The sequence below is a fragment of the Thermobia domestica genome, chromosome 2 (assembly GCF_964235325.1).
Source record: "Thermobia domestica chromosome 2, izTheDome1.hap1.1, whole genome shotgun sequence".
Lineage (NCBI taxonomy): Eukaryota > Metazoa > Arthropoda > Insecta > Zygentoma > Lepismatidae > Thermobia > Thermobia domestica.
The window spans coordinates 70,605,799-70,749,977 of NC_137455.1; the positions used below are offsets into that span (position 1 = coordinate 70,605,799).

General features: G+C 35.1%; 3 protein-coding genes across 3 annotated transcripts; 1 reads left to right on the plus strand and 2 right to left on the minus strand.

The window, feature by feature from the left end:
- Positions 1-985: 985 nt before the first annotated feature.
- On the minus strand, positions 986-2,593 carry LOC145679069 (glutamate receptor ionotropic, kainate glr-3-like). The gene has a single exon (XM_081749666.1). The coding sequence runs from the start codon at positions 2,591-2,593 to the stop codon at positions 986-988; it is 1,608 nt and encodes a 535-aa protein (XP_081605792.1).
- Positions 2,594-49,176: 46,583 nt separating this feature from the next.
- Positions 49,177-84,235, plus strand: LOC145679689 (uncharacterized). The gene is made up of 2 exons (XM_081750263.1): positions 49,177-50,299; positions 82,714-84,235. Exons 1-2 carry the CDS (start codon positions 49,644-49,646, stop codon positions 83,003-83,005), a joined length of 948 nt encoding a protein of 315 aa, XP_081606389.1. The 5' UTR covers positions 49,177-49,643; the 3' UTR covers positions 83,006-84,235.
- A 3,090-nt stretch (positions 84,236-87,325) lies between these two features.
- LOC145679690 (glutamate receptor U1-like) lies at positions 87,326-114,122 on the minus strand. The gene is made up of 2 exons (XM_081750264.1): positions 113,975-114,122; positions 87,326-90,539 (listed from the first exon to the last, which is right to left on the minus strand). The coding sequence occupies exons 1-2, from the start codon at positions 113,984-113,986 to the stop codon at positions 88,560-88,562; spliced, it is 1,992 nt and encodes a 663-aa protein (XP_081606390.1). The 5' UTR covers positions 113,987-114,122; the 3' UTR covers positions 87,326-88,559.
- Positions 114,123-144,179: the final 30,057 nt, after the last annotated feature.

A 144,179-nucleotide genomic window follows, 5' to 3' on the forward strand; every position in this document is an offset into this window, starting at 1 on the left:
ATCCATGTTCCTGAATCCCGCGGTACTTCCGCAACAATTTTTAGAGGTAGTTGGTGACTACTTTGAATTATATGCCCGTAGCCAAGCTCCCTCTATAAAAGAATGTTGCATGAGTACCTTAGGTATCTGAAACATACTTTTGGATAACACACATATTAATTCCTAAGTGAAGTCTTGACCCGACTATTGCAGGTCCCATAGTTTTAGAAATATGAACATTTAAAGTTCATCTTTTCATGTATTTGGCAGACTATAACTCCGAAAGGAAGCGTTTGTGCACCCAGGTTGGTTTATGTCTTATCTTGGTTTCGGGAATCACCTCTCAAACAGTGTCAGTGTTGTTTCGAAGCACCATATACTGTTAATGTAAAAATACACCGTCAAGTAGAATATTGTATATGTGGTCGTTTGTCTGCTAACTGAGACAGACACTCTCTTAATAGTGACTCAGACACATTAAAGCTAACAGTGACTCAGATACATTAGAGCTAACTGTGACTCAGATACATTAAAGCTAACAGTGATGCACGTACTATAGATCAACAAGAATTATTTGATCACTGGGTCAATTAACATTATAGCTAAATATTCAGTAACAAACTGCAATATGGCCCAATGCAGGCAATAGCTAGAAATGATCTAGTCTTGATCAACTGTTGTAAATAGATGTCCACACAGACTTGTGTTACTTTATAACTTCTTGCAAATTCAGATACAAGTCACTGATGTCAAGCTATACTTCTACTCTATCGATGTAAATTCTACATATTTTTTTTAAAAAAGGTTATCCTTTTTATCTAGCCATCATTGCAAATTAGATGTTAAGCATTGACAAATATATTGACTCAGTGTAAATTGCTGCAAACTAAAGAACTTTGTTAATTATATTTGAAAACGAAAAGATTTTACAACACATTAGTTAGTACATATTTTGCATTTATTGTTTCTTACGTGAATGCTGTGATATTATTTTGATATTTTATTTTTATTTAAGCTTGTTTACTTTTGTTAGTTTTCTTGATGGGAGAATTTCGAAAAAGAAAGCTAGAATTGAAAAGGAAATTCCTAATACGAGAATTAGAAAAGCGCCATCCATGTCTGCCATTGCCAGAGGTCGTAACGATTCTTCTTCCTTTTGATATGATAATGGAAGTTTAAATTCTTTTCTGCTAAATTTACTCACAACTTCTTCCTCCCAGTGAGTGATAATTCCGGAGTCACGAATTATACGCAGAAATACATCATACTTTTCTATAAGTGGCGATCCTTTCTTAAAGGCATAAACTAAGTAAAATTTTAGGACGTTTTCCTTCATCAAATATAATTCTTTTAATGTTTGTGATTCCAGAAAATCTATACCTCCTATCTGTCCTGATAACATTTTTTCTGCTAAAATAGCTATTTTACGTTTTCTAGCTAATACATTTAGTTTCTCAATATCGTCAAATAGTTTGTATCGTTGGCTTACTTTTTTAATATTGGGATCCGAACGTCTTTGAATTATTTCAATAAACGTCGGATCAACTATTCCCCATTTCAGTTGAGATTCTACAAATTGAGGAAGTGTGTTAATCGGTCTCTCGTAAGCTGGAAATGTCAAAAACGATACTAAATTGCAATTGTATGCTGTAATTAGAAGCATAGCGACAAAATTGATCCATACTAACAAATGTTGCATTACATCTTCATTTCCAACTTGTACCCCGGATCCTACAATGATTCGAACAGATTGTAACAATGAGTAATAATAATTACTATATATATTTTTTCGTGTTTTGATCAGGAACATTTGCAATTTAGCAAACAAATGCAATATAAATGAAATGCAAATAACGAATACGAGTACCCCCAACCATAACAAGAACTCAAAAGGTGCAAACACCTGCCACAAATCATCGATACGTTTAGGTTTCGGAGTAAGAAACGTTACGTGAGTTTGAGAATATGGAATACTCAAATCGAAATTTTCATTTGACCCTACAGCTAGATAAAGACCTGGAATACCTGCGATAAATTTGAAACTTTGGATCTTTCCGAGTAGGGTCGGAGAAGATTCGTTATCTCTTGATCCACCAAACACCAGATTCTGAAAGTGAACATTCCAAGTAAAATTGTACATGTTGGCAAACTCAGTTAATAGTCTATTATCTATTCCCTCGTACGATCCGTCAGGCAGGACCAATGTAAAAGGGCTGTACGGCATCATGATAAGATTTAATGATATACCTCTCAGGTTTAATAACTTATCTCGGTTCAGAAACTTTGTTAATTTAACACCATCATCCATCTTGACTGAAATACTCTCAAAGTCATCTGTTTCCATGTTGTCACCAAGAGAGTTAGTAAGAATATGAAAATAGCAATCTGTTGATTCATTGGCTGTTATAGGAGGCACAATAATATAAACATAGGGAAATAATTTCATGAATGGTTGTTGAAAAATCGAGATGTCAAACTCCTCTTTGTTTCGAGAAAACGCTATGAACTTCCTATTCTTTCTGAAAGACGTCTTTTTCGTAGCGGAGTAAATTACTGAAAATACTTCAGATATGTTTTTGCTTCCAAGAATAAATATATCACATTCTTGATTCATAGCGCTTAAAAATACGTGCTCTGTAAATTTATATGATGTAAGCCAATGCTGTAGATAAATTACAGATATTTCTGAATAAACCATTTTTATATCAAAATATTCGCTTGCTGATTCGGTTATTACGACACATTTATTGCCTTGAGATTTGTTTTCAATGATTGGATGCAAAAAGTAATCAAATTTGCAAAATGTCGCATGTTTCTTGGTTGTAAATAAAGTTCCTACTGAAATGATTGCCATTGCCAATAGGAATATTTTTTCTAACATCGTCAGCTTCCTGAAAGATAATAATTTTTGTTAATTCATATGCGGTAATTATTCATGATTTTTATCACGACATACTCAAAATTTAATAGTAAATTTAATAGTATATTGAATAGTATAATTCAATATTTAGTGTTAATGAATTTACAACGAAAATATGAAATTAAATAAAATCTTTTAGTTTTTATGAATCAGAAAATTTTCTGTTTCAAAATTTTCCGGGAAATTTTCATCACTGTACTGGACAGACAATTCTTCGATTCATGAAAAGTTGTTTCACTTGTTCCTACATAGTACTGAAAATTGTGAGCCATGAAAATTTTCAGGTTATTTAAACGATCTTTCACTTTTTAACATTTCTATACATGATTTCGATCAATTTTATGAATACTGAGGAACTGTTACTTGATCACTGATATTTATTGACGGAAAATTTTCCGGGAAAATATAGAAGAAAAATTTTCATCTCACATCACGGCTAAACAACGATGTAGGAATACGTGGTGTATGTTTTTATGAATCGGAAAATTTTCCCTTTCAAAATTTTCCGGAAAATTTTCATCACTGTACAGGACAGACAATTCTTCGATTCATGAAAAAATGTTTCACTTGTTCTTACATAGTACTGAAAATTGTGTGAGTCATGAAAATTTTCAGATTCTTTAAACAATCTTTCAGTTTTTAACATTTCTATATATTAATTTAATCAATTTATGAATACTGAGGAATTGTTACTTGATCACTGATATTTGTTAATAACGAAAAATTTTCCGGAAAAGTATAGAAGAAAATTGTCACCTCACATTACGGCTATACAACGATGTAGGAATAAGTGAAGTATGTTTTTATGAATCGGAAAATTTTCATCACTGAGTTCATGTCGCAATATACATATCTCGTTCTCATCATTTCTGTTTTATTAGCCACAAGTATTAAGCAAATTATGGATATTTTAAAATACAAAATCATACTTTTCATAAAGTGGATACTTTCAAATATCTAGAATCAACATCAACAGAACAAAATCATATTCACGAATAAATGAAATGTTGACCAAAAACATTGAATTCGTGCTATTATTTATTTCAAAATATATTGTCATCGCGAATCCTGTCGAGAAGTTTGAAGCTTAAAATATATAAAACGATAATCATGCCTGTTGTGATATATGGTTGCGAAACATGGTCGCTTACTCTGAGAAAAGAACATAAATCGAAAGTATTTGAGAACAAGATCCTTTGACGAATATTCGGAGCTAACAAGTAAGAGGAACGGGAAGGGAATGGCGGAAACTTCATAACGAAGAACTACATAATTTATACTGTTTAGCGAATGTTGTTAGGGTCATTAAATCTAGGAGGCTTAAGTGGGCAAATCATGTAGCCAAAATGAAAGAAAATACGAACACTTGCAACATTTTAACTAGAAATCTAATCAGAAAACGATCATTAAGAAGACTTAGGCAAAGATGAGAGGAAAATATTAAGATAGATCTCGCAGAAATAAGAACAGAAATTAGAAACTGGATCTAGTTGGCTAAGAACAAAAGTCATTGGAGGGCTTTTGCGAACTCCGCATTGAACCTCCGCGTTCCATAGGCCATAAGTTAATTAGTTTTAGTATTGAGATGGAAAAATCATTGACTTCTACCATTTTCGGTTTGAATAGAAAGATACAGGTGGATGTGGAACCTATTCTGGGGGCTCTAAATTCATATTAAAAAGCGATTTCTCGTTATCTCTTAACGAGTAGGTTTTTTTAAAGCATTTTTAGTTTTCATAGAGAAGCAATGCTAAAACTAAAACCTAATGTGTTCTTAGAACGCTGTTTTCCATCACAAAATACCACTTCTTGCTGTCCACTATCGTCTATGGTGATCAAAAATAAAACGGAAAATGATTTGTTTCTATCATATTCGGTTTGAATAGAGGAACAGGGACACTGAACTCTCGGGACACTGAACCATTGTAAATAAAACATTTCGTGCTATCACTCACCAATTTTACTTACCCACTTGCCGGTATAACCACGATAGGTTAGCAAACGGTTCTATAAGACTTCCAATACCGATGCATAGCAAAGTTTGGAAGATTAAAAGGTTACTTACTTCTGTATTTTAGTAACTAGTTCTTGATATTTCTCCTTGAAAGCTTCAAGAAGTTTCTACTACGTTTTGCAGACACTTGTTAGCTAGTTTCTTTTTCCTCTTCTAAACATTCTCATTCATTGATTTTTCAATTACTTCTTTCCAGTTTTTATTGCTTTTTTTCTTTCCATCCATACTCTGGAAGATTTGTTTTGACGATACAAAAATCCTTTTGTTTAGTTTAGATTTTGATTCTTACATACTAACTTTGTTTTTGATTGGTAAATTTGTTTTCCTTGTCATAATCATATCAGTTTGTTTACCTGGTATGTGTTCGTTACAAACATTACTAACTTATCTTTATAAATAAAACAACATGACTACCTATTTACATTGTATTATACCGGTTTGGAAGCTTTATATTTTTAAAAAATGTAAATATAAATACGTAAATTGAATGCTTTGTAAATAAGTAAATAACTGAACCATGACGTCCGTAATATGAATATTTGAAGGTAAAGACAATTTTTATTAATATATTTATTGACGCAAAAGTAGACAAATGCTCGCCAGGCAGAGATGTAAACAGTGTTGTATAAAAGAAAAATATACATAGTAAAAAAGGGTTTTACCTACTGCCATAATATAGTTGTGAGATAAAAATTTTATATTTATAGTCACTTTATGGCGGCCTCCATATTCTTTATTTGTACGATAGTTAATCGATGTAATAATGATCGACTACTTTTCATACAGTGGTTATAATAAGGTGGAACAGTCAGCGACAAAGACATTTGAAACCTTGACCAGTAGTATGGCGAAGCTGAACATATGCAACTCACTTACACGTGTTTTACCAAGCAGTTCGTTGGCCTATGGAGTACTGAAACAATCATTTACAAAACAATATCCACTTTAAGATTAATCTCTATTGTTTGAAGCGTTTTGTACAATGAGTATCATATATCAAAAGATTGTAACTTCTTTCATTACAAATTATATGAGGAAAATAAATAAAGAAAAATACTGCTGATCCATGAGTTAATATCAATTCTTGAGCAATTGATGGAAATAAGTTCTAAATGATTGTCTCAATTTATGCTTCACTCCAATTGCCCGTCATTCTCATCATTCCAACATCGCTTTACTACTTCAGAGGAAACAATCTTGCTTACCACACTGTGCATGGATTGAAATTGAAATTAAAATATGGTAAAATGTTCGAACTTGCCGGGTTCAAACTCGGATTTTATGCTTGAAACTCCAATACGTTAACCACTCACCTACGCCAATCACTACCTTTAATTTACAAAAACATATAGTTATTAAAATCCTTTCACGTGAGTCTAGACGAGTCACTAAGTCCCTATGAAGATATTATATTTAGTTAAATTAATTAATTTTCTTCGTCCAAGTATTACCCGAAAACTCAGTCGTGTCTGACTATAAACTAAACCTAGTGTGGCATAGGAAACCACTCTACACAAAACAGATTTCAAGTAGCGCTCGAGATAATCGAATGGTTTGGGTGAACAGTTGTTAATCATGTGTTCAAGTGTTCTAATGTTGGAATAACGTCATTTTTTCTTTTTGCTCTTATCCTAACCTGGACACTAAAAACATTCCCTTGAACAACGTTACCAAAATTTCCCTTCTTTTCAAATTCGATTAGGAAACAATATATGAATTGTCGATGTAAAATACCTTAACTGAAACAGCGTGTTAAGTTCCTTCGTTATTATCCTTTCCAGTGTGAAGCATCAAGGTGTAGTCTCAGTAGGAGTTCAAGTGATTCTACGTTGAGTTGAGGGTAAATGTCTCGAAGAGGCCTGCTGCTGAAAGTGACACTACACTCTGGTTAACCAACTATAATCGATTAGTCGAAAGATAAAATTCGAAAACGGTTTATTAAGACTCTGGTATGAAGCGTGGCACTTTACGAATCAGACGCGGACATTGAGAAAAGCTGAAATATCCAAGCAGGAAGCGTTTGAAATGTGATGTTGGTGCAGAATGCTGCGCATATCATGGACCGAAGGGAAGAGGAATGGAGACGTACTAAAGGACGCTAATGAAGGACCACAGATCATGAAGATAATAGGAAAAAGAAGAAACAGTATTCTTGGCCATCTTATTCGGCACTCCGATTGGATCACAGTGTTGATAGCGGGAAAGGCGGAAGGAAAACCAGGAAGAGGAAGACCAAGGGTAGAATATCTATATGCAGTTACGAAGAAGAGACCTTATGAAAGTATAGAACAGCTCTCCGAAGGGAGACAAAAGTTTTAAAATGTCCTTGTTGTTTACCAGCCTATAGTTTAGGAAAGAAAGAAGAATACTGCTGTGTATAATATTGATTTCCGAAAGGGGAAGTACGTAACTCAATTTATATATTATTTTATATTGAATTTTAAAGTTTCCTTTTAAATAAAAATATTGCTAGAAAGGGATATTAAATTCTAATCAATTAATTAATGAGCAACCTAACATAACAACAAATATGGTACATTGCTCATCTAAAAATCAGAGTGGAAAAATATCATGGAAAAGTAAATAAATCATCTAAAACTTTAGATGATTCTTTTATTCAAAATAAATACAAACTAGAGAATTTAGACTAGGAGCTAATTTCCTATATTTTTGAAAACTAGGATAAAGTTTTTCATAGAAAGTCCTTTCTCAATGTGAAGAAGGGGAAATAGAGCAAAAATTCTCATCTATAGGTCATCTATTAAACAAGAAGATTCTTATTCATTTATTTTTAATAAGGAGGTTTTTGTTAACAGAAAACATGATGAGTATTTGATTTATGAATTGAATTTTGGGTAGACGTTATGTAAGAATTTCCAAGGTTCTTCCTCATTCGGGTCATTTGTATTCACCTTTCTGTATAATAAAGGTTATTTGAGTGGTTTTCGTACTTTTAATTATAATTTAATTTTAGTTTCAGAACTGTTATCTCTGTTTCTTTCTCCCTTGTATGAACTAAAGGAAAAGAGGAAGATCGAGGAGTGAGAAAATGATTCAAATGAGCTTAGGAATGTTCTTTATTTTTTATTTGGTTTCCTTGCATTGTGATGACTTTGCTTTCTGTGTAAAGAGTAATGGAAATCTTGACATATTCTGGAGATAAGAAGAATATTACATACTGGGGATAAGAAGAATATCATATCACAGACGTTATCAAAAATGTAATTCCTAACATCTCGGGTACTGTTTTAGGTAATAGCACAGAGTTTTCACTGTTCGACACAGTTCTGTGCACTCTTTAAGCTGCCAAAAAAAAAAAAAAAAAAAAAATTCAAAATTGAAGTAAACTTTTTGTAGAAACTGTACTAGGATTTTCCCTTAACCCATGGAGAAACCATCACGCTTTCTTGCGGAACGCCCGTTAGATTGTTTATTAAAATACATATATAGTCGTTTTCTGAAAAAAGAGAAAAAAACTTCTCCTTCTAGCATGGGCACAAAAGTCCACATCCAAAAGAGTGTCTATATTTATGGTGTAATCAAAAATACAATTCCTAATATTTCGGTTACTAGATTTTGATATTGACATAGAGTTTTCACTGTTCAACAGCTGAGTGTAGTCTGTGAATTCAAAGCTGAAGCAGTATGTTTGTAGAAACTATACTCGGGTTCTTACTTACTGAACTCGCATATTTTTGAATTGCCACGACTCAACGCTGATGATTTACCGCTGACTAAAATGTGCTTACTCGAGTCAACTCGGGTATCCTAAACAGGTGCAAAACGTTTATTTATGTTCCCTTTTTCCAACCACACAGTCGAAAGCTCAAACTTGACTTTTCTTCCCCATTTTTCATTGGTGCATTATACACTTCTGAATTTCAGTAAATTAATGAAGTATAGTATAATAACATATTATAATCACTATAATAATTATGCCACCATTTGCAGTACTGTAAACCGAAAACCTTCTGTGTTCTAGAGTACTCAACCACTGTGTTCTAGAGTACCATCTTTATTTTTCCAGAAATATCACAGAATAATTATCAGAAATACCACAGAGTTGATCAGATGTACATCAATAAAATAATAAAATAAATTAGAATCAATATTAAAATATGTACTTACCTCAACATGACGATACATACTAGTGCTCGGAAAATTGAATCGATGTGGGTTTCCCTCTCGCTCGCATCCTCGTCCGTTGGATTGATATTGCATTTTTACCCATATGAAATAAGTTGGCCCGATAGGACCTATGACCGGTTAGATCCTATGGATCGTTTGATCTGTTTTAACTGGTTGAAACCACTTAGACCGCTCAACCCGTTTGGACTGTTTGACCCGGTAGAACTGGTAGACAAAACAGAATATGTAAACCTAGTGAAAACTTCAGATTAACACAAATACAAACAAAAATAGAGGATAATGTATTCTTAGTAATTGTAACTGTTGATTCCGGACAGTTGGATATAATATTAATTAGACGATTGTTACACAAAAATCCGTTTTCTTCGTAACTGTTGGTTTGTTTAGTATCTGGTTTGTAACAATATGTGCAGTATTGATTCAAAGTGTTTTCCACTTCCAGTACTTCTAGTCAGAACGTTCGTTTAGGGCGAGTTCTGAAGTCTTCCCTCAGAAATCTCAATTTTTCTGTAAATTAAGTTTATGTGTTATTTTACAAATTTTAATATAATTTGTAATTTGTAAAATATAAATATTTATAATTTGTATAATTTATAATAATTTATAACCATAATGAATTTGGTTCGCCACGGGAAGCTTTGGACCCCCTGAAATAAATTCCTCAGTGCCTGCTTTTAGCTCTACTATAGTGAGTAGATGGCTCAAAATTGGACGAATAAGCTCCGAAATTATATTCAAACTCCAGAAATGTTTTCTCAATCAAGTGTGTTATTGACTTCAAAATGGGAAGTAAAAAGTATACTAGAAAGAAGCGTAGGTAAACAATACACGTACATTTATTAATAATTTAACATTTCATTCTAACACCTGTCAATTGTTTTATGCTGACTAACTCTCTGATAGTTCTTCATTTCTGATGTTGGCTAACTTCCTATATACTTTGCACCCAGACTCCTATCTACAGTACTCTCAACAAAGTGAGTTTTGTTTCAGATTGTGAAACTACGGTGCACTTCTAAACAATACGGTTTGTTGTTACACTGATTGCCATTAAGAATGCTACACCAAAAAGGAAACATTACAGCAGAACCACAATTTCCAGACGAAATCTAATGCTACTGCTAGCAAACAGCTCTGTGCGACGCTTGATAAAGGGCGGCCGAGTGTGCAAGTGTGAAAGGCATTGTGCAAATCGACTAAACGTATTCAAGCGGAGAGAGAACGGGGAACGCGTCGGAATATTGTGTCCAGCCTCGAAGTGGAAAAAGAGTATATGCAATGTGAAAGCGCACGTTCTCCGACTTGAATGTAGCTCCGACAGGACCTACACTAAAATACTAATACTACTACTACTAATAATAATAATAAAATAATAATAATAATAATAATAATAATAATAATAATAATAATAATAATAAAATAAAAAAAATCAAATCGGGTTCAACACTTCATCAATGTACTATTGGATATTCAAATGTCCCTCAAAGTGTAGGATGGGCTCGAACGGGCACAAAATTCAGCAGCACTTGACAGCACAACACTCGCTGTAAGCTAACTAAATACTGACTTCACCCAGTTTTAAAAAAATGAAATGAAATCTTTGAGTTTCACGATTAGGATAAAAAGACGGTGATGATAAGTAATGAATGAAATGGTGGAATGAAGAAAATGGGAGGAAACCCATGCACACGGTGTTTGTCCACCACAAAGTTTTCTTGGTGGGGACCGGAATCGAACCCGGAACTCCAAGCACCAGAGGTGAACGCTCTACCACTGAGCCACCGCGGCCCCTTCACCAAGTTTAGTGCCACGGTAGCACCAGATTGTAGATCCAGCCATTATGACTTTAAAGACAAGCGGGATTGTTTGAAAACGAGATGTCCTGTCATTCGTCTCTACAGCATGATGTTCACAATACCATTATAATCTATCATACCCTATACTATGCAGTCAGCGGAAACTGAAAAATGGCATTGTGCAAATATGCCCTGCTCTACGAGACGACCAGATATTGTTCGTGGGGACTCTGGCTCTTTGCAAGAGTTTGCAACACTTGTGCGAGTGTGTGACATGTCATTGTCTGATCCTCCAAAGCCATACCAAAAAGTCGCCTTTTTCCACGGTGCATAGTACGGTGCGGACATTGGGATCGAACTTTAACTGTATAGCTTCTTCGTGGAGCTATTGAGTCCATATGCGCTGCACTGTGCAGGCAATACATTCTATTTGGGCATTAGTGTAACGGAATGATAAACCATACTCGCGACACGCCACTATTCGTCCGTGATCAAATGCCAAAACGTGCTTAAAGGACCTCCGCATTCGACGACTATGCACCTTTCGATTGCATACACTCACGTCATACCAACCTTCTTCTCTAGCTGGCCTCTGCCTAGTATTAGTGGATTGCATACCCGGCACTTCTTGTGCTTCACGGGGCTGTCGTATTAATCAATTTTATGTTTCCATCCAGCTATTTCTATGGTTCCAGAAACCAATTTAGACTCCATAACAAGAAGAATCATAACAATGTGAATTAAAAATACTGTTTACGTCATATTTGGCTTGTAACTATTTAAAAAGAAATATTCAGACACCTTAAATATAAATTAGGCATTTTTCTGATTTTATGTTTTGGAAGAGTTCAATGGAATTAGAATATTAATAATTAAGAGTAGACAAAGAAAATAGAAAATACTGTGTACTTTGACCTTCAATATGCGTGTTGTAATATAACTGGGCGTTCATATTATTATGTCGTTACATAAAATGGATGTGTTTATCTCTTTCGTTTACACTTCTCTTTTGTTATCTTGTCTTAAATAACTACTCATTTTAATGGTAGAATATTTTTTTTTCTTCTGCATGGAAAACATTTATGTTATTTTTCTCTATATTCTTAAACAGGCAAAAGAGTAACAACATAATTTCTTGTAATATTTCACTTCCAAAGGTACCAACGTGTCAATTTAGTTTTCAGGTAACATACAGTGCATAAAAAGTATACAAAAATACATTTCTGACCAGAGGCACTGTCAGTTTCACAAGCCAACTTAAAAAAAAAAAAAAAACATACATTATTGAATAAGTTCCTCGTTAAGAGATTATGTCGTCTTGATAATGTCTGTTTGGACTGATCATAATGGAAAGCACATTCGTTAAAGAGTTATTAAAACTTTTATTACGTCGTCAACTGAACAATCATTAGCCTACAGCAATAACACTCAATTAGAGTGCTAGTTGTAACGAACAGTATTCGTTACAGATATGTTTCATCTTGAATACTCTATTCAGTAATTATCGGTTTATTCTTGTATCCTCTTTTGTTTGAGTATCGTATATCCTAACTTACGTGTCTTAGTGTTTTACTTTCTGCTATTTATTAATTATCATCGTTTATAGATAAATTAACTCATTTTTCATTTATCTACCATGTTAAACATAAACATAAACAGTTTGCACATTATTAGTACTCAAGTGAGGAAGAGAGCGAAGGGAATGAGGCCCTATTTTGTATTTGCGTTATTTCTCTTTGCTTTATTTATTTCTTCTACTTAATAGTTTTAATGTTTCATTTTAGATTAGGAAGTATACGTTGTAGTTTCTTACTTACATATTTTGAATAAATTCATAAAGTAAGTAGATTCTTTTGTATAGTTGTGCTTGATATCGATAGTTTCGACTTCGATTATACGCCGGACAGTGAATAGTCTGTGACGGTAGAGATTTATCGGGGAGTTACGCGGTGCATGTGATAGTCTCAACATCTCTGAAAGTGAGATGCAGAAGATGGAGTGGTTAAAGTGAAATTTTTAAACGTACACTTATTTTACACATCTACAAATACTCATGAAAACACCTACATCCATCTACAATTATTTTACACGCCTTTATTCTATTTATTTTTCACTTTTACCAATGTTTACACCCTAACTAAGTGGGTAACTGGCCCTCATCTTCCCGTTGGAACTCCTTCACAATCTTGACTACAATCATACCTTATTTAGACTATTATTACACCCTATTGTGACTATACATTTATTTCACTGACTTCGACAAACTGTTTTTATGAACTTGAATTTGCACAATGACAATTTTTATTATAATACATTTTGTTAACTATATATATATATATATATATATATATATATATAAGGCAATTCGACTGGAAAGTCGGCCAACAAATGCAAATAGCGACTTCCGCCATTTGTAAATTTCTTTACAATTTCAACACCAATAATACAATTTCTGAACAAATAATTTAAAATATACTCGTACACATTTTTAGCATACTTGGCTTATATAGCTGATGCTCCTATTGAAACACCAATGGTGAAGAAGACAAGACAAAAGATTTATCTCTTCGTGAAATTCAAGCTTAATCTACTTTCATCTGTTAATCTAATAGTCTGAATTATGTACGTTAGGCAGTTGAAGTTGCGAAGTGATGGAAACATTCGTTTAAAGTTGTTTTAAGTCATTGTTAATGAGTGGTGTCTGAAACTAATAAAGGATTGTTGGAGCCTGCTTGCTACCAACAGGAAGTACGGTTACGTTGAACTAGTATTGTGGTGGTGGATTATTTTCAGCGATCCGTAATCTAATATAAATAAAATAGAGTTTGTTTGTGTGTTTGTCTGTCTGTGTGTGGCCTGGGGACCAGACAAGTGGACCGAGAGTTACCAAATTTTGGTCAGGGGTACCTTGGCCCAGGCCCCAGATCAAGACGAAGCCCTTTTTTTAAATTTCAACCCAGAGGGGTCTCAGGGGGGCGTTTACCGGAACCGGCTTGGGAACCAGACTAATTGACCGAGAGTTACCAAATTTTAGTCACGAATACCTTGGTCCAGGCTCCAGACCAGAGTTAAACGTTTTTGTCCAAATTCAAACCAGGGGGGTTTACCGGGACATGTAAAAGTAGTAGAAAATGACAGATATTAGTGTCGAATTCATAGTTTTCGCGGTCGCTGAAATCAATGGTGGCGACGATTGCAAATTTAGTTACAATTGGATGCGGGCCGGGAGTCAGTGGGACGGAGGGAACGTAAAAATAGGCCAAAATGACCGATATTAGTATCAAATCCATAGTTTTCGCGGTCGCTGTGACCAATGGTGATACTCCCACAGGCGTTGACTTCCAAATATAGCCCCCGTTCGAAGCATGGGTATATTCAACTAGTGTAGAATATAAGTAATGACTGAAGGTATTGCGTATCCAGTTTACCGATTGGATATCAACCAAGAAATGTTGGCTGAACGATGGACTAACTTTACTACTTTACTAAGATAAACACCAAAAAGACATTAGCAAGACGACATGATCTTTTAAAGAGAAACTTATTCAGTAATATATATATTTTTCTGAAACTGGATTCTGACAAAATTTTATTTTCGTATATATTTTAGGTTATCTGAAAACTAAATTTACATGTACGTACCTTGGAAATGAAATATTACAAGAAACTCTGTTGTTACTCTTTTGCCTGCTTAAGAGTATAGACAAAACTAATATAAATGTTTTCCAAGCAGAAGAAAAATATTCTACCACTAAAGTGAATTGTTATTTTGATGTAATGACATAATATGAACGCCCGGCTATCTTACAACACACATAATAAAGTACACAGTATTTTCTATTTTGGAAGTTTGTTGAGGGGTCAGTAAGAGCAGAATTACGGTGATCATTATACCCAGTGACAACGCCAGCTTTAAGTTCTTAGGGGGGCAAAGGAGGGGCAGATACATTTTCGGGGGAGGCGGCTATTTTCCACACCAAAAATTACATTTATTATGCTTGACTTATTTTACATTACATTGTGTATTTCGTTGTTGTTTTTATATTAGACCTATATGATAAACTTATTTCAAGTAAAATTTGTAACTAACAAATAAGTAACGTTTGCACATGAAATATTTTTCAATGCAACTTTTGAAACCTTAACATAAATTGAATTACTTTCGCGTATGCTACGAGTAACACATTTTTCTAGTACTATATGATATATATAAGTACAAAGATGAAATTGTAGTTTTGAAAAACATATATCTGTATATACAAATACAAATTTTCATATTAATAATAAAATTCTTATTGCTTTCTCAGGCCTCTGAAGTGATTATGTGTGCCCCAAACAGCGAATTTCACGAACATCCAGATCACAACTGTTATAACGTTTTTGTCGAAAAAGCGTAAAACGCTTTTTCAGGCCAGTCACCCTGAATGAGGTTTTCCTGAGTTTTCCTCGTTGCCACTAGGCAAATGCCGGAGTGGTACCTAAGTTATAGGTCCGAGGGGTCCCAGGCTGCTTCCTTCCTTTCTCAATCCTTTCTTCCTTTCCTTTCCCCGGATAGTGTGCTCGCCGAGGGAGTCATCCCTCAAAACATGATGGGCTAAATGGCCTTAGATGCCAAAAGCCCTGAAATCTAAATCCTAAATCCTCACTTTGTTCCACCAAGGATAGTCACCGAAGTAAATTAAATGAGGAAATCAGTGAAACACTACGATACTCTCCTCCGTTAAATGCAGTGGTGAAGAAGTGAGTGGGCTAGTTTAAACGTGACGATTTCTCAACAAATTATGCTTTACATCCAGGATGAGTAAAAGCAGTGACTGTTCCCGAAATCATGGATGCTATTTGTGACATTATTCTTTAAAATTGCAGCATTTCAACCAGTGGTGGATATAGCCCGGGGCCGGGGAGTCTAGGCCACCCCAGTTTTTAAGCGACAAAAATAATTTAAGCTATCGTTTATATACTTTTTAAAGTGTATAGTAAACTCAAGATATACTTATTATAGTCTGGAGTCTGGCTGCAACCCCCTTCCATAGTTTTTACCGTCTCAGCAAAACTTGTGTCAGATATTGTGGTCATTTCTTTATAACGCGCCGGTAGCATAGTTCAGAATGGCTTGGGTATGTCCAAGTTCTCGACATAATGGGTTCCCAAAAAAATCTGTCAAGAGAATAAAAGAGTGACGGCATTAAGAGAAGCATTCTTCCAATTTGACTGTAATGCTGATAATTTCGCTCACGAATAGTAACCATGGACGAAATATGGTTATACCACTATGATCCTGAAACGAAACAACAGTCAATGGGGTAGTAGCACTCATTTCTCCCTCGCCCCACGAAGTTCAAGACACAAGTAGGTTGATAAACTACAACATTCTTCTGGGATAAGTAGGGAGTCGTACTCATAGACTACCTCCGCAATGGTCAGATATTTAATCCAGAATCTCTACATTACTCACAAAACTGAAAGAAAAATTCAAAGTTCAACACTGCTTAAAATGAAAAGAAAGAAATTCTGTTCCTTCAGGACAATACACCTGTCCATCAAGCCCCTGCGAACACACTTGGCATTGTATAATCTTGGATTACAATGTCTAGATCATCATCCTTATTCCCCAGATTTAGCTCCGTCTAACTATTGCCTGTACTTATTTCCCAACCTAAATAACACTTGAAAGGACGCGATTTTAGATCTGATAAGGATAGTGCTACGAAGAGTAGTGCGTGGAAGTCTGCAGATTTTTTTTTCTTTTCTGCAAAAACTGGAGCACTGTATAAGACAGTAAAAGTAAACTCAAATCACTCTTATTAGATAATCCAATATATGATATAGAAGAGTTTTACGAAATTACAAAGCAGTTAAAGTGAAAAATAACATAGAATTGAAGAACTATGAGAAAAATGAATGGACATGTATAGTACGAGTAGTTATCTATTGTATTGTGTTTTAATCGTTATTCTTTGCATTGTATTGGAATTACAATCGAGAATTCATATATATTAGGTTATGAATTACAGTTATATTTTTATATATTTTTTCTTTCTTTCTTTTCTGCATCCATATCTGTAAATAATCTTTATTCATTTTTTTTACTTTTTTGTAAATATTCTGTATGCATTTTAATCTGTAACTTTAAGATCTGACGATTGTAATGCTTTGGATGACCTCTGAAGTTTCTGCAATAAAGACGATATAAATATGAATATTGACTTTCGGGGGAAGTGTAGAAGAGGTAAAACTTCACCATTCTGCGTGCGCTCCTTCTGGATTGGGCTACGAATTTTTCAGCAGCTCCTCGTATATTTCTAGTCAATATGGTAAACGTCACGTCAGTACTTTGAAACAAAATAAGTAAGGGAGCAGCAATGCATATCAATCACTAACCAAAGATCAGCACTCTGACGACACCTTTTCTTGGGGAGGGGGGGGGGAGCTAAATATCAATTTAATTCCAAACATTTATTATTATTATCATTTGCAGGAAGGGAAAACACAACTTTTTATCCCCTTCAAAAAATTAAGTCCTGGTAATCGCAAATGAAGCTGTTATAAGCCCATCCTCTGAATATTGAAAGCCGAGAATAATGTTTCAGGAAATAGAAATATAGACCCTTTAAATAAAACAAAATATGAAACTGAAAACTTCAAATCTTGATAAATACAAAAAAGTTATGTAATTGGATTTACCTTTCTTTTGTTTCTAACCGAAGTTGATCCAATGAGAAGAAAACAAGTGGACCAAATCTGCTATTGTTCGCTAGGCACAATAATTAAAATTCATAAGAAAGAACTATAACTAAAATTTACCGGAAAAGGTGCTAAATTAGAAAACAGAAATATGCGTGCATACACAGACGCTCAAAGAAGAAAGCTTGAGGACTAATCTGCTACATAGTAAATGCATAGATAGTACGATCTGACACTGAGATTGGTTATGAAACTGATATAAAATACTATATGTAGAATGTTTTATGATTGTAGGAGTCTGGGGGGGGCAGTCTAGATGTCAGTCACGGGGGCAGAAATAGCCACCGGGGGGCGCTCGCTCCCTTGCCCCCTCCTCTGGCGTCGTCACTGATTATACCCTCAAAGAGTGTGGTCTAGTGGTGTCCTGTGTATGAAACTTAGTTTTTAATATACCTAAAAATAAATAAATAAAAAATAAAAAAAGAGGCTCTCAATTCGTCCCGCTTATATGGATAGATACCACTGATCACCCATTTTCATGGTTCATTCTTTCCTTGAAAGAGTATTCTTCCATTCTGGTAAAATAGAAACTTCATACGGATCTATAAATAGTCTTCGGAGCTAGACCATGACTCATTATTCTTTTTTTGTTTGAAAGAGTATTCTTTCTTTGATGTCCCATGTAAACTTAATAAGAATCCAATAATAATCTTCTGAGATATATTATGAAACTCATTAACGACTCAGTGTGTTAATATTGTAATTAACCGATTTCATTTTGTGCATGTCCACGCATAACTTCAAAATAGATGTACTTGTTTCGATTATTTCTTTTTAGTTTTAATCAATAGACATTGTCGCAGGTTCCAACAAATTTTATCTGGGTCTGATTACAGTCTTTTGTAGATATACCATGAAACTCCTCAGCAGATGATGTGTTGTGTTAATATCGTGTTTATATTCACGTATGATTCCCTAATGCGTAGACTGATATATATATCAGTCTACGCATTAGGGAATCATACGTGAATATAAACACGAACATATATATATATATATATATATATATATATATATATATATAGATAGATAGATAGATAGATAGATAGATATAGATAGATATAGATATATATAGATATATAGATATATAGATATAGATATAGATATAGATATAGATGTATATATATATGGTTATGCATGTTTCGCAAGTTGACCCACTTTATAGAAAGAGTTAGTGCCCCATCTTTAGTCTTGGTATTTAACTAAACTACTGGGATAAAGAAAACGTGGAAAAAATCAAATAAATATTAAAACCTAACCGACTTGAAAAATGCACTAAAAACCAGAAAATAAAATCGTTTTTTAATAAACAATATTAATGACTTCAATAAAAGCGCTAAAGAAAGTAGAAAATAAAAAAAACACTTGAAAGCAGAAAATAATAATAACGTTTGGAAGCAGAAAATAATTCGTTACTATTATCTGTAAAAAATTGAAGTCTGCACTAAGCGAAACAAATTAATACCTCATAATATTGTCACCAAAACTAATTTTGTATTAGATATTAATTTGTTTGCTTTGGTATAGATTTCAATTTTTTTATACATAACAGCAATGAATTATATTCTGCTTTTAAGCGGTTTGTTATTTTTTTTCTGAATTTTAGTGCTTTTATTATTTTCTACTTTTTAGTGCTTTTCTTGAAGTCATTTAATATTGTTTTTTAAAAGTAAAACGTTTAATTTTTATAGTACCAGTGTTATTTTTAGGGCAAAAAGGGCCTTTTAGGAAAAAGAAATGAAAGAACAGTTTCATTTAAAGAAATTACTTTTTTTTTAAAAAAAAAAAATAGATAAACCACTTTCAAAATGGGAAAGTCCAAAATACCACTATTAATTTCAGCCATCCTATCTTATGTCTTATGTCATGATGGATGTCCACATGATTTTTCGGTGGATGGGACAAAGTAGTCCTTTTCTTTAAATATTTGTGGCTCTTCGACACATAACGCTGAGCTTGTGATAGGAGGAAACGAAATGTGAAGGAATAACGAAGGTGCTGATTTGTGTGGTACCATTAGTAATGTGTAAATTCCCGGGAAGATATTTTTTGGGAATTTTCCCGGGAAGATTCCCAACAATGGGAATTTTCCGGGAATCTATGTACAATTACAAAGAAAATTGCATTCTATTACTATTTTATGATTTCAAAGTTAAATTCGTTCTTTTTATCACAGTATATTATTACTTCTATCTCCAGAGGATTCTTTAAAATGTATATCCTCTCATTTTATTAATATTTTATTGTATTTACAAAGTACGTATAAATTTATATACTTACCATACGTTCTGTGCAAGTAAATATGTGGTAAAAATGCTATAATAAGTCAACATCTTTTACACCACTAAACAGTTTAAATTTGTATGTAAATTATAACGACTCACTAAGAGTAGTCGTCAACCTGGTTCGTCGAAATGTGATATACAAATATTGAGTGGTAGTATTTGTTTGCATGTAAAAATTATCTTTAATAATTATATAACATTATTCTCACCTTTTCTATTAGAATGATAACGTCGATGAACGTTGCTAAAATGGTTTATTAGCTGATATACTTTATAATATATTTTCCTTCAAACTGTCAAGCACACAAACTTGCTGACTAGGTATCCGTAAACATTTACATAGCAACAACTATCCCATAATAATAATTTTACATATATTAAAAACATTCTTCTTTTGTTAATATGAAATTAACATTCTATTAAGTATAGTGCACATGTATGAGCACTTTCTGCCCACGGTACAGGTAATTATTAAACTATCCAAAGTATTTCGTTATATAAAATGTCGCCCGACAATTGGACTGAATATAAAAGTCATAAGCGAGCTTGGCTTTTATCTTCAAGAACCACTGGTCCGTTCACAATAATGGTTTTACATTGCATATGTTCATCACATTTTGATCAACCCTCGTATATATATAACATTATTTATTTTCATTAGTATAAATACATTCACAATAAATCTTTTATTCCATTATCATTTATCTTTTATTACATTAATATTTATCCTTTATTATTAAAAATGTCGACGCTTATTAACATAATTAACGAGGGTGAAACACAAATTACCATGATTAATAGTTTCAATCATTATTGAAACGGTGATGTTACAAATAATGTTTGATCTTTCAGGGCGCATAGAATAACAAATAAGTTAGATGGTGTATTTTAATGTATACATCGTAGCATTAAGATGTCATAATAAAGAAGAATCTTGTTCGAATAACATATAGGATAGCTCATAAAAACAGTCGTCGAATAATGAGCTTAATAAAAATGGACCTTATTCTTAACATAATCTTTGACAATTAATTTTTCAATACAAATCAATCTAATATAAATAACCTTTGCCTTTTAATCAATTATGAATCGAATTATAATTCCTCACATTAACAAGAAAGAATTAAAATCATTTGAAAATTAACTTTCCAGTCTATCTAAAACTATATCTAAGTACTTCAAGTATTCATAAGAGTCGTTTTCATTATCAACATTAACTCATAAAATTGAAAGTAAAAGTTCACAAGAATCTATAACTGATATGGGTTTAACCTAATTTCATTAACGGTAATCAGCTTAAATTCATACTCGTGTATGGTTCCAGTAAAGTACATTGTACAGCACAATCATGATTATGTCCCGTATTACTGTTCTGTACAGGAATTACTTCGATACCTGGATCTTGATGCGAAGTGCCATCTCTTGTCCTTCCATTACGTCTATCCACGTAGTTCGCTGTATTCCTGGAATTTCGCCATACATTCCGTCTATTTTTAAACCTATTTTGATTATATGGTCTAACATATGGATTGCTACGATTAATTAGGTTAGGCGGATTCCCTACATAACTTTGTCTATTTTGCTCGTTTTGATTACTAGAATATACTCGGCTTAGGTTATGTTCCGTATTATTCACACTTCGGATATTTAAATTCCGAATAGGCACAAAATGATCTGAATTATTCTTATTTTTACCCATTCCTGCTTGTTGATTCATAGCATGGTATTGAGTTTCATAGCATTGGACAAGCATTAATAAATGGTTGAAACTCATACACTGTGTGGAAAATAAGATATGTTGTAATTTAAATGGAAGCAAATTTCGAATCGATGCTATTATTCTCGATTCCGATTGCAATGGATTAACGACCTTTAATTCGTTGTATGTATTTACAACAAACTCTACAATAGATTTATGCAATCGAGGATTGAAGTGTTGATTTCTAATGGTGGCATCTCTATTTGCCAGCAAAAAGTCATTTTCATAATTCGCGATCAATGCCGCTTTGAATTCATCATATGTGCTGATGTGATCACGTACTGCTTTAAACCATAGTGAACAAGGTGGGAGTAATACATGAGGGATTAATTTCATATATTGTGATCTATCTATACACATTATATTACACTCATCCTGGAATTTCTCTAAGAAAGAAGTAGCATTCTCGTTACACTTACCACTGAATTTACTCATGGCTCGTATTTCACTCATCTTAACACTTAATTTTACCTTCCTTTTATCATTCCATGTACCCATTGGGTGACAGTTCCTATTCATGACGTGATGTGTCGTTACACCATCTATGTTTCGTCCATCTGTACTCTTCGGATGACTTTCTTCTAAAATGATATCCTCATCAGATACTGGCGAAGGTGGGTTCATCTCTGGTGAGTGTGGAAACTCCAAGCGACCATCACACGGGTTATTGTAGTATGTGTGATCCTTAACCTGTAGCATTCTAATTTCTTCCTGTAACGTAGCTAACAATTGCGTGTTTGTACGTATGTTGTTAGCATTACTGATGACTTGGATCTTTTGTTGTTGAACAGAAGATTCGGTGACTTCTAAATCCTTTTTTATATTACTGATTTCTTGGCTCAGGTGGTTGTGATTACTCTGGCATTGCTCCGATATTCCTTTTAATTTTTCCTCGAACTGCGAGGTGATATCGCTCATCGTCTGGATAATTAATTGTTTTGTTTCATCCGACTTCTGTTCCATTCGTTTGCTTAATTCCTCGTATTGTTTGTTAGATTCATAAGACTTCTGTTCTATTCGTCTACTTAATTCTTCAGAGTTATGCTTCATCGTCTGCTTTAACTCAGTAGACATCTGCATCAATTGCTGCTGTAATACTAGCAAGATTCGATCTTCTGATGATGTCATTTCTGGTGCTACATTATGTTCACCATTGTCACTATTATGGGATTCCTTTTCCATTGTTTCATTGTCCATTTTTCTTATAATTGTTCTACTACTTCGTAATATGGTCAAATTTGTATTCATTAACTATATGACAAAAAGAAAATTCAACCTTACTCTGCTTCGGGATGTGAATTTGCGGTATTTCCCGGGTGAGGTAAACCAAAATTTTTAACTAATCCCGGTGTGAAGGCACCAAAATTTTTATAACGACTCACTAAGAGTAGTCGTCAACCTGGTTCGTCGAAATGTGATATACAAATATTGAGTGGTAGTATTTGTTTGCATGTAAAAATTATCTTTAATAATTATATAACATTATTCTCACCTTTTCTATTAGAATGATAACGTCGATGAACGTTGCTAAAATGGTTTATTAGCTGATATACTTTATAATATATTTTCCTTCAAACTGTCAAGCACACAAACTTGCTGACTAGGTATCCGTAAACATTTACATAGCAACAACTATCCCATAATAATAATTTTACATATATTAAAAACATTCTTCTTTTGTTAATATGAAATTAACATTCTATTAAGTATAGTGCACATGTATGAGCACTTTCTGCCCACGGTACAGGTAATTATTAAACTATCCAAAGTATTTCGTTATAAAATAGACTTTCTAAACTTGACTCTATTACTGATATTATGAACATACATATTAAATTTTTAAATGTTATAAAGAAATTAGGTTTGGTATCGGCAAGAAGACGCACGTTTCACCATTTTATCGACATTTGCGCATACGTATTTATGTTCACAATAGTTGCATGACACTGACTTATCTTTATAATTTTGCACGTAACAGTGCCACACACGACATTTCTTCCTACCTATTTCAAGAAATTTTATGCGTTAATTCACATGTCAGAGAAGTCCGAGTATCTTTTCAGAAATTCGAGTCACGAGAAAGGACACAGACCGACGTCTATTACTAACGGTGGTTCGGGTTGTATTAATAGTACTCTACATAATGTCTACATTACTTTACAAACTGGTTCCTTTTCATCATAAATTAGTACTTTGCTACTTTTTAGTGCAAATGGAAATTAAACTTTAAAAATCATATTATTAATTACATAAAGTAAAGTCAACGGATTTTAATTTTTTTAACCTCCAAACTATTTAAAACCTAGAAGTAAGTCATAATAAATGAAAATAAAGTAATTAGTCATATGATTCGTATAATTTGGAAGACAAAATAGATAAATGAATATACATTCCTTTCCGGAAATTTATATCAACTAACTAACTAACTCTATGGCCTATGGAATCCGGAGGTTCAGTGCCGCGTTCACAAAAGCTCTCCACTGACTTCTATCCTTAGCTAATTGGATCCAGTTTCTACTTCGTATTCCTATCTCTGCGAGATCCATCTTAATATTATCCTCCCATCTGCGCCTAGGTCTTCCTAATGGTCGTTTTCCTATGGGTCTACCAGTCAAGACTTTGAAAGCGTTTCTACTTTCTTCCATTCTAGCTACATGACCTGCCCACCTATGCCTCCTAGACTTGACGACCCTAACAATGTTGGGTAAACCGTATAAACTATGTAGTTCCTCGTTATGAAGCTTCCGCCATTCCCCATTCTCGTTCCTCTTGGGTCCGAATATTCGTCTCAGGATCTTGTTCTCAAATATTTTCAGTCTATGTTCTTCCCTCAGAGTAAGCGACCATGTTTCGCAACCATACAGAACAACAGGCATAATTATCGTTTTATATATTTTAAGCTTCAAATTCCTCGACAGAATTCGCGACGACAAGAGATTTTGAACCGAATAGTAACACGAATTCCCTGCTTTTAGTCGACATTTAATTTCTTCGTGAATTTGATTTTCGTCTGTTAATATTGATCCTAAATATTTGAAAGTATCCACTTTATCAAAAGTATTATTTAATATTCTAACGCCTCCACAATTTGCCGTATTACGGTCCCGACGCACTTCCATGTATTTAGTTTTCTCTGCATTTACTTCTAAACCCATGTCCCTGCAAGCGTTTAATAATATCTCTGCATTTATTTCTACTGTTCTCCTATCATCCCCTATTAAATTTACATCATCAGCGTATGCCATAACCTGGTGAATGCCGTTCAACTCTAGGCCCTGGTATCTTTGATTTTCCTTATGGCGTATTCCAGCACAAAGTTAAATAATAATGGCGACAACGCATCTCCTTGTTTCAGGCCATTTTCGACGTGGAAGCTCGTGGACAAAAATTTTCCTACTTTACTTTGGGATTCACTTAAACATATCTTAATGAATCTAATTAGCTTTCTCGGTATTCCAAGCTCTGTAAGAACGTTGTATAATGTTTCTCTCCTAACCGAGTCGTAAGCCTTTCTAAAATCAATAAATAGTTTATACGCCAGGAAATTTATACGCCAGGAAAAAAGCCGGGAATATTCCCATTTTTTATTTTCCTTCCAACCGGGAATATTCCCATTGTCCGTCACTAGGTACCATCCTGGTACTCAGGCATAGTTGTCAGCAAAAATGACAAATACTTTTGTATATTGCTGACAGTGGCGTATTTACGATTTTGTTTCGGGAGGGGCTTTGCTAACTTTCGGGGGGGCTTTGCCTGGAAATGTGAAAATTCTGCAAGATATTTCATTTACTTTATTATACTAAGTAAGATTTCGGGGGGGCTTAAGCCCGGAAGCCACCCCCCTAAATACGCCACTGATTGCTGATATCCTAGTGCAACCTAACATGTAATTTTATAACAGAAATCAGAAACATTAGTAAATAAAGACAATATTGGAGAATCAAATTTAGATAATTTTCCTCGTGCCTAAAACCTTAATGCAAATGCAAATCCAAGGAGGGCCCACGGCCTATCTTACCCTCTTCAGGGCGTCCATGCATGTTGTATTGTTGTTTCATGACTTTGTGGTATATTAGCTGAGTTAAGAGCCGGGTACAAATTACTGTATGTATATATATTCATCCACGCGACAGAGAGATATTGCGATTGCTGGTGCGACTATTTTCTTGAAATTTGGTCTGTTTTCAGTACGAAGCTATATGAAACATAGACCTACAGTTTAAAGTGGACGCAATTACTTTAATCTTAGAATGTACAACGTCCTTCCGGCAGAACGTAACGCTCTAAAAGTCCTACCATTTTATCTAGAAAGTAGTCGTCCAGCAGGACAAAATGTAATCGTGTGTACGTTTATGCTCCTGATTTTGATACACCAAACACCAATAATGTTTGGAGTAGAGCGAATTTCAGTGATAACTGGGATGCACTAAACTTACTCTTGCATTGTTTATTGTATATTTTAAAGTGCGTACTGCTGGAAGGCTTCCGTTCTTCCGGAAGAACAAAGGTTCTTTTCATTGAGGAGGTGCGTCCTGCCGGCAGGACGCGGGTGCGTGTACAGAAGTCCTTCCGGGAGACCCTTCCGGCAGAACAGAGGGTTGTATGTTCTATCATTAATGCTTTCAATCCTTTCACACCGGGATTCGAACCTGAGTCCCCATGTGCCAAAAGTGCGCTACTACTAGCTACTAAACCAGGGGAAAGAGAGCAATCGTTGGTTTGAATCGTTCCTACAAATGAGTTTTAAATGTAGAGAAGATGCCAGAGGTGTGACAAGGAGCGAGCATCTGACCCTTAGACATGTTGTATTCTAACGTAAGTCAAATAATATAAAGCTATTCTTTTCGAATATAGAAGAAAATTGCTGTCCTGCGAAAAAATGTTTCTGCTGTCCGCGTGCTTCCCCGAAGAAACCATCACTGGTGTCCTTACTTGTTATATGTAAGAATTGAGTGCCACTTTTAAATGTCTCAAAAGAGATAATAGGTTGATAATCATGTAGAGAAGGTAAGGCTCATATTCCTGTCTAAGAGTACTTGATTATCATGCATTTTAAGTTGTTGCTATACATGTCTCGTTTCTGCTAACTAATGAGTTTTGATGTGTGGGAAGCTTCTCTCCGAATTGGCTTCCAACCTGATGCTGAAACATCAGCTTCTCAAAGGGAGTCACCAACTAGGAGACTTTTCTTTAGTGTGAAGAGGGGAGGCTTCAGTATGCGTTTCTGTACCGATAAGGCGATGATAAGTATGTCTATCTCATTTCTTTGCCTAGTTTATAGTTCCTTGGCTTATTGGATGAGTGATATTGTTCAAAAATACATTGAAGTGGACCAAAACAATATTAAGTATTATGTTGGTAGTTACAGGAAAGAAATTTTGTGTTTATAAGTATTCCTGTGTGAAAAGTGTTTTTTATTCTGTTAGTGTCAGTGGCGGTTTGTGTCAATGAAAATTTTATGCTAAATTAGCTCAGTCGTTCTCAACTTGGACGTTAACGCCAAAGGGGGCTAGAACAAAACAAGTGATTAGCGGGCGTTAGACTAAGATGGTGTTTGAGATTTTATGATTTGTTAGATGTTTACTTTATTATTGGACGAAATCAATTATGCGTTTTACAAATTACCAAAAGTTTATGCATTTTTACAAATAACAGTAATAACAATAACAGGTTGATTATGATACACTTTTAAATTGCTTTAAAAGAGTAGGTCAAAGAATCCACCGTTGGTCCCTTGCTTTTAAAAAGTGAACGGCAAACGATGTTAAAATAAATAAAATTGATTACTTTTTAATGTAACGAAAAAAAGATGGCTAATATAAAACAAATTATAGAAACAGAATCTTTCAGTTTAACGTCCCATAATTATGCCCTTATAGGCTGAGAGAGACGATGATTAAGGCAAGTGACTTATAAGGAATAATTGATGGAATGAGAATGTGTGAGAAAACGGGAGTACCCCGAGAAAACCAGGGGATCGAACCAGGTACCTCATGTTGCGCTCTGCAGCTGAGCCACTGTACTCCTAATCATAGAAACAAATTTGCCTTTCTCTCTCTCTCTCTATCTCTCTCTCACACACACACACACACACTCACACACACACATATATCTATAGCGATGTCTATCAATCTAGGTAGATAGATAGATATAGTTATAAGAGCTAATTTTAAGGATTGAAGTCCTTTTCTGTTTCTTTCCAAGTTTTATGTTCAGCTTTGTGGATGAGTTGATTGGGTTAACATGACGAGGGACGCTCAGTGCAATCGCATTCACCCAAGGGTACGCTACGCTCAAAAAGGTTGAAAACCACGACACTAGCTGATCATCGATAGGAATTTTACTATCCTAAGTGAAATGGGAATGCTATTCTCATTTGTACAGTGTCGTTTGCTTGTTTATTAGTGTCCTTAGGATGTTATTATGGATTGGATCCAATTTCTCTTTTCAGCACCGAGGCTATATAAAACCGGTATTTAAAGTGTAATTTAAACCGCTTCTCGGGCTTGGATTGCAGTCAAGTATCCCCACTGGAAATCGAACCCAGCACCATACGTACAGAAACCACGTTCATTAGGCATTCAGACACAAAGCGAATACTATTTCTGATATTGATCTTAATGCCTTAGGTATTTGTAGCTAGTGTTGTCCACGAGACTAAATTTAAAGCTGTGTCAACTCGGAAATTTGCTGTGAAAGTCCTATTTCGTCTCGAAGAGTATATATCTGTTTCCGATGACAGTATTCTGTTTTGGCTCTTGTTCAACACTAGTTGTACTTTACGTTGAGAAGAGATCATTGTAACCTTCTTTGATTTTACTCTCCACGATTACACTGTACTCTAAAGGAGACGTAGATTAATAAAAGTAAATGATTTTGAAGAAATTAATGAAATGAGAATGTAGGGAGAAACGAGAAAACTTCGAGAAGCACCAAATACGCCGATTTCTCTGTAAATTTGGGGGGTCCATTCAAATGCAGAAAGCATTTATGAGGATTTTAAAACAAACTGCATTCAAATTATGCCAAATATTGTAAATTTACAAATACAGTAAGGGGTCCACATGAGTTCTGGGGGGCCCGGGCCTCCTCGGCCCGCGGGATCGGCGCCCTTGACAAGCACCATGGACACGAATTTGCCCACTATATTTGGCAGGGGTGCCCACAAGGGGGGGCTATGACGCAAACTGCGTCATTGAAATATTTGGGGGGGTTAAAAATCTATATAAATATGTTTGAGAGGGTGTAAAAATTAATCGAATATATTTTTTTTTTCATGGAAGAACACCTACGGATAGACATTTGAGGGGGGGTGCGTCATGAACATGAGGGGGGGGTGGGCACCACTGTATTTGGGGAAGTTGGGTTGTGGATATGTGAATGTGTGAATAACGAAGACCGTTGCCCCTGTCAGTTCCGGTTCAACTGACATGCACGATACCTTCGGTGCTGTCTCTGTCAAGAAAAAAGTGAACATAATAAACAACTAGGGGCAACGCCTTCGGCGTTGCTTTCTTTGATTCCCCCGTCAAACTGGCATGCATGTTTTTCACTAAACTTGAGCTTAAATGTGATTGGGGCTTTCAGTAATCGGGTAGCGACTCCACAAACTATGGTTTCAACACTGGGTCAATTTGGACACTATTTTTCACTTCTTACCCTCGACCCCACGTTAATGAGGTTGAACTTGAATTTAGGTGGGATCAAAAGTGTTATTATTCATCTCAACGACCGCGAATACTATGAATTCGCCATTCATATCCGTCATTATGGATTACTTTTTTTTACATTTCCCCCTAGGATTGTGTTATCCTTACAGCATCTTTTACCAGATTGCAAGTCAAATTTATATATCAAGTTGCTTTTCTAGAAATGAAATTACATTCTGAGTTTTATCTTTCTAATAATTATGAAGAAATAATGAGATACTCCATTTTTAACAAATTTTAAACCATTTCTTCCCTTTTTAAGCTCCCTCCTTCTGCTTAGGTTACAAACCAAAAAAGTTCTACATAACATAGCGTACGGTGTCTTCCAAACTATGTGGCCGCCCAAAGCTAATAAGGAAGTATTTACATTTTGCTTGTTTTGAAAACGATAGCAAAAAAAGGCGTTTTTTGATCATTATCATTACTGTTTAAGACTTTGTTTTCTTTTCGGCGTCAATGTACACTAAGTGTTCATTAACGCCGAAAAGAAAACGAAGTCTTTAATAGTATTGTTAATGATCAAAAATCGCCTTTTTTGCTGTTGTTCTCAAAACAACCAAAATGTAGATACTTCCCTTTACCTTTAGACGGCCGCAGGTCCCCTCTATAAAATTATATTGTATGAATTTGTATATCGAACAAACCCAGAAACATTCATTCATATATCTATATCAAAATTCCGCGGATATAGGCCAAAGCTGTTGTTGTAACTAATTGGTTTCCAATCTCAAATAAGTATTTCTTCCAATCGCACCAGTCGTTTGGGCACGCTGTTGGTAAGGCGTTCTAAGTCAAATAAAAAACAAAGGTTTTCGGTTCAGCATGCTGTTCGAACGGAACGTAAAACCACCCAAAAATGACACTTAAGGAATGGGCACATTGGTGAGTGACGGAACTACAATCCTTGAAATAATGTTCCCACCAATGAAACAGTCTGCTGAACTGGCATTATAGCTGTCTCATTTAACATAGGGGCCGTTACTAATGTGGAGCAAAAATGACTGTTGCGAATGGAAAAATCTACCATCTTAGATTGAAAGCCGCCTATTTCCAACAACTGTCCTCTCTTTTCTGTTTTATTTTGTATCTTTATTCATAACGGAGTTGGCGTATAATCCCTGACTTTTGATACACCCTATATCTATCTATCTATCTATCTATCTATCTAATATATATCTTATCACCAGGGCCATTTTGTTGGTAGGTGAATCGCCTCAGTCCTCGCCCATACAAGGAAAGGGTAAAGTTTTTCGGAAGAAAAGTAACAAGTTTTACATTTCTAATTCATTGTTATATTCGAAATATTCAGAGATGACAAATTATATTTTGTAATACATTTTTGTGACTAGTCGTCACAAAATAATGTATTCATGCTGAATATGGAATTCTCACGTACATAATTTTTGGCTCTGCAATTTACTTTCATCCCAAACCCCGTAAATCGACGTAACAGCTTTCTGTTTTTTTTTTTTTTTTTTTTTTGTTACAAGTATGCCACATACAGTACCTAAAGTTCGTTGGATGTTAGTCTCTTTCTATGTGAAGTAATAGATTTTATCTTTCCACAAATTTTTCATTTTTATACCAGAAAATTCTCAGTCTGCCTTTAACGTTTTACAGAATAATCAACATCTTAGAATACTGGATACTATTTGTATCAAAACGTAGTGGTGATATTTATCTAATACTAATTTAATCTAATTCTCTAATAATCTAATTATCTAACATTATTTGATTTATGTCTAGCATTCCTTTCAGAAGTGAGGCTATAGAGACGTTGACCTACAGCTTAATATGTGATCGAAATCAATATTCTCCCATTGAGAGTCGAACCCGGGAAAAAATACAAGTGTGTATAACACATCTCGTAAATAAATAGCGTACATGTTCATGTTGCACCTGCAGAATTAATTCTCAAAATTATTTCAGAAGTCTACGTCTCAGCCAGTGTGCTAAAAAATTAATAGATTCTTTGCTTCTAGAACATAAGGGACAAATTCTATGAAATATAAAGATCTAGTTCAGTGCTCGTGGAGTATTATTTCTAGACCTTAAATGTTGACTAGCGCTGACACGAATTACTCATTTTTCTTTGAAAGATGAAATTCATATGTGGGACGCGGAGGCCCAGTATTAAAGACTTCTTCTTTGACTAACGGTGTCCCTGGTTCGATCCCATCTGTCGCCAAATGGGTTTTGTGGTGTACAAACACGATATCAGTGGGTTTTCTCGCGGTTCTCCCATTTCTTGCCACTTTCTTCATTCCACTATTTCGTTAATTATCATTATCACCGTCTCCCTTAATCTCAGAGCATAACAGTTGAATGTTAGACTTAAAGTAATGACGTTCATACGGGATCTGCAGGCGTTTACTCCGTCGATTTAAAACTCTTTGGAATCTTTCAATAACTTTTTCCTACAAATATCAATTAATTAATATACCAATTAATCAATTCATTAAATATCAAACTAGATCCGTAGACGTTGTTATTTATTTATTAATTTATTACACCCATATTAAGAGAGACAACGCCAAAGGCGTTACTCTATTTTTTTATTTATTTCACTGATATTGATAGGCGCAACGCCTAAGTTGTTGCTCTTCTTTATTCATTCACTTCACTCATTTCTTCATCTTCAAATAGCTATAAACCTTCTACTGCCCGTGCAAAAAAGGAGAGGCTATTTCAGCTAGTAACTTTATAAATACATAGATAAATAAATAAATGCATAATAAATTACCTGCAAGCATATTACTTTGTTTAGCTAGATGTGATGTGTGTCGACCGATATATGCATTATGTTTGTACAATCTTTTAGTTAAACAAAAAAATAATATTTAAGAGTTAATAATATTTTTAGAATGCGCTATATCTCTGATTAACCATATTGTGTTACCTCCGTACTAGAGTCATAATGAAGGGCTTATTCAGAATAGATTTCAGTACCATTTTCATCACAGTAAGTAGCAAAGTTCTCGTACAGCATCATATTTTTTAGGTCTACAAAAAGATCGTTTTCCTCCCTTTTCTCCTGCGTGAACTTTTTGGTAAGTTCCAAATGGGATACAGTTGTTGAACATCGCTGATTCATCATATCCAAAATTTGTACATGGTACAGTATATTAAGAATAATACAGGGGCGATTCAGAAAGTAATGCTTCCAAGCCCACTACTTGGCCAATAACGCTGCAAATATTCTGACCTGTTTATGATTAATACATTGATGTTTAAGCTTTAGAATGTCACTTGTTTCGCCTTCCTATCTATTCTCGTTCCAGAGCAATGGAGCAATTCATGGCATGCAATGGTGGTTGGTTGAAAAAGCGGGCTGTCATTGAATTTCTGACTGCAGAAGTTTGGGCGCCCAGGAACGAGTCATGGATACACCATTACGGATACACCGGAAACGAAGCGTCAAGGGATGGAGTATCACCATACGTCCTCTCCTCCGCTAAAAAATTCAAAGTTGTCCCATCTGCTGGTAAAGTGCTGTTGACATTCTACCTCACCCTACCTATAGTCCGGGTCTTGCATCCAGCGACTTTTGTCTCTTCCTCGAAATTAAGAATCATCTTAAGGGCCAACGCTACAGTTGTGACGCGGAGGTGGAAGCACCAGTTCAGTAGTGGCATCGCCAGCAACCACCACAATTCTTCGCCGACGGCATGAAATACCTTGTTTCGCGTTGGCGCAAATGTGTTGCCCGTAATAGAAATGCAATTCTTGAGTTATACATCCCACGGTAATGGCGGCTAGGATAAAGGAGACGTTGATGATAAGAAATGAACGAAGTAGTGGAATGAATAAAGTATAAGGAAAGGGAGAACCCCGAGGAAACCCACGCACACGGTTTTTGTCCAGCAGAAAGTTCTCTTGGATCTAGCTGGGATCGAACCAGGGACCCCATGCACCAGAGGTGAACACTATTACTGAACCACAGTGGCCCCTCTATTATCCGTAATGGAGACTATGTTGAAAAATTATGCCACATTTGTAGCTGACATTGCAAGCTTTCCAGTGATACCTATATTGGTACTGTATGTCAAACACAATTAAAGGTATCACTTTGGAGGCATTGCTTTTGGAATCACCCTCGTAGAAAGAAATACGTATATGTATGGGTAAAAATTTCAATGAAAATTTGAACCAAATACCTACGAAACAAACACCTCGTGGCACTAGCTGAACAGAAGATACGAAACATTGAACCGGTAGAAACAAACAATAGCTTCATTGGTGCTGATTTCACTGGTGCCAACAAACAAAAAATCGATAGAACCTCATAGATATTTCGATAGTCGTTGGTCGTGGGTCGAAATTTACACACGCATATTTCGTGTTTTGAACAGTTTGACATCCAGCCATATAGTGCGTCCCTCTTAGATATAACTCGTGACATTAAGAAAAATTCTTTAAAAATTCTGGATGACCCGCCTAATTTTTGATGAGGTATCAATCCTAAGTGACACATATCATTTTCATCAGCTCAAAAACTTCTATTAATTAGTATATGTCTCATGTTCGGGTACAATATAATAATATTGTAGATTTATTATAACAAATATTATTTTATTTCATATGTTAAAAAAGTAAACAAAATATTTCAAAGAAGTTATAGAACATTATCGAAATAATTAAAGATATGTGAAATCATATTTCCCAAAATTACTTGTCTTCTAATGTTTTTCAGAAATTGTAAAATATGGTAAGTGGAAATACTAGAATAATAACAGAATATATTTCTAAATACTAATGCATCTAATTTGTAATAATTTATATTACATTAGCTAAAATGTCCGTTCTTCCCTCGGGGAGAATTCTTTTATGGAAAATATTTTTTTGCCCCTTCCCCCTTAGAATACTTAATTCAATGAAAGTGTAATGCTAAGATTACAGAAGATACTCTACTTTGGGAATAAATCTTAAAATACTCTACCTCCACAGAATGCATCCTTAATCAAGTAGATATGATTACAAACCCCAGCTTGAAGTGGATACTAATTATCCCCCAAAAGTCATTTCAAGCGGATCAGATGTTTTTCTGACAACGAAAACTATGAATTCGACACTAATATCGGCTGTTTTCGATCATTTCATATGTCTCCCCTTTCCCTCCCTCTAGGAATCAGGGAGCTGATCTTGGATTTAAATGGCACCAAATCTGTCATCAATTAACTTAGGGACCACGAAAACTGTAAATGCGACATTAATATGGGAAATTTTAATTTTTTTTACGTCATCCCTACCCTCTAGGTGTGGGTCTGAATTTGGACTAAAAAGATATCGGAACTATCACTAATCTGATCATGAACTTCAAACACTGTGGATTCGACACTAATATCGGCCATTTTCTATCATTTTACATGTCTTCCCCTACAACTCTCTCCAGTTTTCCAGGAAGAACTAATACATGTATCAAGTTTAGTTAAAATTGCTCCAGGTGTTCCAGAGTTACGCTGGAACATACAACACACACACACACACACACACACACACACATATATATATATATATATATATATATATATATATCAGTTTTATAAATATAAATGATGTAGTTTTGAGTTTGAGAAATAAGCTTCTGGTATTCAACTGTTATGTTTACAGCCTTAATTGTAATGTTTCTAATCTACGTACGTCATCCAATTTCGTTCGTTTCAGGTGATTATCAAGTATTTCTCTCTGTCTTGAACAAAATATAGGCCTATTACTTGTGAACAAACTACATGACTACGGTTTTCTTGTGAGTGGAGTATGATAGTGTTATTGCTGTATTTTATTCTCCAAATGTAAGTATATTTTTTTATTATTGCCATTATTGAATATTACACATTTTTACTACACACACTGTTCCAGAGTGCCAAAATCATAAGAGTCGAAATACTGTAGAGTCGGAGAGCTGAAAAATAATAATTAATCAAACCTTTTCGCACTGGAATATTTCGATATGCAGAGTTTACATATTTAAATATACACACTTATTAAACTATTTAAGATTAGATAGTCCTCTAACCTCTAGCTAACTCATAAGCTTCCAAGAATACTTTAATAAAATATTGAATTTCTCCACTTTATATAATCGGGTTAATTCCTCTCTCAACATTCTCAGGATTTTGCACTCTGCACGGTTTGATCGTTTAGTAACATTATATTTTGTTCTTAACTTGACAATTTTAATATAGATCTCTACCCTGCTTTAAATCAACAATTCAGTTAAACCAGGGGCGGACCAAGGCAAAATTTTCACCCGGGAAAAGTGACATTTTTGCGTCCCGCCCCCAAGTCCAAGTCTACATTACATTGTATTACAGTTGTTTTAATATTTTAAACCCATTTTTCAAAAAGAAAAATTAATACTCAAATACATGATATAGGTATATTTAGTACTTAAAAATATACCTATGGTATCAATTACATTGTATTATTATTATTATTATTATTATTATTATTATTATTATTATTATTATTATTATTATTATTATTATTATTATTATTATTATTATTATTTATGTACCAATATGTATAAACAAGCACAATATCGAACAACATTTATTGAATACTATTATTAGTGACATGACTACTGCTATATTGTATATTGTTTTATTAAAAATATCAGGAGTCCTTCTACCATATATCCGACTATGTAACAACCTATTCTAATAACGTGAAAAACTAATAAATACATTTCATATATGTTGAACGTGTTTTACGCACAGCAATATAAGCAACCCTTTTTATATAGGTCTTAGTAGTTGAAGTCCATAGCACTCAAAAATGAATCTCATAAATTTGTACAAAAGCTGAACACTCTTACAGGACTAAAACTTAATAATAGGATGTATCAACTATTAGAAATCCTCTAATTTTCGTAAGATTGTTATGTAAATAAACCATATCAAAGTCAATTTAGGGAACTTTATAAGAAAGGGTCTATTCGATTGTTTCCAGCGTCCAAGCGTATATTCGATTTCACAAACACTGTCGAAATGAATGATTTGGCAAGAATTGCACATAGCAAAACAATAACATATCCTAGACACTACTTTCAACAAAGGCTGACAGTTTGGCGCGGCTCTGTTGTTTCTAAGAAATCAAAAGTAAGTGCTGTATATACTGTGCTATATACACACACACTTTCACTTTAAAAGAGTAGCATATATAAAATCCAATAACATTCATTGCCTGGGAAAAGTTCACAAACAATATGGCACGCTATAAACAAAACCAAATCCTCCTCCACTCTTTCTTCTACATGCCATGTCTCCATTTGTCGATACAGGCTCTGTAGCACTATGAAACTATCTTCTTCCACGGTGAAACGGAAAGAGATGATGTAATTGACCTACTCGCCAAGAACATAAACAAAAAAAAAAAAAAAAAAAAAAAAAAGCCAGTAGAAAATACGTTATAAAGTTTACTTTTTGAGGCTCGTTTTGGCGCTCCCTGAATCCGGCGCCTCGGACAGTTGCCCGGCGCTTGGCCCGCCCCTGAGTTAAACAACGACAAGGTAGTTTGAAGCAGAAAAGAGTGAAATGCTAGTAAAATTGTGTTTTGTGATGGTTTACTTTTGTTTTGTATTTTATTTATCTTAAATCACTTACTTTTATTTTTTATTTTATATTTTATTTATTTATTTTTTTTACTAATTTCCAACTTCTTACAAAAATATTATAACATATAACAGCAAGATAACATTGTAAAACATTGAATTAAACATATAGGTATTGGAGTACTGTATATTCAAGAACTTCAAAAGAACACAAACTCAACTTAATTATACCAATTTGCTTAAAAATAAAATTAATATTAAATAACATTCATTACAAGTAGTATGTCTCAGTGGTAGAGCGATCACCTCTCTCTAGTGATGTCCCTGGTTCAGTTCTAGCTCCAGCCAAGTGGTGTTATTGGTGATCAAACCCTATGTGGGTGGCTTTTCTCGGAATTCTTTTGCTTCCTTGAACTTTCGTCATTTCGCTATTATTGTCCTTCACATCTTTAACTGTCATCTTTCAAGAATTCGTGCACAATCGTGAGACGTTAAAATAATAATAATAATAAAAAATAGTATTTGAGTAAAGAGTATGTCAGTAATAATGGGACGTCTTATCTCACTTTAGGTTACCCTCACTCATGGGCCCATGCGACATAGCATTAGTGTAAATGAGTCACAGGTACTTTGGCCCGGGCTTTGCATTACATTATTTTAATATGCTTATGCTTAGTCAGGGCCATGCATTACAGCATTGGCACGAATTAGTCAGAGGTACTTTGCCCGGGTTACGTCCAGGAGAGTACAGGACCTTGTTCCTTTTTACGGACATAAAATTTTGATTTTTATCTCTTTGGTGCGCGCTTTATTATCTTATATCGTTATATGATGGAGTACAGGGTATTGGAGGGGAGTATGTATAGACCCACCTTAAATTTTCTTGTTTCCTTTTATGAATATAATTTTCGGCGGTTATCAGGTACTTTGATGAGCCTTTAGTACCTTGTATCTTATATGATTAATACAAAGCCCTAGATAGAAGTACATTACTTAAATATGAGGATGTATCTGGTTCCCTTTCATGGGCATAAAATTATCAGAAATACAAAATTTGTAGAGTGGTATATTCTTTGATGAGGATGTTATTACCTTATGTCATTATATGATGGAGTACATGGTGTTGGAGGGTGTATGTACAGTCTCACCTTAAATTTTCTCGTTCACTTTTATGGGTAGTTTTTTATTTTCTTTGATGTAATCTTATTACCTTATATAATTATATGAGGTTCATTCTCTTTCATAAGGCATGGATATAATGGTGCTCTTCTTTCAAATTTCGGGAGGGTACCTAGGATTACCCTTAAACAAGAATTTGTTTTAAAAAAATAGTAAATGATGTTTAGAACCCATTGCCAATTTTGGTGGCCCATTTCGTTCCTTAAAATGGCCAAAAATATAAAATTTGACGGTTTCTGGCCTATTTTTATTCTTTTTGACGAGGGTTTTATTATCTTATATCATTATATGATTGAGTATTAAAGTACTTGAAGGTTCCCCTTGGAGATACTATGTATAGTACACCTCTTGCATGTCTTTCATAGAACAAGGGTACATATATAAGCCCTCTCAAATTTTTGTGGGTCAAAGGTCAGGATTATGGCTTTTTTTGGCAGAGCCAGGATCATGGTCCAGAACTAATTTTGTTCCCTTATAATAGTATAAAATTGCCATAAAAGAAAAAGAAAGAAAGCAAAGAAAACTTTGGGACAGATACCTAACTTTTGAGGTCAAAGGTCAAGATTCAATTTTGATTGGTGGGTCTTTTAATACTCAAACCACGATATTTAATAATCAAATTGTGTGTCATGTTTCGCCTGAAAATTAATATTCATTCTGAGACGCATAAAAGAGGAAGGTCTTGAACTTGGTCAGTATCTCTTCAATTATCATATTAATTTATAATGTTTTCGTTCGTGAATTAAAATAAAAAGGGTTCACAGTATTTAAAGGCTTCTTTGCGTGTTGGCTTATAATCATATGTTTTAAAAGCAAACATCAGAGTCAATTACATATGTTTCCTATAAACGCAGGGCCGTCGCGTGGGTTGTAAGCGCCCGGGTCGAGAATTCCAAGGCGCCTTCCTCTCCAGTGTGTTATGAGAAACAATCAGAGTTTATTCTGTACTCCTTGAATTAAATATGAAATGTAAAATCATAATGTAATATAAAAGAAGTTAGTATTATGCGAACATTTTAAAGTGAATGGATTTTATAGTTAAAACATAGAAGTTAATGAAAACATAGTTTTGAATTATTGAAATCGAGTGCTAATCTTGTTTATTTTGAACTTGATATACATCAACATATTAATAGCATAGAATATATAAATAACGATACAAATATTTCAAGATAAAAAAATCTTCTCACAGAGGGCTGGAGAGAACCCAGTTGAATAATCTTAGACGATGTTTTACATTACCGGTAATTTTCAAGTTCAATACTCAATCAGAAGTCCCTCAAGTATCTAATCTAGCTCCCCTATTTTTTCTTCTTGTTATTAATACAGCCCGGATTTATATGCAAAATGCATGTTTATACCGACATGCAAAAACGTATGGAAAATAGTTTTTTCTTTCCGACGAACTTATAAGGATTCGTTTGAGACGCATGTGATAGCGCATATAAGTGCATATTTTGAGTGAATTTCGATGTGCATGCATGCTTTCGGAAACTTTGCAGGATACTGCATATTTCCGAATTATATTGCTGCATACTTGCATATTTCAGAGCATATCAAGAAAGTAGGCTTTGTTTAAAGTGAACTGAATCACTCTGTAAACACAGTTGTGGGATAAAATGTTGTATAGAATAATAGAATAAAGTGTTGTATCCTAAATTAGTCCATTTGACTTGTCTTGCACACGTTTTTCATCGCGTAGCAGAAACAATCAGATGCCAATACTCGGCAGTAGACAAACTTGTATCAAATGTAAATAAAGTATTTGTGAAAGTTCCATCGTGTGTACGTATCTTTTGCGAAATTACGAAAAATGTTCCGATACCTTCGCAACCTGTTTTAACCGTGGCTAGAAGCTGTGTCCTATTATGCAGATAACTTAAATCAAGTGAAGAAAGTTGTAAACTCACTAAATCCCGATAGAACCGCTATTTATGTGTCACAAAAATATTTACCTACAAGTGGCATTAAGAACAAAATTAACTACATACACAACCACTTCTAGAGATTACCTGAAATTATCAGACAGTTGGAATTCCGTAACATTCTTTTGCAGGATTCACTCTCCTTGTTAGGCGAATTATCATAGCCTTTGTCCAGGTAAACTCACGGGGTTACGCAAATAGCGTCAGAGAATCTTTGCCAAGTATTAGCCAAAAATCTCAGGTACAAAACAATCTGTGACATTGTAAATATACTTCATGGTGAAAATATGGAATTGGAAAAGGGCCAAACACAAAAAGACATTTAGTGTCTTGGTGCCAGTGATTTCTGCTGATTAAGAAGGGAATTTTTGATCTACAAAACGTTTTTTACTGATAAACGCAGAGTTTCAGAAGAAAATCTAAGGAAAACGTTTATATTTCATTGCAACAGAGGTAATTAAGATAAGATATTTTGGAAAGAAATTGGTGTATTTTTTTCTTAGTGTATATTTCAGTGCGTATATTAAAATTTTTAATGGATATTTTTAAAATCTTTTTCATGCATATTTGCATGCATATTTCGGGGTTTGTTTGTGCATGGAAATCCAGGCTCTAGTTATTAATGATATTCCTCTATGTATTAAAACTTCTAAGTTCTTCATTTCGCCGACAATCTCAAATTACATTCCAAAGTAAGTTCCATTGATGACTGCGTGAAACTTCATTAGGATCTACAAAGAGTTCAAATATGGTGTAATAAGAATTAATTAGTCCTAAATGTGTACAAATGTAAATCTGTATCTTTCACAAGGAAAGAAAATCAAATTACCTATACAATAAGTGGCACTTCCTTGTCTACCCCAAATACTATCAAAGATCTAGGAGTTATAGACTATCTGATTGCAAATTAATCTTTGCTCAACACGTTGACGCAATAACGAATAGTGCATATAGAAACCTAGGTTTAATTTATAGGATAGGACAGGATTTCTACAAAGAATCAAAATTTATAAGGTTGTATTTCTCGTATGTGAGGTCAAAATTCCACTGTTGTACTGTTTGGACACCAAATGTCACTAAATACTCTGACGCAATTGACAATATACAGTTTAAATTTTTTAAAATACATGCATACAAGAAAACCGGTTTCTACCCAAAGTATGTCCCATATGAAGACTTAGTAAAAATTTTAGTTTTCAAACATTAGAAAAAAAGGATATGGGTGTTTGATCAGTTGTTCTTACATAAATTATTAAACAGTAAAATTGACTGTCCAGCATTAGTTTCAGAAGTATTATTACGTGTCCCAACAGGTAAGACTAGAACAGCAAACACTGAGACATTCTATTGTAGAAAAACAACAACTATCATATTACACCAGTCTCTTCTGTGGAGAATGTGTGTGCTTCATATAACGAAATTATTAGATTCATGTAGTAGATGTATTTAATATGTCCGCAAACAAGTTCAAAAGTATTGTCGAGAGAATACACATTTAATTCTACGTGACAGCCTTATGGTTTGGATATTAACTTAAATTCTTCTGGTATTTAGGACTTATGATTACATAGATATTGTGCTAAGCTCTCCAATGTAGAGTACAATGTAACTTTAGTTAAATATAATGATAATATGCGTACCTTAAGGTGGATCACCACCCGGATCACTACCCTTAATTACTGCACAATGAAACGTTTCATATTATAAATATTGTACTAATAGAGTATTGTTTCAGCTACAGCACAAGACACTGATTCATTTGGTTGTGTCTCCTGGTATCGAAAAATGTAACAAATAAAAGAAAATATTTGATTCGTTTTACAATGAGCATGGCACTTGCTCTTAGACCTTAGTAGAAGTGCTCAGTTTTATGAAATGTTTATTTGTATGTGTAAAGAATTTTAAAGTAAAAATCTTATTACGAAATCGGTACATTGTTTGACCGTTTTTCGTGTTACGCTTCACATTTTATTTAAATATTAATTTACATTTAAGGAATTTATATTTTGAGAAGAAACTTGCACAGAACTCCATAATGCGTTGTTTCCAAATTTGTACGTTTACTGTGGTAGTCACAATAAGAAAATTCCTAGATTCTAGCGTTGCAGTTCGAGAGGCGGAACATAGCTATGAATTAGGTAAGGGTCGAAAACTAATTTCTCCAGTAAGTATCCAAGCAGACTTCATTGATTGCTTCCTTTATTATCTGTCATCAATAAACACTCGGCACTATCTGGCAACCCCGTATTATTCAAGCAGCGTTTAGCATAGTACTGAGAACACCTAGTGACCCACCTTAATGTGCTCTTCTTAAACTTTTGACAAGATTGCATCACCAGAGCTGTATGATTTATCAAAGTTTAGGGTAATTTTCCTGGTCCTGGTGTCAGCTCGTATGATCCGAATTTTAGATTTATGTCTCAAATAACCTTGACGTTTTAGTTTAAAATCTCAACTAAAAATATTTTAGTACTTGGCAAGAAAATTTCAATAAGTGCTAAAATGTTGAAATTAAATAAAGAAAACGTTTCACGGTTAACTGCCAAACTTTATCCGGTTTTCAACTATACGATTAAGAAAAGAAACGGTTTTTAACTATTTGATTAATTTGTGAGTCGTGACCAATTTTCAGTTATTACAAAAAGTTCAAGTCAAAATTTGAAACCACAAGTTTCGAATTAAAATTTCTCAAACAAAAGTTTTCAAACTAAAACAACTTGAACTCAAAATTCTCAAACCAATAAAAAGAGAAATTAAAACTAAATTTTAGAATCAAAAATATTCAAATCAAAATTTCAAACAATAAACTCAAATCAAATTTTAAAACTAAAAGTATTCAAACAAATTTTTAAATCAAAATTTTTGAAACCGAAGTTTTCGAATTAAAAATTTTCGAACACGAAATTTTCAGATCAAAAAATTTCAAAGCAAATTTGAAAACTAAATTTTAAAATTAAAAATTTCAAATCGAGATTTTCGAACTAAATAATTTTCAAATCAAAAAATTTCAAACTCAAGCTTTTCGAAACATTTTCAATATAGGTTTGAAAGTAACCACCTTATCAGATTACACCTTAGATTGTGCATTGTAACAAAAGTTTAAAATGCTGTCGGTTTTAACAACTTTTAGTTTAAAAAACTTTGAAAGACCAACTACATTTTACAGGAAACAAACATTGACAAATTGATAAGAAACACGTTTCATGGTTAGCTCTTAAACTTTATCCGTTTTCAACAAATGAACGAGTTTCGACTGCATTTATAATCTTAAAATTCAAAGTGTAAAATCAATAGTGTAATGTTAGAGGTAGGAATTATCAAATTCAGCCATCAGGAAATTTGTAACCATTTGAAGATACAGATGGTGATCAGAAAAATGGAAACAAACTGAACGAAATTGCAATTTACCAGATTAATATGGTGTCGGGCCACCTTTCGCCTTCAGAACAGCCTTGATACGACGTGGGATGGAGCCATAGAGGTCGTGAATGGTAGCAAGTGGGATTCTACATCATTCCTTGTGCAGGGCATCGGCCAGTTCTGTGAGAGAGGATGGAGGTGGAAATCGTCGCCGGAGTCGTGTTTCCAAGACGGACCACAGATGTTCAATTATGTTGAGATCTGGGGATTGGGCGGGCCAGAGGAGGTGTTGAACTTCATCCCGATGTTCCTCAAACCACGCTGCAACAACGCCAGCTGTGTGAATGGGTGCATTACCATCCTGGAAGATGGCGTCATTGTCCGGGTACAACATCCGGACCATAGGATGCAAGTGGTCTCCTAAAATTGCAACATAATCGTTGGCAGTGATTCGTCCTCTAAGTGTGACAACAGGAATCAATGAAAACCATGATATGGCGGCCCACAGCATCACCGAGCCGCCGCCATGTTTCACAGTTGGACACATGAGACACTGCAAACCATAAGCTTCTTAGGGCGTTCTCCACACATAAACACGGCCCGTGGTTGGGAGTAGGGTGGAGGATGACTCATCCGACCATATCACACGTTTCCAGTCCTCAACGGTCCAAGTTGTATGGTCGCGGCACCATTTGCGGCGTGCGAAAGCGTTATGGTCCGTGATGAGCGGTTTGGCCCGTGCAACACGACCCCGTAAGTTCATGTCATGTAATTCGCGGCGGACTGTATTTGTCGAAACAGAGTGGGGGAGGTGCTGATTGAGTTCCTTCGTCACTTGCTCCGCAGTGGCACGACGGTTCTGCGCGACAATGCGCTTTAATACCCGGCGTGACCTGTCACTCATGATTGTCTTCCGCCCACTGTTCCGCTTCCCCGATGTGGTTTCCCCTGTGTTGTGCAAGCCGTCATCACCTTCGACACTGTCCCACGCGACACACGTAACACAGTAGCCACTGCCGTCACACTCACTCCACATAACCGCGCACCAACAATTTGCCCTCTTTGAAAATCTGAGAGGTCTCCCATTTTACACTACCTCCGTCTGCTGCAGCCACTGAACACTGCTGTTCCACTGCGCCTGACGTAGTATGGACACCGATCTAACACACCACCACCAGCGGTCCGGCGCTGCGGGCGCCACGACCCCACTGCCAACCAATACATCTGACGTGTTACCAGCTACAGGTGTTTCCATTTTTCTGATCATCATCTGTATGTCTCCCATGTCACAGTATTTTCGTCAATGAAAAACGGTCTTATGAAGTGGTTCGTTGATACGGCACACCATACACTCACTTTCGGGCTGTCTCTTTCGTGTATTTCATATTCATGAGGGTTCTCAGTTCCCCAAACAAGACAGTTGTACCTGTTTACATTTCCTGAAACATGGAAAATAGCCTCATCTGAGAAGATGGGTAACTGTAGAATTCCCTTTCATCATTCAGTCGTTTCAGCATCAGTTCACAGAGCTCCACTCTTGTGTCTTAATCTTTTTCTGTCAGTTCATGCACACATTTAATCTTGTACGGTTTGGCTTTCAAATGCTTACGCATTATCTTGAGCGTTGTTGACTGAGGGATTCCCAACTCCAGCGAACGCCACGCTATCGAATTTCTTGGAATATTCTGCACTGGAGAATCGGCTAATGATAGTGTTGCAGCGTTGCGCAAAGTCCAAAGTATTTCATGAAAAAAATATTATTATCAATAGTACTAAAGAACAGAAAAAATACTTTCTAATACTCCCATATATACACTTTAAATAACATTTTTTTTACTTCTGTAACTGTCCGTTTCGTTAATCCGTTTTAAAAAGCGAAAAATAATTCGTCACAGAGTCTCTAATTTATATTGCGTTTCAGCGAGCATACAACGACTAGATTCCTTCAGCGCGGCAATTGGAGCGAAGGTTAAGTCTCCTTTCCCCTATCTAAGAAGTTAAAGGGACTGGTCGTTGCAGTGCTTCTGCAACACAGCACCGTTTCCAGTGAACGAGAAGGTTTTTTCCGTTAATAAGATTTCTGAATTGTATTTCACTAGCAATTAACAAATGGAATTTGTTTTTATGCATTCATATTTTTAAATTACGGCAGCATACTGAAGCAAATCAATATAATGACAATTAAAAAAAAAGTGATTGCAGAATTACAAAACAAGAAAGAAAATATTTAGTAGAGTAGAAAACAAATGAAAGAAGACCCGCATTTACAAGTTAATTCTTAGCTTATATTGATAATGAAGGCTTCTCCTACAGTAATTTGTGAATCAAATATTAATAAGTCAGTATGTAGAATCGTTCCCCACCCCCTCTGTGGATAGTATTTTAGTATATACATATTTCTTTTATAAAATAAGTATATTTTATACTCTTGATAATTTCCACATAAAACTGTATGATGGGGAACGCCACATTGAATTTTGGAACTAGTTAGCAATGCTCAGGGGCGTAGCCACGACGGGGGTCCAGCGGGTCCGGACCTCCCAAAAGTTTCGAAACTTGACTAACATTTGTAGACTTTCCTAACGAACTATACTTGTTTAACAGAGAAACAATTGATGTAGGCTAGATATTTTATTTTACGCCTCATCATGTACTCTTTCTTTTCTTACAAAAATAACCGTACTATCATTTTTTCTAAAAAATATAGGGACAGTAATTAAGAATTATTTATCGTCTTTTCTGGTGCAGTATAAGACAGGTTCGATATTACGTAGACGTATTGGATCTCCCTCAAATACTTTGGACCCCTCCCAGCTAACATGCTGCTGGACATCTGGCGGGTTTCAAGGTTTTGTTTCCAGAAGGTATGACATTGATAAGCATTGTTTCTCCTCATGTGGAAGTATATTGTGTTCATCGGGCATTGCGTAACAACCAAGACGGATGATTTGAAATGTATTTTTTTTTACGCACATGAGTGTGTGTTGATGTATGAATATGTGACATTCGGAATTCATATACCAGTACCTCTTTTGTATCAGCTCTTTTGGTTTTTAAATATTAGATTTAATTTTATTGTGTGTGCTTTAATTCTGCAAATAACCTACAAATTCTGAATGAATTGTATACCATGACTTCTCTAAACAACTTACAAAAAAATTGACTAGCTTTCAACTGAGGAAAAACTTGCAATTAAGGCTTAGACAAAACAAACACAGGGTAATTCAGCAAAGTGTTCGAAGAAAAACCAGTTTGAATTTACAGAATATCTTATGGCAGTAATGTTGTTTGCACTAGATACATTTCCTCAATTTATTTTAAATTTTCCTAGATAAACTGTGAATAAAGTGTGTTCAATGTACATTTTTTATAACACTAATCTCTGCTACGAACTGTCTTCAGTCAACGCTGAAGAGGAATTCGGATCACTGTCAGGGACTGAGTTTGCTAGAACGAATCGTTCGCAATAATCTAGAAAAAATATTTAGTGAATCTACAAAGCTTCTGAAATTAATATTAACTGTACCTATGGCGTCAGCAAAAGACGAAAATGTTTTTTTTTTTTTTTTTTTTTTTTTTTTTTTTTTTTTACATCGAAAAGAATTGACACTTTCAAGTAATTGAATGTCCCAAGTGATTAATCAGATAAAATGTTCTGCATTTTTATTTTTTAAAACAGAAATTTATTTAATTTCACACGTCACATAGCATTTGCATCTAAAGTTATACTGATTAGTCAATGAGTCCACTTTATATCTTCTGTCTCCGATTGTTCGTACTGTAACACCCGAAACCACAATCCACCGGCCGCCACTGCTCTCCAGGCTATCGAGAAACCCTTCGCACCGTGTTTGGGCTTACTGGCGACCGGATCACAAATACTCCCGGTAGCCAGAATTTCATTGTGCCAACTCTTTATACTCCTGACATCAGGATGCACTTTTTTGTACACTCGTCAGTTTTATGTACACGGTAAGTTTCGCTGGACACACACTTAATTTCAGTGCTGCATACCAGCCCTCCCCACACACTGTGCTTTCTCTTGTACCGTCGCCTTTCATGACTTTTGTTGTCACCAGTGTTGCCAACCTCATCATTGTGATAGTGTTACCAACTAAACTTTTTCAGATCATCTCACAATTTAAAATGCATTTCACTTCAATATTTAATATTTTTTTTTAAAAAAAGTTATAAGCATTCGTTTTATATCAAAGGCTTCAATAAAATCTTTTTAGCTCAGGCACACCTTCTTGATTTTTTTTTAATATATGTAGAAATGTTGTTTCGATTCTGTAAGGAAAATGGAAGCGTAACTGTCACTCTAACTCTTTGTTACATGTCAGATTTCTCGGCACAAGGGAGCTGGAAAATGTGTTCTTACCCGTTTCTTGAGTCGTTTATTCACTAAACTAGGGATAAAAGTAGGCACATATTAAATTATTTTGGAGGGATGGGGTCCTAAGCTTTTGATGGCTGTCCAAATTCAATATGAGTATAAATAGCTACTAAACTTAGACTAAATTTACAGAAAAGTTGGGATTTCGGAGGGAGTGTATGATGCAGTTTCATCTTCCCGGGTGAGACCGTGTCATTGGGTTTGGTTGACCATGTATCTGTCTACCTTCAGGTCTTCCAAGTCACGGGTCAAGAAGTTCACGAGTCATTCCATTCCTTCTTGATACATCTATATTCTGTTCACTGATGTAGAACCCTTTGCACATGATTATGCATGACATACAACTTACAAATTTTATATTCACAAACAACTATGTTTTCTTGTTAATTTTTCATTTTCACAAATATATTTTTCATGCTTATGTTTTCTTGTAAAACGATACCATGCATACTAGATTTTTTTTCTAGAACGGTTTGAAGCTTTAATGGTGAGAGGTACAATGAAGTGTTATATTCCTAATACCATAGGTGTGCATATGAAAGTCATTTTTAGAGTTTCTGAATTTGTTTCTCCATATTTGTCTTTTTTTTCAGTCACGTGAAACTTCATGATGCATGAGATAATACAGCAATTTCTTACTAACAGACATATTTCCTCCTTTGTCTTCTTTTCAAAGCTGGTCGAAAGTCTTACAGAGACGATAGATAGTTAAAAAGATAATAGATGCTAAAATTAAATAGTTTTAGTAGGGCGCAAAATTTCTGGTTTGGCAATTTGTTTGACAAAGAAATAGATTACATCATGTCATAAAATTTGTATCAATCATTCGGATCAAAGTCCATTGTTGGAATTCGTCAGCAAATCATCCAGTGTGTCAGTCTTCAGTGAATTTCTGTGGGCAGTCTTAGCTCTGTTGAGATTTCTTTAGCCTCTCTCACATGAAGCAGTACTTACAGATAAAACTGCACAAAATGTGACGATTGGAAGCAAATTTGGGAATCTCGTAATGAAGAGTATCATTGAGGGCGGTATAGGAGGGGCGAATTACAAGTTCTGAAGACTTCATTCCGTGTTTTCTCTCACTGGGTGGAAAACAGAAACTGCGGAGCCATGTAAGTTTAGGTAGAAGCATTCTTACTGGATACTGGTCTCCAGCTCTAAATTTCAAGTCGCCAATGTCGACCTTAAATATTGCGCCCTGGTTTTAGAATACATATTCTTGTATTGTAAAACATTGTGAAAAGAACACATACAATTTATTGTTTTGTTTTAATCTGAAAAGTATCAGATGAAGAGATAACGTTGATGTAGTTTATTTGCGTATTTACAGGTTGCATTTCGAAGATCCGTCAGTGGTAATTTATCCATATTGAAATCCAAAAAAGTGATTAAAACTTTCTGAATTTACAACCTCTACAAAGTTTCTAACCTTACGATCTTTAAGAACTTTCGACTTCACGAAACAGAACCAAGAAGAAGACAAAATTTTAAACGTTCCACAGGTTGTACCCAGTCATCTTCCCAAACTTCCAGGTTCAGTTGGTGAAAACTATAGCTCATCGTAGGAAATATTAAATGCTGAATAGAAGCCTAATGTCTCTGAATTGACCACCAGTTCGGCTTCTTTTGATGTAAATTTAGCAACCTCTAAGTGCGAGATATGGATTTCAATGAAAATAGCGATATATTGAATCCTCCTTGTGTTGAGAATAATGGTGTTTTTGATGGCTTATTGCAGTTACTACAGGATTCCATCAATTATCTGGAAAAGCAGAGACCAGCAGAAGAGAAAGTACCTGAACTGAATAATGAAAACTGTATTTTAAGCATTGTGACTGAAATTGAAAATGTCATTTGATCAGGAGAGACTACTCAAATGCCTCGCACACTATATGATGAATGTTCATTTGATATCAATAGTGGATCCCATTTGAAACATGTTGCATTGAGTGACAAAGATAGCAATTTTTCCAAAGTTGGTGATCTTGGAATTAGAAAACTTAGTTCCATAAAGAGGACACAATTACAAAATTTTCGTCGAGCAGTTGCAAAAGATGAAAGTACTAAAAGTAAAGTTAATATTGAAGAGATAGTAGACATATTATCAATGATTATTAAATCTCAGGCAACACCAATAAATAACGATGGGCAAAGGGGTAATGAGTTACGTAATAATCGAGCCGAAGTAAGTCCTAGCACTTTCTACAGAGAGCCAACTACCAGTAAGACTATCCAGAATTCTACAACAGTTCGTTATCACAATACACATGATAACATTACATCATTTAAAAGTACGGCAATAGTACGTGATATTTTACAAAACAAAATAATAATTTCTAAAAATAGTATTTGGAATACTAACGTTTCTGACTCTGTTGCATTACATGAGATGACAAAAGATGATGCTAATGTTGAGCTTAGCCAGAGAAGAGAAACTTTGGACCCACAATTTCAAGTAACTATGGTCGGATCAGATAAAAACACAGCTATCCAGAATAGTGTCTATCCGGAACATTCTACAGTTAATTGTAGGTAAGTAAATGTTTATTAATATTCCTTCTAATGAAGACAATATAATCACTGATTAAAGCAGGAAATATTGATTCTTATGAAGATAATATGTGGCAAAGTTTAATGAAAATATGTAGTACATGAAATGCAAGCTTTTTACAATTTGGAAAGAAATGCTACATTTTTCAAGCTGTCTATCTCAATATACACAAACATACAAAACTCAATCATTTAGTCTAACCCGAAATTATAATGCGTCTATTAAAAACTTTCTGCTTCCTTTTTACAACATAAAAATGGAAAATTTTTGTCATGAATTAACGTAACGGAAAATATCTACAGTAAATAGTTTTAAGGTAAAATATTACGAAGGAAGGCCAGAATATTCTTACACTCAGCGTGATAAAAATGAGCTAAGTATCTGTAATTTGATTCACGGACACATTCTTCTTTAAATATGCATGTCCCATCATCATCATGTTTACTTACAATTCCCACATCTATGGATCCATCCGTTAATACTATCTATATAAAAGTCTGCGAAGTTGGAGACAAACTAGGCTTCTAGCGCGCTAATGCCATATCATCTGCAAAACTCCTACACCACGAATGTTTATTCATATCTGGAAACAGTAAGAAATTGGACTGAGCCATATCGGGTGAATAGAGTGGATGAGGGAAATGTTACTAGTGATGTGTTTCTGCTGTTGATGTACCGGTGAATTGTTCGCTAGCAGCAACACACTTTACAGAGAAATTCCTATCCTTTTGTTTCGATATCATCCTGCAACTTTTCAGCAGGTTCCTGTAACATGTTTGTGTGATTGTAGCCTCTAGTAGGTAATCAGTGAAGATCAGGTGTTTGTGGTCCCAATTTACAGCATTGCTTTCTGGGTGAACGCTACACTTAACCATTTTGGACGTGAGGGATGAGGTATGTTTTCATGTTCAATTCATTTCTTTGATTTCAATATCAAATTCATACACTCAGCATTCATCCATAGTCACTTATCTATTTACAAAAGTATATTTGCCCTTTTGGTATAGGTCCGAAAAGTGCCTTGTAAACATTGTGAACTTTGCTGTGTTTGAAGAATTTAATAATTTGCGAATCTACCTTGCTGTTATCTTTGCTCAGCTAAACAATTAATAGTTTATCTTCAAACACTTTCTGTTCAACTTTCGCCATCACGCTTGCATTTCTAGAAACGACCTTCCCTTTGGTCATTCTATAGACTTGTGCGATCACATTTGAGCTCTCTCTTCCAGCACATCACTAAGTCATAAAGTAGTCATTTCTCAGCGTATACTCCTGTCATCTTTTCATGTATAGTTTCTGCTGATATGAGAGCCTTGAAGATGGAATATTCTCATCACAGCTCTGTCCAACATGCTCGGTTCACAGCTCGATTTTGTCCAACATGGCCCCGCCACCTACTTTTTTTTTGGTTGTAACATCAATTTAATAGGATCTGTAAAAATAAAAATTAGCATACATATTAGTAATTTGCCAACATATCATTGTGCATATTTTTACATTACTAACACATCTCATGGTGAAGGTAAGAACTTTCTGGTGTCTCCTACTACATTAGCCAAACTAAAGAGAATGCAGTGAAACCTATGAAAAACGGACACCGATGGGACAGAATTATCTGTCCATAAATTAGAGGTTTTCGTTACATACAAATTTAGGTTGGTCAGTGGTAATTGTGTGCAGTATACAACAAATACATCAATTTTAAATGTAAATATAGGTAAACAGCTTAAAACTCTACTTCAGTGTTGGAATTACTGTTTTCTTTTTAAAACAGGGTGTAATGAGAAATATTTCCAAAGCAAATTTTATCATAACCAACGACATTTTCTCATTTATTTGCAGTTGGAGGGAAAGATGAAAACTCCAAGTTAACGAGATGTGAATTTGTCATTATATTTACGTAGAGGAGAAGTTTCGCATAAAACATTGGCAATAGAAATGGTTAGGTTCTGTTAGGTTAGACGTACGAATGAACATCAAAAGCACATAAAATAATACAAAGTAAGAGTATAACCCATTTTGACTGAAAATAATTTTAAAACTGGGTGTTTCCATAGCTTCAATTTTTGGGGAAACAAACAAATCCAACATGCAATCATACAAACATACGGATATGCAATCACAGAATATGTTTTTTGTTTTTTTGTTTCTTCTTTTTTTTATCTCAAAGTAGTAAATTCTGGTATAGGATTACGTTTGTCACTTCACTGAATAATCTATTAGTATTGCCAAAGAAAACGGTGTATCAGTCAATCACTCTTTGCTGCTGCACAGCAGACACAAAATCCCAGCATTGTTTCTTAAAGACCTTGTGTTTGACTTTTTAATACATGTTATAAAACAAAATGTCTTAGCAAGGGTATTTCTAGAGTGTGTATTTTTTTGGCATTTTATGTATACACGACTCCAAAAGTGCATTACCACCTGCAATTCTCGTTTTCCTGCAATAGCAGGCAACCCAAAAAGCTCGGCGGTTGGGTTGGTTCCGAATTCGAAAGGCGTTGGACCAAACCTCAATTTTGTTAAAAATATATCAGTGTGGCAAACTGAAAAATAAGGAAATAAAACAAATTGTTAAGAATGACAATTTTATTATCGTGACGGAGTTGGATGACATCAAAAGTTACAAAATGATCTTACTTAAGCAGTTCAAAAAAGATGAATGGCAAAAGACACATATCAGACAAAACATTTCTCTCCTTCTCCCCCCCAAAAAAAAGAATTTTAAAAAAGAAAAATTTAATATAAAAGACTCACCCAGAATTTTGAAAATTGACACGCGAAAGGCAAGAATAACTGAACCCAAGTGAATAAAATTGTGCACAGATATTGAAGACGTAAAAAGTGGGAATACAGGCTTCATATTTTCCTGAAAAAAACGGTAGGGCGGGACACGGACCCCTCCAAACCCTTGATCACGAGATATCAAAAATGCTTGTAACAGTATGTCAGATGTGTGTAAAGGACATGAACAATTGTAACGAAACTTTTTCTATGGACAACACGTAAAAAATAAAGGAATACGAGGTTTTAATGTTCTGCGGAAAACAGTTTTAGGGGGCAAAAGCCCCCACGAAAAATTTTGAAATTTGACGTCCGAAAGGTAAGAAGTGAACCGAACTGAATGAAATTCTGCACAGATATTATAAACATAAAATGAGGGAATACGAGTTTCTTATTTTCCTTTAAAAAACGGCTGGGTAGGGCGCGGACTCCTCCAAACATTTGATCATGAAATATCAAACGTACTACTAACAAATGTCAGATGGGTGTAAAGGACATGAAGAATTACAACGAAACTTTTTGTATGGACAATACGCAGAAAATAAAAGGAATACGTTTTTTTTGTTATTATTTTCTGCTGAAAGACAGTTTTATAGGGTAAAAGAACCCACCCCAAAATTTTAAAGTTGACGCGAGAAAGATAAGAAGAAGTGAACCGAAGTGAGTGAAATATTGCAAAGATGTTGTAGGTTTAAAATGAGAAAATACGGGTTTCGTATTTTCCTGCAAAAAAAGGTTCGGTGAGGCACGGACCCCTCTAAACATTTGATCACGAAATATCAAAAGTGCTAGTAACAGTATGTGAGATGTGTCTAAAGAACATGAAGAATTGCAACGAAACTTAATGTATGGATAATATGCGAAAAACATACGAATACTGTTTTTTTTATTTTCAGCGTAAAAATGGTTTTACGGGGAAAAGCACCCACCCAAAATTTTGAAAGTTGACGAACGAAAAGCAAGGACAAGTGAATCGAAATGAATGAACTTGTGCACACATATTGTAGACGTAAAATGAGTGAATACGGGTTTCGTATTTTCCTGGAAAAAACTGTTGGAAAGGGCACGAACCCTTCCAAAGTTTTGATCACGAAATATCAAAAGTACTAGTAACAGTGAGGTGTGTGTAAAGGAAATGAAGAATTGCAACGAAACATTTTGTATGGAAAATAACCATAAAATAAATCAATACGAGTTTCTTATTTCCTGCGGAAAAACTGTTTTAGGGGTCAAAGGCTCCCACCCAAAATTTTGAAAGTTGACACCCGAAAGACTAGAAGAAATGAGCCGAAGTGAATGAAATTCGCACAAGTACTGCAGACGTAAAATGAGGATAAGGGTTTTATATTTTCTTAGAGAAAACAGTTAGGTGGGGCGCCGACCCTCCCAAACGTTTGATAACGAAAAATTAAAAATAATATTAATAGTATGTGAGATGTGTGTAAAGGAAATGAAGACTTTCAACGAAACTTTTTGTATGGGAAATGCGCTGAAAACAAAAAATACGGGTTTTTCATTTTTGCGGAAAAATGGTTTTATGGGGCAAAAGGCCCCACCCCAAAATTTTGAAATTTGGCACCGAAAGGGAAGAAAAAGTGAACCGAAGTGAATAAAATTTTGCGCAGATATTGTAGACATAAAATGAGTGTATACGGGTTTCGCATTTACCTAAAAAAAAACGGTTAAGTGTGGCACGGACTCCTCCGAATCTTTGATCACGAAATTCCATTAGCGCTAGTAACAGTATGTCAGATGTCTGTAAAGGACATGAAGAATTGTAACGAAACATTGTGTATGGAGAATACGCAAAAAGAAAATGAATACCTGTTTCTTATTTTATGCGGAAAAATTATTTTGTGGGCAAAAGAACCCACCCCAAAATTTTGAAAGTTGATGCCCGAAAGGTAAGAAGAATTGAGCCGAAGTGAACGAAATTGTGCACAGATATTGTAGACATAAAATGGGGGAGTATTGGTTTCGTATTTTCCTTGAGAAAACGGAAGCGTGGGGTGCCGACCCCTCCAAACCTTTGATCACGAAATATCGAAAGTACTATTAATAGTATGTCAGATGTGTGTAAAGGACATGAAGAATTCCAAAGAAACATTTCGTATCGACAATACGCAAAAAATAAAGGAATACGGGTTTTTTATGTTCTGCGGGAAAACGGTTTTAAAGGCTATAGCCCCACCCAAACTTTTCAAAGTTGAAGCCCGAAAGGCAAGAAGAAGTAAGCCGAAGTGAATTAAATTGTGCACAGATACTGCAGACGTAAAATGAGGATACGGGTTTCGTATTGTCCTGGGGAAAACGGTTCCGTAGTGCGCCAACCCCTCCAAACCTTTGATCACCAAATATCAAAAGTACTAGTAACAGTATCTGAGATGTGTGTAAAGGACATGAAGAATTCCAACATATCTTTTTGTATGGACAATACGCAAAAAATAAAGGAATACGAGTTTATTATTTTCTGCGGAAAGACTGTTTTATGGGGCAAAACAACCCAACCCAAAATTTTAAATTTGAAGCTGGAAAGGTCAGAACAAGTGAACCGAAGTGAGTGAAATATTGCACAGATATTGAAGGCTTAAAACGAGGGAAAGCGGGTTTCGTATTTTCCTGGAAAAAAGGTTGGGTGAGGCACGGACTCCTTCAAACATTTTGATCACGAAATATCAAAAGTACTAGTAACAGTATTTGAGATATGTGTAAAGGACACGAAGAATTGCAACATAACTTTTTGTATGGACAATACGCAAAAAATAAAGGAATATGAGTTTCTAATATTCTGCGAAAAACGGTTTTAGGGGGGCAAAAGACCCGATCCAAAATTTTAAAAGTTGACGCCCGAAAGGTAAAAAGACATTAGCCGAGGTAAATGAAATTCTGCACAGATATTACAGACGTAAAATGAGGATATGAGTTTCGTATTTTGCTGAACAAAAAGGTTGGGTGAGGCACTGACCCCTCCAAACCTATGATCATGAAATATGAAAAGCGCTAGTAACAGTATGTCAGATGTGTGTAAAGAACATGAAGAATTGCAACGAAACATTGTGTATGCAAAATAACAAAAAAAATAAATGAATACTGGTTTCTTATTTTCTGCGGAAAACTGTTTTAGGGGTCAAAATCTCTCACCCAAAATTTTGAAGTTGACGCCCGAAAGAAAAGAAGAAATGAGCCGAAGTAAGTGAAATTTGCACAGATATTGCAGACAGAAAATGAAATTACGGGTTTCGTATTTTTCTAGAGAAAACAGTCGGGTGGAGCGCCGACCCCTCCAAACGTTTGATAACTAAAAATCAAAAGTGCTACTAACAGTATGTCAAATGCGTGTATAGGACATGAAGAATTGCACCGAAACGTTTGTATAGACAATGCACTGAAAACAAAGGAATACGGTTTTTTTATTTTTGCGGAAAAACGGTTTTATGGGGCAAAAGACCCCATCCCAAAATTTTGAAATTTGACGCCAAAAAGTAAGAAAAAGTAAACGGAAGTGAATGAAATTTTGCACAAATATTGTAGACATAAAACGAGGGAATACGAGTTTCGTATTTATCTAAAAAAACGGTTAGTTGGGGCCCGGACTCTTCTGAACCTTTGATCACGAAATATCAAGAGTGCTAGTAACAGATTGTCAGGTGTGTGTGAAGCCCACCAAGAATTCCAAAGAAACTTTCTGTATGGACAATACGCAAAAAATAAAGGAATACGTTTTTTTTTATTTTCTGCGGAGAAACAGTTGTAGGGGGCAAAAGAACCCACCCAAAGTTTTGAAAGTTGATGCCCGAAAGGCAAGAAGAAGTGAGGCGAAGTGAATTAAATTGTGCACAGATATTGTAGACATAAAATGAGGGAATACGAGTTTCGTATTTTCCTGGGGAAAACGGTAGCGTGGGGCGCCGACCCCTCTTAACCTTTGATCACGAAATATGAAAAGTGCTAGTATGTCAGATGTGTGTAAAGGACATGAAGAATTGCAACACAACCTTTTGTATGGACAATACGCAAAAAATAAAGGAATACGGGTTTTTTATGATCTGCGGGAAAACGGTTTTAGGCGGCAAGAGACCCACCCAAAATTTTAAAAGTTGACGCCCGAAATGTTTAAATTGTAGGTTTAAATTGAGGGCAAACGGGTTTCGTATTTTCCTGAGAAAAACGGTTAGGAGGCTCGGATCCCTCCAAACATTTGGTCACGTAATATAAAAAATGCTGGTAACAGTATGTCATATGTGTGTAAAGGCCACGAAGAATTCCAAGGAAACTTTTGTATGGACAAATACGCAAAAAAATAAAGGAATGCTTTTTTATTTTCTGCAGAAAAACAGTTTTATGGGGCAAAAGAACCCACACCAAACTTTTGAAAGTTGACTCCCGAAAGGTACATATTGTCTCAAAGGTCGAGGGCATTCTTTATTGCTATTTTAAGGAAAAAAATTTTCTAAGTCCAGCTTCGGGTATCTTCGGGAAAAAGTAAACCAGGTTTGAACCTCAAAGTCAACCTTTGCAATCGGGAGAAATTTTGCGGATGTGTTTTTCTTCTTTCAAATATAATAAGACTTGTTATTAATTGTATAAAAAAGCAACATTGATTGAAATACTTAATAATTTAATATTTCGAAACTTTGTATTAATATCAGCACATGCCTGTTTGTCATTTAGCTCTCCATACGTAATGAAACATTTAGATACGTAAACGAATCTTACGAATCTTTCCATATGTGAAAGAATGCAGAAAATTAAGACATAGAACACAATTCTCGTCTGAGTACTAAAATAAAAGTCAAAATGGAACAATAACAGCGTTTGCAGTGGATATGAATCAGAGCCCTGCACGGGCTGGGCGTGTCCTGTTCGGTCCGGACACAAATGCTATAGGGCCGAACCGGGCGCACGTATGTCCGGGTTGGAACCGGCACTCAAGGACGGATTGCAAACTAATGTTGTCATTTTTTCCCTTAAATGTCCTCCACTACCCCTGCCTTTGCCGTGTTCGTACGGTCTTACTGTCAGTCTATGTTAATCGTAGTGTGTTTGGGAAACTGACTCTTTATTCAAGACTGTAAAGTACTGTAATACTACTAATATTACTACTACTTCTATTATTACTACTACGACCACAGTTAATACTACTATAACTGCTACGATTTCGCGTCAGAGTTGACATGTCTGGTGGTACAGAATTTACCTTCTAAGTACAGTATTTTATAACAAGACTTGTCAAACAGGGTGAAATATCCCTATTTTCATTTTCCAACCATTTTTGACCATAAATCGACTTTTGGGAGGTGAGAAAGGAAGATAAGACAGAAGGAAAACAAAGTTATTGTAGAATCATTATCATCAATATCTTGCATTCCAAAATACGGAATGTTACTTAAAAAACATAACTTTAAAAGACATATCTACTAAAATGAAAGAACAATCATGGCATGTTAGGCGTGTGCGTAACAGTAATATACAAAATAAATAAATAAATATTACAATACTTTTGAGGGTCTAGATCATTTAGATTAGATATTGGTATTACAAAGGTAAACAAATGAAATGTTTTTTTCTTTTGACTGAAAACGTGATTTTTAATTTTATATATATATATATATATATATATATATATATATATATATATACAGACTGTTATACAATTCGTGTAATTTTCTACAGCACTTGGAGAAGATGAAGTTTTCACACCATTAATATAAAATTTGGCACTCTTATTGAAAAATATATGAATTTTTCGAATTTCTAAAGGAAATAGAAGAAAATTAATGTTTAGCTCCCCTTTTGGAAGTGTAAACACAGAAGTTCATTTTCCTTATGGGAGGTTCAATGTTAAATTTTGGAAGCAGTTTTCTCCAATAATTATTCGTAAAGATTTTGGGGCAAATGAGTTGTATTTGTTACGAAATGCAAAAACACTAATTCAGAAAGCTAGTAAAGCCGTCCCAAACATTATTTTGGGAAGGCCCCCCTTCGGGCGGCAAGGGCTGTAAAAAGCTGGTGGGTGATGTGTTACCAAATCCCAAAATTTATTTTCGGAGTGCCAGTAAACGTCAGATTAATCACGAATGTCACATAATTAATGCTCCAATGCTCGTTACATGTAAGAGTGACTGATAATGGGGCTACAGCCCCCTTTCAAAAGTAAGAAAATCACCAGAAATATTCTTGGTAGGGACATACGAGAAGAAGGTGTTTTTGTTAATTAGTGTGAAATTTGCCGTCAGTGTAGCAAAAGAGTATGCATTTTTGAAATATGGAATGCTATTTTGGTAACGCACCGCCTTAGGGGGGCACAGGGGACGAAGCATTAGATGATGTACCTTTATAAAAATTCAAAATTTTGTTCCGGAAATGCCAGTGAGCGTCAGATTTTTCACAAATGTCACAGAATTAATATTCTAATGCTCCTTGCATGTGCCAGTAACTTGTGTGGGGCTATAACCCCCTTTCATAAAATATCCGCATAATTCTTCAATTTATTTGAGGTGACCTTTGTGCTGCCTCTGTACCATATCGGGTTGTGCATTAATGGAAGCCATGACTAAAAATAATATACATTTCCTTTCCCCCAACTTCGATCCGACATTTTGTTCTCGAGTTACGGCTGTTTTGGGCATTTTTCCGACTGGTTTTTGGCTGGTCATAGCGCCAAAAGGAAGCATTGTGCACCCAGGTTGTCTTATCATGGTGTCAGGAATGAGCTCTCAAACGTTGTAAGTGTTGTTTTGAAACACGCTCTATATTTCTATCCTGTTTCTGATTAGCTTCTCTTTGCCAATCAATTTCCTGTATTCCCAAAATAAACCAAAAGTGAACTAAATTCTCTAAATCGCCTTCCCCCTATGCTTTCTTCTTGTATAGTATTTATTATATATTTATATTGTAATTGACAGAGATTGCCAATATTGATTGAAATATCTGGTTAAAATTCTACTAGAGGAATTCCCTCTTCAGTACAGAAATTTCCTCCTTGCATCCTACCGCCATTTTAGGCGAGATGGGATTAAGTAAGATGGAAATTCCCATCTCGCCTAAAATGGTAGACATTCTTATTTTGCAGATATAAGTGGCTGATAAATCGTTAGGCGAGGTGGGATTAGGCTAGATGGGATGGAATCATTTGAAAATGTAGGGGTACGGTAGGTAGCGGCATGACGTCACGCCGTCCCCCATGCCTATCTTTGCCCATTGTAATTGCTTAGAAGTGGGTGGACGCCGTACACAGTTTTTTGGAGGTGAGGATAGGGTCCCCCGCGTTCCCACGCACTTTAGCCCCTGCTGCTAAGTATTAATTGCTCTGAGGACTAACGAAAAATATTATGTGATAATAATAATAATAATAATAATAATAATAATAATAATAATAATAATAATAATAATAATAAAGTATCTGAATGATACAGATATTTTTCAACTTTTATTACAATTGCTGTGGGTTCCCATGAATCTGGTTATATTGTTTTTGTAAGGAATAAAGAGGCTTCAAACAACAATATGATTTGTATAAAAGAAAAACAGCCTTATCAGTTGCAAGAACTGACAAGTGGCCTTGTGTCTGTTTTTTTAAACACAATGTTACGAGGCACAGAAGCCACCACGCCTGCGGTGTGCTTGCTTTCTTGCCTCAGGCAGCTTCAGTACTAAAGTTAAAGACTTTCCTTCAGGCAGACAGTACTAAAATTCTGTCAATTTATGTGTAGCTATCAGCAACCACACAGGTTCTTTGAAACGCTGAATTTTACAAGAAAGGTTTTGTCCATCGGATAGGAAGCGAACGAAGTCCATCGTACGTTGTAATCCCTTCCCCTCTTTTGCACACTGTGTGAAATTTAACTTGTATACTGTAGTAAGTTATAGAAAAGAGAATGCTATTTTTTTTTAAAAAAATGACATTATCGAATAAGATAGACCATTATTACAATATATTCAAGATGAAAAATATTCTTTTAACAGTCGTCGTACTAGGTTGTCTGCACTGAAATTCCCATAATGTGCTTTCTTCTTTTCTAATATGAGCTCCGAGCTTCTTCGTGGCTAAGTGGTGCCTTTGGCGTGAGAGACCCGGGTTCGATTCCGGTGAGAGCTCATGTAGTTCGGGTTTGTCAATTAATCAGTAGGTCCCGTCTTATATAGCCTCGCTGCTGAAAGGGACGACAAAATCAACTCAACTCATATTGAGCACCATAGGAGATATAACTCCGAGGTGAATTTTGTTCCTGGAAAACCTCCCAAAATCATCAACGGTACGAAATATGTCTGCAATGCAACATGTCCATCATTTCCAACTCTATGGTCTGTGATCTAGTTTGCTTTTCATGTTTTCAGTAAACTAGACAGACAAAAGGAAGAATAGAGGCTTTCTTCTAGAAAATTGTTTTCTAGGGTGGGCGGTCATACAGGCTCGTATCCACGGGGAGTCTAGGGGGCCGGGCTCACCAAAATTTTTTACATTAGAATGATTTATGAGCATTAAAGTAGTCAGCCATTAGGATTTTTTTGTTTTAGGATGATATCAGATTCGACTCCTGGTGTAACTTCAACTTTCAGTATTGTGTCATTTGCAGTTCTCGTCCCATACAGATTCGTTGAAAAACCTCTAAACATATGCTATGACTAGTATGCGAACTAAAGTTTTTTTTTTAGCAAAAGAGAGAGAAATTTCTTGCTTTAGACTCTGCCCTGTAATCCAGTTTTTCTGGAGGCGAGATAGTATGGTTGGGAACGACCTATCAGATTCAAGTTCCGAACCCACATATAAAAGACCTTCCTTTATAACCTTGGTGTTCTATAAAGACGAAAAACAAAAGTATACTGATAGCTCCAGTAATAGATATTATAGCAAAGAAATTTAAAAAATAGGTGGTTTTGAAATAGAGAAAGGACAGTACCTGAGTTTTATTAGTATTACTAGCATATATTACCCGCTTTGCTAAGTTAAAATGAAAATTTTAAAGCACAACTCCGTATTTCATGTGTTTAGTACCCGTGAAATATGCTGTTTTCGTTTTTAATGGCATCGATTTAAACAGCATCGGAAAGATCATTGATCATCTCGGCGACCCCAAAAATCATGGATTCGACACCAATAATGGTCATTTTCGGTCATTTATATATATATTTCCTCCTCCCCTATGTTGCGGGCCATGGCAACGAAAGTGTCACTGTTCATCTCAGCGACCCCCCACAAATGTGGATTCAGCACTAATTAACGGTCATTTTCCATTATCTTTAAATATCTCTTCCTCCCTTTCCCCCAAGTTGTGGGGTTGAATTTGAATTTAAACATGATCGAAAGTACCACTGCTCATCTAAGCGACCCAGAAAACTATAAATTTGACAGTGATAGTGGCCATTATCGATCATTTTATATATCACTTTCTCCCCTTCCCGCAAGTGGCGGGGCTGATTTTGCATTTAAACCGGATCGAAGATGTCACAGTTCATCAGAATGATCCCGAAAACTATGGATTAGGCACTAATATTGGTTATTTTCGATTATTATTATTATATATAGCTCCCCCGCCCCCGTGCTGCGGCACACGAAATCAGAATTGTCACTGTTAATCTCAGCTACTCCTAAAACTATTTATTCGACACTAATATTACTCAGTTTTGATCATTTTTAAACGTTTATCCCCCTCTCCTCCATTGTACCCTCCACCTTCCCAACTATTAGGGCTGAACTTGGATTGAAACAGCATCAGAAGTGTTACTCTTTGTCTCATCGGGCCCGAAAACTATGGATTCAACATTAATATCGGTCATTTTTGATCATTTTTAAATTTCTCTCCCTCTCGCCCTCCCCTACGTTGTTTCGTCAAAGTAAATAGCCTAAAGTAATCCCTGCCCCTATTCTCATGTATATTGAAAATTTGATTTAGATCGGTCGGGTGGTTCAAGAGTGATGAAGTCACAGAGACAGACATTTTTTTTACATATATCTGCCCCTCTCCCTCCCCTACGTTGGCTCGTCAAAGTGAAATGATAAAAAAACAGCCAAGGCCCGACCCTCATATTTGTTGAAAATTAGATCGAGATTGGTTGGGTGGTTCAAAAGTTATTAGGTTTTATTAGTTTCTATTTATACGTTCCCCCCTCCGCCCTAGGATGTACCGTTAAAGTAAAATTACAAAAATGTTTCCAGATCGAAACCTCATATATCTTGAAAATTTGATTGCGATCGGTCGGATATTCAAGATATAGTTCAAGAGTTATTAAGTTACAAAAATAGTGGCTTTCAGTCTTATATAAATTGATTTTTATATATATATCTCCCCCTTCTCCGCCCCCACGTTACTTCGTCAAATTTAAATAACACGATCCCAAGTCTGAGCGTCATCTATGTTGAAAATTTGATCAAGATTGGCCGAGTGGTTCAGGAATTATTAAATTTTATTTATTTTTACACCCCCCCTAAGTTGTACCATCAAAGTGAATAGCCTAAAACCAGCCCAGCCGTAAAACTCATCCATGTTTCAAATTTGATTAAGATCAGTGGGGCGGTTCGGGAGATTTATAGTCACAAACATAGTGTTTCTCAATTATATATATATATATATATATATATATATATATATATATATATATATATATATATTAGTAGTGTCGAATCTAGATTTTTTCCTATGGGGGCAACGTAAAATTTTACGGCACATTCCACCAGCCCACCTTCCAACAGAACGGCGAATATGCATCGTTTTTACCACTACCACTCTACATTGAGACTTTTCCCAAATAGGCAGTACTGGCTTCGATAGAAGGAAAAAAAAAGTTTGAAGGGCCGGATCGGGACAGTGAAGAGAAGAGTGGCAGTGTTGGGCAAATTTCAATTGAATTGACAATTAACAATTAATCTGTAAATTTAATTGTTAATTGCAATTGACAACGGAAATAAGTAATGGTTAATTAATAATTGCAGATGCCCATTAATAAAGGAGAATCAATTGCAATTAATCAATCGATTGAAAGTAATTGCAGTGGAAAGTAATTGCAATTGAATTCAGTCATTCAATTGCAATTGAAATTAATTAGCAAATAATTCAATTGCAATTTTTGATTTCCACAGCAATTACTTTCAATTGATTGATCAATTGCAATTGATTTTCACTGATTAATTTTCAACACTGTAGTTCAGAGAGAGTGTGGGGCAATGAAAACTTTAGCCACGACCAACTGACCCACCACCCATCGTGACCCATGACCCACCGTGACCCACTCTGTCCCACCACCCACCATGAACCACTGTCACACACTGTGACCCAAGACCCACCGAAACCCATTGTCATCAACTCTGACCCATGAATCATGCCCTCTTCTCTACTGACTAAAGAGTTTAAACTTGTAATAAAACAAGGCTATGAAATTATCACTCATTGGATTTTGAATTTCTACGATCACTCAAGCACCGCTCTATTACAATAACGGTAGATCTCACCTTTCTAATATAAATAAAATAGAGTTTGCTTGAGTGTCTGTCTCTCTATCTGTGTGCGGCCCGTGGACCAGACGAGTGGACTAAAGTTTTCAAAATTTGGTCGCGGGTAGCTTGGTCTAGGCCACAGATCAAGACGAAGAGTTTTTTTTCAACCGGGACCGGCCTGGGAACCAGACAAGTTGGCCGAGAGTTACCAAATTTTGGACACGGATACCTTGGTTCAGGTCCCAGACGAAGGTGAAGCGTTTTTGACTAAATTCGAACCAGGGGGGTCTCAGGAGGGCGTTAACCCAGACATGTAAAAGTAGTAGAAAATGACCGATATTAGTGTCGATTTCATAGTTTTCGCGGTCGCTGAGATCAATGGTGATACTTTCATTAGCGATGATTTTCTAATTCAGCCACCATTGTATGTGGGCCGGGAGTCACCGGGGTGGTGAATTGCGAGACATGTAAAAATAATGGAAAATGACCGATATTAGTCTCAAATCAATAGTTTTCACTGTCGCTGAGATGAATGGTGATACTCACACGCGTTGACTTCCAAATACTGCCCCCATCGGCTGCTGGCTAGAGGCATGTTTTTTTTCAAAATTGGAACCAGAGGATCATAGGGGCTTTTATCGGAATATGTAAAAGTAGTGGAAAATGGCAGATTTTAGTGTCACATTCATAGTTTTCGCGGTATCGGCTGGAGGCCAGAGGCGATTTTTTCAAAATTCGAACCAAGGTTTCTCAGGGGGCGTTTACCGGGACATGTAAAAGTAGTAGAAAATGACCAATATTTGTGTCGAATCCATATTTATCGGGATTGCTCAGATGTATAGTGACAACCCCGATAGTGTTTACGTTCAAATTCAGCCCCCATCGCCCTTCCCAATGAAAACACATGTATATATATTATTTTGTTTTCCATGTAGTTAACATTAATGTCATAGTAGATTAAATGATAAAATTCGAATTAGTAATTCTGTTTTCCATTGCTCCATACATACACTGGAGCAAATCCCGGGGGGATGAAGGGGACATGTCCCCTCCAATCTTGGAACTGGGGAGATTGTCCTCCCCAATAATCCTATTTGAAATGTGTTTTTTGGGAGAGAAATTTGATTATTTGTGTCCGATCGCTAGAAAGGAAAGTGAGATGAAATTAATGTCCACTCAGAATAAGCCTCAAATCTGCCCGCCTCCCAATGTTGAAGACAATTCTGCTCCCGTGATCCTCTACAGCATTGTTTCTCGGCTACAGAAATATTTTGAACATCACTATATATATATATATATATATAATATGGGAACGATCTTACCTGTCATCCTCCCTCTAATGTTGAAGACAGATTTGCGCTGTTGCATACATACCTGTCGTTTCTCGTTTCTTTTTGTCCATGAACTCAAAATCCTGGACAAGGCTTGCATAAATTTCTCGCCGTGCTTTTTGCTTTTCAATCCTGTCCTTGAAAGAGTCTGTTATCTTATCCCATATGCAAAGTCTACATTCCATAAGTTCAATAACGGTTAAAATATCGAATGGAAAAATTCCTGCCATCTCTAAAAATCTAAGGAAAACTAGAGAGGTAAGAATGCAATAATACACAACCTTTTGATCCAGTCACTGTAGCTAAAATGCAGAACTCTATCAGGGGGTCGATCCCGGTACAAAGGGGAGAGGGAAAACTTGGATACATAGCTTTGGTCTTTGTTTTCTATTGCCATTCTACACATTATTTTTTTAAAATGAGAGATTTGGGATAGTTTTGGAAGTGAGAGAAAAAATCTATAACAAGTGAAGCATGAAGTCACATCCCTATTGTTGAGATCACAATCAAGAAAATGCCAAGTGAGTAACTTGTCCTTGGAGCTTGGGAAAGAGTGTTTGATTGTGTTGGCTTCGTTTCAAAATAATAATTCTACTTTGACTTGTCAAAAAATATTGTATTCAATCACTGCTTATTGAGTGGAACCGGGAAAAGTGATCTGCACACAATTCTAATGAAAATAAAAGGAAGTAATAATAATCAGGATTTTTTCCATATGCTTATGTTCACAGTCTATCAAAATTTGAAAATTACGCTTAAATTAATTTCCAGAATGTATTGAAATTTAAATGCATTAATAGATCAAAAAATATACCATCAAAGAGTGTGTGTGTGTGTGTGTGTGAGAGAGAGAGAACAGAGAGAGAAAGAACAAAAATTAAAAATTAGTGGAAAATAATCAAGAACTTGGTTATCTAAATTTTCTATATTCTATTTGGTAATAGCTATTTAGAGGGAAACCAGTACTCTTCAAACTTTCCACATTTTATACTTATTTAATAAAGGGAATTAGCTACTCCAAAACAGAGACTGTAAAAAATAATAAGCTGTCCCGAAGTTGTTTATAGGACAATATAATAATAATATTATTATACAATTATAATAGAAAAAAATGGAAACAACAAAATTCCAAAGACAAGAAACGAAACAAAAATATACAGCGCCATGTCACTCACTCTCTTCATCTAACCCACTGGCCGGCCGACATTATCGGCCACATGTGCATCCAATCATAAGAAAACATTGCCACCGATAAAATCGGTGTCGGCGATACCGCCGACATTATCTGGGGCTTGGCCGACAGCATCTGCGTGTCGGAGGATCGGCCGATAATATCGGTGGCGTGTGTAAGCTACGATTTGAGTACATTGAAGTCGATTTCACCGCCGACATTATCGATGCTTCCACCGATATTATCGTTGCCGTGTGCAAACGCACTAAGACTTCTCTTTGATCTGTATGTAAACTTTTGTCAGTTGATGGAAAAAATAAGTGAGTTTGTTCTACGCTCTACATTTCGAAACTGATTTTATAAGATGAACAGACTCCCCACACTTGAAAACAACATAGACAGATTTTCTGAAACTTTCGTACGTTGTTAGCTGCAATATTCCTGTACAGGTAATTATTCGCGGAGATGTTTACATAGAATCAAGGGAATCTTTACGATCTATGAAGAGAAAGAAAACAGACTTTGTTCTTATTTGCTGTCAATCTGCATTCCATCGGTTTCTTTTTCTCCGCGGACAATCCAAAGTTCACGCACGTGACCTAGCGAGGGAAGAGAGAGAAAGAAATCTACCTGGTTAGATTCCTATCTGCTGTTCTGCACTGTTGCAAAATGCAGCCAATATCTTAAACAGCTTTTAAATGGAAGAAAATTAATTTTTAATTAGCGCGCTATAATATTACCTTAGCAAGAAAAGTAAAAGTGAACATGCAATATTAGTACTAATAAACATTTGGCCGAATTTTGAACTCTATAAAATAAATAGTTTTTATAAAATTTTGGAAAGAAATATGCTATGTTATTACATATATTAGGGATGGCCAAACATTTTCGGATCCGGATATCCCGGATCCAGTGAGATCCGGACCTAGATCCGGATCTCGGATCTGGATCCGAGATTCGAATCTCAGATCTTGATTCGTATCCAAACCTACATCTGAAATTGTGATCTTATAAAATTGAATATCTAAAATTCGTTAAAATTTTTTTCGGGTTCACTGATATAGTAGGTTGCTGTGCTTTTAAATGTTTCCGTAACACGTTTGTGCTACCTTTGTTCCTTATTTTATTTTAACCTTGCAATATTTACATATTGCACTTTCTGTCGAAGTCGCTTTAGTAAAACGTTTCCAAGTTTGATTTCTTCCCATTTCAGAGTATAGTGAACTGTCTGAAAACTGATGTAAATGGTAACAAACTCTTCTGTTTAGCTCCTCTTCGAAACTTAATGTTAGCTTCACATTGATAATATTTATTTTATTCTTAGAAAATAAACTTTCTCCTTTTCTCATATACAAATGAAATATCTTTTAAATAAGGCCCTTTTAATCGCAGGAATACTAGACAAAACAAACTCTTTATTAATAGTAGTTTCTGACTCACTAGAGTCCAACCATCAACAAATGTAATAATGAATATCTTTCACTTCGAAGGTATATACAACAAAAAATATAGACTGGTTGGCGTGAGAATTTCAGGAGAGCGATATGGTGTGTTCGTTGTATGACTTTATTACCTAACTTATGGCTTGCCCTTCTGAGGTTGGTCGTTTGTTGAAGGAGTAAATATAAAAGAGATTTCTATTATTTTTTCTTCACCCTCCATGTTTCTTTAAACATACATTGCAGGAGGTAACCAAAACATATCCATGCGTCGTATCATTGAAGCGTTTTGTGTTTTGTATATTAAAGTGTTCAAAAATATTTAACATATTCGCATTTGTTCATGTGATCTCAGGCTCAATTCTCGGTGGGAACATACACGAGAAAATTGAAAGCTGAAACAATATGAAAATAGTATTTAAAAGTCAGGAAATTGATATTAAAACTTTAGCTATATATTGGGACTGTAAGGCTGTAGTTAAATTAACCCACAAGTTTCGTGAAGATATATTACTTCGTTATTGTTTTTTCACTATAAGCTACCAGATACATCCTCAGAGGCTACTTTACACTGTAGTAATCAGCAGATGAAAACATTGGAAAAGGAATGGAAGGAAGGTCTCCAGAGCCTTAGATCAAGGTACTAACCTAGCATTTGCCCAGTATAACTGAGAAACAACCCTGGAAAATCCTCAGTCAGGATGGCTGGTCTCCGAATTCGAATTTATTATCCAATTGCGAAGCAAGAATCATAACAAGTAGCCTGAGCTCGTTCCGTATTATTATTATTATTATTATTTAATTAATGTAATGTTTTAAAATTAGTGCAAATTAAACCGTATTTTATTTATTGCTGATGTTATAGTTAATAAGTCTACATGAGACATCAGTCCGCTATCAAGAAAGAATACTAGAACTGGAATTCAGGAAGCGGGGGTAAAGAGATTAATGAGGATGAGGAAACTATGTACGATGCAAAAACTGAGTAATTATGACTTCGTCACAGATATATTCACTTACATACGTCAATTAATATTTCTCTGATACAGTGCACTCTTACTTTCTATAGTGGCAGGAAAATGGCCCGCTTTTGTAAACGAACACACTAAGCACGTGGGTATAGGCGCAATTTCCGTGCAAAGAAATATAGGTAAAACTAGAAAAAAATAGGGAAAGCGAGGGGAAATGATAAACCGCCCTTCAACTTAAAAAAAACTAAAAATAACTAAACTTAGAGCTACGAAAGACGCGAGACGAATTTTATTGAAAAGATTGCTTTTCCTTAGTGATTAATTCTTCTAACTATGAACATGAATTAAAGAGAAAACAAGTAGCTAGCTCCGAGTTTCGCAAACTAGTTGAAAAGAAAATATTGGATAAAATTTAATAATAAAGAAGGCATTTATGATAATTAAAAAAACTAAATTCTTGGAACGACAGTCCTTTGGTTCCTACCAGCGGCGTTACGTTCAAAGTGGGGATGTGTAGTCAACGCATCAACACCCGAAGTCCTTATGCCGGCTTTCTAGACTGGAGTCCGCTACCTCTTACTTAAGATAACTCCCCCACAATGCTGGGTCAACATCGAAATTGTTGAGTGCTTCTCCGGAAATTGAACCCATGACCACGGGCACCGAAGGCAGGCTTTCAGTCTTCTATAGACGAAAAGCTATAGTTACCCACATTATCTAATACAGAAATAAGTTCTGATTCTCTAATAGCTGCTGATGGTGATAGTCAAGGTTCACCGAAGCATGAACCCAAACCCAAACTGAGATATTGATGTCACTGGAACGCCTGAAAAGTCATTGTGGGTAAGTGAATTGCCCCGGACGTCCGGAATTGTCAGGATGAGGGGCGATGGTGATGTGAAATGCGGGGCTGTCAGAGGTACTACTTATGATAATTGGATTTATAATCTATGTTGCCATATACCCTCTTCAAGAACATAACTGTTAATCTTAGCTTTGAAAATGTTACATAAGGAGTTTTATTGCTATTATTAGGTTGCATTAGGAATTATCGGATTTATTTTAACGCTTAATTTTTACATCTCTTATAATTTACGGATATTTAAATCGCAATTATACCCTTAAGGTCAATTAGTGATATTTTAAATCATGAAATGAAATGAAATCTTTAAGTTTAAGGTCCCGCGGTTATGCCGGTTAGGCTAAAGGAGACGGTGATAATGAGAAAAGAGTGAAATGGTGGAATGAAGGAAGTGGGAGGAAACGGGAGAACCCCGAGAATACCCACGAGCACGATGTTTGTCCACCACAAAGTCCACACGGCGCGTGCTGTGATCGAACCAGGGACCCCAATCACCGGAGGTGAACGCTCTACCACGGAGCCACCGCACCCTTCATTTTAAATCATTTCGAACCAACTTTATATACGGTTAGTCTTACTATATTTGAATAATTGAGACCAGAAGCAGTCTACACGCTAAGTCCAAAAGAATCTTGGCCGACCTCCTGATAAACCACGTCTTTCAGAAAGGTGAATTGTGGCAATCCGATACCCACATGAGGAAATCTTCGGTTCAGTGTGAAAGCTTCCATAATAACCAGCACTCTAATCAGTGAAATATGCTTTGGCAATTTTTATTCAATGTGAAGGTACCTAACTTTATTGCTAAAAAAAATGGCATTTATTTCAAACAAGTCGCCATTACAATTTTCGTATTTAAACACAACACTCATGAAAAGTCATGTTAAAGCGCGACTTGCCCCTGAAAAAGAATATATATATCTGTTTTTAGTTTCTCGTGTTCCCCAAAGTACACCCGGACTTAGTGCAAGTGCCTTCCGCTCGCACTACCTAGGTACAAACGGCTACGATCTTGGTACTAGCACTTGTTTCGGTTTCCAGATCTCAAATATTTATCTTTCAGCCTGATTCTATGTATGAATCCGAAATTTCAAATCTAGATAAGGGGCACCAAAATTCATAGTTTATTCTCGGTGCTCATATTGTGATTTATTATATAATTATTAAATCTAATTGTAAGTTATACATTTGATATTTTGAGCAGACTGAGCAAGATAAATATACGTAAAAACTAGTCAATACTTATCTTAACTGTTTATGTTTTCTTAACTGTCAATGAAATAGGTGTATAGAGGAATTTTAAATATTCGTGTTTTGTACTCCGGTTTCAAATATAAATATGTATGTATTTCATCTCTGTCCTGCAACCGGGTGGACCTAGATACGACATTAGATCTCTCATCCGGATCAAATCAGATTATTTTTTAGTTAGGCAAGCATTTAATCTTTAGTGTAGATTGAAGGAGACAAATAGACTTGACAGTATTCTTCTTAATTTTCTGTTTTCTTCTTCACTGTCAGGACTTCGTGAAATTTCTTTCGGCGAATTTTTGATATTCAAGTTTATCACAATTTGGGTGGGATGTGGGTTTGGATAAGAATCAAGATCTGAGATCCGAATTTCGAACCCAGATCCGAATTTCGAATCCGAGATCCGGATCCAGATCCGAGATTCGAGATCCGGACCCAGATCCGGATCCGGCCATCCCTAATATATATAACGTTACCCTCGCGTTCCCCCTCAGTTTTACCCCTACTATATATGAGAATTAACATTTCCCTTTATACTTATTATGGACATAACAAAATGGATACTCAGAACAGTTTTGGTTTTCAAACACTAATGCCAAGAAGCAAGCATATCTCCATGAAACAAGCATATCGTTTTGTTTATTTCTTTCTTTCTTGACTCTTTGAACTAGTCGATCGCCTGCAGGCAAAACATCGCACAGCAAACAAGCTGCTTCGACACGTGCTAACGACAGAACGAAAGTCTTGATTTTAGTACTGAAACTACACTCAACTCAAGCAAAAAAAAAGCAAAATGCCCGCACGCTTCTGTGCCTTGTCACATTGTGTTAAAAAAACAGACATAAGGTCAGCTGTCAGACACCTGATAAGACTTTTATACAAATCGTCGTTGTTTCAAGCCTCTTTATTCCTCATAAAAACAATATATCCAGATTCGCGAAAGCCCACAGAGATTGTATTAGAAAGTTAAAAAAATATCTTTATCACTCAGATCATTTATTATTATTATTATTATTATTATTATTATTATTATTATTATTATTATTATTATTAGTAGTAGTAGTAGTAGTAGTAGTAGTAGTAGTAGTAGTAGTAGAAATACCACATAATATTTTTCGTTAGTCCTTACAGCAATTAATACTTAGCAGCAGAGGTAAAAATGCTTGGGAATGCAGGGGACACCGTCCAACACCTCCAAAAAATGTGTATGGCGTCCCCCCAGTTCCTAAGAAATTACAATGAACAAAGATATGCATGGGCGACGGCGTGATGTCATGCCGCTACCTACCGTTCCCCTACCTTTTCAGATTCACTTTATCTTTGCTTAGCAGGAAATCGATACAAGAGTTAGTAGGACAGCCTCTCTTTATTGATAAAAATCGTAATTTGGCGTTATTAAAAACAATATTTCTGTGTCTAGAGGTAGAAGAGAGGGGACCATGGAAGTTACTATTGCCACGTACAAAAATGAAACCTGTATTCAACACTGACTACGTATAATTCAAGGATTTTTTTTAAAAAAAAAAAGCAAAATGCTTACACCTTTTCAAAAGTAAAATTAAAATAATTACTAAGAAATACATTCACTGAAAAACTCAGGGGTGGCAAGTCCACCGTTTTAAATCCGCTGCAGAGCGTTCGAGTCCAAATTCAAGTAAAGTTAACGCATGGAAGACCCAGGTTTGATTCCCGGTGGGAGTTCATGTGATTTGGATTCGACGTTAATTAGTAGGTCCACGTTTTATATAGCTTCGTTGCTGAAAGGGACGTTAAGCTCAAAATCAACTCAAGAAAAGTTAAAACAATGAGAATGTTTTCTACTGTTTTGTCGTATGCAATTCTATGTTAAATAAAATTACATACACTATTTGATAATGGAAGCATCGTCAGAAATGCAGTACCCAATAAATAAAACTTTTCACGGAGGGTTTATCTGAAGATACATACAAATATTGAAAATAGTTTAAAAAGGTGCATAATGCGGAAATACTATTTTATCGCGTATGAACTTAAGGCTTCTAGAACAGCAAGTTCTGACCAGATATTAACACCGCAGAACCAGAATATGATCAAGGGATGGACTAAACCAGCATTTCCTAACCGGCGTGCCGCGGCACAGTCGTGTGCCGCGAATGGGTCGCTGGTGTGCCGCGAGGAAATCGGAAAAAAATTATTAATTCTATAGCAATCAAATTGCAAGACATACAGAAAAAGGTATATTTGTATTTCAAATTACTACTATGAATCTAAAATTTAAAGTTTCATACTGTATTACTTTTCTGTAGAACATTTTTCTGTACATTTCTAATTTTGAAAAAAAGTGTTTGTTATCATTGTTATGACCATTATTGCTTCTTTATTGTTGCAGACTATTTCGTAACTTGAAATTTTAAAATATTATTCAATCCTTCCGGCAAAGTAAACATGCATACGAATTACTTATATTAGTGTTTTAAAAGTAAAAGAGATTCGTTTGTTCGTTCGTTATTTAGTGATCCTCCTTCTTAATGAAAGGTTGGATACAGTTTTCGAAAAAAAAGTGTATTTTTAACAACTTGAGCCCTATATCTAATTGTAATTGTTTTCTATTTTTAAATTAAAATGAAAAATAAGCATAATGATTTACCACGGGGATAAAACAGTGGTCTAGCTTTCTTCTCTGTGAGAAGGATGTCAGTAATCAGAAAAAATACTACAGTATTTTATATTTTCAAATAATAATAATAATAATAATAATAATAATAATAATAATAATAGTAATAATAATAATAATAATAATATGTGTGCCGCGAGAATTCAAGTTACCCTGAAGTGTGCCGCAAGTTGAAAAAGGTTGGGAAACGCTGGACTAAACCATAGTTTCCAACTTTACCCAGTGTAAATAAAGTAGGATTGAAACCCACTCTATCTAGTGTACACCTGAGCGTCATGGGGGGGGGCTGTATCCCTATCCCCTATAAAATTCCTCTTGGATCCGCGCCTGTTGAAACCAATTCATATTTCATAACTTCATACACGGCACGATCAAGCACTGAATCTATTGAAATCTTACTACATAAAATAATTATTGAGTGTCTACACTTTTTCTATTAAAGCTCATAGTATATTCTATCATAATATAAATTGTCACTCATGTAGTGTGTGCTAATATAACTAGGGATGCGCACGAGACAAGATTTGTGGCTGTCTCGTCCCGAAAATGTGCTGTAAAAGTGATGTCTCGACTCGAAAAATGTCTATTTCTCTATGGAAGTGCCATGTCTCGACTCGAATCTTGTCAGGAAAATCCTGTCTCGATTCGTCTCGTGCGCATCCCTAAATGTAACTCATTACAAAAATGTTTTGTTTTAAAACAAAATTAAACGGTTGAAGTGGACTCTGCCGAGTAGAAGACATCCAATTTATTAAACCGCCTCGCAACTCACTTGGCAGCACACTTAGGTTACACTCTTCACCTTTTTCCCATGCTATCTAAAGTATCGGCTCATCTTAAATTCGCATAGCCGATTCGGGTTTTCTAACAAGAATTATTATGTTGCAACTTAATTTGGATGTGAAATCCTGACTTAATTAGCATTTAAGAACTTCGAAGTCTGCATTAAAATCATGACAGAAATATAGTTAAATCTCAGTTCTAAATTTTATGTCTACCTTGCATCTAAATAATTGTGCTGTCATTTCTTTCAATGTTGGTAGGAGCCGAAGTTCCAATTGATCCCAATTTTTCGCTTTAATTCCCTCTATTTGTTGATAACATTTTAGAGAAATATTATTATTAACAAGCAAAACTTCTGAAGTGTAACACTCCGATCTTGATAAAATTTGGAAGGTAGATACTATACATGAAATAAACGAATACGTCTTTCTTATTTTCTGCGGAGAAAACGGTTTTAAGGGGCAAGAGACCCCACCCACAATTTTGAAAGTTCACGCCCCAAAGGCAAAAACCAAGGAAACCGAAGTAAACGAAATTTTACACACATATTGCAGATATAAAATGAGGGAACATCTGTTTCGTATTTTCCTGGTAAAAACGGTTAGGTGGGGACCGGATCCCTCCAAAACTTTCATCACGAAATATCGAAAGTGATAGTAGCAATATGACAAATGTGTGTAAAGGACACAAAGAATTGCAACGAAACTTTGTGTATGAACAACATACCAAAAAATAAAGACACACGGTTTTTTTTTATTTTGTGCTGAGAAACGATTTCAGGGGGCAAAAGCTATCACCCAAAATTTTGAAAGTTAAGGCCCGGAAGGCCAGAGGAAGTGAACCGAACTGAATGAAATTGTGCACAGATATTGTCGACATAAAATGAGGGAATACGTTTTTCTCATTTTCCTGAGAAAAAAAAGAAAACCGTTTAGGTGGGACACACACGCCTCCAGAACTTTGATCATGAAATATCAAAACTGCTAATAACTGAAGTGTTTGAAGGACATGACGAATTGGAACGACACATTGTGTAGGGACAATACGCAAAAAATAAACGAATACGGTTTTTCTTTTATTTTCTGCGGAAAAACGGTTTTAGGGGGCAAAAGCCCCCATCCCAAATTTTGAAATTTGAGGCCCAAAATGCAAGAAGAAGTGCACCGAATTAAATGAAATTGTGCGCAGATATTGTAGAAGAAAAACGAGATAATTGGGTTTCGTATTTTCCTGGGAAAAGCGGTTGAGTGAGGCACGGACCTTCTAAACCGTTGATTACGGAATATCAAAAGTGCAAATAAGCATACGCAAAAGTTCCTAAAGAATATGGAGAATTGGAACTAAACTTCGTAAAGGGACTATTTGCAAAACAGTATATGAAACGTTTTTTAATTTTTGCGGAAAAACAGTGTTGGGGCCTAGGTCCCATCCAAAAAAAAAAAACAAAGGAAATATTACCGTAATAGCTCAGAAAGGAGTGGACCCAAGCAAATCAAATTGTGTGTAGACATTATATGTAAAATAAGGGCTCTCGTGTTTCTCAAGTGTTCCTATCCGTTTTGCTTCAAATTTGGCATACCAATAGCAAACTGGAAATAAATCGACACGTGTTTTTCTTTATGCTGAAAAAACATTGCAAGGGTTAAAGGTGCCTCCTGAAATACTATAAAATACGCTATACTGTTTGTGTTTGCTGTTACTTGATCTGCCAAATTTGAAGAAATCGGATGGAGACACGACACTTGTGAAACACGAGAGGCCATATTTTACATATCCAATATCTACATACAATTGCTTTCGCTTCGGTCCACTTCTCCCGCAACTCAACGCCTCGGTTCACTCACAATTTTTTTTCTTTCAGGAAAATACGATACACGTATTCCCTCACCTTACCTCTGCAATATTAGTGGACATTTCATTCACTTCGGTCCACTTCTTCTTGTCTTTTGGGGTCAAATTCCAAAATTGTAGACGGGGGCTTTTGCCAAGCAAAACCGTTTTTAACCAAAATTAAAAAATATATTCGTTTATTTTTTGCGTATTGCCCATACACGCAGAGCTCCTCCGTGGCTAAGCGATTAGCGTACGCGCCTTTGGCGTGGGAGACCCGGGTTCGATTCCCGGCGGGAGGTCATGTGGTTCGGATTCCACGTTAATCAGTAGGTCAACGTCTCATATAGCCTCGCTGCTGAAAGGGACGCTAAACTAAAATCAACTCAACCCATACACGCAGTTTGATGCAATTCTTCATGTCCGTTACACACATCTGATATACTGTTACTAGATATTTTGATATTTCGTGATGAAGGGTTTGGAGGGGTCTATACTCCACCTGGCCGTTTTTTCCAGGAAAATAAGGAAACTTATTCCCTAATTTTGTGTCTACAATATCTGTCCAAATTTCATTCACTTCAGTTCACTTCTTCTTACCTTTCGCGCGTCAACTTTCAAAATTTTGGTTTAGGGTTCTTTTGCCCCTAAAACCGTCTTTCCGCAAAAAAGAAAAACATATTCTTTGTTTTTTTGTCCACACAGAAAGTTTTGTTGCAATTCTTCATGTCTTTTACAGACATCTAACATATTGTACTAGCATTTTTCATTTTTTGTGATCAAAGCTTTGGAGGGGTCGGTGCCCCACCCAACGATTTCTAAAAGAAAATACGAAACCCGTATTCACTCACTTTATGTCTACAATATCTGTGCACAAATTCACTCCCTTCGGTTCACTTCTTTTTGCCTTTCGGGAGTCAACATTCAAAATTTTGTTTGGGAGGTTTTGCCCCCCAAAAACCGTTTTCCCGAAGAACATAAAAAACCCGTATTCATTTACTTTCTGCGTATTGTCCACACACAAAGCTATGTTGCAATTCTTTATTTCCTTTACACACATCTGACATACTGTTATTATTACTTTTGATTTTTCGGGATCAAAGGTTTGGAGGGGTCTGTGCACCACTTTACTGTTTTTCCCAGGAAAGTACGAAACTCGTACCCTCATTTCACGTCTGCAATATCTGTGCACAATTTCATTCACTTCGGCTCACTTCTTCTTGCCTTTCGGACGTCAACTTTCAAAATTTCGGGTGGTGGCTTTTGCCCCTGAAACCGTTTTTCCGCAGAACAAAAAAATGTATTCATTTTTCTGCGTATTGTTAATACACAAAGTTATGTTGGAATTCTTCAAGTTGTTTGCACACATCTGACATACTGTTGGTAGCACTTTTAATATTTCGTGATCACAGGTTTGGAGGGGTCCATGCAGCACCCAACCCTGTTTTCCAGGAAAATAGAAAACCGTATTCCCTCATTTTACATCTACAATATCTGTGTAGAAATTCATTCACTTCGGTTCACTTCTTTTTGCCTTTCGGGCGTCAATTTTCAAAATTTTGTGTGGGAGCTTTTGCCCCCTAATACCATTTTTCAACAGAACATAAAAGAACCCGTATTGCTTTATTTCTGGCGTATCATCCATACAAAAAGTTTCATTGCAATTCTTCATGTCCCTTATACCCTTTCTACATACTGTTATTAGAATTTTAATTTTTTGTGATCAAAGGTTTGGAGGGGTCCGTGCCCCACACGACTATTTTCTCCAGGAAAATATGAAACCCTTATCCTTATTTTATGTCTACAATATATGTTCACATTTGCACTCACTTCGATTCACTTCTGTTTGCCTTTCGAGTTCAACTTTCAAAATTTAGGGTGGGAGCTTTTGCCCCCTAAAACCGTTTTCCCGCAGAACTTAGAAAAACCATGTATTCGTTTACTTTTTGCGTATTGTCCATACACAAAGTTATGTTGCAATTTTTCATGTCCTTGACACACATCTGGCATACTAGCACTTTTGATATTTTGTGATCAAACGTTAGGGAGGGTCCGTGCCGCACCCACTCCTTTTTTCCAGGAAAATAGCAAACCCATATTCCCTCATTTTATGTCTACAATGTCCGTGCACAATTTGATTCACTTCGGTTCACTTCTTTTTGCCTTCCCGGCGTCAACTTTCATAATTTTGTGTGAGAGCTTTTGCCCCTAAAACCGTTTTTCCGCAGAAAAACCCTTCTCCATTTTTTTTTTTTGCGTATTGCCCGTACATAAAGTTTCATTGGAATTCTTCATGTCCTTTACACAAATCTGATATACTGTTACTAGCACTTTTGATATTTCCTGAGCAAATGTTTGGAGGGGTCCGTGCCCCACCTAACAGTTTTTTCAGGAAACACGGAACTAGAATTCCCACATTTTATTTTCACAATATGTGTGCAAAATTTCATTCACTTCGGTTCACTTCTTGCTTTTTCGGAGTCAAATTTCAAACTTTTGGGGTGGGTTAATTTGCCCCCCTAAAACCGTTTTCCTGCAGAACATTAAGAAAACGTATTCTTTCATTTTTTGCGTATTGTTCATACACAAAGTTTCGTTGCAATTCTTCATGTCCTATACACACATTTGACATATTGTTACAAGACCTTTTATTTTTCGTGATCAAAGGTTTGGAGGGGTTAGTGCCTCACCGAACCGTTACTTCCAGAAAAATACTAAAACCGTATTCCCCCATTTTATATCTACAATATCTGTGCACAATTTCATTCACTTCGGTTCACTTCCTTTTGCCTTTCGGGCAACAACTTTCAAAATTTTGGGTTTGAGCTTTTTTCCCGTAAAACTGTTTTTTCGCAGAAAATTTAAATAAATGTTTTCCTTTATTTTTTGCGTATTGTCCATAGACGCAGTTTGATTAAATTCTTCATGTCCTTTACACACATCTGACATGCTGTTACCAGCACATTTGATTTTCCGTGCCACGTTCCGTGCCCCACCTAACCGTTTTTTCGAGGAAAATACGAAACTCGTATCCTCATGTTACGTTTGCAATATCTGCGCTTAATTTCGTTCACTTCGGTTCACTTCTTGCCTTTCGGACATCAAGTTTCAAAATTTTGGGTGGGAGCTTTTGCCCCTAAATCCGTTTTTCCGCAGAAAATTTAAAAAGGCCTTATTCCTTTAGTTTGTGCGTATTTTCAATACAAAATATTCCGTTGCAATTATTCATGTCTTTTACATACTTCTGACATACTGTTACTAGCAGTTTTGATATTTCGTGATAAAAGGTTTGGAGGGGTCCGTGCCCCACCCAACCGTTTTTTCCAGGAAAATACGAAACTCGTATTCCCTCCTTTTACGTCTACAGTATCTGTGCAAAATTTTATTGACTTTGGTTCAGTTGTTCTTGCCTTTCGGGTGTCAACTTTCACAATATAGAGTGGGGCTTTTATATTAAAACTTACGTAACTTTATGTAACTTTTTCTTTTTATGAGATTCTTTTTTTGGGAGGTGAGGAGAGAAATGTTTTTCTCTGATATGTGTCTTTTGCCATTCATCTTTTTTGAACAGCTTAAGTAAGATCATTTTGTAACTTTTGATGTCATCCATCTCCGTCATGATAATATTATTGTCATTTTTAACAATTTGTTTTATTCCCTTATTTGCAGTCTGCCACACTGATATATTTATTACAAAATTGAGGTTTGGTCCAGCGCCTTTCGAATTCGGAACCAACCCAACCGCCGAGCTTTTTGGGTTGCCTGCTATTGCAGGAAAACGAGAATTGCAGGTGGTAATGCACTTTTGGAGTCGTGTATACAACAAAATAAATAAGTAAACCATTTCGTCAATAAAAAAGTAATAAACTATTTCCTGGATTTAGCAATTGTCATGTTTCTACAATTATAGTTAATCAAGAAGTTTAATTACATTGCTTTCCACTTGAATATTATACTTTTTACGTTTATTTTCGCATTTGAAAATATTTTGTGCTTGTCTTTGGATTGAGATCTTAAACCCGATGTTTGTTTCGGTCGATTATCCTCAAAATTGTTAAAACGATCTCCCAATTTAGCAGATTGATAGTTATCACCATTGATGTGTGCTTTATTTCACTAAACATTTGAAGTGAGAACGTCTTGGAAGAACCAATTCTAGGAAAACTTCTCAATTTCCATAAAATGAGATGAGACTACCGTATTAGATGCGCGAAAGCAATCTAACCTGATCTCGCCTGTGAGAGTAGAATTAGGAAAGTGTGTATTAGCTTTGTTCCGTATACGTAAATTCTCATATTTATTGTATAGACATTTGCTTTAAAATGAATTTTAAAATTATTAAATTTAATAGGAATATTTTCAATTCCGGTTCAATTCCATTTATTTCGTCTTTATAATCATACCTATTGGATCAGTTTGTCTTTGAGTTTTACGTCCCACGGTTATGCCGGTGAGGCTAAAGGAGACGGTGATGATGAGTAATGAATGAAATGGTGGAATGAAGAAAGTGGGAGGAAACGGGAGAACCCCGAGGAAACCCACGCACACGGTGTTTGTCCACCACAAAGTTCACTTGGCAGGGGTTGGGATCGAACCCGGGACCCCAAGCACCAGAGGTGAACGCTCTACCACTGAGCCAGCGCGGACCCTAGATCAGTTTGTGTCTATGAATAAGATTTGCTGAGAGATTAGGGAAAAGATATATATAATTGCAACATAGTGGCGCAGACTTCCATACTTGTATTTTGAGTATACTAAATTAATTTTAGTATTTATAAACTTACATAAAAATACATAATTTCAATACTATAAAATATGCTCGTTACATATCAATTGCGGACTAAAAGGGATTGATGATTAACGGAAATGAATAATGAAAGAATTGATGTAATGATTAGAAAGAGAAACAAAATGTTAGTGGATCCATGCACTCTGTGTCCATCACTGGCATATAGGCATGAGAACGAACCATCGATTCTTCACTCCAAAGATATGTTATTTCTCTCAGTCAAGATCTTAAACTGTATGTGAATGTTGATTCTGTATCTATACGAGTGTGTAGTCATATGTTTTCTTATTATGCTCTTAACTATCTGATACGCACTGGTGAGGTTCCTGTAGGAAGCTTCCCTGGTTCAATTGAGTGAGCATCAATCATGTCAGATTAATCAGTGTTCATTTTCAGAGACTTATTGCTTTGTCATTAGAATAAAGAAGCCTTTTGTAGAGTTGTTCTAGAACGTGTATGGAACGAATTATGGTCATTATTTCAGGAATCATTCTTGATTTTCCAACGCTCTAAATTAAAGATGATTTTCTGAAATTACTCTTGCAAATGAATAAGGGGAAGCTTTTAGAAGAATGGCTTTTGAGCAAAAATAAGGAATTTAACTGGACTATCCATAATTGTACTAATTCCTATATTCAAATAACGTCTTTCAAATTTCAAGATATGAATTAAGAGCACAATTTAAGAATACTTTTTCATACATCTGGCATGCATGTGACTGCAACTTCTTATTTTGATTTATATATATATATATATATATATACTCTTCGTCATTAGCGACGCTATATAGGACAAAAGCTACTTTATAAAGTGGGGTCTGAACCATTACAGTGTGTTCGCTGGTTCTACCACGAATTAAGCCCGGGACCTCATGCAAGAAAAGTCTCACGTGTTAGTTTTTTGAGTCATCTACAAACTTTTTGTTGATATATATATATATTTTCTTTCTTCTGAAGAAACAAAATCCACTAGTAATATTGCAGTGCAAACCTTTTCTTGTTCAAAGGTATTCTTTCCGTCTTATAGCATAAATTGCCTTAATTTATTGACTATAACTTTTGCTGGAAGATTTTTTAAAATATCTTTGTATTTTCTTTCAGGCGTATGGGCCACAGTAAAATTGTGAATAATTCCAAATTTTATAGTGTATGTGAGAAGAAGGTATTTGGGAATAAGAAAGTTCGTTCGAAACATCCGTGCAAGAAGCAACAATTCGCTCCATGTGAATATGGAAAATACTCACGAAGTTTCAGTAAACTTCCTGAACTACGGCCACTTTCGTTACTACACGCAATTTGCCTAGCCAGATACTTCAGGTGCCCAATGTGTGATAAACGATTTGTAACTAAAATTGGTCTAAATACACATATTAAGTCTATTCATAACAAATAGGAAAATATGAGAGTTGTGAAGGATGAAGCAGAAAGGTACAATGATTCATTGAAAAAAGTTAAAACACATGAAATAGGAGAAATAGAATAGTCTTGTTCTGATATAAAAACATTTCAACATTTATGAAAAAGAATTAGAAGTTTCACAATGGAACTGCGGGAAAATTGATAACAAGCATCATTTTTCAGAGTATATGGAAACTTGCAAATAATCTACTTACCTAATGTGAAGTTTGTGGTGTAAAATCTCTAACAGAAGCGTGCACCAACGAAATTCAAGTGAGCGTTCACGTGAACGACTTCAAAATCGAACTTTCTAACTTGATTGTAGTTTAAGGAATTTTGTTAAATCATTAAAAATCCAAGTGCAATACGTTTTGTTCAGTACTGTAGACTAAGCAAGATCAACGAAGTGAAACCCGGAAATCCGTCCGTTGAAGGTTAAGCATAGTTTATTCGCCTTTTGATCAAGACTTAACTTTGAACGTCTTTTAACACTTGAAGTTCGTTGTTGTACATGGTCTCAATTCGCTTAAACTTTACATGTGAATTTATACAGTTATCTACTGTTCAAATGTAAGATCTGTATGATCGAAGCATTGCACGTATATTCGACCTTGATACATATCTGAAGCCACGTAAGCCTATGTGTGATGTACGTGGCAAGAGATTTGCACAGAAGAGGAATTTACAAAGTCACATGGTGTCTTGTTACAAGAATTCTTCTGCATCATTGCCTTCGTGTTAGGTTTGTTGTGTTTGATAGTTTAAATATTGTTATAGTCATTGCTAATCAACAGATACCAACTCATTTCATTATGTTCAAGGAGTGCAAAAATACAACTAGGCTGGGAATTAAACCCGGGTCTCCGGTGTCTTGTATCGGTGTGTTAAGCAGAATACTACTAAGTGCATTTCTCACTAATTACACTTTTACTCTTAAGGTTGGTGTTTTCCATGTTGATTTGATGTGAAGATTGATTATTTAAAGTTTTACCACGCATGAGGTTATAACAAGTTTGTTTGTTTTAGAAGCGTTACTATAGTTCTTTTGACTCTCATGACTCCAAGTTAGTAACTCAACCTACAAAGAATGCCAAATATAAAGTAGATTTTGACCGTTTGTAATATTCGAGAGTTATGTATTACTGTATATAAAATTAACATTCAGGTACTTATAAGTTTCCCTGTAACATAAAAAACATAGACGGAGATAATTTTCTGATTTGTATTTTTTAATGATAAGTAGTAAACATACAATTTTATTAAATATAACTCTTGTTCATTGCAATTGTTATTTTAAACATGTGGTTTTCCTCATTTCTATATCCGTTTCCCTGAAAGCATAATAATGAATGAAAGAAATGGCAATGCTTGCAGGATTAGCTGATTTCTGTGCGACTGCGTTTCAATGGAGGAAGCACAGTCTCTGTTCAGGTTATATTGTTAGCGTATGTGTCATCATCACGAAAGATCAGACTCGATTCGGATTTGAAGAGAGATCTCTTAGTTTGAATCTCATTGTTATGTTATAGTTCATGTCCAATATAGCCTCGGTGTTGAAAGGGTACAACTTTAAATCAAACATTTAATTAACAATATTAGTTTATGATTCCTTGTTTGTATTTTTGGCATTCTTTCTTCACTTGTATTAAATTATTAAGGCATTTCATTTTACTAGTTTTTGGTACACGACTACCGTTTTAGTTTGAAATTCCAAGCTAAATTTTAAGTGCATGACTTACATAGTTGTACTCCTGATGTTAAACACATCATTATATTTCTTTTAAAACATATGGTAAGAAATCATTACGTCTGTAAGGTTAAAGTTCAGGTCTTATATAGCCTCTTTATTAATATACTGATCTGATTGTTAAATGTACTAGTAGAACATGGTACGTTAAAAAATAGCAAATCTTCATGAATAGGCCAATTTATACAACGAAACACAATAACTGACGGATATACGGACCGGAGATTGCAAAATTAGAATAAAATTTCATACAAAAGTTTGAATTTTATTGTTATTACATGTGAGATCTTACAAAAATGTAGAAAGTACAACGACGTTTTAATGCAAAATGTATTAGTGTTTCAAAGTTCCCTAACACCATTCATGGTTAATATTTGTTATATTAATTCAACGTAATAACCTTCGAAATCTTACACTAATTATTTCTCATCAGTATAAGATTCATATAATATGTTATCTGATACAGCCTTAATATATTAACAAAATAAAAAGGAAATAAAATCTTTCGCTCTTTAGCATCCAAACTTTGCACGAAGCAACTATATAAAGGGGCACATTGGTAGACGTATTATTTGACATCACCGGATGAACAGTGTTGCCAACCCAATATAAAGTTATGAATTTTTAAGTGGAACGACCTAAATCGTATTTCATAATTAAATTCAGCACTACAAAGGAAGACAAAAGATATGCCACCCGCAGGTCAGTGTTGCAAACTTCTCGAGAAATAACGTTAAATATGTGTCATTTAAACGCCTTTTGCACACATAGGGAGTGAGGTACACACTAGTTTTGCACAATAATTTAAATATTGGCCAGAACAGTTTAAATTGACACCAACTCTAGATGGGCCCTTAAGCACTGTTGACATAACAGAAAAGGCAAAATTCGAGTTTGGATATGGTACAACAACTCGAAAAAGCCCATAAGTACATTACGGTTTAACATTTATAGGACAATTTGGTATGTCATAAGAAGCATTCTCACGTTTATTTGATGTCGATAAGTCAAGTACTTATCGAGATATTTGGAATTTTGTAAAAACTGACAGCGTTATCAACCCTTACAGCGCAAAATTCGCTTCTCTCTCTCTTTTGGTTTCTCCGTCATCAATGTTTGACATTATAAATGACGCACCCGGTGTATATATATATATATATATATATATATATATATATATATATATAATTCTGACATACATGATTAAACTACTGAATACCCCAACGATATTTTGAGTTACTATACAACACACAAACACACACACACACACACACACATATATATATATATATATATATATATATATATATATATATATATATATATATATATATTAACAATCTCCTTACGTTGTGCCTTAAAAGCATGGGGATGAACTTACTAAGACGTTTAGAGATTGCTACTACTCATTATTTGAAATGAGTAGGTTGAAGTGAATTGAGAGGAAATGATAATACATTTAAGCTTTATTTAAGAAATGTATTAGTTTTATTAATATTATAATGTTTGTGTGAATGTTTGAGTATGAATGTAGTATAACAAGTTAGATTACAAATCGTAAACCTTTAGAAATTGTATTACGATTAACATGCACATAGCTGAGATACATATACCTGTTTTAAATTATGAGTGTTTGGACTGGATAATTATATTTTTTAATACTGGATTTACTAGTTTGGATAGTTGATAGTTTGTAGTCTTTGACTAGATGTTAACCATAATTATTGGACTATGGTTGTTGTTGAAGAAGAATAGATCACCCTTGATCTATTCTTAATCGTTTGGATTGCAGCTCACTGTTTGGCTGCTAATGGCTTTTAATTTTTTTTTTTTTTGATTACCGTATTTTTACTTTTGATTTACTACTTTTGATTCCAATTTTTTTTAATGAGAGGTTTTTGTTTAAGATTTTAGACACACTGGAATTTGCTCTGTTGATTTTTTTTGTTTATTTCAGCTATTGGTGAAACATTGGTTTCAACCCGTATTACGTTGTGACCAAATTTCCAGATCAACAATTTTTGCAAATTTGACACTTATGCCACAGTTAAATTGTGTTAATGTTAACAGACAACATTTCACATTGGTGACTTTACATATTTCATACACAATGTTACAATTTAAAACAAAACAAATAATCTGACGACTTAGCGTCTAGCCATTAATTTAGTAACATCATAACACAACTACAACCATTTACGTAAATAAACAAATAAACAAATATACGGTTTGTAGGATATGACAACATTTTATTACTACTACTATTTAATCTCTTTAATTTTAATTTGAATAAATATTAATTTTTATTACCAAAAATAAAATAATAAAATCGTATATCGCTACAATATATATATATATATATATATATATATATATATATATATATATATATATATATATATATATATATATATGTGTGTGTGTGTGTGTGTGTGTGTGTGGTGTGTGTTTGTGTGTTGTACAGTAACTCAAAATATCGTTGGTGTATTCAGTAGTTTAATTATGTATGTCAGAATTATTTATGGCACAATATAAACTTTAATTTTTATTTCTCTATTGTGTATCTTTGTAATATTTTCTTTAAATTTCAGTCAGAAGCACCTTTATATATTTACCAGCACTAATTATAAGTTCTTAGCACTAGTTAGAAATGATCACCGATGACTATAAATTTAGCTTTATTGAGAATCATACTAGTACATGATGTTGTCCAAAGAAAACGTAACTCTTATCGTGATTTGTGGCTCTGACTAGTACGTAACAAAAGACGTTTATTAAGAATCCTTCTCTATAGTGTAATGCGTCCGATAGACAGAATAGCAATATATCAAATAAATATTTGAAGCAGTATCAGCATATGTCACTTGTTACATCATCGAGATTGTATGAACTATAAGCTGTCAATGCAGTCAGAAATTCTAATAATGGATTTTTTTGATAATTTGCATTAATGCATGGCATTGCTCTCAGAAAGCCTTGCATTGTACCGAACAAGATTTACAATAACTAACTGTTTCATACTAGCTTTGCTATCTTAAATAATTAAGCTAAAAATAAAAATAGCTGAGCAAAGCAAAGTTTATTTACAAATAATAAATGTGTAACAGCTTCGCCAACTAACTTCATCGGACACTTGTAACAAACAGGATGGAATTGCGTATAAATATAAAAGGTTCCTAGAAGCTAGTTGTGAACGCTGATTGTCTGAGCCCGTTCTGACAATCCAATCGTCGTTCAGAACTAGCTTCTAGGATCCTTTTATATTTATACGCAACCCTCTGATGAAGCTAGTTCGTGCGATGTCTCCAGTTAGTTGGGGAAACTCTTACGCATTTATTATTTTTAAATAAACGTTGCTTTGATCAGAGATTTGTACAGTACTTTTAGTTTAAGGTTTACAAATATGTGGTTTACAAGTAAGGTTTACAAAAATAGGTAGTTCATTTTTGTATTCAAAGGCATCATAAAATTCTCTGCTGGTTGTTGACTACTGTCCTACTATCTACATCAGTACACTTTAATATGCGTTTATACATGGTATTACGAGTATTAACTAGGATTCTTTTATCTTAAATTATAGAATTATACATTGCATAAACAAACATTATTCCTCCCTTTGTTTTTTAAACTCATTTTAGAACTTATATTCCTTTACGTATAACCTTGTTTTAAATTTATTTTTGTTATCATTCATTCGTTCTCTATCATCAAAATACTAAATTCATTACATTATATTGATTTCTAAAATGTTAACTGCAGGCATTGGACTGCTTATTTGTCATACTTTTAATTAAGCTTGTTTTTATTTTCCACATTTTTGAGTTGTAATTTGTGTTTTTCTCTTAACTTTCAACCTCTGCTTGCTATGCTCAAAATTTCGTTTTCTTAAACTCTTCACAAAATGGAAGCAAAGTTCTGTTATAAACAAAATTATTCCACCACCATAACCAATTGCTAACAACACAAAAGCACCAGCTATATTATTTAGCAATATAACTGAAAATGCTACTTCCTCTGGTTCGTAAGTCATAGCATAATGTAACTTTCTTGGAGAGAAATTATTAGATATTTCACCTTGCCAGTAATTTATAATGCCAGACTCATCTAATCTACTAATAACTAAGTTAAATTTATCAACTAATGGGGAATTTGTTTCCAAAATATAATGATCATATGCCGTTATAGCAAGCTCTTTCATTAGATACAACCGTTTAAAGGTTTCTTCGTGTAAATATTCCACAGCGCACATATGTCCAGTTGGAAATTTCTCAGCTAAAATTGCAATCTTTCTCATGAAAGCAAGGCTATTCAACTCTTCGTGACTGTCTGAGAAATAGTAACGATTTTTTATTTGTTTAAGAATTGTGTTCTCTGCATTTGCAAAATGATCTCTCCAATTGATGTCATCAATTCCCCACTGATATTTAGAAGCTCCAAATTCCTCAACTGTCTCGATAGGTTTCTGAAAATGGTGAACAGTGAGAAATGAAATTAGTTTCGTATTATAAGCTGTTATTAGAAGTGTGGAGGTAAACAGTGACCATACTAATAAATGTCTTGTGAAAGAATGTGTAGGAATCTTTGGTCCTAAACCAACAAATATTCCTAGTGTATAAAGAAGAGAGTAACTATAAACAAAGTATGGACTCTTCCCCTGGCGTGGCAAATATGCGTAATGAATTCTGGACAACACATAATTTATAGTAGAAACAAACAAATAAAACGTGATTATTAGATACCAGAGTTCATTGACAAAAGGTTGAAGTACTTGCCAAATATAATCTTCGAATTGAGGTTTCGGTGTTAGAAATGTGATACCTGATTGCAAGTAATGGCGAGTTATTGCAGCATTTTCATAGAAGTCGAAAGTTAAGTATACACCGGGTAAAGCGAAATTGTACTCCCCCCTTGATATTTTCCCAATAAATCCTGTGATCGAACCATTTGGAAGAACTCCTCCAAAACCTTCGTCCACAATTGTTATTGTCGAAGTAAAATTAAATTTGTTAGAAATTTCCTTGATAACTCTCCAATCTATCCCTTCGTAGTCACCATCATTTAACGAAATAGTATATGGACTATATTCCATGAAACATGCAATCAGTTGTTTATTCTTCAAATTGGACAACTTATCTGGGAACAGATTGTAGTTTTTCTTGAATTGGTTGGATTCCCAAACGTCAATGACATATTCAGAACCTGGCTTTAAGAAATCACCGATCATGAAACTAGTTAGCTCAATTTTACTTTTAGATTTCTTGTAATCTGCATTAATAACACCCTTAACAATCACAGTTTGAGGGGAAATTTTTAGAAATAACTCATTGTCTTTATCATTTGTTAATTCCGTACTGTTCCATAACACTATAAAATATCTTCTCTGCTTTCGCTGAATAGAATCCTTTGTACTACGGTATAGATGTTGAGACAAAGGTGGGTCGAATTTGTTGATTAAAATGATAAAATTTTCACAACCTTGATTCATAGTATTATGAGTAATCCTTTGTTCAACTAAATCATTATACTCCATTTTCAACTGGACGTAAACTACATCTCCAGCTTTACACTTGAGAGGAAATGATTGAGAGTTATGCATCTGTTCTTGTAATATCACAACACATTGGTAATCACAAAAATACTCTTCTATCACAGCTTTAATTAAATTTTCAAGATTTGTTGTTTTATGCTGATCTAATGTAGCAAGAAGTGGCAAAGAGCAGATCCCAAGATTAACTAGCTGCACTATGCCTAATAGAATGCTGAACATGCTTCTTCGATGATTCTAAAAGTATAACAAAGATAAAATATATTAATTAATATTTAAATACATGTGGAGGACATACTAGAGTAAAAGAGTAACATCAAGCAGCTAATCAAATGAATATATATTTTGCCATAAAATATGCAAAATTAAAGTGAATAGTTTCTATCAGATGGTTTATATGACTGAAGAAATGTAAATTTGATTTGAACGTATTGCAATTCATATTTCAAGTTTATACTCAAAAACAATGAACAACTTTATTTTGTTCTATAGGCCACTTCACAATATAATTCAAATAATCTAAAAATCTTGAATTTTTAAAATCTTACACAATTGTTTTGAATTACATTTTGCTCACATGTTATCTGTTAAGTAAAGCAAGTATATACTCTAAAGTAAATAAGTTACAGCAATCTGCTGGAATACACAAATCGAGAAATTTGGTTAACAAGTCATGGAGCCCTTCAAGAGTTTACCTGAAAGCTTTGGTGAATAGGAGTTGATAATCGTCGGAAGTCAAAATTGACCTGATTTTGCCATAAGATCCTGTTTCGTGCAGGTAACGTAAGCAACTCCACTTTGCACTAAAAATGTATTTGTGGTACAGCTTCTCTAGATTCCAAAGCTACTTTGTAACTGCAAAGGGAATTGCGAACTAAAATATAGACAGTTATGAAGCTTGGATACCTTCGAAGCTGTGATATATAAGAATATTGGTAGGAGGGAGGGGATATAGGACAAATACCCAATAACCAACATCGAACGAAAACTGAAGATTTTGAAATCCATGTATTTTTAAGAATAGTTTCTAACAGCAGTGAAGCCAGTTCCATTTAAAATAAAGTGAATAATTTATAAAATATTTGTAAAATATTTTCATTTACTTTGTTCTGGGATAATAAGAAAACATTTACAGATTTGTCAGAAAATAAACTTGAAATGTAATTACTGCAGCAAAAAAAGCTTTATGTAATTCAAAATAATTTTCGAATACGATTTTACGTTGATTAAAAGATTGAACATATACTTGTGCTTTCATACATACACCAACTCAGTCGTTCTATATCAAGCAATGTTGTATTTGCCAGTGTGCACCATCTAGCATGTATACTGTTAAATATTGGAGATGGGTATATCCTCATAATTTTGCAAACGAATCTCAAGATTTATATATCAAGATTAGCGCTATCAAATATACTTTAAAATGTTCCTGAAGTAAGATTGCCATAGAATAAGTCACTTTTAAGTAAATGATACTTTGTGAATTTATTTCTTCTAAATTTAAAAAAGAATGTGAAAAACATAAAACCATACATTAGTTAATAAATGTAACTATTTCCAAATACCCATTAGCTCTTTATCTTCTTCTAAAGAAAAATAATGATTCAAATAAATTCATTAGTTCTCGACAAAGCTAGATTTGAATGAAGTTATCAAAAAATCAAATATGGCATGGTATTTTAAGATGACAAACTAGCAAATCGGGCACATCCCTACCAGATCGAAAAACGAGTATTATAGACTCACTGTACAATCCGCGGCAAAAAACCTGCAACATGAGGATGTAAGTTTATTGTGAAACTACGCCTAACAGCACAGGAAATGAACATAACGTCTAAGTGGAACGAACCACGCCACGATAAACCCCGGCCTCCTCCCGTGCACACTTATTTTGGAGCAAAAGACTTCGTCATTTCACATGCTCATGTTGCAGGTTTTTTGCCGCGGATTGTACAAATTTTGGTGCTTTAATCCAGTCTGTAACGATCGGTCTAACTTTTGATGCTAAGGGACTCCACTATAACAACTATTTAGAATTAACAAAGTGACATAAGATTTCGGACATTCATCTCACAAAAATAGAAGTTTTTCAGTAATGCTTTGTTTTACGAAAAATATAATATGTTTTAGATCATCCCCTTACAATATTTGCTCAGGTACTATAGATAGGTCCGTATTCGGGTGTATGTGTGACCGGGTATCTGACCCCTCCTGAGATCATCTTCAGCCCACTAAAACTTTCTGCTGTTCGTTGCTATACAGGGTGTTTCGAAACAACACCGACAACGTTTGGAAGGTGATTTCCGACAATAACATAAGACAAAACGTATAGACTATTCTAGGTACACAACTACCTCATTTCGGAGTTATACGCTGTCGAAAACATGAAAAAATGAATTTTAAAGGTCCATAGGTCCAAAACTATGGGACCTACCGTAGTCGGGTCAAGACTTCACTTAGGAACTAATATGAACGGTATCCAAAAATACATGTTTCAGAATCTTAAGGTACTCACGAAGCAATTTTTATAGAGGGAGTTCGGCGACAGGCATATAACTAGAAGTACCCTGCAACTACCTCTATAAAAATTGTTCCGGCAGTACCGCAGCATTCTCAAACTTGAATATTTGGATAGGGCACATATTAGTTCCTAAGTGAAGTCTTGACCTGACTACGGTAGGTCCCATAGTTTTGGAGTCATGAACCTTTAAAGTTCATTTTGTCATGTTTTCGGCAGCCTATAACTCCGAAAGGAAGCATTTGTGCACCCAGGATGGTCTATACTTTTTGCTTTTATCTTGGTGTCAGGATTCAACTCCCAAACGTTGTCGATCTTGTTTTGAAACACCTTGTATATGTATGAATGTGGGTCTAATGTGAACTGAAGTTAGTCCCACGAAATAATCTCTATTCCGTTTCTTAGTTTTCTGGCTCAGAGTCTGCCTATAAAAAACATTAAACTAAATTAAATAAAAATGAAATACCTGTATACCACCACATATTTCTCCTACTTAAATGACTCCGTTTAGTATCTGAAACAACTTGCAATTATATGATACTAAATGAACTTCCGCAAAGACGTTTTATGAAATGTAAATAAAATAATTGGCATCTGAGACTAAATTACTTTTCAATTACACACATCACGTCCGTAATTATTACAGGTTAGTTTAATTGATGTCAACATGAAATGCCATTGTTTCAATGAAATTAATTTTAATTCACATTATTTGCTACTACTATTAGTAACATTATTATTAATACGGTTAATGGTAATAATTTAGACATTTTAATAATTAGTTGCATCCTGCCTTAACATTTCTAAATAATAGCAGAAATTATAGTCGAAATTGTTTAATAAAGTGTATTTAAAAAGTCATTAGCTAAACACTCAATGGTATAGCTGTTTGAAAAATTAAAATCAACATTAGAGCAATTCGACATCTCTTTTTCAAATATAGTAGCATGTTTCTTTGACGGAGCTAGCAATATGAAGGATTGCTATAATGGAAACGCCCATTTTAAAAAAGGAAAAGCAAATCTTATATACAATTCCTACATTCACACGGTTGAGAAGAAAACTATCTATCAAATATAAATGTTATATTTTTAAGAGTAATACAGAAAGGGAGGAACATGTACAGTATAAGGTATCAAATTAAACCTAAAACATTAGTTAATTTAAAGCCGTTGGAATTAAGTAACATTTCATTGATAGTGAGATATTAAAGAGAAAATTCACGGTAGTTATATGTGAAAGTACAGCTCACAGAAGAAACCGTTACTTTGCAGATATAAAGAGACGGTTTTGGCCCCTTTGAAAATCGGGGATGCAGACAGGATTCTCTCTTCGCAAGTACTCGGGTTAACAAAAGCAAGGAAAGGATAGCAGGACGTTCAGTGTTTTGAAGATTCTTTAAGCCGTCAGTTTGCTCTGTCTTTGATTAGTAGCTGATTTATTCTGCGGTCAGTGTTTGTTCAGTCTTTAATCGGTTCCCAAATGATTCCCCAATTTATTATTTTGACAGCCATTTTTCTGATTGAGTGTTTTGTATTAGGGGAGTTGAAGTAGTTTGATGCTCAGACAACCTCTAAATCACTCTCATTTATTGGGAGTGCTCATAGTTTTACGAATTCCGAGTTGCACTGTAATCATTTGGAAAGTTAGAAACTTTTCAGTGAAATACTTAAAGAATGATGTACTGTTTTCACTAGGATAGCTATTAGTGCTAAAGATACAAGTTGACTGTGAAATATAACTGTGCATCGTGGTACATAATAGTGACCATAAAATTATGTTAACAGAACACTGAAGTTTAAAAATTATTCCAGGGAAAAGTGTCTTCGAACTATTCGCGTGAACAGATATTAGTGACATTCATGATGAACTCATACAATAATTGGAACTCAGTAGCACAACAATCTACGAGACCGACATATTAATATATACTACAATATACAATTTATGGACTGAAGATAAGCACCAGTGACTAGTGATTATAAATAGTGATATGTATATACAGGGTGTTTCGAGGTTTTAAGGCCTTGTAGTATTTATTAAAATTACGTTATAATTACAAATCATATATAAAAAAAGAACAACTAAAACAGAATGAATCTAGTGAATCTGCAGTTACAGTGCAACCGTCTATGTGAAGAATTTTAAGGAGACGCTTACAGCTACTTCCTTATCATTTGCAGTTGCTACAAGTTAAAAACCGACAGACTTTGGTTTAAATATCAACTTTGGAAATGAAATATTGCTACATGACGATGAAGATTTTCTGGATCGTGTCGTCTTCAGTAATAAATTGACATTTTATCTAAGTGGTGATGTGAACACTCATAATGTTCGCATCAGAGCGTCAGCAAATCCACACGAGATTGTACAGTTGTAACGAGACTCTCCTTAATTGAGTGTGTTTTGTGCCATATCCCGGTGGAAAGATTAAAGACATTTCTTCTCTATCGATTTGATGTGTGCAGTGTGACGAATGGTGCTCACGTTAAACACCTGTAGCAAAAACTGTTTGAGTTGCTCTTTTATTTCATATACTGTTTATAATTGTACATTAAATGTAATAAATACTAGAAACCCCGAAATTCATTTTGAAACACACTGTATTAGAGTAAAAAGAAATGGAGTATGAAAAGTCACACAAAGAAGGCGAGAAGAACTCTACAGTCTTGATACACCTATATAACTATGCAAGCTGTGTGAAGAAAACTACAATTTATCTTACTTAATCATTGGATACAATACTTTTCAGCGTTATCCGGGTGTAGCAGTGGACGGACTTCTTTGTGAATTGATGTTAAAGATGTAAGAACAATACGAAAGATATACAAATCTAATTGCTTTCAAAAAATAAATAGTTTTAAAAATTAGTAAAAACGTTTGAAAAGAAAATAATCTATTATTTCATTTATGGTGATATTATAATATATACATATATACATATATATATATACATATAATGTTTTTCACAACGACACCGACAACGTTTGTAAGGTAATTCCTGACACCAAGATAAGACAAAAAGTATAAACCCACCCGGGGTGCACAAATGCTTCCTTTCGGAGTTATAGCCTGCCGAAAACTTGAAAGCATGAAAAAGTGAATTTTAAAGGTCCATAGCTCCAGAATTATGGGACCTACTGTAGTCGGGTCAAGACTTCACTTAGGAACTAGTATGAGCCCTATCCAAATATCCATAATTCAGAATCCTGAGTACTTTCGCAACATTGTTTTATAGAAGTAGTTGGTGAGTATTTCAAATTATATGCCAGTAGCAAACACCCTGTATTAAAATTGTTGCGTGAGTACCGTAGGATTCTCAAACACGCAACATTTTTTTTAAAGACGGAGCCTGGCTACGGGCATATAATTTGAATTAGTCACCATCTACCTCTAAATAAATGTTGCTGAAGTACCGCAGCATTCTGAAACATGGATTTTCGGATAGGACACATACTAGTTCCTAAGTGAAGTCTTGACCCGACTATGCCCCATAGCTTTGGAGCTATAGACCCTTAAAGTTCATTTTTCATGTTTTCGGCAGCCTATAACTGCGAGAGGAAGCATTTGTGTACTCAAGTTGGTCTATACTTTTTGTCTTATCTTGGTGTCAAGAATCACCTCCGAAGCGTTGTCGGTGTTGTTTTTAAACACCCTGTATATCACGGAGAGCACTAGTAATTGCCGTAACAAAGAAATGAACTTATACACACCCAATACCCCAAGCATTCTGTGACATTACCGTGTGAAATGCGGGCCATATGATTAAACAGAGTATTTCATGAAGCTTTTGTGACATGAAGTTTAGTATTTTATTTCAATACACAGAAATGAGGCTGAGTGGTAGAGCGTTCACCTTTGGTGCTTGGGGTCCCGGGTTCGATCCCTGCCCCGCCAGGTGACTTTGTGGTGGAGAAACACCGTGTGTGGTTTTCTCGGGGTTCTCCCGTTTCCTCACACTTTCTTCAATCCACCATTTCATTCATTACCAATCATCACCGTCTCCTTTAGCCTAACCGCTATAGCCGTGGGATGTAAAACTCAAATATTTCATTTCATTTTTTTTTTCACAGAAATGAGGCGTGTTGCAGGTGAGACAAGTAAGGAGTTAAAGTTATTTCAATTTTTTTTTATATATACACAGTATTGAAATACTGATGAAATTTGCTAGGAACAAATAAATTAAAAAAATATAGAATCAAGGACTATGCAAACCGAGTTCACGCATGCTAACAATATGGCTAAACCAGAGCTAAATGATAGAAATAGTAATAAAATTTAAATATTCATTTTATTTTTAATACTCCCACACATGGAAAATTTTATGTCTATGGGAATGAAAAAGATTTGAAAAAGATTAAGAATACAGTATAACTAATCTAGAATAAACTAGCCCTTCTTAATGTTTTGATTTGAAGGCAAATGATTATGCTATATTGTTAGGCTGTTAATTAAAACATCTATTAATGAAATATGAACAAAATCACCTTAGTCGTTTTTGACAAAATTGCCCGGGGAAAGGGTCACCACCAATAATAACTACTCTTTGTGGATTTGAGTTATCTATGTCATATTGACGGGTTATTAGTGAAATTTTATTTAGAAGATACGAATATAATCGCCTTTGTTGTTTTTGAGAAAATAGTTCGAAAAATTCAACCTCAAAACTATCCGTACTGGATGTTCCCTAGAAAAACGATTGCAACATTGATTTATGAAATCTGAACGGAAGTGTTAGAGATGTTTTTTGAGAAAATTGCTAATTTTAATTTTCGCCCTTCAATAAACTATTCTTATTTATATAGGGGTAGAATGAAACTTCAAGAAACGCCCCTAGGAAATCTACATAGCTAATAAAAACTTTAAGTTTTAAATTTGGTCTCGATACATTGAATGGTATAACCTCTAAGCGAGTGATATTTCATAAACAAATGTTACATAAATAACCTTAATACATGATAATCTTTTGTGATTAAAAAGTTCACAAACGGTAGTTTACTTTTGAGTTTCAGTTTTCTTCGAATAAATTTTCCGAAAACATGATTTTGTTCGTATTTCACAAATAAATGTTTCAATAATAATGGTAGCACACACATAAAGGCGAAGTCAAGCAAATGGCCTTCCTAGAATAATTCTCATTTTCTATGAATGGTATATTGGTGCATTTCCTACAACGTGTGACTCAATTTTGCTCAGTGTCAAAACTAGGGTGGCCACATCCGGATATTTTTGGATCCGGATATCCGGATCCACTTGGGTCCGGATATCCGGTATCCGGATATCCGGACACTGGATCCGGATCCGAGATTTCGGATCTTGGATCCGAATCCTAAAATACGAATCTTGGATCCGGATCCGAGATTTCGGATCTTGGATCCGGATCCGAAAAACGGATCTTGGATCCGGATCCGAAAAACTGGATCTTCGATCCGGATCCGAAAAACTGGATCTTGGATCCGGATCCGAAATTTCGGATCTTAGATCCGGATTCGAAAAACCGGATCCGAAATTTCGGATCTTGCATCCAGACCTGAAAAACCGGATCTTGGATCCGGATTCGAAACTCCGTGTCAGAAAATTCGGGTGTTCCGAATCAGCAAAATTTTCGAAATTATTGACAAAGTGATTTTCATTCCTATGCTTAAAATAAGATTTTAAGACACTTTTGGTATCTGATCGTGTGACAGCTTTGCGTTCAGTGCGGTGCGGTGGTTCAGTGGTAGAGCGTTCACCTGCGGTGCTTGGGGTCCCTGGTTCGATCCCAGCTCGCGCCGTGTGGACTTTGTGGTGGACAAACACCGTGCTCGTGGGTTTTCTCGGGGTTTTCCCGTTCCCTCCCACTTTCTTCATTCCACCATTTTACTCATCTCTCATTATCACTGTCTCCTTTAGCCTAACCGGCATAAGCGTGGGACGTAAAACTCAAAGATTTGATTTCATAACGAATTTTTGTTCAAATAACAAGTTTCATTTCTCTAACATTCCAGGATTCCGAGATATAAAAGTCTTTTCTCCCCGCCTTTTTTCTTCCCCTCTAAGACATACATAAAAAAACGCTTAAGTACATACCTAATTATTTCAAATGTAAAGTCCAAATACCAAATTCTATGCTCCTAACTTTCAGAGTTTCTCAGATATCGACATGTTATTATAATAATTACAATCAACACCCTCTTTCCTTTCCATCTCTTCTCTTTTCCTTTTTACTAAAACGTCAAAAAACAGCGAAACACATGTCAAATTATTTTCAATGAGAAATGCAAATACCAAATTTCAAATCTCTAACCTTAAAGGATCGAATATATTAATACAATAATTGTAATCTCCATTTAATTTTCTCCTCGCCCTTTTTCTTCCCTTCTGGGCCACATATCAAAGAAAAAAAAAAACGTTGAAATACGTATCTAATTATTTTAAGTGAGAAGTCCAAATACCAAATTCCATGTTTCTAACCCTTTAAGTTTCCAAGATATAGGCATATTATTATACTAATTGCAATAATTGCAATTACCACCCGTTCTTTTACTTTCTACATCTTCCTTGCCCCTTCTAATTTAAATATCAAAAAGCACTTTAACAAGTATCAAATTATTTTCAATGAGAAACCCAAATACCAAATTTGAAGTATCTAACGTCAAGAATCATCATTGTTTTCCACCCCATTTCCCCCCTTCCTCGTCGAATTTCCCAAAGTCCTTCCTTAGTGGTATCCTACGTCACAAAGCCTATAAACTGTCCAAATTTCACGTTTGTAGCTTAAGCGATTTGGCCTGTACGGTGATCTGTCACTCACTCACTCAGGACTTTGCCCTTTTTATATAAAGAGATTTAAGATATTATGGAAAGCCATGGATTTTGTCCTAAAGCCGCCAGTGTCTTAGAAATGTAATATCTTTGCTATAAACTTTAAGCAATCAACTAACTGAACTGCGTCTATATGTATTATGTAAAATGCCGCTTATGATATTTATTTTGCTCGTAATAAAAAATAGAAATAATGACGAAAATTCAAAGACATCCATGATTTTAGCGTAATGCTGCAGGAGTTCAGATCATTGAATTAATCATAAGAGCCGACTGTATAAGATAGACTACATTAAATTCCAATGTGGCACAAAGAAAATATGCAGCATTACTATGCAGTTTTTCAACGTTATAACTCATTCTGAAAATATTATCATAGGTCTCACAAACAATCGAGTTTTAATCCTAACTCGATTAATATATAACAAAAGGCAGATCTATACAACTACTGACTTGAGATGAAAGTAGCATACTTGTAGTACGTTTAAAGATATACTAAAGACTAAATGATGGGGTGTGCGCAACAGTGGTCTAACCCCGAAAAATATGAAAATGAGATTTTCATGTAATCTTTTGTCATTTAAATTGAATTGTCTTCCCACTGAGTTAGATAAAATTCACCTAGTCAATTTTATACATATTGATATTTTAGTTCTGGGTCTCAATCTAAGGCCTAAAATATTCAAATCAGGAGTCCGAATCTGAACTTCGAAATTTCGGGTGTGGATAGAGGAACCGAACATCCGGATCCAATATTCGAAACTTCGGATCCGCATCTAAGATCCAAAATTCCGGATCCGGATTCAAGATACAAAACTTCGGATCCGGATCCAAGATCCGAAATTCCGGATTCGGATCCAAGATCCGAAATTACGGATCCGGATCCAAGATCCGGATTCCGGATCCGGATCCAAGATCCGAAATTTCGGATCCGGATCCGGGATCCGGATATCCGAGATCCGGATCCGTCTGGCCATCCCTAGTCAAAACCCATATTTGAATCTAATAATAATAATAATAATAATAATAATAATAATAATAATAATAATAATAATAATAAAATTCTAATACATTTGTAACCTATTCATGGTGATTTATTATTACTTAGACATTCTGAAGTAGACTTCCAGTTCGCTTATAAAAGAAAAACTTGGTGGGAACACCCCTGGTTTAGTATTAACAATTAAGGAATTAAATAGGACTACAATTAAACATTTATGTGATAAGAATTATGAACGATTAAATTATGAGCCCAAAAAATTGATTTTACGGTCGCTGTATCTATACTATTCGCGCTCTGACAAGCCTTTGGGATATACAGCAGACTATTTGTTAACCGAATACCACGAGTCAGGGCCCTGGCTCTGGTTCGGATAAGAAAAGAGTCAACTAAAACGAAAATCGCCACTTCATAGTCTCTACATTGTATAGAATCTCAATATTTTTTAAAAAAAAATCATCACCATAAGTATTCTGTCATTATTGGCTGGTCACTTGTCACAGCTAAGAAGCTTCCATGCATTGAGAAAAATCCATTCCCCTGTCCGAATCCTACTTACTGCAGAAATCAGTACGGGGCATACGTTATCCATATGCTACATAGGCACTGCCCTTAGATGTTACATCATGTCGTTGCAGGATGTCTGACATCTAACAGTCATCCTTATATTACATACCTATATGTATGTTACCTTCGTCAGCTATACGTTATATACGTCCATTTGTATGTGAGATCCTGATCGCCTATATTGTTTCATACGGAAAGTATGTACACATAGAACACTTATACAGAAAATATTACAAAACATGCGTTTTCAGTTATACTTTTGCTGTACGTTAAGTCGAAAAACTACAGGATCTACAAGTGTAACATACAATTTTACGTATGCTACATACGATTTTTTTCTCAGTGTGCCAACCTCTTCGTTTTCACGTACGATTTTTGTTTTGATATCATCCATTAATTGTAGTTTTCTTCGGACCATGCTTCTCTTTCCAGCCACCATACCTTCTAGCATGTCCCTCATGATACAGTTCCTTCTTAGTCAATGTTCCAATCAGTTTCTCTTCCTCTTCTTAATAACATCTAAAGTTGTTCTTTTCTCCCCTACCTTTTCTAACCTCTTCTCATTCGTTTTCCGCTCGACCCTGCTAATTCTCTCCATTCTTCTCCACACCCACATTTCGAAAGCTTCTGGTCGTTTTTCATAATTTTTTCTTAATCAGGGTGTCCATCGGTCACGAAAGTCATTTAAAAAACGAAATCAGAAAACGGTCATGAAAGTCAAGAAATTTAGCTTTTGAGTCACAATATTTTTTTACCTGTACAATTTAAATATAGACTGGAAAATTTTGTTCTATGAAACTTCAAAATTCACCACCAAAATTGTCTATGGTCGGCTTTAGACACTACCAAATCGCAAGCAAAGCACGCTTGAATTGCATGCATGAAAATTCCGTTCATTTCGCACCCAAATTCGCTCTTGAGAATGTTACTAAATTTTATGGTTTGGGAAAGAAAAAGTCACCAAATTTCATTTTGTAATTTTAGTAGACACCCTGGTAATGTCCATGTTTCTAACCCATTCAATAAAATACTCCACACGAAGCATTTTATCAATCTTTTTCTCAACTGTTTATTCAAGATCTCACAAAATAGTATTTTCTTCTTCTTAAAGGCTTTATTTTGCTATTCCTATCCTTACTTTTAATTCACCTTCACACTTCATTAATAATAATCATAACTTTAAAAAAAAAAGGCTTAGAGTATAATTTAATTTATAATTCAACAAATTTAATTTATCAAAGTCAATAGTTTCGACTATAAGCTGCTCCAGTAACACTCAGTTAAGCGAAATACTGATATTAAATAAAGCATAGTAGACTATTGCACAAATCACACACTTATTTACATGTACATATATACTGATTGAAGAAAAACACAGAACTGAAGAAAAGTACAATTGAGCCTACAAGTATTGCATTCCATTAGCGTTTTGAGTATAATTATTATCGTTGTTCAGTAACGACCGCGGCTGTTAGTCAAAATGACATTTCTTGGAAGATGGGCGATTAAGAGAAAAAGTACACTGTATTTGAAATTGGAGGTAGTACACACTTACTGCTACAAATTGAAGGCCAGATTTTCTGTAGGTTGCTTTCACTGGTTCCTCTCACCATAGTCGTCACTTCCTTAAGAGTATTATTTCCACTGTCCTACATAATTTTTGCGTTTGGTATCACGCTACTTTGTTATACTGTGTTATTAGATTTTCATAAATCGCGCAAATTGACAAATTTGTGAACAGAACATGAATGATTATTTAATGTGTTTCTAAAAGCTGATTTTTGTATCCTGTCTCATGCTGTGTTTAAAGTTCTTCTCAAAGCAAAAGTATGCATTATTAAACAAAATTAAAATACATACACTATGTCTTGAAATTCTTACGTTTCTCTATTATTATTTTTTTTATCATAGCGTTCGCGATTTTAACAATATTATTATTTATTTGAAAGTACAATAATTGAAGATCAACTCACGTTATGTGTATGCATACCGTACTACGTATTGGAGCTGAAACGCCTTACAAATACAAAGGAAAACATGTATCTCCCATACGCTAATTATTTTGCCAATGGACTAGACTAGACAAGAAGAATAAATATAATAGCAAGCATGCTTTTACGAAAAATAAACTTACTATCAATATATCAGAACATGTTTATTTGATTTTAACTTTGCGTGTTTACTGCCACATATATTTATGATAAAGAAGCCAAAAGTTCTAGTTGTTGTTACTATCGAAATAAAGTTGACATCTGTAGGCACAAATTATTCGAGGATTTTTCTTTCTCAAAAGCGGCAGTGAAAAAGTGAATTATCATTATGGAAAATTTCACAAAGAGCATTGTTCCGAAGAGAGATTAATATCAGCTACATTACTAGAACATGATTTTTATATGTTCCTTTCAGAAAACTAATAGCAACATTCATTTCAGAATATTACAAGTACAATATCCATATATTTCATGTTTATTTCATTAGATACATTGTACTGTACAGACACGAACAGAAAATGTCGCATATGCTGAACTTGGCCATTAGTAAAAAACTAATTCGGTTTTCTGCCTTCCACTAGTGCATGCCACTATGATTTAATGGCTAGTGCACATACCTTTGATGCACAGGGACCCAAGTTCGATTCCCAGTAAGAATACTTTGGAATTTGAAAGTATAATGGTGGTTCTGATTCCGCTTTAAACTGTAAATCCCCGTTTCATATATCTTTGCCGCTGAAGAGGAACGCCGAACCTAAAAGAATTCTGCTTTCATTACATATCCGAAACTACGACGGTTTTAATATGACGAAATATTATTGGCAAACATACTTTCAACATCGTTGTTCAATATTAACATAACATAATGAAATTAAAAGTAAAAAGCGTACTGTAAATATGGAAGAACTTTATTAAACCTCCATCCTGTAAAATAGAATACTCTACTAGAGACACGGAGAATTTTGCTTCTCAACGCTTCTGTACAAAGAGGAAATTAAATGTCGACCGAAAACAGGAAATTCGTTTTATTATTCAGTTCAAAATATTTTGTCCTCGGAAATTCTGTCGACAAATTTGAACCTTAAAATATATAAAAAATGATGATCATGTCTGTTGTGCTTTATGGTTGCGAAACATGGTAGCTTACTCCGAGAGAACAACATAGACTAAAAATATTTCAGAATAAGACTTCAGAACCACATACAAAGTATCTTATAAAGTCTTTTTATTCTATGAAATAATTAGACAATGGCTGCAGTATCTCACTGTTTCTATCTATATTTTCTTTTATATATATATATATGCATATTGTAATATTTGTGTGGGTAGAGACAATGACAGTTGGGGACAATATAAACAGTGAACATATGCAAATACTGCGAATCCTAATTTATCGAAATATGTGAATTACAAACTTCGCTCAGTGATGGTGAAAGCAGTTGTTGATTCAGTGGTGACTATGTTAAGCAGTGGGGGGAAAATAAGCTAGCAGTAAACCGAAGTTTTTCGGTTTGAACATGGCTTGCGAAATGACGATGTTGTATAATACTGACTCTTTATGGCCCATGGAACTCAGAGATTCAATGACACGTTCAAAATACAGTGTTTCTTCCAGACATGTTTTTGGGGGTACTTCCCCCCAGAGCTCTGAGAGTGTCCCCCAGAGGAGACCAAAATAATACGTCTATAAGATAATAAATAGTGAAAATAGTATGTGCCCTTCGAAATACTAAGCGTGCTCCCCTGGAACATTTTTTCTGAAAGAAACACTGTCACAAAAGCTCTCCATTGACCTCTGTCCTTACCCAACTGCATCCAGTTTTTACTTTGAATTCCTATTTCAGCGAGATCCATCCTAATAGAAATCCTTCCATCTGCGTCCAAGTCTTCCTAGTAGTAGTTTTCCGAACGTATTTCCAGTTAAAATTTTGAAACCGTTTCTACTTCATTTCATTTTGGCTACATGGCCTGCTCACCTGAGCCTATTAGAGTTGATGACTCTAACAATGTTTGGTAACAGGTACAAATGATGCAGTTCCTAGTTAAGAAATTTTCACTATTCCCCATTCCTGTTTCTCTTTGGTCCAAATATTAATCTCAGTATTTTATTCTTAAATATTTTCAGTTTTCTTTCTTCTCTTACTATTAGAATAAGCTAACATATTTCGCAATCATACAGCATACAGGTATGATTACCGCTTTATATATTTTTTTAGTTTCAAATTTCTCGACAGAATTCCCAAAGACAAAATATTTTGGATATGGATATGGCTTTGGTCTTTCAACGTTGATCCTAGATATTTGAAAGTATCTACTTCGTTGAAAGTATTATCTGAGGTTTTGACTCATGCATAATTTGCAGTATTACAATCCCGGTGAATTTCCATGTATTGAGTTCTCTCTGCATTTACTTCTAAACCAATGTCGCTGCAAGCGTTTAATAAGACCTCAGCATTTGTTTCTATTGTTCTCCTATCATCCCGTATTAAATTTACATCATCAGCATACGCCATAACCTGGTGAATACTATTCAGCTCTAGTCCATAGTTGCTATCTTTGATTTTCCTTTTACTGTACTACAGAACAAAGTTGAGTAATAATGGCGACAATGCACATCTCTGCTTCAGACCATTCTCGATGTGAACGCTCATGGACAAGTATTTTCCTACTGAGACTTTACTTTTGGATTCATTTAGACAAATCGTAATTAATCTAATTAGCTTTCCAGGTATTAATAATTCTGAAAAAATGTACATTGTGTCCCTCTTAACCTAGTCGTAGGCCTCTCTAAAATTAATAAATAATTGATGTACCGGGCATTATACTCCCTTTCTTTTCGAATATTCATCGATTTGTAAACATTTGATCGACAGTTGATCGATTTTACCTAAATTCCCATTGATATTCTTCAATAATTTCATCTGCGTATGGAGTCAATCTTATTAACAGACTGTTTGATAGGATTTTATAAGATGTTAACAGAAGAGAGATGCCTCGATAGTTATTGCAATCAGTTTTATCATATTTCGTTTTTCATGTGAATTGAAACAATTATTGATTCTTTCCACTCTTATGGCAATTCCTCCTTGTTCCTGATAAGAAGATTGAGTTCAGTATCTTGTTCCATATTTTTCCCCTCCAGCTAAAATTAACTCAGCCGGAATTCTACATTAGGAGATTTGCGTTTCTTCAATCTGTTTCTAGCAATTTCTATTTCTGTTGGAACAGGCTCTAGAATATAAGATTTAGCTGTGTGAATTTCCTTTTCTCCACGAACATTAGTTTTTTAACTAGTCTATGTGTTAAGCAGATCGTCAAAAAATATTTCCATCTATTCAAAATATTATTTGTATCAGTGAGAATTGTTCCGTCGGCTTTCTTGAACACAAAGGAACCTCGATAACTGTAAGCTGAAGGGAATAGATAAAAAATGTAGTGAAGTTTTACGTTCAACGCTTATGTCGGCTAGGCTAAAGGAGACAGTGATGATGAGAAATGAATAAAATTGTGGAATGAAGAAAGAGGGAGGAAATGGAAGAAACCCGAGAAAACTCACTCACAAGGTGTTTGCCCACAACAAAGCTTACTTGGCGCTAGCTGGGATAGAACCAAAGGACTCCAAGCACCAGAGACGAACGCTCTACCACTGAACCACCACGGCCCCCAAAATTGAAGTTATCGAGTTTTTCGACTAATCAAGGTGATCACAAAAAAAAAAAAAAAAAAAAAATCGAGATACCGAGGTTTCGCGTTCCTCATGAAAAGTGACTATATAACCTTTATAACTCAAAGTTTTATTCCTTCAACCTTAATAAATCGAAATTTGTGAAAGTTAATTAAATTTAATAATGTGACTAGTAAAAACAAAATACTATAGATATACCACACTGACTTGACACTTAGTCTTCCCTTTCAAGCACTGCTATCGGCCGAAGGAATTCCGCTCAATTTCGCTAATGCTCTCCCACTTAGCAACAGCTGAACCCTGATTGGCTCAACGCGTAGGTGTGTCGAGAGTGTGAGCTTTAGTTCGTATTTTTACCACGGCTCAAGACATTTTGGCAGCACTATAGACATGAGTAAAACACAATTACAGTACATATTATGAACAATGACAGGACTAGCAACTAGAAATTTCAGATTGGCTCATCACTATTGTTTGGAGGCACAATTTATATTTCCATGGCTCTGCAGACGATAACAAGTTGTTAACTCTTACTGCTAATGTATTTCTGTTCATATCTGCTAATTTTTCAATAATTTGCTCCTGTATATGTAGCTCCAAAATGAACTCTGTAGTATTTTCATACAGCATATGCAGTATAACCACCCAAGAATTCGATATTTCCGAAATTCCGGCACTCCCCAGGTCTAGAAGTGCAGAAATTTTGAATGTGAACCTGTAGGTCTTTTGTTTTTTCAGATAATACAAATTGGTAGATTTGTATGATGCCAGACGTGATGCCAGGGAAGAATTGGTGGAATGAGAAGAAGTGATGGAAGAGCTCTACCACTGAGTCACCATGCCCTCTCTTTAAAATACCAACAACATCTGATTAGCAAAACTAACGGACAAGTTACTTCTGAATAGGGATGCGCACGAGACGAGTCGAGACAGGATTTTTCTGACAAAATTCGAATCGTGACACGGCAATTCCAATAGAGAAATATACATTTTTCGAGTCGAGACATCACTTTTACAGCACATTTTTGAGTCGAGACAGCCACAAATCTTGTCTCGTGCGCATCCCTACTTCTGAATGTCTTGTCGTCAGTTCGTTCGTCCCGATGGATGTACACTCGGTTATAGAGACCAAACTTTTCAAGTATCCACATCAAGTTTTAAGCTTAAGATTTTTCTATCATTCTCCAAGTTTGTTATCAGTATTACTATTCTCTTTAATTTCCTTTCTAATTCTCAAAATAAGGATAGTTTAAATTTCTGATTTTATCATAAACGACTCTAATGATTTGATACGTTTCTCTACGAAAAACTCGGGGTACAACTTTTTGGTAATTTATTCTTAGGAGTAAGTCCTTTCCGGGCGATCTTCTCAGAAATGGGGGCGCGGTGGCTCAGTGGTAGAGCGTTCACCTCTGGTGCTTGGGGTCCCGGGTTCGATCCCAGCCCCCGCCAAGTGAACTTTGTGGTGGACAAACACCGTGCTCGTGGGTTTTCTCGGGGTTCTCCCGTTTCCTCCCACTTTCTTCATTTCACTCATCTCTCATCATCACCGTCTCCTTTAGCCTAACCGGCATAACCGTGGGACGTAAAACTTAAAGATTTCATTTCATTTTCTTCTCAGAAATGACAGAAAATTTATTAATATTTCATAAGTAAATGTTTCGTTAAAACCAATATAGCATAACTCAATTATCCTGAAAACATCTACAAGCTGTAGTTCACTTTTCAAGGGAGCTCTTTTAGAACGATTTTATCAAAAACGGCTCGAGTAATTTTTTTGTTCGTGTTTTATAAGTAAACAATTCATTAATAATATTTTGCAAGTCATTTCACATGAAAATATCAAGAAGACATAATTTACATATTTTAAAAAGAAAACAATTTCCTCAAATATGACTGTTGATATTTTTCATAAAAAATTTTTTTATCAATAACTCTAATGCACGGCATAAGTAACTTCTCATGAAAAATTCCAATAAAGGTAGTTTACTTTCCGGATTCTTTTATTTTATTTTATTTTTTTGAGATTAAGTTTCCCTCAAAAGTCTTACAATTTTGTTTGTATTTAACAATGCAATGTTTCAGTAACAACTGCACTAAAAAAATAATTTAGTTCGAGAAATTGAAGCAAGAAAGTTTAATGCTGTGACTCGAACCTTTGACTGATAAAATTGAGTGAATCTACAGTTTTAGTACCTGAGAAAGATATGTAGATACGTCGAAACCAAATGTAAGAAGAATTATTTAGATGGAGAGTTACAGATACTCATTGCGTGCGGTGCTAACGATCTACTGGCAGTCTGTGCGAAATGTGTGGATCTTTAGCTAACTGGGCAGACTCATTTAGGTTATTACTTTAGAAACATTCGTAAGTCAATAATTTAATATAACAATTTGAACAGTGCAGAACGAATTCCTCGTTTTCCAGCTGATCAATAAAATATGACTAGGTATGACCTTCGAGAAACTCACCTACACTCGACTTTGAAAAGATAAACGTAACGAGAGAAACAAGTTGATGCTAACAGAGAAGTGAAAATATAACTAAAAGTATCAAAACAAACCATTTATATAGTCGTATATAAAAGAAAATTAATACAAAAGTTTAGTCCTTATTACACTAGTTAACAAAGGTTTTGTTACATAAAAGGAAATACCTGTTCTTAAAGGAGCTTTTTGCGCTGAATTCGAATATGCACTCGGTTTTTTTACGATTTTCCCGTAACAGAGGGATTTTTGGGAAAATCCCTCAAAAATTTCCCTTTTCGTTTTTTTTTTTTTACACCCCAAGATCTTGTCCCCTTGCATATACTAACATAGAAATTATACTTAAGTATACCTTGATTTATATTTAACAAACCCTCCAAGTTTCGTAATAATCGCTTTATTCTTTCTAGAGAAATAAATATGTTTGTATGTATACTGTGTGTACTGTTTATTGCACCTTATAGTAATGCTTTCAGATCTCTTAAGTTGAGGTAAAACGTTTTGCTTTATTACCACAAACACATATATAAAATATAATACAATATAATTTACAAGTGTGACAATTTACAATAAACAATAATACAAATGTACTAAAAGGTCATGAAAAGACAATCAAAACTATCACAATATATGAAACTTCCATTGGGTTACAAAAACGTACACTACTTCCTTCTTTTATAAGAAATGTTGCATTCTCTAACAAGACCCCAACAATAGTCCCCCATCATTGAAGGATCCCATCGTCCCTGGTACCTTTTCTCCATTGCCATTATATCTTGGTGGAATCTTTCCTCCTGTTCGTCGCTGAGAGCACCTAGGTTAGCAGGAAAGAAGCTGAGGTGGGAGTGCAAAAAGTGGATTTTTAAAGACATCCTACAACCCAACTCTTTGTATTTCTGTATCATGTCCTGTACGATTTCTGTGTAACTCTCAGCTTTGTTATTGCCCAGAAAGTTGCGCACAACACACTTAAATGCTGTCCAGGCAGCTAGCTCAGCACTGTTTAACTTGCTGTCAAAGCTATCATCAAGCATTAATTTCCTAATTTGGGGACCAATAAACACTCCCGCTGAAATCTTAGCATCTCTCAGGTTAGGGAACTTATCTCGCAAATACTTGAAACCTTCACCAGATGTGTCCATGGCTTTGACAAAGTCTTTCATAAGTCCTAACTTGATATGAAGTGGCGGTAGTAATATCTTATTAGGATCTACCAAAGGAGCGTATTTGACGTTGCATTCTCCAGGTACGTAATTCACTCTAGGTTCCCATTCCTTCACTTCATAATGTTTGTCATCAGCTCGGCTATCCCATAAACATAAAAAACATTGGTACTTCGTGTAACCGCACTGCAGTCCTAATAAAATACCAACTACCTTGAGATCACAACATATTTGCCAAAAATGGTCCTTGTAATTTATAAGATTTAGCAAAGTTGACATGGTGTCATAGTATTCCTTAATCTTCACTGAGTGCGCAAGTGGTATAGAAGGTTTTTTATTTCCATTATGTAAAAGGACAGCTTTAAGGCTGACCTTTGACGCGTTGATAAATAACCTCCATTCTTCTGGAACGTAAGGAATTCCTAGCTCCGCCATCAACCCATTTATATCCGTACATACGCACACATTATCTTGCATTGAGAAATAGCTTGAAAATTGAACATGCCTTTTCCTGTACACTGATATGTTCGTTTCTGCATCCAATAAGTTCCACTGCTGGAGCCTTGATCCCAGAAGTTCCGCCTCTGGTTTTGTCAGGTGCAAATCACGGACTAGGTCAGGACAAAACAAAAAAACTTGGAGAATTGTATATATATGTATTAAGATATACATATACTGTACGTTTAAAAAAATATACGTTGGAAGTACATTCTATTTTTATACACGTTTCTAATTTACAGAGAGCAATACAAGTGTGTTGTTGACTATTGTAAATATTCATTTTTATGTCTGTGTTTGTAGTAATAAAGCAAATCGTTTTTACCCCAACTCAGGAGATCTGAAAGCATTACTATCAGGTGCAATAAACAGTGCACACAGTATACATACAAATATATTTATTTCTCTAGAAAGAACAAAGCGATTTTTACGAAACTTTTAGGGTTTATTAAATATAAATCAAGGTATACTTAGGTATAATTTCTATGTTACTATATGTAAGGGGACAGGAGCTAGGGGAATAAAATATCTGAAAAAGGGAAATTTTTGAGGGAATTTCCCGAAAATTCTTCTGTTAGGGAAAACTGTACGTGATGGAGAGAAACCGAGTGCATATTCAAATTCAACGTAAAAAGTTCCTTTAAGATCAGGTGATTTTTCTCATGTAACAAACAAAAAGTTTAAATTTGTTAACTAGTGTTATTTATTGTAAACTAGTTTTACATGTCCCGGTAAACGCCCAATTAGAACCCCGTGGTTCCATTAAAAAAAAAAAAGTTTCGTCTTGGCCTGGGGCCTAGACGAACATACCGCGACCAAAATTTGGTAACTCTCAGCCCAGACCCCAGGGCGGTCCCGGTAAACGCCCCCAGTTCGAAATTTAAAAAAAAGCGCTTCGTCTTGATGTGGGGTCTGGACCAAGGTACCCGTGACCAAATTTTGGTAACTTTCGGTTAACTCGCCTGGTCTCCAAACCGCACACAGACAGATAGATAAACACAAAAACAAACTCTTTATTTTATTTATATTAGATTAGATTAGATAAATAAGAACAGAATGTTGTGTCAACTTTTTAGAAACCTGTAAGTTCCAGCTATTTCAGTCTTCCAAATATCAAGTAATGGTGAGGAAGCTATATCTATCGTTTTCTGAATCGCAAAAGAAGATTGAATCAGGTCTCAATTTTGGCAAATGTCGTTAGAGGTGAGTTCGGAAAAACTAAATATGAGATGAAAACAAATATCAGAACAAATCTCATTAAATCTTGTCTTTTTTTTTCTTTAATACATGTTGCGTTCCGAGTATAAGGGTAGCAAGCCCAATTACCAAAAAGTTGTTAGGTACGCTTAATTTACATGCAACAGTTAACACTGTTGAATTGTTTAAACTCTGAAAGGAACTACGGGTAGAGAACTTAAAGATGAAGCAATGCCCAAAATGACCGAAAGTTGATTTGATTCCATTGTGCACTGAACGGGACACATAAAGGAATATCATTCATGGGATTTTGCACAACCATTTCTATTGTACAGGATGAATCTTCTGTAGAATTGCATACGAGAAAATTATTTAAGATGACTGGTAAAAGAGCATGAATATAACCTTGTTTTGAAACTTTTCTTCAGTAGGGAAAGGAATAAGGGAATACAACTTCACACACACACACACACACACACACACACAAAAGTTCTGTACGCCGGACACCATGCTATGGATTCGATGTATTTTGTTACACAGAATCCAAATTTCAAACCCTAGGACGATTGACCGAGTTAATTTTGTTTTATGGGCGAAAAGCATATGTGCTGCCTCACGTATCAAAATTCGCTGAAGTTTTTCGCCCATAAAACAAACTTGACACTGTCGATCGTCTTGGCTTGGGGTTTCGAAACTTGGATTCTCGGTACCAAAATACATCGAATTAAAACCCTGGGGTCCACTACACAAAACTTTTTTTGTATACTTGTCAAAATGTATTCTTCTTATGCAAAAGCGGTGAAGATTTTCGCCCATAAAAAATTGACATGGTCGATTGTTCCGAGATTTCAAAATTTGGATCCTGCGTAACAAAATACATCGAAATTATACTTTGGGGGCCGGTGCACAGAACTTGTGTGTGTGTGTGTGTGTGTGTGTGGTTGTGTAATTTTATATAACAATATACAATATACTTGTAATGAGGTGAAAATATATTGTTTAGGGGTTCAGACAAACAATCTGAGTCAAACCATGAGTATGTATATTTTAAATGTTTTCCATACTTGCCATTTCTTCGCGTGTGATTAATGGAGATTCCTGTTACTACACCTCATCATGTATGGAAAAATTATTTTCTCTTACCACTGTCTTTGGCTATTTACTGTTTACGGTTATCTTGTTTACTGTTGTTGAAATGGCGTTTACCGTTATCTTTCTCCGAATCGGTCAATTGTCAGTCAACATTTTTTAAAGTCTGCACTTTTTTCATTATGAATATTATTTACAAAGTCAGAAGCAAAAGTAACCGATATAGTATAAGTTACCAACACTCATCGTACACACATCATATTTGCAACTATATGTTTTAGACAATCTGCCTCCGATCTATTCAAACCTTTAGGATCATTACGACAAAATAGTTAAATTTGTACTTTATCTTAGTTCACAATAAAAAAGGTTTGTGTCCATTATCCTTGAAAAATTGTTTCCGCGCTTTCACGTTACTTCATTTGGAAGTCGTCAATTTCATTTCCTTTTGGTGAAGTTTGGATTGCTGTAATAGATGCATGTGTAAATATGTGAGAATTTATATTACACGGATAAGAAACTCGAAGTAAGAAGAATTTTCCGGGATTAATGTATATTCCTGTCACATCTAATGATTTTTCTCCAATTTATTGTTGATAGATTGTGAATGATTACTATTTGACAATTATGGAATTTTGTTATTATGGAAATAGTATATTGTAAAGGTACTTACTTTCACCATCATTAACAACAGTTAGTCTATTGTTGAATGAAGCTCTCTTCAGCTTTCTTCACAGTCACTTATTTCGTGTTGTACGTTTATCACGTCACACTGACTTCTATGGGAACATATCCTAATATCCTTCTCACGACATACATATCCGATAGCCCTGTAATTGAAAACGACAGAAATGTGTTAAAACGCCCCACATATTAACATTTGAACATTTCATGCATTTCTATCGAACGCAAATGAGAAGCAATCTTAACTTTCGCTGGCTTTGTCTGCCATATTGAGTTTGTCCTTCAGTTTTCTATGATGTAATGAGCTTCTTTTTGTCATAAATCCAGATGTTTTATGTTGCTCTAAATTCTCATTGTACAAGGTTTCCAATATCGAACTAATGGTTGCTAAGTTTCGGATGAATTTACAATATGGAATACAAAATTAAGTTTACCAAACCTACTTTTTAAATCTGTAGATTTGCTTTATTTCTTTCGTGTTAGTAAGTCAGAGTTATATATTCTTGATACAGATTTTAATACATCAACGAATATAGTTCCGGGCTCGATCCCGTGGTGGACAAACACCGTGTGCGTGGGTTTCCTCGGGGTTCTCCCTTTCCTCCCACTTTCTTCATTCCACCATTTCATTCATTACTCATCATCACCGTCTCCTTTAGCCTAACCGGCATAACCGTGGGACGTAAAACTCAAAGATTTCATTTCATTTCATCAATGAATATACAACCCAAAATTTTAATCAACTTTTACCTCCGGATGGAGTATAGCACTTTATATATATATATATATATATATATATATATATATATATATATATATATATATATATATATATATTTGCAAAGAAAGTAATATTCGAATCTACTATACGTCCCATTTTTGCACTACTTAAAAGGAAGACTGATCAGAGCTGACTGGTGCTTGCGCGAAAAGTGTACTCATCAATGGCCCTGGAGACACGAGTTCAATTCCCAGTGAGGACTCATGTGGCTCGAATCTCGCATTAAGTTGTAGGTGTACGTCTTTTTTTATAGCCTTGCTGCTGAAAGGGGTGCTAAAGTTAATTCAAAGCCAAGCAAATAACAATAGTAAACTGAATAGTATTTTCTGTTGTATAAAAGCGTTATTTTCACAGATATTATAATTAAGCAAAATTGATAGAATGGGTCGTGGGTCATCGAGTCGTTTGGATCACGATTTCTGTTGGGGTCATCCGGGTGTGGGTCCTGCTTCTGAAACCTAGTGACTCAGTCGGACCTGGTAACCCAGCGACACAGAAGCAATCAAAATATCATCTCTACAGCAATTACAGCAGATAGCTGATTAATGATGTTTAATACTCGAGCTCGAATATGTAGCTTCGTGTAGCGTGGTGGGTGAAGCTCTTACCTTTATTAGTGTAGTGAAGGTAAGTTATGATCTTGATTCTGCAAATTTCTTGAAATAAATTTTCTCATTTCGAAAGCATTTGAAGAATTGGGTCGACTAATTGTGTTATCAGTACAATCAAATTATCCAGGCAAGGTAAGTTATGATACCGGTTCTGTCAAGTTCTTGAAATATATTTTCTCATTTTCAGAGTACTTAAGAACTTTACCAACTGATTATAACAGATCATAACTTACCTTGGTTGAAAAAAAAATGGATTTATTGAAAACGTAACTAATTGGTCAAACTCTTCAAATGCTTACAGAATGAGAAATTTAATTCAAGAATTTAGCGAAATCGATATCATAACTTACATTGGCTGAAGAATTTGGCTTGTAGTAATAACTTTATTTTTCTAAACTCGTTTGGAACTCATCTTAAACTCGTTTTTCTTTTTCACACGGAATGTTTTGGATTGGTCTTCCCTTCTAGATAAAATATTTCAGAAATACTGAAATAGCTGTTCATTTATTTGAAATGAGAAGTCTACATACAAAATTTCATTTTTCTAGCTTTCAAAAATTCGGATATATGTACATTTTAATATAATAATTGCCACCCCACTTCCCTCCTTTCCAGTCGAATTTCCATGTCTTTCTTCGTGGTGCATTACGTCACAAGCTGTATGCCCGGTGGGCATTGATCAATCAGTTACTCTGAACTTCTTTTATACCCAGAGATGGATTTTGATGATGTTAAGCATGTACGTGCTGTGCTGATTATTATTAAGGCAGGCCCTATTAAACGTAAATAACGTATATTGGTTGTAATTCTTTACGCAAAACCTACAAGTATTTACAGTTAGATGTCAAAATATAATTTAGTCACTAAGCAACATGAGGACAGTATTATAAAGGTCAGAAAGTTGTTACTTTTTCTTTTAGGATAAGATGGTATTTAAGAATCGGATTGAGTATAGCCCGCTCCCCCCAGTGATTTTTAACGAATCATAGTGATTCTAACGATTCATATTAGTTCATAATGAATCGGAATCGCATGCTATAAAGATTTAAGATGTAAATCTTGTGGTAAGGAGGTTTCAGTATAAGTAGTAGTAGTAGTAGCAGTAGTAGTAGTAGTAGTTGTTGTAGTAGTTGTTGTTGTGGTAGTTAGTAGCAATACTAGTAGTAGTAGTAGGAACGGGTTAGAAGCCCCGCAGGGGTTGGTTGGGTTCCGTTCTCGATATAAGTAGTAGTAGTAGGAGGAGGAGAAGAGTAATAATAATAATAGTAGTAGTAGTTGTTGTTGTTGTAGTAGTTGTTGTTATGGTAGTTAGTAGCAATACTAGTAGTAGTAGTAGGAACGGGTTAGAAGCCCCGCAGGGGTTGGTTGGGTTCCGTTCTCGATATAAGTAGTAGTAGGAGGAGGAGGAGGAGAAGAGTAATAATAATAATAGTAGTAGTAGTAGTAGTAGCAGTAGCAGTAGTAGTGACTCTTCCAGTTCCGGTGACAAAGAACTGGGGGGAGCGGGCTATACACAAGCCTAAGAATCTTTACCGTCAACCATATCAAGCACAATGCAACTAACTCTTACTATTTAAAGAAAAATAATATTGTATTTACTTACACAGAATTCACAAGTAAATATTCCATGTCAAGCACAACCAAGTAAGATGAACCAGTAAATGAACCGCCAATTTACATGAAGCATACTATCACAAACAGGCCGTAATTGCATTTAGCGTTAAGCTTTAATTTGCATGTACCAGAGAGTTAGTTAGTCGGCAAAATAAATAATTAAATATAATATTAAATAAGATAAATAACTTCATAAATCAGAAATATTAAAAAATGAAAAAAAATGAATGAATGAAAGGAAAGAAATGTTAAATTCAAGGATGTTATAAATAGAGGATCTGCCCATATGTATCTTCATCCTATTAAATCGATGAAGCCAAAAAACAACCGAGCATCGGCACATCTGATTGGCTACTCTCGTTTCTGCCATCGTATGATTGGCTACTTTCGTTTCCGCCATGATTGTTGGCTCAAAACTTTGCGATCCTATTAGGCGGAGTGGGGAGAGTAAGGGTGGCGAAACTGTGACGTATGGCTTCAAATTTTGTTGTAAGGGAAGATCCTCTATTTTATAAGATTGTTGGTTAAATTAAAATACTAGAACTTATAATGAAGCACAATCTTAACCTATAACGTTCAGAAAGAATAAGGATTTAGGATTTAGATTTCTGGGCTTTCGGCATCTAAGGCCATTTAGCCCGTCACGATTTGAGGGATGACGTCCCTCGGCGAGCACACAATCCGGGGAAAGGGAAGGAAGAAAGGATTGAGGAGGGAAGGAGGCGGCCTGGACCTATAAGTTAGGTACCACTCCGGCATTTGCCTGGTGTGAATGAGGAAAACCCAGGAAAACCTCAGTCAGGGTGGCTGGCCTGAAAAAACGTGTTACACTTTTTCGACCGAGTGACCCCACCGGGAATCGAACCCGGGACCTCAGAAAGAATAAGATTGTGGAAGAAAATAGTTTAAAAGAATACTTAAGTTGATGCAAAGATAAATCTTACAGTGACTTCGCAAACTTTTTCAACATTGCTTTATTCTATAACGAGTATAGCGTAGTCATTTTGTGTTCTAATTGGGTATTTTCGATATTCGTACAGAAAGTCAATTTCAATTTTGTACGACAATTCCCATGAATAGAAAATAAGGAGTACCAACATACCTGTAGACAATGTTGTATTGCATTTTTTCAAAAATTTCTAGTTTCTTATTACCATTTAAGGGCAATATATTTTAATTGTTATTTATTTCACTTTTATGGGCAAAATCGTTTTTTAAAAACATTTTCACAATCCGGTTTTGGTACTTCTAAAAACCGAAAACCGAAGAACTGTTTTTTGTGGCTAGTACTAATATATATATACAGGGGCGGATCCAGGATATGATCAAGGGAGGGGCTAACCATATTATGCCGTTTTATCCAGTGTAAAGCAGGATCGAAGCTAATTTTATCCAGTGTATACCTCAGCGTCAAGGGAGGGGCTATAGAACCTATAGCCCCCCTTGGATCCGCCACTATATATATATATATATATATATATATATATATATATATATGGTGTGCGTGTGTGTGTGTGTACGGAATGGGACTCACGGTTTTTAAAAGTGTATAGTTTTAGTATGGTCAGAGATACAGAAGAAAAAGCATGCATTATAAACGAGAACTCAAAAAGTTTATTTGCTTTTACAAGTCATTCCAACTTACTAGGGAAGGGGGCACTTGAGTTGCCAAACGACATGTATCGGATAAGAAAGAGGGTTTAAAATTATGTACATATGCAAATTTATAGCGGCTGAGGGCAATATGGAAAAGCAGGAGAGCCTGAAGAAATATGGCCGACCGTAGGGCCCAACAACACAGAAAGCTAAGGAATTACTCGTTTCGCACGTGAATGGTCACAGAAATGAAGCTAAATGTTTAGTAGTAGATGCATAAGACCTGCTATATGTAATGAACATCATGGCCGGCATATTGAAAGTGGCCATCTTGTAGGATTCACAGTATAAAGTGGGTCATGTGGCATCTTAAATAGCACTGAAATTTTACCAGGAATACATTGGTGTTAACCATTCTGTAGTAACTATTGTGAGTTAAGAAGTAACATGCAAGAAGGACACATATAAACTCTATGATAGACTCACTAGTATGACGCAAAAGCTAGAGCTTGGGGAATTCTGGTTTGTATACAGATCAAAGGAAAAGAATGAAAGGGAATCTTTAAGTTTTACGTCCCACGGTTATTCCGGTGAGGCTAAAGAAGACGGTGATGCTGTGAAATGAGTGAAATGGTGGAATGAAGAAAGTGGAAGGAAACGGGAGAATCTCGAGGAAACCCATGAGCACGGTGTTTGTCCACAACAAAGTCCACACGGCTCGAACATACCAAAGGAAAAGTGTATTTACATGGAGAATAGTTGCGAGTAAGGGAAAGATAGTCATTGACGACAGAAAAAGAAGAGACCAAAGGTGAGTCCGTGCCACCTGCTGTGTATCTTGTTTGCAGACAGAAAATACGCGAAAAAGCCCATTAGCTAATATTTGTGTTATCAGTGAAGTAGTTAAGTAAGATAGAGCGGTTGATAGCAACTTTAATGTGCCCTTGGTCAGTGAGCCACTGTTGAGGAAGTGCTAAAAAAAATGACAAGGTATATTCTAATTCATGATTTGGAAAAGTTATTTTTTCTTGTGGGGATGAATATGAATCCCAAAGTTATTGTGTCATTATTAATGCTTGAGTTTGGGACGTGCGATAATAATCCCTTGTACAGAAGATCAGAAATGTAGTTTGTAGTGAATATTGATACAGTGGTCGAAGAATATCAAACGTTAGAGATAGATGATAGCGTGTCAGGTGAGAACAGCTCTTATGTTTTCATCACACTCTTATAGATACTGTACACATTAAATTTCATAGATTGGTATGTACCTTTATCAGCATATATATTGAGAAGAAGCACGTCGTAATTGTACCTGTAATCCCCAGCCCTCCTTTGTGTCGGGTGTTTTAACGTGACAACTATCCATCTTTAACACTGAAATATTACAAGATCTTTGCATGTGCAAATCCTCTTTGTAATATTTTTCTAGATATGCATCCTGTGCCAACATTATTCCGACAGGTTATTCCGACGTTTGTTCAAGTATCCCTTCATGACTTTCTTGCATGTTACTTCTCAACTCATAATAAAGTTACTACAAAATGGTTAATACCAATGAATTCCTGGTAAAATTTCAGTGCTATTTCATATGCCATATGATCCAATTTCTCTTTTTCATTGTGAATCCGAATTCAAGATGACCACTCAATATGACCACTCATGATATTAATTACAGATATAGCCGATCTTGCCATGCCTCTACAACTAAACATTTGACTTTAATTTCTGTGGCCATTCACGCGCAGGATGAGTGATTCCTTAGCTTTCTGTGTTGTTGGGCCCTACGGTTGACCATATTTCTTCCTCTCCTGTGTTTCCATGTTGTCCTCAGCCGCAATAAATTTGCATATGTACATAATTTTACACCCTCTTTCATATCTGATACATGTCGTTCGGCAACTCGAGTGCCCCATTCGAATCCTTCCCTGCTCAGTTTAACTAAATGTGAGCTCCATTTGTAACTTTTACAATATCTAAATTGAACTCAATCTCTCTCCAGGTATTCTGTAATATCAGAAGTGTTGCCTAATACAGTTCTTCAGTTCATCAAGGTTACGCAGCTTTTCACCAGAATACACAAGGTGTTTCACATACCCCCACAGGAAGAAGTCCAGGGAGTAACAGCAGGATGGCGTGAAAGCCACCTAATTGGCCCATCATGATCTATCCAACGGTCAGGAAGTTCAGTATCAAGGTACTCCCTCACTTGTAGGCTCCAATGTGGCAGAGCACCATCCAATGGGAATATCACTTGTGATTGCAAATGTTGTAACTGGGGAACAGCAAAGTGTTGAAGTATGTCTAAGAACACATTTCCTGTTATTGTTTGCTCTATTAAAAAGAAGGAGGTCATAAGTGCATTATGTATTAAAGCACACCAAACATTCAATTTGGAACTGTCTCTAGAATGTTCTATGTACGCATGTGGATTCTCAGATCACCATATCCTAACATTGTGTCTGTTAATACACAGCCAGACAAGTGAAAAGTTGCCTCATCAGACAAAACAACGTTCAATAGGAAATTATGGTTATGATCAATCCTGTCCAGAATTTCAGGAGCAAATGCTGCTCTCTGTGGCTCAACGTTGGGCTTAATTTCTTGCAATAATTGAACATTATACGTGCTTAAACGTAATCGTTTGTGTACCACATAGTGCATTGTTGACTTTGGAATTGCCAATTGCCTGCTTGCTGCGTGAATTGACTTCCTCGTGCTACGTGAGTAACACTCTCTTATTGCTCCCACGTTTTCTTCTGACACACGGATTTACCACCGCTGTGTTGTGTTCAGTACACTCCCCGTTGATCCTTCCACGCCTGGATACTGTTGCGTGATGGAGAATCCTTGTGATAAACACGTCGAAAGTTTCGTTGAACTTGAGCAACACTTTTTGTCTCTGAAAATTACCACACGCATTGCGCCTTTTTCGACTGTCGACGCCATTTGTTTATCGGCGATACTAGCGCCGTCACCGGTAGTTGTTCAAGTATGAAAATTTGCTGAACTTCTTTGAGTTTTCCTTCAATATGAATGTTTGTTTTCTTCTGTATCTCTGATCATATTAAAACCACTCAAAAGATACTTTAGAAAACCGTCAGTCCCATTCCGGACACCCAATATATATATCACATTTTTATTAATTTACGTCTTGTATATTTAAAGATATACTATGAAGTAGCTCATAATATCTATTGCTGTTTGACTTTTGCTAACAGTGACACATTTTAGTCTCCTAAAAATGAGACAATAGTCCTTACAGTGACTCGTATAATCCTAACAGTGAGTCGCACAGTCCTAACAGAGTCACATTCCTAACCGTAAGTTACATAATCCTAAACAGTGAGTCACATAATCCCAACAGTAAGTCACATAATTATAACAGTGAGTCACATAATCCTAACTGTGAGTCACTTAATTCTAACAGTGAGTCACATAATCCTAAACAATGAGTCACATAATTCTAAACAATGAGTCACATAATTCTAACAGTGAGTCACATAATCCTAACAATGAATCACACAATCCTAACAGCGAAGCAAGTATACGTTGATATTTTTGATTGGATGAGGCACTTTGAGATAAAAACTGTACGTCCATTTCAGTTTCAATAAATGACTTATTGCAGTTATAGTAATTTGAACTTTTCTCCCTCACTGTATTGACAATAAAACAAAAATATAGTGGTTGACCGTTCCTGCTTTAAAAGAGCTGCATAATCTATTTGCTACATTCACTGCTCCATATTGTTTTCTTATTACAACTTAATATGGAAACATTTTTCATTCACTAAGAGATACTTTTCAACTACCGTACCATCATTTTTAAATATTAATAGCTTTCTTCATCAGTTATTATTCATGTTGAAATATCGCCTTACCTGTCGAGTACAGTTAACGACAATATACTCAAAACCGGACTGCGTCTTATAGTAAGTGTAATTAAAGCTTCGCCTTTTAGGGATTCATTTAGATTCCTCCAGATTTCTTGTATTACAAAAAATCAAGAAGCTAATGGAAAAATGTGATATTGATTCTTACGTGCATTAATCCATTACACCCAGAAAAACGATTATAATTCTTTCATGTTAGATCATAGTTGCCGATAAAATGCTTTTACGCTCTTAATAGTGGTCACTATTTCTACCTTCCTCTCTCTCTCTCTCTCTATCTCCGACACACACACACACACACACACATATATATATATATATATATATATATATATCACTATGGACCAATCCACTTATTACCTATAACAATTTATCATCAAGTCGCGATCTTAATATTTAAACTACTAAATTAAAGAAAAAAGAAGATATTTTATGTGACGCAAATATTAACAGGAGGCATTATATATATATATATATATATACTCTGCAGTTTTCCCAGATCAACAGAGTTGTCAAGTTAACAGAAGATTCTATATTCTCAAATAGTATTATATCAGGTTATTACACAGGTATATTTCAAATATAAGATGAAAACTTTAATACTTATAAATATACGTACTCAGTGTTATCAACTAAGAACATATAACAAGCATTCACAATTTGGAGACTTCTACAATATTGAGATAAACTAGACACTTTATATCTAAAGTACTTTACCGTTGAATATTATGAATTTCATATGAAGTTTTTCGAATTAGTAAGAACAAACTTACAAGGAACTGAATATTCGACTATATTTTTCTTTTTCGAAAGGTGTTATTTCGAAAGAGTGTTTAAATAGGTATCACATCAGAGCATGAGGATGGTTTTCAAAATACCTTAAAGTCATAATGGTGTTTACAGCTATGTGAAAAATAAATGTGACTGTATTTCTACCTTTGCAACATTATACAAACTTTCAGTCAGGAGATGATAATATTCTGTAACACAATAAAATACATCTACCTTTAAAAAAAATATTTTTCAGTCCATGTTTCTAAATGGTTAGTACATATATGTATGTATGCGTCACTTTTGCGCATGTTTAGCGTTAAAAATTAAAAATTCACCTTGATATTCTAAAGTTAAACGCTATGCAAAATTATAAATTCTCATGCACATTTAAATTTGTTTCCTCAAAATGACACACAAAACGCAGCATCTAAATAAAAACGTTGATGTATACGTGTTTGTTTGTTGTGCATGTGTGTGATAAAGAGATAGTTTTAGCGATCTACAATTGATGAAAGCTGAAATTCTAAAAGACTAGAAGAATATTTAAAGAGTTTTCTCCTAACTTACAAGAGACAAGAAAACTAAAGCAAATTTCCCTCACTTTCGAGCGAATCTCCCTGGACATTAACACTTATTAGAACGGCTTCTATTTCTTTTACCGTATTTCTACTACATCAGATATGAAGAGTTTCTCGAAGATGTATGTAACTCGTTTCTCAATATAAAAAAAAGGTTAGATATTCTTTCGGAATTTAAAACACCGAGTTACAGTCTACATAACATATGCACAACATGGAATTTGTGTTTTCGAATTTTATTTTATTACCATGCATGAAGGAAATCCCGTTCAGTTGTCTTCTTGATAGATTCGAGTATTGTAGAAAGTCACGAACTGATTAAGAATTCTAATCAAGAACTGATAACTAACTTTAGAAATTGGAATATTAGCTTCATTATCCCTCTTCGAATAGTTAACATAAGTTTCTCTTCTGCTACAATGATATTGTTGTTATTGTTAGTGTTCGAGGGAGGAGTTGCTCTAAGGATTTCTAATTACAGGATAGCAACATAAATCATTTTTGCGATCAGCAATATTATCGTGCTATTTAAATTAGGATTTGGTGACTTACGTTTAAAAACAGCGACTTTCGTGGTGCGAAAAACTTGTCCTTCAGTGGTCAAGTACTGAAGGATAGTCCTTCAATGGTGCCATTCGGTGGTCAGTGTTTAGCGCCTGGCCTATAACGCGTCTTCTAGTATGAAGATCTAACGCTATCGTAAAAATACGGTACATTCTCTTCAAACTGATCCGTGTTCAGTCTAGGAGATTATCTATGTTCCACTAGCAGGATTAAAACAGATCCTGTCTTCTTCGAAGATGAACATCAAGTTGAAAAAGTACGTCAGACGGTAACCTCTGATTAAGAATCCGTTTACTAGACAGGCGCTTCATTCCCTAAGTGTTGCTTCATTACTTTATCAGTTTTGTTGCTGTCATCATCTCTCATCGTTGTCAACAATCTTTCTTCAGCTGCAGAGAATGGAGAAGACGAAGTGCATGTTGAGTTAGTGACAGAGAGTTCACCTCTACCGCAAGGGGTTCCACTTTTGGTTCCAGATCAAGTTAATCTGTGGTGGGAGATCATCTTGTCCGTGCTTCTTTTCCGGAAGATATTTCCATTTTCTCGCATACTGTCATTGCCCTGATTTTTTGAAAACCGTTAAATATCAAATATCTGTCTAACTTAAGCCACAGAAAATAATCGTAAAACATTAGACTAAAAATTTTATTTAATTTCACTTTATCAATGACAATCATTCCCTTCTCTAGTTGTGCAACCACACACAACACACATAAAACTCTTCGTCATCTTGATTCAGATCAAGGTATTGATGTTCTTCCAATTAATATGAGTTACTTGCTTGGACGTCGTTCAATACGTCATAAATGAGACCCATCTATCCTAATGTAAGATGCGAAAAGTCTTCGCTTCCTGTGTGGGTAATCCCTTGGACCGCCAGTAAAAGGTTCTGAATCATGCCTTTTTTGATACAGCATATTTCAAATTTAAAATGATAACATGCCGCCTCAGATCAGTGTCTAGTAGTTCTCGAGATATTCACCTACAAACTTCATTTTCCCTGTAATTCTGAAGTTAAGTGAATCCGAAGGTTTTTACTAGAATTTTTTTCTTGTTTCTATGACTAGATTGAACTTCCCAAGCCTTGTCAACCATACACATGATAAAATTTATTCTGCTAGGAAATATATTTTATTATTTTATATACTATATACGTAAAAATGTACTGTTAAGAAATAAATAGCATCTATTCCTGTTTGTTTTATCCTAACAGTGACACAATACTACTTACTGTTACTTATATAATCCTAACTGTAAAATACATGTAACTCAAATATTTTTGATTTGAAGAGGAACTTCGAGAAACAAACTTATGTCTATCCCACTTTGAATGGGTGCCTTACTGGATGTGTATTGATTGCTTTTTCCATCAGTAACTTATTCATATTGAAATATTTCCTTACCTGTCAAGTACAGTTAATGGCAATGCATTCAAAAATCTGAGTACGTCTTATAGTAAGTGCAGTTAGTGGTTCGGCTTTTAGAGATCCATTTAGATTCCTTTTAAAATAACCTAAATAATTTAAAAATAATGGAAAAATGTGATATTGTTTATTATCTGCATTGATGCATTATAACTACATAGAACAACATTTATCATTCCGATGTCAGCGATCATAATCGCTGTTAAATGCACTTAACTAATTGTTGCTGGTCTCTTTCACTTCACATACACACACACACACACACACACACACACACACACACACACATATATATATATATATATATATATATATATATATATATATATATATATATATATATATACCGTATATTACATATGTGCCAATGCCAAAACCAGGGATGTGCAAATTTTGCTATTTTCACCTAAGTACAGTTTCATGTTATTTGGGACACACACATTCCAATACCAAATTTCTATTTGTGAAATATGAGTATATTAGAAGTTGTCGTCAATCCCTAAAACATGTACCTAAGTCTATATATTGATTTTTAAGTTGAATATTAAAATTCTTATAACTCAAAATCAATTTTAGCACATTCGCGGTTTTGGCATTGGATCGACGATATACAAATGTACAGGGTGTTTCAAAACAACACCGACCACGTTTGGGAGATGATTCCTGACACCGAAATAAGACAAAAAGTATAGACCAACATGGGTGCACAAACGCTTTCTTTCAAAGTTATAGGCTGCCGAAAACATGAAAAAATAAAATTTAAAAGTCCACAGCTCCAAAACTATGTGATCTACCGTAGTCGGACAAGACTTCACTTAGGAACTAATATGTGCACTATCCAAAAGTACCGTACATGTTTCAGAATACTAAGGTACTCACTAAGTAATTTTTACAGAGGGAGTTTGGATACGGGCATATAATTTGAGGTACTCTCCAACTCCCTCTATAAAAATGTTGCGGAAGTATCTCAGGATTCTGAAATTGGGATATTTGGATAGCTCACATACTAGTTCCTGAGTGAAATCTTGACCCGACTACGGTAGGTCACATAGTTTTGGAACTATCGACCTTTAAAGTTCGTTTTTTCATGTTTTTGGCAGCCTAAAACTCCAAAAGAAAGCATTTCTTCATCCAGAATGGCCTATACTTTTTTTAAAAATCTTATCTTGGTGTCAGGAATCAATTCCCAAATGTTTTCGGTGTTGTTTTGAAACACCCCGTATATAAACACCCACCCACCCAACCACACCAGATATATATATATATATATATATATATATATATATAATATGTAATTTATAACTCATATTTCTTATACATAGTAAATTGACGAGTTATCATGTGATGCAATTACCAACAAGGGACATTGTTTCGTATAATCTGCAGTGCCACAAAATCAACAGAGTTGTCAAGCCAAGGGAAAATTAGAATTTCTGAAATAGTACTATCTTAGGTTATTACATATTTCAAATAAGATCAAAATATATAGGGCGGTATTCACAGAGAATTTTTTAATGAAGGGTTAGTCAGAGACTAGTTAGAAGCATACTAGTTCTTTACTAAGGAAGGTGTATTTTTTGGTATTCAGAGTCTACTTTGAATACAACTAAAAAGTTATTTTGGGCATGATTAAGAAATATAACCTTAATGCATCGGGTGAGAAAAATAAATGTGGCAACTACGGAAAAGGAGATGTGCGCATGCGTACTCTGTAAACATGAAAACACATGAAATCCGAAATCCAAAATGTTGTGTCGACAAGCTAAACCGTGGCTAAAAGGGTACCCTCTGCTCTAGATAAATTAGTCACATGTGATTAACTTCGTCCACTGCTATGTCCTAATCAGAAACTCTGAATACACTTTTGATAACCATCCGTTAGTCAAACCCGTAGTAGGGCATTAATCAGACGTCAAAATGACTCTGCATATGGCCCATAACATTTATAAATGTATTCACTGTTATCAACTAAGGACGCCAATATATCAAAAACATTCACATTTTAGATATTTCTACAATATTGAAACAAACCAGACACTTTATACCTAAAGTACCTTAGCGTCGAATAATTTATGATCTTGATATCAAGTGTTTCGAATGAGCAGGATTGAACTTACAAGGAAATGTGCATTCGGCTGATTTTTTAAAAATATTTCCAAAGAGTGTTTAAATAAGTATAACATCAAATAATGGGGATGTTTTTTTTCAAAATATCTTAAAATCATACTGGTGTTTACAGCTATGTGAGAAATAATGCGACTGTATTTGTACCTTTTGCAACATTATACAAACTTTCAGTTAGCAGATGATAATATTCTGTAACGTAATAAAGTGTATCTACCTTTAAAATATTATTTTTTAGTCCTTGTTTCTAAACTTTAAATTCATATATGAATTTATGTGTCAGTTTTGCGCATGATTAGCATTAAAAGGTAAAACTGACTTCGGTATTATAAATTAAATGCTATGCAAAATCATAAATTTTCATGCACATTTAAAAATTGTTTCCCAAAATGACAAACAAAACGCAACATCTAAACAGAAACGTTGATGAATATGTGTTTGTTTGTGACGAAAAGTGAAATTCTAGAAGGCTAGAAGAATTGATAAAGAGTGTTCTTGTAATATACAAAAAATAAGGAAACTAATTAAAATCTTGCTCACTTTCGACCTAATCTCCCTGAACATTAACACTTATTGCAATGGCCACTATTTTTAAATTTGAAGATTTCCTCAAAAATGCATTTAACTTGCTGAAAAAAAAAAGACTGGATAATTTCTGCGAATTTACAACCACGAGTTATAGTCTACACAACACGTGCACAATATGGCATTTGTGTGTTCGAGTTTTGTGCAAAAGCATCAGGGAACTCTTGTTAAGTCATCTTCTTGATAGATTCGAGCAAACGACAGTTGTAGAAAGACACGAACTGATGAAAAATTCCAATCAAGGTCACCTCTTAATACGTTCTCTTACCTTAATTAATTAATATACCTCTTAATCAAGAGAAACGATCATAAACATCTTTAGAGATTGGAAAATGAGCTGCATTATCTCTCTTTGAATAGAAAACGTAAGATTTCCTGCAGCTGCAACGTTAGTTTTGTTGTTATTGTTATTGTTTGATTGAAAAGTCGTTAAATCTAGGGAATTCTAATTCCAAGATAGAGACGAAATTATTTTTGATATCAGCATCATTATCGTTCTATTTAAATTACGATTTCGTGAGTTAGTTCAAATATTGAGACTTTTGTGATGCGAAAAACATGCCCTTCAGTGGTCGAGTACTACGATAGTGATGAAATTAGGAACGCTTCATAAACTGTGTTGAAACTGCCAACCATTGGTCTCATTACACCGATGACATTGACAAATTTGGTGTTTCCTGATAAAGTCAAATATGCCTGGTATTTCTGGTGTCCCTGAGGTAGCTGCAATGACGTGGGCAACTAAGTTCTCGCGTATTGCGATAGATGTTCGTACCATAGATGTTTAACCTCAACTCGCACTGACGTATGTTAGAAAAACGTGATAACCAAGGTAGAGGAACACTTCTGAAGCTCCAACATACTGGAAATATGTGGTTAAGGAAGTTTCTGACATCCATGTCAAAATGTGTCAGTGAGACATTATGTGGAAGCGCATTAGCTGCCTAATTGCTGATAGCATATTCTCAAGAAATTTCAACAGGACGTCACGTAGTCACATAAGGCAATTGCCGCCAGAAAGACATGTCGGCAAACAAATGAAAATCAATCAGGAAGTCCTTTATTGTACCCCACCATACATTTAATGGAAACTTGTGCTATTTTTTTCGCAAAACAGTAGCATGTGGATTTCAACATCACTTATGACTGTCGTGCTTGTTGAACATTCATGTTCACGTAAATAATGTCTCGTTGATCTATAAAAACAGAGTTTGAAACTCTATTACAACAACAGTTTGCTGTAGAAACCATTGTGAAAACGGCAAAGAATATGGAAGCTTTCCTGCGATAAGTAGTGCACTGTGTACACCTAAAAGTAGTGTCTGTTTTCCTTATTGCGGATGCGGAAAAGTTTGATATACTAACGATGAAGGTTCATAAACCGTGAGAGTTGAATTTTGATGAAAATTTGTGACAAGATTCAGTTCGAGTTGCTAAGTAATGTAGTAATAGTCACTCGATGCGCAAATGCTTCGTTGAGCTGCTACACCGACGCCATCTTGAAATCCTGTAGGCAATGTCCAAGAATACCCTTTTAGCACAAAAATGAAAAAGCTTTTGATATACCTGACTTCAGTATTGTAAACCAAGGAAATCGACAAAGAATGTGGAAGCTTTCCTGCGATAAGTAGTGCACTGTGTACACCTAAAAGTAGTGTCTGTTTTCCTTATTGCGGATGCGGAAAAGTTTGATATACTAACGATGAAGGTTCATAAACCGTGAGAGTTGAATTTTGATGAAAATTTGTGACAAGATTCAGTTCGAGTTGCTAAGTAATGTAGTAATAGTCACTCGATGCGCAAATGCTTCGTTGAGCTGCTACACCGACGCCATCTTGAAATCCTGTAGGCAATGTCCAAGAATACCCTTTTAGCACAAAAATGAAAAAGCTTTTGATATACCTGACTTCAGTATTGTAAACCAAGGTAGATCATCTATATGTGAGAGTACTTCCAGTGCATGACCGCCATCTTAAAAGGCGCCATATTGAATCGTCGTCAAATATGATAAATGGCAAAAGGGTTATGTGGGGTATCAAATAGCACTGGAATTTACTCCTGAATTCATTTCCGTAACCAAAGTTTAGTTATCTGTTTTCACTTCAGAGTTAAGAGCCCTCTTACCCACAGGAACATATAAAAACTGCGAGTTAAACTTGTGTCATGAAACACGGTCATGCGAGTATTTGCATGATTTTAACTAATGCAGTAGTTAATGCAGTACAATTAAGTGAGAGATATCGTTGATTAAATTGAAAGCCTGTAGTGAAAAATGGAATAGCAGCATTGTAACAAATTATACCTATTTCAAAATCGCTATATATATGAGTCTGTGTATGTTGCGATTATGCATAGCATATAAATGCTGTAATATAAGTTAGGTGGAACGGCACATATGGTTTTAAAGAATCTGTCTTGAAGTTATTAGAAAATTAATAGAAAAATATTAGAAAAATAATATAAACTATTGCACATAAGCACATATTAACCTACTAACCTTTTGCTCTTCAATTGTGATGATGGAGATCCAAAACGTAGTGATTAGCACACAGCATCATGGAGCAGTGCAAACACTTAACAAATGCACTTTCGTCACAATCTTCATGACCACAGACACTATTTTCTACTAGTCTTCAGAACATTTGTAACTGAACCAACTATTGCTCCTGTCACGTACTCACATTTCTGCCATGCATATGCAAGCTTGTCCTTTAGGACTGGAGCACAAAATTGATGATACACAACAGAATGCATTTTCTTTATGAAAATTCTGCCATATAACTTGTACACCGAACAAGCGAACACCTGCTACAATCAGTTATTTATCACAGTTTTGATATGAAAACTAGTCTTGCTCTTATTATAAGCAAGTGTTTTATCGTTAAAGGTGGAAAGATGCAGATATTTAATTATTTTATATTGAAGGGAAAAGCAAGAAAGAGGCTTGTTATATGGATTGCAACTTGGAATTGAATCTTGTAATAATCTTTACTGCCACATATTCTTAGCAGTTGTGCATGCATTCTCTTACCACTAACAGCAGAACAGACACAAGAAAGTGAATTGTAAGTTTCCAGGTGTATCTTCTAAGAATTGGCTGTGAACTGATAATTTAAATCTCCTTCATTGTTCAATGTGGCAGCAATAAATCGATTGTATTTAGAGAAACTGTCAATAAATACATTAAAGTATTTTAACTTCGTAATATACACGGTAAAGGTTGTCAAGTATGAGTATTGGAAAAGAATGCAATATTCTTCAACAATGATGGTCTTTGCGTAAGGTTTGTAGATTGGAGAATAAAACTTAACACACTATAATGGAAAACGTAAAATTGCCTAAAAGAGATTTTTGGTTTGATACAATTCAACGTTCCACACGCCTGCTATGCTAAAGGAGACGTGGACCTACTGATAGATGAATCCCAACCATTTTGGTCGTTCAACTAATACGTACCAGTTTATATAATTTTTCTAATATATAGCCGAACAATCCCTTTGGTATTCTCTGCTTGTCAGTACTATTAGGCATGTGTTTCATCGACCAGCAGTCTATTCCATCGCATTTCGAAATAGGTGTAACTTGTAGCATGCTGATATTCCATTTTTCACTACAGAAATTTCAATTTAATTAACGATTTCTCATACTGGTCTCAAGATCTGATTGGTATAGTTACTATTGTACTGCATTAACTACTGCATTAGTTAAAATCATGCAAGTGCTCGCACGACCGTGTTTCATGACAAGTTTAACTCGCACAGTTTTTATATTTTCCTGTGGGTAAGAGGGCTCTTAACTCTGAAGTGAAAACAGATAACTAAACTTTGGTTACGGAAATGAATTCAGGAGTAAATTCCAGTGCTATTTGATACCCCACATGACCCCCTTGCCATTTATCATATTTGACGACGATTCAATATGGCGCCTTTCAAGATGGCGGTCATGCACTGGAAGTACTCTCACATATAGATGATCTACCTTGATTTACAATACTGAAGTCAGATATATCAAAAGCTTTTTCATTTTTGTGCTAAAAGGGTATTCTTGGACATTGCCTACAGGATTTCAAGATGGCGTCGGTGTAGCAGCTCAACGAAGCATTTGCGCATCGAGTGACTATTACTACGTTACTTAGCAACTTGAACTGAATCTTGTCACAAATTTTCATCAAAATTCAACTCTCACGGTTTATGGACCTTCCTCGTAAGTGTTTAGCGCCTGGTGTTTGGCGCGTCTCCTAGTATGAAGAGACATCGCTATTGTAGCAAGTATGGTACATTCTCTTCAAACTGATCCGTGTGCACTGTACGAGATTATCCATGTTCCATTATAAGTGGTAAAACAGATCCTGTCCCCCGTAGAAATTAATATCAATTTAAAAAAAAAAAAGTATCTCTTACGGTACCTCCGACACAGAATCCGTTCACTAGAAAGATGCTTCATTTCGTGGATGTTACTTCAAGTCTTTCTGTAAATAAGGTACATGTCTGCCAGCTTAGATATAAAACAGTTTCCCGTCCTAACTGTGTAAATTTTCGTATTTTCCAAGAAATACAGAATTCTGCAACACTGTCATAATTGATAAGAATTCACTGGTCAATTATCGTTTAACTTTTCTAACTGGCTGCAAAAATGTCCACTATCACACATTAACGTCTTTCGACACTATTAAACCACACTGCTACAAGAAACATCTTTTGCCAAAATATGACTTTTAGACGGAAAATTCCAGTGAGCCTAAATATGCTTTCCTATTAGTATTATCAGCCTACGCTGAAAAGTGTGTAGGGCACGGGTGGAGATGAATTTAATTTTGAATATATGTAAATGTAAAAAATAATGAAACAAAAACATATTAATGAAGTTAATTTGAATGCAATGTAAATAATCCTAATTATATACAAATTTACTAGCAAAGTCGGTAGAGATATTTAAATGTCGGTAGAGCAAAAATTTAGTTTAAACTGATGAAGAGATTATGCTGAACAAAATGAACTCAAATTACATAAAAAATTTCAGCAAATATGAGACTAATCTTCAAGGTTAACGCAGTTTTACTCCAGGTGTAAGGAGTCAATACTATCTCCCACTAACGCAACAACATAAAGATGTTGGTCAACCATGTCGTACTGGACTCAGACAATTCCAAGACAGCTGAAAAGAATACATAATATTGGCACAATTTCTACATACCTTAATAGGCTTCCTGTGGAGAATGATGAGCACAGATTTCATTGGGATGAATAAATTTTAATACGTTGTAAGCACACGTTATACTGTACACTAGATTTACAGATGGAGAAAAACTTACTTTTAAATTTAGAATTTCGAAATTGTTTCGTCGAAAAGTTCTTTGTACGTATTTAGGCCTATTTTATTTATAATGAGAGTTCGTGCACGTTGCGTCCCATATCCTGGTCCTAGATCCTGGTGGTTCTTATGGATTCCATATCCTCTTCTTGCGTTGGCCCCACTATCTTCCGTTCCTAGTGAGACGTCGTTCCAACGATGGCCTTGTTCCTCTTCCCGTTGGAACAATCTTTTCGGCCACACTCCTGTTTCGCCTACGCCTTGTCAGTTTAGGGAACAATTTACATTTCCCATTCTCTGGTGCCCGCAGTATAGTTAGTTTTCTGAAAGCTGCTCGTTTCGCCTAACTAGCGTGATCCATCCCGTTAAGTGGCTTTAGTGCGACTATCTAATTTCATCACCCTCATACCAAAGGGGAGATGACACTGGCTTTAAAATAACTTTGAAAACAATAGTTCGAACTTTCCACTCATTGCAAAACGTAACAAGAAAACTACTGTTCTGTACCTACGTACACAATTGCTATGATCAACTTTTTATACAACGATGAAAAGTCTAGAGTGTGACTAATATTTCATGGCTCTTGCTATGTCTATTTCATTGCGGATCGCACACATCACTAAAACGTGCGATAAAGCACCGAAATGTAACTTCTTTACGAAAGTCGAAGATGCATACTAAATATGCTATAAGTGCGTGAAGACTAATGTTTCTTCACAGAAGGCTAAGCATGAATTATCGAAGAGCGCAAAAAGTGATTCTTCTCCTTTGAAGCGTAGACACAAATTACAATGGTACAACGGTATGTTGTATCTTTTTCCTTGTAACAATTTTTAAACTGTAATTTTGGGCTATAATGTGTTTTAAATATTTTAATTATATACTAGGCAGATTCTGCTATTAGAAGAAGAGAAAGAAAAAATAATATAGTTATAATGTTAATATAAAAAAGGATATTCAAATATTTTTATGTAATCTAATCCTGATGTCGTCGTCATGACAACATATAATAAATAGAATTATTCAGTTAAGCATTTAGACATCTTGAAAAAGTGTGTATAAGTAAAATGTACACTTCTCTTATATGTTTATTAAACTAAGAGTGTAAAAAGATAAATTGATGTATTTTAATGGCTCAACAATTAAAGGTTAAGAACCTGATATCGTTATAAATTGGTGCCGAAACGCCGAGAGTGAGAAAAGAAGTTGTATCGTTTAGAAGAATAGTAAAACGGTCAACATTGAGCCCAGCATCAATTTCAGTATTTTGAGAAGTGGCAAAATAATAAACAGGAATATCATGAGTGCTACGGATAGTGAAGCGACTGATAATCAAACTGTCCAGACTGAAAGGAAATCTCCAGAGAACCTGATAGACGTCTTAAGAGAAATATCACAACAAATTAAGGACCAAGCTCGACGAAGTGATGAGATATCACAACAAATTAAGGACCAAGCTCGACGAAGTGATGAGAAGTTAGACCAAAAAATGAATCTACAAGCACAATATTTTGATGAAAAGCTAAAGCAATTGCAGCAACGTAACGACGGCAAATGGGACCAAATACAAGAACAATTAAATCAGGTGAACCAGCAAATTGCAGCCAAATTTGGACGTTATGATGAAGATATAGAAAAGATAGTACAGAGATGCATCGAGGTTCAGGACTCTGTAGATATTATAGAAACAGTGGTAAATGAACATGCCAATCAAATTAAGCAGTTGCAGGATGAAGTGAACTTCATTAAAGAAAGGTGTATTCACGAGAGTGCAATGCGAAATGGTGGGCACACGAATAATGTACACCCTACATCTATCGGTTGGGAATCTACACGTCATCCCAGAGCAACCTTTGAATGTAATGAATCTTCAAGCTGTAATGAAGATAGTACCGAAGAAGAAAGGAGAACGAGGCAATCATCCAGGCAGAAACATAATCACTACAGGTATTTGAAGGCCAACACAGGTAAATCATTACGGTTTAGTGAAGTAAAAGCACTTACTAAATTTAGTGGTGTACCGGAAGATATACCAGCGAGAGAGTTTCTTGAAAAATTTGAGGACGAGTGTGAACTAATGGGGGTAGACGAGTCTCAATTTTTAAAGTTGTTACCACATATACTATTGCCACCTTGTTTAACATGGTTCAAGGCCATTAGGAGTAGTCTCCATACTTATTCCGACTTTAAGAACGCCTTACTTTCCAATTACGAGAATGGCTTTATGATAGTGAATAGGGATGCTTTACTGAGAACGAAACCATTCAATCCCAAAGTACACAGAAGCGTTACTGAATTTGTGGTTTCTACATATAAAGAGTTAAGATTGCTAAATCCGAGTCATTCAGAATCCCGAATCATTACGTCCATTCGAATCCTATTACCTTTTAGGTTACAACAATTATTAATGTCTGCGCAGCGTATCAATTTTAATCATTTGATTATGCTTGTTCAAAATTATGAGAGTCAATCTGCAGTACAAAATGGTAATAGAGGGCAGAATACAGGTCAAGGTAATTCTGGTCGTAGCCATATACAATATGCTCCTGTTCGTAACTTAAACATACAACCTGAAAATACTTCTAACTCATATCGTTTTAATAGTAGAATAAATAGTCACAATGTTACCGGTAATCAGACGCAACCTAATCGAAGAAATGGAAACAGGAATTTTAGAAATAGTAATCGGAATTTCAATAGGAACAATAATCCTCGCCTGTTCACACAAAATCGATTTACAGATGACAGTAATTACACGCATACAAATACGAATGCTGTAACAGTGCATAATCGCCAAGAAAGTACTCAAGATTGTGAAATACAATGTAATTTAACTGAAGCTATGAGTCAGCGTGATTTGGGCTAGATTGTGTTGATGTGGAATGGATTGAATCCATGACATCGTTAAATACTTCCAATCAATTTTCTGATTATGAAACTTATTTTAAAAACTTTAGATACAAATACAGTTTATTAATACGAATACAATCGTGTGGTGTTTGCATTGATAAATAGAAGTTATGTGTATTCTTTGATATTGGTATTTAATACTATTCGTATGTTTTTCCTATGACTGCGAGACGCAATATTAATCGCATTGTTCGTGTTTCGTGTTATAGAGTATATTTGAAAGCATTTTGTAATGCGAGAATATATATATTGAAGTTAATAATTTGTTTTCTCTAAGAAATTGGTATTTAAGCAATTCTTGCTTTTATGTTCATGTTATATTCGAATTTTACGCCAATAATATAAAGGATATTTTGAATGTAAACATGTGAAAGTAATGACAGTTGTACAAAATTGATGTCAAGCATTTTATGGAAGAATTACGAGTAATGAAAATCAAATTTATATGTTTTCCAAATAATTTTTACTTTCTCCGATTACAATCGCCTAGAATATATGTATATTAACATCTTCATTTATTATGCCCAAAGTTAATGATTTAACCTCTTTATGGCCTATAATGGACTTGAATGAAGATATTGACCTATTTTTTACATGCCATGTTATCGACGACTATGGAGTTAATTATAAAGGAATGTAATTATTAACAATATTTTTGTGTAAAAAAATAAGGAAATATTTGTGAATTATGATATGAAATATATTATATATACAAAGGGCACTTAAAAGGTATGTTAAAGGTAACGGTCCAGAGTTCTTTTCCTTTTATTGAATAAAATAAATAAAAGAAAAATCCGTCGAGCGCTATAATATACAACGGTATAACGGTATGTTGTATATTTTTACTAGTAACAATTATTAACTTGTAATTTTGGGCTATAATGTGTTTTAAATATTTTAATTATATAATGATTCTGCTATTAAAAAAAGAGAAAGAAAAAATAATATAGTAATAATGAAAACATAAAAAAAGGACATTCAAATGTTTTTATGTAATCTAATCCTGATGTCGTCGTCATGACAACATATAATAAATAGAATTATTCAGTTAAGCATGTAGACATCTTGAAAAAGTGTGTATAAGTAAAATGTACACTTCTCTTATATGTTTATTAAACTAAGAGTGTAAAAAGACAAATTGATCTATTTTAATGGACCAATAATTAATGAATTTTAAAGAACCGTTATAAAATCACCACTGTACGAGAGCACGAAGAGTGATACTTGTGTTCTGATGACAAGACAAGAATTCCTTGATTCCTCCCAGCAATTCTCTTATAACAAACCCTAGTTGGTGTCAAAAATCTGGGCTTGATTTCTGCCTACTGCGAATCTTATGGCGGGAGTTGGTGCAGTGCAAGAGGGTTTCCACTACGGGTCATTGCCCTATCTGACCTCATTACAACACTTTGCCTTGTTCTCACGTTAATTAGATGAAACTGGTAAACACTATTTAAATTCCGACACTTGCACTGTCAACTAGAAATATCAAGCTTTCATTCGATATATATCACTTCACGAGGTTTTCACAAATAAATATATAAATTAGTTTTAAACACAACGTGCATGCATTGCACTTGAGTTAACCCCTTCCTCACACTTGCTTTTTCCGGTACTGCCACCTGGCGGGATTACGCGTAGTCGGTTCACCTGCATGAGGGGTTGCTGTAACTGAGATTTTCACCTATTTTTCATTGTTTTTGAGTGATTGCAATGTTTGTCAACACACCACATATTAAAATAATTATTTACATACATTAATACACATAATATGAACATATGACATGCTGTGCTGTTCGACGTAGGTGCTGTTTTTCTATCCAGGACGTCTGTTTCTCCGACAAGAACTTTGTCGCTCTTACATCAATTATGCATCCCCCTCAGGTTTAAACTGTTGGACTTGTCGTCCTGAACCGAAATAAGCCTTTCTTCATTTATTTGCTAAATCATACTATTAAGCGACTAACTTATCCTACATACTACGATATCAAAACTTCAAGAAAATGTGTAGCCTACAACTTTAAAGAATTACTTATGGAAGTATAATTATTTACAGGGGTGAAGGCTTCTACAGGGAATGATCTTTTCCTTGATTTTCTCCTCCGAGATGAGGGGAGCTTCAAATCGGTAGGCCGGCGCTGAGCTGGCGGAAAGTTCGTTGGAGATGATGCTTCCGAGGGAAAAAAATGTTAAATCTGGTCAGTTTCTCATATATTCCCACCTCTTTGTATTCATTAATTTCGCATGTACCTCTCAACTCCAGCAAACATTTTTGACAACGGCTGTTAGCGGCTCGGTCTCCAGCTGTCAACGTATCCGAAAGAAGTAAATTTGTCGTCGATGTCTTTTAAGTATGCCCTTAGATACTTAACAGTTCAGCTATATGCACCTACACTATGTACAATAGAGTTAGCAACGATGTATCAGTTGCTTCAAGCTCATGGGTGTTCTCTGCTTGCAAGCAAAGAATCTTGTCTTTAAACTTTTATTTCTTTTACTGTGTGCTGGGTTTCATGAGAGCTGAGTTCCCAACTTCCTACGTTTTCTATATGAAATTTACTAGAGCTTCGCCTTGCAATTAAATATCACTTGCAATCAATATTAATTAAAATTCTAACTTATTTCGATCCTTTACATGTGAAATGATATCAAACACGAATAATAATAATAATAATAATAATAATAATAATAATAATAATAATAATAATAATAATAATAATAATAATAATAATAATACACATAGCATGAAATTAACTCTACACTATTACTTCCACAATTAATCCTTTACTTAATACCTAAATCTAAATAAAAATAATTATACGTAAACAACACATATTATACGCAAATTAGGCAAAATAATTATGTGCATAAATAGGATTATATTAATTTACATAGGGTATTGTATGTATATTACAAAAGTATCTCTAGTGAATGGCCTATGTATTTTGTGTGTAGTGGTAAAATTAACCCTTTCTCCTCGAATGCGGCGAGAGCCCCGACATTCGAGATTTTCCTTTCCGCTTGTATGTCGGGGCTACCCCGCACTAATTTTTATGCTTTAATTACTCGCATGTCGACTGAGCCCCGCTTGTATGATTTAGTCGACAACTTCTGGAATCTTTTGGCCGTCTCTTCAACTCCTTACTCGGCTGTTCCTGCCACAGTTTTCAACAAATGAAAAGCGATATACAAATATAAACAAACACCAAAGATGGCTGGGTTTATGAGAGACCAAGATTTACAAAGTGTTTTGGAAGCTTCAGATACCGATTTTAGTGATAGTGGCAGCGAATATTTAGATAATGATAGTTTGATTGAAGAAAGTAGTGGTGATAAATCTTCCGATTCCAATGAAAATAATGACCAAGTGACAGGTGATGTGTTGATAAGGGACAATTGGACTCCTTATGGTAAAAATGATGCAGATTTTCAAAAAATACCCTTCACAGCAAATTCCGGGTATAAACCACCAGTTGTTGGAAGGCCAACTACAGAAATTGAATTTTTCCAATTATTTTTTAGACACTTTGCTTGAGGAAATTACAAATGAAACAAACAGGTATGCTAAGTCTGGTACAATTGCCACTACAAAAAAAGGCCCATTTGGTCCACTTGACATGGCATGACAGTTCCTGAACTGAAGGCATTTTTGGGTGTAATACTAAATATGACACTAAATTCTAAACAAAACATACAAGATTAATTTTCAGAGGAATGGTTGGACACATGTTCATCTTCTAAGGACATTTTCAACCGCGATAGTTTTTTTTTTTGAAATTTTTGGGATGCTTCACTTTTGCCTCCCCCCTCCAGCACCTCAGATGCAACAAGGTGTTCGTGCAAGGGGTTCGAAGATAAAAAAACATTGTGGAACATCTTGACAACAAGTTTAGGGAATTTTTTGTGCCAGGACGAAATGTAAGCATTGATGAAAGTACAGTGGGGTTCAAAGGGAGAATAGTTTTTAAGTGCTACGACCCACAGAAGCCAACCAAACGGGGGCTACGAGTATTTATATTGGCCGACTCAAGTACTGGGTATATCTCAAAATAAATCCGAGCTGTACAGCTTACTGTGTCAAAACAAATTCGAGGGGAAAGGGTTAAGTATGATCCTCATTCCGTCCTCTATTCCTTTAGGTGTCATTTGCAATCGCAAAAGAACACGAAGGTTGTGAATTTGTAATGTTAGTAAATTCTTCAGTTTAACATTCCAGGATTATATCCTTTAGATTGAGACTACATTAAGACAAGTGTATGATGAAAAAAACGTTGTCGAATGAGAATGTGGGAGGAAACGGGATTAACCCGAGAATCCCACGGAGACGATTATGTCCACCACAAAGTTACTTGCGCAGGGATCGAGCTAGAGACCCCATTTAGGAGAGGTAAGAGCTCTATCACTCAACTACTGTGAAACAAAAATTCACAATATTAGTGCTCTTATCGTCCTGCGTTTATTATTCTCTCGTATTTCCATAATACGTATTGTTACACATTGAGTACATATAGGTGAATATTTCTGAACACACTCGTGTTCGTGGGTTTCCTTGGGATTCTCTTTTCAAGTACATTCTCGTTCCACCAGCTCTTTTAATCATTTGATAATCACTTGCTTCTTTAGCCTAAAGTGTACAGCTGTGGGATATTATTTTTTTTTAAGTTAGGAACTTTAAAATAACTTTAAAGTAGAAGTCAGGGGCGAAAAAGGGGAAATGGCAGAGGTACCTGACTTAATCTATCATCACAGTGCTCCATAGGATGATGAGATCCAATTTTGAACAGTTGTGTTCCTTTATGGGCTGCCTGTTCCCGCACTTTTGCAGTATTGTCTTCGGAAATATCCGTCTGGAAAATTTATTTACTCACTGCTTTCGAGATGTCTTCGTTCTGAGCACACCCTCTTTAACTTTTTTTTTTTACATGATCAGTTATGTTGCTATCATCACCTACTATCTGTTGTCAACAACTTTTTGGTCGTTGTAGGGAATGGAGAAGAAGAAGAGCATGTTGAAATAGTGATAGTGCGTTCAACTCCACTGCAAGGGTCACACTTTCGAATCCAGATCAAGTTAATTTGTGGTGAGAGATGATCGTGTCTGTGTTTCTTTCTCGGGTGATACTTCCATTTCCTCGCATAGATCATTACCCTATTTTTTTTTTCGAAATCGTTAAATATTAAATATCTTTCTCCCTTAAACTACTGGGTATAATCGTGAAACATTAAACTCAAACTTTTACTTAATTTCATTACTAAATCAATGACATTCATTACCTTCTGTAGTTATGCAATCCCATACAATATCCAAAACCTCTTCACCGTCTTGATTCTGATTAAGATATTGATTTTCTGTCAATGAATAGCCGTTACTTGCTGGAACGGATATTCATTGACAGAACATGTCAATGAATATTCGTCATGAATTTAAGCCATCTATCCTAATGTAAAATCAGAAAAATCCTCACTTCCTGTGGTGTAATACCTTGTCACACAAGTAAATATTCTGAATCATGTATTTTTGGATAGAACATATTACAAATCTAAGAGAATAACATATCGCATCAGTTTAATGCCTAGTAGTTCCCAAGGTATCCACCTGAAAAGTTCATTTTCCCTGTAATTCTCAAACTAAGCCAATCCGAGAGAATATTTACTAAAACTTTAGATCCATCTCCCAAGCGTTGTCAACAGTACACATTAACATGCTGTATGTATATATAATAATTGATAAGTTTTCTTTTGCCATTTTACGTACTGTATACGTAAAAATACACTGTTAAGAAGGAGGCAGCATCTATTACTCCTACTGTTTAACTCCTCCTAATAGTGAAACTTATTGACTTATATAATACTAGCAATGAAGCACGTGTAATATTTTCATTGGAAGATAAACTTTGAGATTTAATAATCTGTACGTCTATCCGATTGTTAATTAACGACTTACTGCAGCTACATGAATTTTAACTTTTCTCCCTCGCTGTATTAACAATAGACCAAAAATATTGTGATTGGCATATTGGGCGTTCCGGCTCTAAAGGAAGTACATATTCTACTGCCACATTCTCAGCTTCTCAGCGTTTCTTTATCACAACTTAATATGGAAACATTCTTTACTCATTAAGGCCTAATTACAACCTACCCTAAAATCGCTTTCAAACATTGATGGCTTTCTTCATCAGTAAATTATTCATATTGAAATATTTCCTTACCTGTCGAGTACTGTTAATGGCAATACATTCCAAAGGTGAATATGTCTTATGGTAAGTGCAGTTACAGGTTCGGCTTTTAGGGATCCATTTAAATTTTATTTAAAATATCTTATATGAATTACAAATAATGGACAAAATGTGATATTATTTCTTACCTTTCATTGATGCATTTCAATTAGAATAACATTAATCATTCCTACGTCAGATCATAAATACTGATAAATGCTTTTAACTTATTGTTGCTGGTCTCTCGCTTTCACACAGCATGCACACACACATAATGAATACCCACCGACTCACCGAAATATTGTATAAATTGCAATACAAATTTAAATTTGTTTCGCAAAGCACCATATATAGGACCTATTCCAAGACAGTGATCCATTTGCGACGCACAATTAGTGAAGTTGGATATCCAGCTGTACAGTGAAGTAAGCAATGTTGCCTGCATTCAAAGAGTAACATGCATACAGAAGCACTTTGTCTTCGTATAAACAAATGTATATCATATATTTAAGACTTATATAAGACATATAGACTTGGAGATATCATGCAAATAATTTCACCGATATTAAAGGAAACAAATTGTATTCTTATAGCATAAGAGAAGTGGATGTTGTTTAAAAATCAATTACTGTTCCAAAATGTATAGATTTAACAAGAATCTACATTTGCGGTTAATGAAATTTAAAAGAAACGGAAATGGAAGGAAAGGGAGATAACTCAAAAGTCAGGAAGGAAAGAAAGATAACTCAAAAGTCAGGAAGAAAAGAAAGCTAACTCAAAAGTCAGGAAGGAAAGAAAGATAACTCAAAAGTCAGAATGAAGAAAATTGGTAAGGCAGGTTACGTAATTCAGCAATTACTTCATTACGGGATCGAGCTCCATGACAAAAAGACCTGTTTAGCATTAATCATGAACGAGTGTTTCTAATAAAGTCTAGTCGAAGTTTCTGAATAATTTACTGGCAATTAGTAATCAAAACACTGATCTAATTTGTTCACCAATCAAGCAAAAGAAACTGTTTTATTTTAGATAACCCAAATAGCAGAAATCATTAGGTTCCAAAACTATCATTAAATACGACATCTTCCATCTAAAATAAATAATTTCTTGTTACATCTAAAACTCAGATGGTAATTAATTCACAAAATCTCCTTTTTCATGTAACTAACTTAATGCATAGCTAATAATTTCAAACACATCAATATAAATATTA

Bases quoted from the DNA above. Each gene is read 5' to 3' on its own strand.
- LOC145679069 (XM_081749666.1), bottom strand. From the start codon at position 2,593: ATGAATCAAGAATGTGATATATTTATTCTTGGAAGCAAAAACATATCT.
- LOC145679689 (XM_081750263.1), top strand. From the start codon at position 49,644: ATGCCTCGCACACTATATGATGAATGTTCATTTGATATCAATAGTGGA. The intron at 50,300-82,713 runs GTAAGTAAATGT...ATTTTCTTTCAG, and splicing joins CATTCTACAGTTAATTGTAG to GCGTATGGGCCACAGTAAAA.